Genomic DNA, 132,195 nt, shown 5'->3' with positions numbered 1-132,195 from the left:
AGTGTTCCGCGACCAGGACGAAAACCGCATTGTTCCTCCTGGATCCGAGGTTCGACTATTGGTCGAATTCTCCTCTCCAGTACCCTGGAGTAAACCTTCCCTGGGAGGCTGAGAAGTGTGATTCCCCTATAATTGGGGCACACTCTCCGGTCCCCTTTCTTAAAAAGAGGGACCACCACCCCAGTCTGCCACTCCAGAGGCACTGTCCCTGACCGCCACGCGATGTTGCAGAGGCGTGTCAACCAAGACAGCCCCACAACATCCAGAGACTTGAGATACTCAGGGCGGATCTCATCCACCCCCGGTGCCTTGCCACCGAGGAGCTTGCAAACCACCTCAGTGACTTCGGCTTGGGTAATGGACGAGTCCACCTCTGAGTCATCAGCCTCAGTCTCCTCAGTGGAAGACATGACGGTGGGATTGAGGAGATCCTCAAAGTATTCCTTCCACCGCCCGACAATGTCCCCAGTCGAGGTCAACAGCTCCCCACCCGCACTGTAAACAGTGTTGGCAGAGTACTGCTTCCCCCTCCTGAGGCGCCGGACGGTTTGCCAGAATTTCTTCGAGGCCGACCGATAGTCCTTCTCCATGGCCTCCCCGAACTCCTCCCAGTTCCGAGTTTTTGCCTCCGCAACTGCCCGAGCTGCAGCACGCCTGGCCTGCCGATACCCGTCAGCTGCCTCGGGAGTCCTGGAGGTTAACATGGCCCGATAGGACTCCTTCTTCAGCTTGACGGCATCCCTTACTTCTGGTGTCCACCACCGGGTTCGGGGATTGCCGCCACGACAGGCACCGGAGACCTTGCGGCCACAGCTCTGAACAGCTGCGTCCACAATGGAGGTAGAGAACATGGTCCACTCAGACTCAATGTCCCCCGCCTCCCTCGGAAGCTGGGATTCTAGTAAATAACTGGAAAAAAACCCTCAATATTTTTAATACAGCTTTGGTAAGAATGATGTTTAGGTCTAATTTAGAAATAAACTTCAGCAGATTCATACACAAATGATGGTTTATCTACAAAAGCAAACTGACATCATAGACTGAGGGTTGAGCCTGCAGAGGTAAACATGTAAAGAGCTCCATCGTGTGAGAAAAGCACGGCTCTGCTCCAGTCATGTGTAGTGCTTTTTGTACAGTGTAGTTGGGTTTCCTGTCACTGTGGGCCTCAGAGCGCAGTAGTACAGTGCAGAGTCTGTCACTGCAGCAGGGGAGATGAGCAGATCCACTTTCTTATTCGGTTGATCAAGTGTAGTGGACAATCGTGGATGAGGTGGTTGAGCCTTTGTGACCTGTCCACTGCTTTCGTCAATCAACAGCAGAAACTCTGGTCTTGATCCAGGTTTTTGTTGGTACCAGTGGAGACGGTAAGCTGATCCAGTATATGTGCAGGACAGTGTGATGTTGCTGCCTTCAGTTCCAGATATAGTGGTTTGTTCTGGTTTAATGCTGTTGTCAGCAGCTTCTGCTAGAAATACATTAACATAATGTCATGACCATTTATTATTAATAAACTGTGATTCAAAACATTGTTCTTTTTGTTTGTTAAATAATTAAACATTTCATGTATAATGTATCTGACTTACCAATGTCAGCATGAGTGAGGAAAAGCAAGAAGAAGAGTAACATTGTTGTTATGAGTGTTTAGTTCAGACCTCTAGTTTTAGAAATAAATGCCAGTGTTATGTATTTGAGATTGTCTCTGATGTCACCACATGTAGCTCCACCCACTCATATTTATTCATATTCACCACGACTCTGATTCAGCTTGTAATACACAAGCCTTTATTTGCATGTCTGTGATTTTAATCAATTATGACTTTATGTTGCTATGATCTACAGCACAAATATTACAACTTTGAAAAATTCCCAACTTTGCCATGAGACATATTCTATACTCAGATACAAATTGACTGTGGAACGCGCTGTGGGATTGGTTCTGGACTGACGGCCTTTAGGAGGCGCTCTAGAACATCGGCCTCAGATGGACTAGCCCCCTCCCAAAAAAAATTATGGGGGTTCTCCTTCTCTAGGGACTCATAAATGAACCAGAGCATGACCAGAAACTCATGTGTGTTACGAAGGTACAGGTGCTCTAATCGCATGAGGGACTTGGCCCATTGGCGTGCTCATCCAGTCAGCCAGGAAATCATGCATGTTACCCAGACAGGTTCTGGAGGCTTGGGTTCTTCAAGGTCTGCATAATAGGTGACACACTGTATGCTGAAGCCACACGGGTGATACTCTCCATCGTAGGGTGTTGAGTGTATACGCCGGTACACTGCCAGAAAACAAGGCTAGAGGCTGAGATGCAAAATTCCCGAAGTGGTGTGGCATGGTGTACTGGAACCCTTCTGCTGCAGCCACTGTTTGATGAAGTATTCTGTCAGGGAGCGGTGGGAGACGGATGCAAGTGCAGAAGTATTCATTAAAAACAGAGTGACAATCAGGTGTAAATACAGGCAAACAATCCAAATCAACAGGCAATCTCAAGAATGGGAAACAAGCAAAATGTCGGGTGAGGTATGAACAGACGATCATAGGCAAAGAGAAATTCCACTATATAATTTTTGATGAGGCACACCTATTAATTGAAAAGCATTCCAGGTGACTGCCTCATGAAGCTGGTTAAGATAATGCCAATAGTATGTAAAGCATCATCAAGGTAAACAGTGGCTACTTTGAAGAATCAAAAATATGAAACATATTTTTGTTTTTTTTAACACTTTTATTGACCACATAATTCCATATATGTGCCATGTGTTATTTCATAGTTTTGATGTCTTCAGTATTGTTCTGCAATATAGAAAATAGTCAAAATACAGAAAAAAAAACTATGAATGAGTTGGTGTGTTCAAACTTTTGACTGGTACTGTATATAAAAATATATAAGGAAAGAGTTGTTGAATACAATTGTAAACATCAACAACTAAAATAAAATATTCATGACATACTTTCTGATCTATCTGTGGATTAAAAATGCAAAATTATCCTTCCATAAATTTACTTAATTGCTTGATCATTCATCTCATCTCATTATCTCTAGCCGCTTTGTCCTTCTACAGGGTCGCAGGCAAGCTGGAGCCTATCCCAGCTGACTACGGGCGAAAGGCGGGGTACACCCTGGACAAGTCGCCAGGTCATCACAGGGCTGACACATAGACACAGACAACCATTCACACTCACACCTACGGTCAATTTAGAGTCACCAGTTAACCTAACCTGCATGTCTTTGGACTGTGGGGGAAACCGGAGCACCCAGAGGAAACCCACGCGGACACAGGGAGAACATGCAAACTCCGCACAGAAAGGCCCTCGCCGGCCCCGGGGCTCGAACCCAGGACCTTCTTGCTGTGAGGCAACAGCGCTAACCACTACACCACCATGCCACCCTTGATCATTCATACTTTTAAAAATGATTTTTAGTCTTTGCTTAATGCTTCATACTGAAGACTGTGTGGAACAAACAATGCATTAATCAATAGGCCAGTTCTATTCATTTGGTGAAAATACAAGTAATTGGTTTGTAGTGTTTATTCTAGCTGATATGTGAATAAGAAGATGTGGAGTGCAGGCCAGTCATTGGTTTCCTCTGTAAAGCTTTAATATTTAAAACAAACAAATTAAAGTACACATCATATAAATTAATGTAGCAAAACTTTAAATCACAAACACTGCAGTGGTAAATTACAGGGGTAAACTCCATCCCAACAGAAGTGCCAAAGTGTGTGAGGTTTATCCATCCAGTGGCAGTTCTTGCTTGTATGGTGCCCTGAGCCAAATAGAGCAGGAATCATAATCCGGAAACGAGCGAGGGTCAGTCAATCAGCAAACAATGCAACAGAGAGCAAGCAAAAGACAAAGTCGATGTAAACACAGGTCGTACACTGGAAATCAGGTGGAAAACAAACGGCTCGGTAAAGTTTGACATGGGGGTACTAGACGATACTTTGTGAAGTGGGGAAGTGAGAGCTGAGTATATGTAGGAGAGAGGAGGGTGTACCCCATCTCTCACCCATAGTCAGCTGGGATAGGCTCCAGCTTGCCTGCGACCCTGTACAGGATAAGTGGCTGCAGATGATGGATGGATTAATGGATGATAACAGTGACCCAGTGGGCAGCATTGCTGCATCACAGCTTCAGAGTTCTGAGTTGGATGTGCAGTTTTACATGTTTACTCCATGTCTGAGTTAGTTATATATAACTAATAAATAAATAAATACATAAATAAATAAAAACCCATTGCAGTAGGAAGTTTGCTTGGAGAAACTGCCTGAAAGTATGAATGAGTGTGTGAAAGGGTTTGTGCATGGTGCTCTACGAAGGGCTGACAGTCCATCCAGGGTGAATTCCCACCTCACAGCTGGGAGCCCCAGGACAGGCTTTGTGTTCACAACAACACTGATCAGCATACAGTGGTAACCAAAAAAAAAATTAAAAACTGTTTAATAATAATGCAGTATGTGCCAGAAATATAAACTGTTCATGAATTTTGAGAAAGAAAGATTCCCACAAAAGTGCATGTCAATTTCTTAAAATCATCAGCAGAACAACCAACAATACAACAAAACTGTGTGAAAGTTTTTGTACAGTGCAGTTGGATTTCCTGTCACTGTGGGCTGCAGAGCGCAGTAGTATAGTGCAGAGTCTGATACAGCAGCAGAGGAGATGAGCAGATCCACTTCTTTCTTCTTTTCATCAACTTTAGCAAACATTCTTGGAGGAATGTTGGGACTTAGATCTCCACTTTGATGAATATAAAGAAGGAACTCAGGTTTAGATTTTGGATATTGTCTGTACCAGTGCAAGTAGTTGTTTGTAGCACTTGAGTCATAGCTGCAGGACAGAGTAACATCACTGCCTTCATCTCTCACTGTCTGAGTGAAAAGTGGCTTTATTGACGCTGCCATGGAGTCACCTGTCATAGAGAAGAGAACATAATGTGTTTAACCTTTACACCATCAAACCAGAACTACATGTCAGACCCACATTCTGATTTTTCTCACCACCACACAGACTAATTAATCACTCATTCTACAATTAATATTTCTGAAATAACAAAAAAATAAATGAATAAATGGATAACTCACCTAGTGAAAGCCACAGACCCATGAATATAACAGTGAACATGATGAACGGTCTCAGCTGAATGAAACTATTATTTGTGTCTCCAATCTTGTTAACATCATGCAGGTTGATGAAGCTCCGCCCCACAGCATCACATGACAGTGACACCGACAGAATGAAACAGGCTGATTTTGGGGGTGTGCCTTTCAATTTAAATATGTAAATATGTCCACTGTAATTGGCTAACAGAATCCACGTGTGTGGATGGCAGATTTGGATATTAGCCAATCAGAGTGAAGCTATTTACATATTTTGAGAGTTCAAGCTGCAGCTGCATAATCAGCCTGGAGTGTTTACATCCCATGATAAAACAGCATGAGGCAAAAGAACCAAGGTGCTTTTTCAATCAAAACAATATCACAAACTTTACAAAAGCACCTCAGAGAATAATATAAATTAATTGAAAAGAGTATGGCATGTCCCTTTGAACACTCTCAATCAATTTATAATAATAATAATAATAATAATCAGCATGGTCTTGGAACATATGAGACACTGGTTTTGAACTTCCTGTGTGAAGAATAAACATGTCAGGGTCTGTCCATTCTTCATCAAAAGCTCTGCTTTTTTGTCCGTGTTTCTCTTTTTAGAGCACCATGTGAAATTACTTTCCTCTGTTTCTCTGACTGTCTCTTGTCTTTCCCCTGTGTGTGTGTGTGTGTGTTTCACTGACTCGAGTCCTTGACTTGAGGAATACACAGATTTCATTGGCCAAAGAAACACACAGCATAATTATTTTTTATATCCTTATCATAAATTGCTGTGAATAAGTCATTATAAATAATTTAGTATTTACATTATCCAATCACAAACACCTCCATTACAAGTGAACCTGTCCAGAGCCCATTTTATTCACTGCAGCTGTAATGTGCTTGTCCGTGCTGGAGACAAATATATTACACATCACACATTATTAATAAACTGTATTTATAACCCGACTGCAATTGAAATTTTCTTCATTAATTCAGAGAAACAAGTCATTTTGTTGACGATGAGTTGACAATTATACTTTTCAGCTCAATCAAATAATCAGATTATTTATTATAGTAAAAAGTAGTATTCATAATCAAAGAAGTTGAACTCTTTGGGGATGTGATCAGGGCCCTCGTGCTTGGCCCACAGTAAGATAACTGACGGTGCCATCTTGTGGAGAAAGGTGAAAGACTTTAACACACCAAGGTTGTTTTGTTTTCTTAAAATGAACCTTGTCCCAGTTTACCCTGAAAACAAAAGTGTTGCTGGGAAAAAGAAGCCTTTTTTTTTAATTCACAAATCATTAAAGCAAATAACTGAACTTGAAAAAACTCATGAGCTTGTACAGATCCTCAGCTCCATCACTCAGGTTCAGTATTGGTCTCAACCACAAACCCTGTGGACCTTTCTGTAAAGCCTTCTGTCTGCTGTAACTGAGTAAGCTAGAAAGTCTTCTTGTGTCTAAAAAAAATCAGGAAATCTTTATGATTTCGACAGTGAAAATTGGTCCATGCGGACAGCAGAAGTTATACTTGAAAGTTTTGGCACAAGTCTATAAAAATCAAATTTCTATATTTTGTTTTAATTTTATTAATATATTTACATTTTTACACAGACAACTACTTTACACTTAAAGTGTGTAATTCAAAATGTGCCATTAATCCAATCATCCAAAAAATGTGTTAACCACCATGCAATAAAAGTGACGCATTTGAGATCAGTTATTGACTGACCTGAGAGTTATATTCACTATAGATCATCCCTGAAGCTTTTAGCAACCTGAGACCTTTAACTGTGAAATGTTACCATCTAATAAGATAATCTGCTTTGGAAATCCTGAGTAATGTGTATTTGTTTTTCCACAAAAAGGATATAATTCATAAGTATTGAAAATGTGTCTAATCTAGTAGCCTGCTGAATGCGTGTACATGCACTGAACATGGCAATAATTCAACTGGGCATTTATATGCACAGCAATACCATGATTAGAATTAAAAAAAACAAACAAACAAAATGGATCAGTGAAGTAGATGATGATGATGATGATGCTTTATTCCAGACTCAAGGTCCATCCCCACAGAGTACAAAAAAACAATTAAATTAACACATAAGACAAATAACAGACAACCACAATCACAATATAAAAACAAATCATTACAAACAACACACAAAATTAAAACATCTAATGTCACAATTTCAAGAGACACTTATACCAATGCTTCCAATACTGAGATGTGCAGCGAGTGTCACTGTATACCATGCTTACTAGTGCCACAACATTTTGATTTTTTAAGTCATTCAGCCTGCAGATAAATCTATACATTGTGTTTCTCAACACTGCATTCAGTGTATTAAGTCCAGCACTCACACACAGCCCACTCACACTTGTCCATCTGGGCCTTTTTAGGAGTATCCTCAACGCATCATTATAAGCCACTTGTAATCTCTGGAAGCTGGATTTTTTATAATTTAACCATAAATGTGCAGTATATAGAGGTGAACAATACGCTTTAAAGAGAGTCAACTTCACATTATCAGAGCAGTTACCAAATTTTCGTGCCAATACATTTGCTTGCACACACAACATACGGCACTGGCGATAAATATCCTCATCATCTGTCAGTTGGTCTGTGATAACATGTCCCAGATATTTCACTTCCCTACAGATGTTTAGGACCTTTCCCGACAGTTTAAAGTCAGGGAAAGTCATATGCTTATCTTCTATGGTTCTGCAAATCATGATCACACTCTTAAGCTCATTGTACCTTATATCTTGTTGCTCCCCAAACACAGAGCATACATTAAGGAGCTGCTGCAGACCAGCTGAGCTAGGGCTAAAAATTACACAGTCATCAGCATACATAAGATGGTTCATAACTGTACTGCCCACCATACAGCCAGTTTTACATGTTCTTAGATTATGGGACAGCTCATTCATATAGAAATTAAACAAAACAGGCAATAATATACTCCCCTGTCTTACTCCATTTCTGATATGAAAGGGGGCAGACAAGCAGTTGTCCCATTTCACCTGCATGGTTTGCTGGGCATACCAGTAGGACAATATTCTGACTATATACTTGGGGACACCAACTGCACCAAGTTTTTTAAATAATTTATCATGATTTATTCGATCAAATGCCTTAGAAGCATCTAAGAAACAAATAAAAATTGAGGAGTTTTTTCTCTTGTAGTTGTTCAGCAGTTCTTTTAATACATATATGCACATGTCTGTGCCATGTCTCGGTTTAAAACCAAATTGGTGATCTGTAGAGGTAATTAAATAATTAATTCTCTGCAAGATAATTTGCTCAACCACTTTGGACAATATATTAGCTAAAGCAATGGGCCTGTAGTTATCAGAGGATCCCACTTTTCCAGCTTTATCCTTAATCACAGGAACCAGCTGCACTGTCATCATGGAATCTGGAAGAAAACCATGGGCCATGAGGGCAGTGAAGCATAAGGCAAGAAGTATACTTAACCTAAAGCTGGCATATTTAAGATGTTCAGCAGAGATAGCATCCATCCCTGTTGTTTTATTTATTGATAAATTTTTAATCGCTTGGGAAACCTCATGAAACTTGATCACCTCAATAGCTTCAACATTTGCTACTCGACGGGTGCTAGGCTGAGTCAAATTAAATAGTTTACTGTAATGCATTCGCCAAAACTCTGCAATATTACTAGCTCCAGAGACTCCATCTACTGAACATGGTAAAGAGGGTTTGTACCCATTAATATGTTTCACCTCTTTCCAAAAATCATTGTTAGTATTATTTAAAAGTTTCTTTGCCATAGTGTCGGCCCTCATACATTGTTCATTTTTACTAATGAAACGAACTGCATATTTGTATTTTGCATTTGTACTCTTCTTATACTCAAAAATGGGCCCCTGTCTTGGTTTACCAGCCATTGCCCAAGATTTAGTAGCTTCAGGAGCCTCAGCATAAAATTCTGCTACATAGATATTACATCCAGGCCGGACTTTCCCTCTCCTTACGACTTTAAGGTGAGGCTTACTAGCTTCAAGTAAACAAGAGACAATGTCAGTATACATTGCAGAGATATATGTATTATGTTTGGTATTTGTACAGTTACAATTTTTACATGAAAGTGCATCTATAGGGAGATATATATTGCTCAATAGCTGATCAGAATATTTACAATAAGAAGCTATGTCTTCACATGAAAATGATGACCAATCCAGTTTACCAGGAATAGAATTATTTGCACATTTTACTGTTGCGGGTATGTACTCAGATCTGACAACCATCTTTACTGGGATGTGATCAGAAGTGGATACATTATATAGGATTTCCATGTGTGACAAGGAGGCATGAGCATCAGCTGTAGAGAGACAATGATCTAACCAGGATGTGGTGTGCCAAGCTTCACTAATATATGTATAGCTTTCGGCTGGCAAAAGCTCTTTGCTAGAAAGAATCAAGTTATTATCTACACAAAAATTCCTTATGTGATTAGCAAAGCTTGACCTTTTGTCTGAAATATCCGCGTTCATATCTCCAACAATAAAAATGTTTGTGACACACTCACTTTGAAGGTAAGAAGTAATAAAAGCAAGCTTATTTACATATTCTTCCTCATTATGTTGACATTCATATGGGATGTAAATATTTAAAATAATAAATTTCTTATCCCCCTGAGTGACCTGTATAGCAATACACCAGTCCACAGCAAGCCTTATGACATTAATGGCTGAGTCCAGTCTCTTATTCCACAGGATTGCCATACCTCCTGGAATTCTGCCCCTTTTTATACCCTGGCTGAGGTCAGTGGTGGACTCTCCTGCCCCATGGAAACTGTCACTTACGGAATTCAGTCCCTTTAAGTCCTGTTTTGCTAGGAAAATTTCCTGTAGGCACAGTATGTGACATTGTTCCAACAGTTGATCAACAACCAAGCGGCGAGCTTTATCCGCTGCACTTTGGCCCAGACGTAGGCCACGACAATTGTATGACAGAATATTTATATCCATAGCAACACCATGGTTAGGCACTCATGTCAGTAGCGAGCGCACTCGTGGCCCCAGCAGATAGTGTAGCCGCATTACCAATTATTCCAGCCTTCCGTGGTTCGTAAAAACGCCTTACATATGTTCCCTCGGGCCAAAGCTCCGGGTTATACATAACGCCAATTTCTTTGCATTCAGCGGACACTTTAAATGATGCGTATCTGGTGTTAACAGTGACAATCCTTTCACATAACACACCATGTCCAAGTTTACTTGCAAGGTGAGTACGCAGTACCTCAGCATCTATATCGGGTGAAAATCTGGATGCAAAGACACTCACCCTTTTTGTTGTTATCATCTTGATGCCCCCTGCATCTCCTGTGCCCACAATAGTTTTTCCAGTTTTCTTTTGGCCCAACGAAGATTTCCCCGAGCGTGTTCCATGTTGGTACTCCTCAGTGCTCTTTCGTTTCCCCTTTCTCACCACGTCGCTCCACTTTGATAATCCGGGGCTGTGTGTTGGTGTGGCACTTTCCATTGTAAGGAGCTTCGGTCTCTGTAGCTCTCCTCGGTGTCGGTCCTCTAAAATTTCGGTCACCTCCGCCAAGCTGTCGGCATCTCCAGCAGCCGCGAATTTGGCAGCATGGTCAGTGCTTACATTCCCAGCCTCCAGCCGCTTCACCGGCCCAACAAAGCCATTGTGGCCATAATCAGAGTGCTGTTCCAGGGCACCAATACGGCGGGTCACATCCGCCGTAGACACCCACAAGCACTCGCTTATTTCGGTCTGCCGATGAAGGGCATGTTTCATAGCGGAAACATCACAGTGTAGCTGCTCTATTTTTCGAAGTAGGCCGCAGACATCCATATTGGAAAAAGTCACAGGTGGCAACTCATCCAAATAGTGAGATACAAATCTCGGGACATTTTCCCCACACTCATTTAGCACTTTGAGACAGCTCTTGATGTTATTAGCGTCCTTTTGTGCTCCCTTGTGTACGATATTCCATTGTGAAGTAGGACAGATTTCAAACAGCACTTTCTTTGAGGCCTCTATCCAGTCGGAGTCGAAGTTGTTAGCAGCTAACAAAACAATCTCATCCTGACTCAGTGTTCTCATTTTTATGGCAAGGAAATGTAAAAGCTCATCTTCCACTATGACTTTGCCATCAGTAGTCTTATAGATGTCTGGTTTTAGTCGTACTCTGGCTAACACTGGTGCACCCGAGTAAACGGCAGTGTCGCCCGCCATCTTGGAATAAAGAGAGAGAGGCGGCTACAATTATCAACACCTTAATGATCTTTTGGCCGTTGCAAAAGTAGAAACGATTTTCAATACATAAATTGTGCATAAATAATTACTCAAACTTCCACTGGAAAAAAAAAATGAGTTGATTCCTGATTACTTAGCGTGTCAGATCACGTGACACCATTCCACAAGTACCTTTGTCCACAGTTATGGACACCGTTCCACAATTATCAACACCCAGATGATTATTTATTTTAAAAAAAATAATCAGTATGTGGTATTAAGTTAACCAAACATAGTTCTTTTTTAAAATTTGTTTTACATAGACATATTTCGTACCAAATATATATTTATATAAATATATAGATGTTGGTGCTTACGCAAATGAGGAAGTAATTCTAATGTTTGGAAACAAATGAACTGATAATGTTTAACCTGTCAGAAAATATTTTTGTTCCACTTTCTACCCACTTTCTAAGTATTTTCATAGATCACATTTTATTCATCATTCGTTGTTGTTTGTATGAATTTCTAGTTTTGTAGTTTACCAATAAATGGCAACAGGCCATTGATATTGTAACTGCATGAAACTCCAGGTCAAAGGTCGCATGTCGTTCCTTGAACCAAAATATAAAATGTCTACTGATATTGTAATATGTGGTAGATATTTACAACAAACTGAAAAAAAAAATTCTGAATGGAATGGAAAAATCTGAATATTTCAAGCATGTAATTTTTATATACTAGGAATGTAATTCTGGTCTAATTCTATTTATTGCAATCAGATTCCAAATACTCTATAAAGATTCCATTCTGGTATGAATCAGAAAAAAAAGTACTTCATCTACTTCAGCAATGTTACACAAAGATCGATCCATAACAGTTGTAAATGTCATTTAATTCCACAGGGTGTCGATAATGGTGGACACCAGTGAAAGCGATCATTATTATTGAAACATCACGTGACTTCTCAAACATGCGTTTAGATACAAAATGGTAACTGTCAAATGAAAGAGTAAGAAATAAAGTAGGTTTAGACAGGATATCATGAAATATCGGTGAATTTGATAAGTAAAAACATGTCCATGAGCTTTCCACCATGCTTACCTGCGATGATAACATCCGGGTTTTTCTCAACTTGCTGATCGTGCTGAAAAAAATTCCATCTCAGGTAACGAGCATGTCATCAGACGACAAGATCAAAGGGTGAGGCGGGTCTTCCAGTTGATTAATTAACCAATAATAACTGTTGTAACTGAAACTCACTTTTGTAAAATTGTTTTTTATTGATAAATTTGAAGAGGTGTTGATAATTATGGACTGTCTATAATTGTAGTCATAATAATAACACAAAAAAAAAAAGTTGGCAAAGGGAAAACAAAAGACTGGGAAAGTTGTGTAATGTTTAAAAAATATATAGTAATAATAATTAAAAAACTAATAAACTTAATTGGCAACAAGTCAGTAACATGATTGGGTATTGCGGTCTTGCAGTCACGTGACCCGCACGTGTGTGCTCCGCCCACTCCGGCATATTGGACGGCTTCAGGATTGTTTACCTTGCGCCAGCGTAATGGATCCAGGGAGTAATCCCCAAGAAAATTCGGAAAATGCCCCATCTACATCGCGCAATTACTTGTCTAAGTTTGTTCAGCATCTTGAAGGTGACGTGAGACAGTGTTACCTGGAAAAGTGTTCCAGGTTGGGGATTGCAGATCCGTACAACTTGCCGCAATCCTTGTTCAGGGAAATTCGGAGCTGCAGTGCCGGCGATTTGCCCGATCTGGCCTACCACGACATTTACAATTTTCTTGTTAATCGTGAATCGTGTTGCACTGGCAAAGCCCTCAAAGCTTACAAGAGCCTGGAAGCTTATAAATATTTTGTTGCGGGATGGGTATCTCAACTATATCTCTGGAAGTTCCCGAAGAAGAATGTCTACTTGATAACCTCACGGGTAAGTGGCATTAAAACGTTTATCATAAAGAGACTATGCAGTGACTATACATTTTATCTTAATAATGTTCGAAATTTAAACTCAGTTCCAGATAATGACAGGGTTGTAAATATGTATGTTTTTGTCTGAAAAACAGTAAATCAGAAAGCTGCGCACGTCTGCACAGCTTCCGCGAAAACGTGGGCAGCTTTCTGATTTACTGTTTTTCTTCTCATACTTCCTATTTTTCATGGACTGTAATGGCAGTTGCTTATTTAGTAATTTTAATACAGAATTTACTCTGATGAAATTATTCAGACACTCCAACGCCCCCCCTAAAAAAAACATCGGATCTGCGCGTTTCAGCCGTGAAAAAGGCGCATCTGCCGTTTGCATCCCTGTTTAAACTCATAGGTTAACCGACTTTAACCGGCTAATGAGGCTCGGTGGTCGGTCAAGATTTTTTTTTTAGTTTTCACCATCCCTACTATGGATCGGCCTTTCAAAGGCATATATGAGCCAAAAAGATAAAACATTGTCATAGACTAGGCCAGGGTAGTAGGGCTAGGCATAGCCATTTTAAACGTTAGAGACTGTCTAGTTTCTAAGTATGCAGTTATCATTCAATCCGAAAATCAACTTAACAGATGTACTAGGAGTATTGAATTAGAAGATTACACCAAATGCTGAACAAGATATAACCATTCTCGAAAGATCTACTCCCACACACTTGATAATTAGAACGGGTTCGTCTAAGTTCTATGCGCGGCCTTGCCGTCCAAAATGGCGGATAACGAATATCACGTGACCTCGTGACGTCACATGCAAGACCTCAATAAAAAGAGCATCCCAGAGAGGCTGAGTCTCTCAGAAGTAAAGATGGGGAGGGGTTCATCACTCTGTGGAAGACTGTGTGGGCAAATAGTGCAACAATTTAAGAATAACTTTCCTCAAAGTTAAATTGCAAAGAATTTGGGAACACGTCCTCTATGGTACATAATATCATTAAAAGGTTCAGAGAACCCAAAGAAATCTTTGTCTGCAAGGGATGAACGTGCGCATGTCGTATGGTTAAAGCCATCAAAAATCAGGCCAATGTATTACCATATTCTCTTAAGTATGGGGCTACGCTCTGCTATAAATGAATGAAAGTTGATGGGAATAAATCATGGGGTAAACTGGGCAACAAAGTCATCTACAATGAATTTAAAACAGTATGCAGCAGTAACACCTGACACACTCCCTCTTTATTTTTATTTTCTGTTATTCAGCTGCATCTGTTACCACAAATGTTTGTATCTGTGGTTAACTGATAACAAGTTGGTAAAGGAAGTATCTTTGATACATTCCATTTAACTTCATATGTACTGTTTTTAGGTTTTTGTACAGCCTCTCATTGACTCTGTATTACTGTGCTGCTCCTGCTCTCAGTGCGCAGTGATAGAGTGCAGAATCTGAGATCTGTAGGTCTTTAATAGTAAGTTCAGTCGAGTCTGAGGATGTTTCTGAATTGAATCGCGCACCAGAAGGGTTGCGCACAGCAGAACTGGATGACTTTGCGCCTTTATACAGTAAAAACTGTGGTGCGCTGTTAGGATATTGTTTGTACCAGTAAAGTACAATGTAATCACTGCTTGACTGATATGAACATTTCAGAGTAACAGTGTCTGTTTCTTTCCCCACAATGTTGGTATCTTTGTCCATCGGCCCAATGTTATCTGCAAAACTGCCTGTTTGCAAAGAAGAATATAAAGAAATAAATCTGTGAAATATTTCTGTAAACAAAATACTGACTTACAAAAATAAGAAATTAATAGATTAATACACACATGAGTATTAGTTAATACAATGAATGAGCTGATGAAGGTTAATTACCTGTTGCTACAGTGAGAATCAGTGGGATGTATCTCACTGTGTACAGTAAGTTGTATAGTTGAGCCATTTCTGAACACAGCTCTGTGAGGATTCTGTATAATAGTGCTGTATGTGCTGAAGCTGAGGTTGAAACAAGGTTTACACATGAGGGAACATGTGTCTCTAGAAGGCCACACCCAGGAAGTGCAGCTGTTGTAGCAGAACGTTACACAGATCATCACTTCACAGCATCAGTGACAGTGAACTGAGTCACCAGTGCAACACAGAACAAGTCCTGCTGCTGATCAACCCAAAACGTGCTTTTCTTTCCATCGCAATTGTAGTTCATGATGATTTTACCCATCAAATTGATGGATGATCATGATTTGACTCTTAAACAGCATTATTTAAAAAAAAAGCATACATCCAGAACTGAATATCTCCGCCTACATACATCCCTTTATCTTTACTAAGTGCACAGTGGATCTGGAACCTTTTCCTGAACACACGGAGCGAGTCGCAGGAATTATCTTCATTTTATTTCAGAGTTTTTGGAGCTTCACAAAAGAAGACTTTTTTGTCGCAACTTGAGGCACAAGCACCTCTGCCAGTTTCTCTGAAATACATTTTTCCGAACAGGACTTAAACAACATGTGGAAAAAGGTTTACACACAGTGGGTTAGTAAAATGTATATTTTTTTTGAAAAAGACAAAATATCCTTGGCAGTTCATCAGTAGATATCGCCGATGTGGAATAAACACTGATAAACAAGATTTCAGCAGATAATTATTGTGCAACAATCCTAAAATACCCTAATGATACCCTGAATATGCTGCTGGTGTGAAATTATTTTTCCTGTACATTGCACGTACATCAAGTAAATTATTAAATAAATATATGCAAAACATTATGACTATATTTCAATGTGTTATGGAATTATGTATGGATATTGTAATGTCACATTGATATCACCACAATTTAATCAAATTTAACTCCATTAGCCAAGTGATTATCTCATTTAGTGTCAAATTTCTGCACCTGTAACATTATATATATATATATATATATATATATATATATATATATATATATATATATATATATATCATGACTCTGTGAATCCACTCTGAAGCTCCACTTCTCTGACCCGCAGGTCTAGTTTTGCCTGTTTAAGGCCCATCCGCTCCTGATGGTGCCACTCATACAGGTCTCGGAGTAACTGGAGCCGCTCCTTCTCAATGCTGATCAGCTCCCGGGTGCACTGACACTCTCGGCCAGCTGTAATCTGGTTGCCTGCAATCTGGGAAGTGGCACTGCGGTCTGGGGAAGTGATGGGATCGATACTGTACCTCCTTCATATGCCAAATACCACTCAGCTGCATGCCAGTGTATAAGGGACATGAAGCTCTTCATTGGGTAACAATGAAATGAGCAGGCAAAGGAAAAACATTTTACTAAACTATTTAACTTATTTGTTCATAATTTTGTGTGAATATCTCATCTCATTATCTCTAGCTGCTTTATCCTGTTCTACAGGGTCGCAGGCAAGCTGGAGCCTATCCCAGCTGACTATGGGCGAAAGGCGGGGTACACCCTGGACAAGTCACCAGGTCATCACAGGGCTGACACATAGACACAGACAACCATTCACACTCACACCTACAGTCAATTTAGAGTCACCAGTTAACCTAACCTGCATGTCTTTGGACTGTGGGGGAAACTGGAGCACCCGGAGGAAACCCACGCAGACAACATGCAAACTCCGCACAGAAAGGACCTTGTCGGCTATGGGGCTCGAACCCAGGACCTTCTTGCTGTGAGGCGACAGCGCTAACCACTACACTACCATGCTGTCCCTTGTGTGAATATTTGCTCATTTAATAAAAAAAAAACATGCTTGGGATTAAAAAAAAAAGTTATTCTCCAAAAATTAAAAAAAGTTTCAATGATTCATTCCCACATTATATATGTAATGCTTAACAACAATACAATATATAAACATATTTTGACACTTTATATTTCATTGATTTTTGATTAAAAACAAAGACCTTGTGACCTCATCGACTGCAACTACTATAATGCCTTTAGCAACTATAGTACAAATACCTTTAGCAGTTATTCATGCCGATAGTGAGGACACACACTGCAAAGACGCTCTGGACAAAGTTACACTTAAGATTCCTTCTTTCGAGTGAGTTCAGGAAAACCATGTACAGAGACAACGTTCGTTGCTTAAGAACATCTTTAAATTTGCTCTTTAGCTCTAAAGTGCAACGTTATCAGGAGACCCACCCCAGATCATTAGATAAGTCTGTATTATTGTTTTTAGCAACATAATTGTCATCTTTATTCTCTTGTACCATAGCCACAAAGTGCACAGGATTAACAAATTAATGGATAATTAACATCCAAACATTAACAGGAAAGGAGAATCTTGAGCAGTTTCTTCTCTCAGTTAGTGTTGCTGTTGCTCTGCCCCTCCTCTCTCAGCTCTCTTTTTCTTGCATCCACCAACAAAGAATGAAGATATTTCTGCAGAATCTGCAGCCTAACAAATGCTTGCTGATGCAAATATGTTGCCAGTAAAGCTTGAGTGCTCGCTCAAAAAAGAATGAACCATCCCTAATCACAGAATTACAACCCCAATTCCAAAAAAGTTGGGACAAAGTATAAATTGTAAATAAAAACGTAATGCACTAATTTACAAATCTCAAAAACTGATATTGTATTCACAATAGAACATAGACAACATATCAAATGTTGAAAGTGAGACATTTTGAAATTTCATGCCAAATATTGGCTCATTTGAAATTTCATGACAGCAACACATCTCAAAAAAGTTGGGACAGGGGCAATAAGAGGCTGGAAAAGTTAAAGGTACAAAAAAGGAACAGCTGGAGGACCAAATTGCAACTCATTAGGTCAATTGGCAATAGGTCATTAACATGACTGGGTATAAAAAGAGCATCTTGGAGTGGCAGCAGCTCTCAGAAGTAAAGATGGAAAGAGGATCACCAATCTCCCTAATTCTGCGCTGACAAATAGTGGAGCAAGTTTGACAGTGTAAAATTGCAAAGAGTTTGAACATATCATCATCTACAGTGCAAAAAAGCAAAGGGGAGTCCCATATACGATTCATACATTGGGGGAGTGCCTGTTAGAGAGCGCACTTGTCCTGGGCCATCGGCATAGTGAGGTAGGGTGGCCAGTTCCTTTCCTCGCTGCCTTTAACTTCCCCAGTGTTTCCACCAGGTCCCCATTCACTGCTGGGTGGACAGGGAGCGAGCCCCAGATCCCCGTCGAGCCAAGGCTCGAACCAGGGACCATTCACTTAGTGGTCAAGCACTCTAACCACTTGGCCACCTGCGCTCCTGTCATCTATAGTGCATAATATCATCAAAAGATTCAGAGAATCTGGAAGAATCTCTGTGCGTAAGGGTCAAGGCCAGAAAACTATACTGGGTGCCCGTGATCTTCGGGCCCTTAGACGGCACTGCATCACATACAGGCATGCTTCTGTATTGGAAATCACAAAATGGGCTCAGAAATATTTCCAGAGAACATTATCTGTGAACACAATTCACCGTGCCATCCGCCGTTGCCAGCTAAATCTCTATAGTTCAAAGAAGAAGCCGTATCTAAACTTGATCCAGAAGCACAGACATCTTCTCTGGGCCAAGGCTCATTTAAAATGGACTGTGGCAAAGTGGAAAACTGTTCTGTGGTCAGACGAATCAAAATTTGAAGTTCTTTATGGAAATCAGGGACACCGTGTCATTCGGACTAAAGAGGAGAAGGACGACCCAAGTTGTTATCAGCGCTCAGTTCAGAAGCCTGCATCTCTGATGGTATGGGGTTGCATTAGTGTGTGTGGCATGGGCAGCTTACACATCTGGAAAGACACCATCAGTGCTGAAAGGTATATCCAGGTTCTAGAGCAACATATGCTCCCATCCAGACGATGTCTCTTTCAGGGAAGACCTTGTATTTTCCAACATGACAATGCCAAACCACATACTGCATCAATTACAGCATCATGGCTGCGTAGAAGAAGGGTCCGGGTACTGAACTGGCCAGCCTGCAGTCCAGATCTTTCACCCATAGAAAACATTTGGCGCATCATAAAACGGAAGATATGACAAAAAAGACCTAAGACAGTTGAGCAACTAGAATCCTACATTAGACAAGAATGGGTTAACATTCCTATCCCTAAACTTGAGCAACTTGTCTCCTCAGTCCCCAGACGTTTACAGACTGTTGTAAAGAGAAAAGGGGATGTCTCACAGCGGTAAACATGGCCTTGTCCCAACTTTTTTGAGATGTGTTGTTGTCATGAAATTTAAAATCACTTAATTCTTCTCTTTAAATGATACATTTTCTCAGTTTAAACATTTGATATGTCATCTATGTTCTATTCTGAATAAAATATGGAATTTTAAAACTTCCACATCATTGCATTCCGTTTTTATTTACAATTTGTACTTTGTCCCAACTTTTTTGGAATCTGGGTTGTATTATTTAAATTAAATAAATGAAACAATGGCCTTACTTATACTTCATCGAATAGTATATAGTCAAATCTGATTAAAAAACAAAAGAAAGCAAATGCCACTGACAGTTTTCTTCTTCATGCATTTCATCTTTGTTGTATTTACATGATCGTATGAGAAAGTCTCAATGGAGTGTTTTGAAAAGGCCTTTGCCTGAGCTTGATTTGCAGTAACATCATACATACAGGGACATGCCCTGCGAATTACATACATTTAAATCAAAACATTCCTGCCAGGTTTTTAGTTTTGGCTTGATTAATTTCTTTCCTTTTTTATTCATATGAAATAAGGAAGGTTTATTTCTTCAGGATGGAAACTTGGCTCAGTAATCTTAATAAATAAAGCTTTATTTAAATAGTTTGGCAACATAATCTGACTTACTTTTTGTGTATACAACATAGACAACAACAAAAATGAGTACACACAGCTACCTACAACATGCAGGTAACATCGCATGACCACATGATTAATGGTTTCTGTATTCACATGATTCTAATAACTATAAACACACACACACACACTTCCATAACTTTTTATATATATACATACATGAATTCCTTCACCATAATAAGTGCTTTATTCTGATCAGGGTCACAGTGGATCTGGAGCCAGTTATGGGAACACTGGGTGAGAGTCAGGCATATACCAAATACCTACATCATACGATAGTTTCAAGAAAAAAAAAGGATTGTAAGACAACACTATTCTTTCTTCCACAGGAAATATGCTTTGAATAAATTTTATATAAATTCAAATTTGTGTTTTTTGTTGGGAATTCTGAAAAGAAGTTGCAGAAGCCAGCTTCACTGAAATACATTTCTCCATGCTCCCTCTCTCTCATCTACACCTGCTTGCACTCAAAACCCCACTTCCCAGAATTCACAGCAGCTTTCAAATACGGCCACAACAGACTCCAACACCCACCCTACACATCACTGCTCACAGTCTCCTGAGTGCTCATCATTTGCACTTGCTCAAAATCACCACAGCTCACTGTTTATGGACTTCAGCTCTCACAGTTCATTGTGAAGTGTATGCTCAGTCCTTTGTGTCTGATTTTAAGCCTTTTGTTAATGTTCTGCTGATTCTGGTTTGGACTTTGCGTTTTGACATTGCCTCTGATGTTCTGTTTTTGCCTCGCTTGACCTTTGCCTGCTTTTTGATACTGCCTTTTGCATCATGATTTGGATCTGATTAACAGTGTGCGCTTTATAAACACCCTGTTCTGCTTTTACAGCTGTCTATTGCATGTCAATCTCTCTCTCTCTTTCACTAATTTCACTGTCATACTGGAAAAAGGCATTCAACATTTTCATAGAAGAGAAAAATAAATATGTTTTAGCTTCTTTTACTTTCTTTATCTAGGATATTCCAGCGTGCTTAAACAAGATTTCATTATTGTGCTCCAAACTCAGTAGTTGTTTAACAGGACGTGTGATGGTCTTTTTTTTTCTTTTAAATAAATCTATTCTCGTAAATAACTGAAAAAAAACCCTCAATATTTTAATATGCCATTGGTAAGAATGATTTTTAGGTCAAATTTAGAAATAAACTTCAGCAGATTAATACACAAATGATGGTTTATCTACAAAAGCAAACTGCTATCATAGACTGAGGGTTGAGCCTGCAGAGGTAAACATGTAAAGAGCTCCATCTTGTGAGAAAAGCACGGCTCTGTTCCAGTCATGTGTAGTGCTTTTTGTACAGTGTAGTTGGGTTTCCTGTCACTGTGGGCTCCAGAGCGCAGTAGTACAGTGCAGAGTCTGTCACTGCAGCAGAGGAGATGAGCAGATCCACTTTCTTACTTGTTTTATTAAGTTTGATGGACACTCCGGGATGAGGTGGTTGAGCCTTTCTGACATATCCACTGCTTTCAACAATCAACAGCAGAAACTCTGGTCTTGATCCAGGTTTTTGTTGGTACCAGTGGAGACTGTTACCTGATCCAGTATATGTGCAGGACAGTGTGATGTTGCTGCCTTCAGTTCCAGATATAGTGGTTTGTTCTGGTTTAATGCTGTTGTCAGCAGCTTCTGCTATAAATACATTAACATAATATCATAACCATTTATTATTAATAAACTGTGATTCAAAACATTGTTCTTTTTGTTTGTTAAATAATTAACCATTTCATGTATAATGTATCTGACTTACCAATGTCAGCATGAGTGAGGAAAAGCAAGAAGAAGAGTAACATTGTTGTTATGAGTGTTTAGTTCAGACCTCTAGTTTTAGAAATAAATGCCAGTGTTGTGTATTTGAGATTGTCTCTGATGTCACCACATGTAGCTCCACCCACATGATGTTGCCACATGTAGCTCCATATTTATTCATGTTCACCACGACTCTGCTTCAGCTTAGAATACACAAGGCTTTATTTGCATGTCTGTGACTTTAATCAATTATGACTTTATGTTGCTATAAACTACAGCACAAATATTACAACTTTGAAAAATCCCCAACTTTGCCATGAGACATATTCTATAATCAGATACAAATTGGCTGTGGGATTGGTTCTGGACTAACGGCCTTGAGGAACCGCTCTAGAGCATTGGCCTCAGATGGACTAGCCCCGTCTCAAAAATTTGTATGGGGGATCTCCTTCTCTAGAGACTCATAAATGAACCAGAGCATGACCAGAAAATCATGTGAGCTCCGAAGACACGGGTGCTCTAATCGCATGAGGGACTCGACCCATCGGTGTGCTCATCCAGCCAGCCAGGAAATCATGCATGTTACCCAGACAGGTTCTGGAAGCTTGGGTTCTTCAAGGTCTGCATAACAGGTGCCACACTGTACAGAGCATTTTTTAACATAGTTACTGGGAGACCAAATGGTCTCCCAGTGGCCAGATTTGGTCTCCTAGTCAATGCCAAACCAGCTTCACTGGAAGACCAACTTTTAAACCAAGTTATGTCTTATCATTTGGTTCAATCAGTTGCAATTAATTAACCAAGTACCATGTAAGTATACATTTAACAAGGAAAACGAAGATCTATGTTATAAGCTATACACACAAGATCATGTTGGTTAAGAAAAACAAAACTAAAATTTGGTTACTGAGATGGCTGATGTCAGAATCCGATGTCATTACTGTGTAACTTTGAATGTCTTTGACATAACATTTGTGCTTGGTAATTGCTCTTGATAGCTGTGTAGTCACTGTAGTGTGTTTGTCTGTATGGTGATTGGTGAACCACTTTGCATCACAGAATATGCCGCAGCGGTGCAGCCGCATGGACTCTGGGGCCTGTGATTGTGTTGCCCAGACCAGTTGGTCTCCTAGTGGAAAATCCTTAAAAAATGCTCTGACACTGTATGCTGAAGCCACAAGGGAGATACTCTCCATCATAGGGTGTTGAGTGTATACGCCGGTACACTGCCAGAAAAAACAAAGCTAGAGGCTGAGATACAAAATTCCAGAAGTGGTGTGGCATGGTGTACTGGAACCCTTCTGCTGCATCCACTGTTTGATGAAATATTCTGTCAGGGAGCGGTGGGAGATGGGTGCAAGTGCAGAAGTATTTATTAAAAACAGAGTGACAATCAGGTAAACACACAGACAAACAATCCAAAGCGACAGGCAATCTCAAGAACAGGAAACAAGCAAAAGGTCAGGTGAGGTATGAACAGACTATCACAGGCAAAGAGAACAACAGAAACTAGGAACAGGCACAGCAATCAGAAAACCAGGAAATCTAGCATGGGGAAATAAGGCTCGGTGATGTGCACTGCGTATGAGAGTCTGCTCAGTGCGTGTGCAGTCCAGAGCGCATCCCAGAGTCCTTCTGGTGCACCAAAGCGTACAGGACTGACAGTGATGCATTACATGGGAGGCATGAAGTGATGCATTACCAAAAGAGGCATGAACTGTCAAAAAAGCATTTTAATTTTGCAAAAATATAATTTTCACACACACACACACACACACTTGCACACTCAGTCAAACCGAGGGTTAATTTAAAATCACTTCTCCATCCACTCGGACCAGCTTTAAACCAGTCTATTATTGACAATAGCCCCTCTCACTCACCATTAACCTTCATCCTACCAAGTGGGGTCCATCTGGACCCCGCACCTATATGTTTGTTTGCCATTTTAAAAATATGTGACATACTGCCTCACCGTTTTATGAATTTGTTGGAATTTATGTCTTAATTAAAACACTAAAGCACCGGAAGATCAGCTTTTTGCATTGTGAAGGTATAATTAATTTGTTACTGGGGTCCAACCGGACCCCAGAGTAAAGTTTATCTGTCTTTCATTTTATAATTGAATAGCACACTGAAAGTTAACTTCTTTTATTTCTTTTATGTTCCATAATGAAACTACCAAGGCATTCCTTCTTGGGGTCCGTGTGGACCCCACTGCTGCAATAAGCACAGGCTGCAAAACAAAAGCCCTAAATTATTTTACAATTACTTTTTTGTTTTAAATTCTGGAAGAAAAGACCTAAGTTGTAATCCAGAATGTTTTACAGCTGCATGAGCTGCAAAAATCATGTATATAATGCCAATTTTTTTTTTGTGGCGCTATAATTTGCTACATGTATGCTAGTTATTGCAATATTATTGCAATGTTATTGCATTTATAATACATCATTGATATTCATCCATAGTGGATTTTGTTCTTCAATAAAGTTATGTCTGTTTGCTGCATTGAATTGGTTCTTACTGCATTGATTTCAAGGTATTCCCTCCTGGGATCCATACGGACCCCGCCTGGTAGTTTGTGTATGTAAAATTGGCTGGTAGGATGAAGGTTAAGTGTGTTTTTTATGCCTTGGGCCCTTTAGTGTATTGCTGTTATTAATACAAGATGTTCTGAACAAAACTTATCTGGTGATTTTGTCTTTATAAGCTTTAATTTTAAAGAAAAGTATTGGGGTCCAAACGGACCCCACATGGTAAGATTAAGGTGTAAAATAGCATGGTAGGATGAGGGTTAATGAAACAATGTGTTCAAAGCTTGATATTCATGGTGTAAGGAAATCACACTTCAGTCCAAGATGCAGCTTTAGCTCTACTTTCACAATCAGCATTACAACCCCAAATCAGAAAAAAAAGTTGGGACAGTATGGGAATAAACAAAAAAAGCATTTATTTCTAAATTTACTTTGCCTTGTATTTCATTGTAGACAGTATGAACCCAAGATATTTCATGTTTTGTCTGGTCAACTTTATTTCATTTGTTAATATACATAGAATAAAGAAGAAAATAACATTTTTGCTTCTGAATTAAGGTTTATTAAACCCCTTACTGCTCAGCCCTAACAACACACAAAGTTAAACGTCATTAAATATGAAAAATTAAACTTTTCTCTCCTCAAGGGCTCATCAGAAGAAGAGAAAGAACAGTAAAGAAAGAGTTACAGACAAGTTCACTGCTTCTGACACAGCAGGTGCTTTATCAAAGAAATGGAATTAGACGAGGATTTATTCTCATGAAAGTTTAGTCATCCGTGGACAGTTATGTTGTTTTATCAGAACGGTGTCTCTGAACTAAACTGAGCTACTAAGAGTAACCGGAGCAGTGGTTCGGATAATATATATGCAGTGTGTATGATAGAAGACCAGGTATACTCTGTCACAGAGGTTTTATTGTGAAAAGTTGTGTTGTTCATCAAAGAACTGAACATCTCTGGAGAATGTGAGCAGGGTTGTGTGGTTCTCAGTACTTTGCCCACAATAAGATAACTGACTGCTCCATCTAGTGTTCACCAAGGAGAAAAACCTTTATACATTCATAGTTTACTACACATACAGTGTATACATTACAGAAAGACAAAATAGTTATTTGCTTTCGAAAAGACAATTTTAATTTTGCAAATTAATATATTTGTGCAAAAATACAGTACAAGTCAAAATTTTGGACACACCTAACTCAGAGTTGTTGTTTTTTAATTCATGAAAAGACACTTCATGTCATAAAGTCATGATGGACTGTCGTTTCTCTTTACTTAGGTGAGCGGTTCCTGACATAATATGGATTACTACCAGTGTTAAATAGAGCTACTTACTGCATTTTTATTATTTACTATTTGACATCAAACACATTAAGAAGGCAAGGAATTCCACTAATTAACTTTTGACGAGGCAACACCTGCTAACTGACTCCCTCATGAAGCTGGTTAAGATAATACCAATAGTGTGCAAAGCATCATCATGTGCCATGTGTTATTTCATAGTTTTGATGTCTTCAGTATTGTTCTACAATGTAGAAAAGAGTCAAAATATTCTGATTCCCACAATATACAGTTTCAGTATTATATATGTGGGTTTAATAGGCTCAGATAATGACATGCCCTTCCTCAGGACAATCCAACAGTGTAATTACTCCAGTCAGAACAGAGAGACTCATGGGTCCACAGTCATTGTGGAATTCTGGTATGAGGATTGAGCCAAGCCTTGTCTTTAGTGCACTGGCTATTGAGGAATATGGAATTGTACCATGAGAGTACAAAGATTTATTTTTAATAAAAAAGACATAACACACCACAAGGAAACAGTTTAAGCAGAAAAAATTTAAAAATGTGATAATTTGATGATTATTTGTTTTACTTGCAGCACTGTGACGCATGTGCAGTTTTACATGTTCACCCCACATGGGTTCTTCAGTTTCTTCCCACCTCCAAAATAAACAAGACTGTAGGAAATTTGCTGGGATAAAATGCCCCTAGGTGTGAATGAGTGTGTGAAATGCTTTGTACATGGCGCTCTGTGAAGGACTGACATTCCATTCAGGGTTTATTCCCACATTATGCCCAGGAGATTCCAGTACAGGCTCCATAATCACCACGACCCTGACCAGCATATAATGGTTCCCAAAGAATTAATTCTGTCTCCTAATAATGTAACCTGTGGCAACAATATAATCTCTTTATAAATCTTCAGAGAGAAAGAGAGATTCCTGCCAAACATTTCTCAAAATCATCAGCAGAACTGCCTACAATATAAACAAAACTGTGTGAAAGTTTTTGTACAGTGCAGTTGGATTTCCTGTCACTGTGGGCGGCAGAGCACAGTAGTATAGTGCAGAGTCTGATACAGCAGCAGAGGAGATGAGCAGATCCACTTGGTTATTTCCTTCAACTTTAGCAGACATTCTTGGGGGAATGTTGGGACTTAGATCTCCACTTTGAAAAATATAAAGAAGGAACTCAGGTTTAGATTTTGGATATTGTCTGTACCAGTGCAGGGTGTCTCCCGTATTACTTGTATCATATTTGCAGGACAGAGTAACATCATTGCCTTCATGAACAACTTTATAAATGAAAAGTGACTCGATTGAATCTGCCATGGAGTCACCTGTCAGAGAAAGGAGAATATTATGTTTTTTAACTTTCCATAATCAAGCCAGAACTACATAAGTCAGACCCCCATTCTGCTCTTTTTAACACCACACAGACTAATTAATCACTAATTCAACACTTAATATTTCTGAAGTCACAGAAAAACGTTAACTCACCGAGTGAGAGCCACAGACACATGAATATAACAGTGAACATGACGAATGGTCTCAGCTGAATGAGAATATTCTTTCTGTGCTCTGATATATTAAGATCATAAAGGTTCATGAAGCTCCGCCCCACAGCATCACATGACAGTGTCACCAATGTTATTGACTGATTGATGATTCTTACTGAATAATCCTGGCTTTACATTCAGCCTCATATATGGAACCTGATTTTAGCACATTGTAAGCAAATCCAAACTGGGAGCAGAAACAGCTAATAGTCAAAACTATGCAGTGCAAATAATTTAATTTTAAAATAAATTATTATTCAATAATTACATCAGGATTTTTTTTTTTTAATCAGGTTTCTGGTAGACAGTTGTGGTGAACCTTTGGCAATCTTGCCGCAAATTTGTGGCAAGGTCATATTTTCACATGCAAATTAATTTTGTGGCAAACCTCTGGGGCACTTGTGGCTAACTTTGTGGAAAACTTACGGCAAACAATTGATTCCTAATTTTATTTTTTGCCGCAGGTTTGCTAGAATGTTTACTGCTTGCAGCAAATTTGCTGGCTGTGAGATGAGTGCTCAGGGACTGTGTACAAAGTGCAACACAGAAAAGATTTATGACAAAGATATTCAACCACTTCACTCTTACACAGTGTAGAGTCACCAACATCACTACACATATCGATTATTATTATTATTATTATTATAGAAAATATTAAATAAACACAATTATATCAACAACACAAAAAGCAAACTAGTGGAAGAAAAAAAAACTAATTTGTTTGCTGCATTGATACAATTCGCCACATGTATGAATGAGTATGTGCATTGTGCCAAGTTATTTCAATGATTTTCCTCAAATAAATAATAATTTCCTCTGATTTTATTCAGAAAAGTTCATATAGTATAATTATGTAGCACAAAAGTGAAACTGTGATTGCACCGGTGCAAGCAGAAATCATCGTGTTCCCAAATAGAATAATATAGATATTTAGGCACTGCCTAAAAGTGGAGCTCCTGATGAGTGTATGAGCAAAATATTTACAAGGACACAAAATCAGCCTGACTAGAATAACAATGTTATAGCATATAAACCATCAAATTGTGCAGTGTAGTGTATTTTGTGTCAATAAACTGCTGCATTGTCTTGTCACATTGAGACCAAAAAAGAGATACACATCACAGTTACAAATATGTATTTATTCTTTCTTTGACACCGCATACCATGCGCCAGAAACAACACCATGGCATTATTATGGTGTGACTCTGCTGGGTGCCTGGAGGACAGCAGGGAACCAGCGCTTTCACTTTATAGCATTATTGTATTGTTATAATTGAATATCAAACTTGATATGTCAAACAGTTTTCTGGTTACATCTTTCAGAGTTATTGGTCCGGGAAGTTTGAATCTGTGATTATATTTCCAACTTTACTGCAGTTCAGCCCATGCATGAAATAGAACTTGATTAAACCATGTTAATGAGCCATATTACCCAGTTTATTCTCCACACACTTCATTCAAACCCTTGGTTCACAAATCAGTTTAAAGTTATCACGTTATAATGTGAAAAGTTTCACGTTTTAACAATATAAATTATCACGTTATAATGTAAAATGTTTCATGTAATAACGTGAAAATATATTGTTATAGCATGAAAGATATATTGTGATAATAAATTTTTCACAGTATGATGTGATACTGATTTTATTTTTATTTTTTTCTGGTGCGGCATCAATACGCTGCTGTATTTTATACAGTGTCCTTCTTGTGTCAGGAATTTTCAGAACTTTTGCACATGCAAAGAGAAATTAGTCACAATATTTCAGCTATTTGTTTTAGTCATGAGACACTCAAGTCTTGCCCTAGAGCAGGGGTCACCAAACTTTTTCTCTGGGGGCCACATTGTCATTCCTGACTGTGATGGGGGGCCGGGGTCGGGTCAGCTATATAACATAGAATTGTATGACCCAGACAAATATGACCACCAGCAGGCCTCACTGTGTAGTAGAGATTACTAGCCTGGCACAGCCATCCCCACTACTGTATCCCCACTACTATATCCACACTACTATATCAACACTTGATTCCTGGCACATATTTGTTTATCTTTACTAGTGGTTTGCAAAAGTAGTAATTGAGTCTTCACACTTTGTTTTAATTTGAAATACCACAGATATTCCATTTATTTATTTTCTAATAAAAATAACATCAAAGCTGTCAAGGTAAGAAACATCTGCCTAGTTGAGGTGATTGACACTGGCAAAGGTGAGTGGAAAATTATAAATTGTAGGTAGGCCTGTTGATATTATTAATAATATTCATAATAATTGTGTGCAGCACTTAATAAAGGTCAAATAAATAGGCCTATAAAATAAATACATTAAAAAAACAGTGAAATTATAATAATATGAGCAATAGATCAGTAGATCACAGCAGTTGTGCTGTGTCCTGCACGTCATTGCTCTCATCCATGGCCAAAGCAAAAACCTTGAATTCTGATGCTCTCTCATTCAGCTGGTCATGCACGTTGTCCACCAAATCTTCGGTTCGCCTGGTCATAGTAGGTGCGGAGAGACTCACCGCGTTGAGCGCATCCTTCTTGTCGGGACACACCTCCTCGGCCACAGCAAGCATGCATACTTTAACAAAGTCCCCATCAGTAAACGGCTTTCCATGGGTAGCTAGTAGGTGAGCTACCTTATAGCTAGCTCGTACAGCAGCCTGGTTGATCTGGGTTTGGCGAAGGAATACATTCTGTTGTGCAGCCAGTCCGCATTTCATCCTCCGAATCCTGTCTTCTCTTGTTTGCCCTCGCAAACTAGCATACTGTTTGTGGCGGGTTTCGTAGTGACGACGCAGATCATATTCTTTGAAAACCGACACACTTTCTTTACATACAAGACAAACTGCACGGTCCTTACACTGAACGAAAAAATAATCGGTGGTCCACTGTTCTTTAAAAACTCTGCACTCTCTGTCAACTTTCACTTACCGCTAGCCATTTTGCTGTCCTGAACACTGACAGTTCTCTGCGCGTGCGCTGCCTGTCACTGCTTGATCGCGAGCATATGACGAAAATTCGGAAAATATGAATAGTTCATTTTATAACTAAATATCAATTTTAATTGGTAAAATCAACAAAATACAAGCTGCAGACATGTTGTTATTATTTGCCAAAAAGCAATTTAAAAAAACAGGCCATGACCACTTTTGGGGATTGCCTCATAGGGCCGGTTCAAGTGGTGGGGGGCAGAGGGGCTGGGGGGCCGGTCAAAGGGGGGTGACGGGCCGGAGTCGGCCCGCGGGCCGGAGTTTGATAACCCCTGTTCTAAATCATCCTCAGATAACTAACCAAAGATTGAGGACAAATCTGAAGAGCTTTCGTGTCTTTTTCAAAAGAATCGGTATCAAGAACGCACACCACTGCAGAGAATAGTGTAGAGTCTGTGTGGAAATGAAAGAAGGTTCTGGCGCAAATAACGTCACGCATGCAGCGCCGCCGACCTGTAAATCGCTGCAATCTAATAATGGCGGACAAGCTTTTAGTGATTTTTGGAACAGAATTCAGATGCAAAAATCTTTTTTGAAGATTAACCTTTGAAGGATATAATGCAATTCCAGCAGCATAGACACAACTTTTTGTGGGTTTTTTGGCTCGTTGGTCTAGGGGTATGATTCCCGCTTTGGGTGCGAGAGGTCCCGGGTTCAAATCCCGGATGAGCCCAGGTTTTACCTTAAATGGTTAATCTGAACTGCTGGGGACATGGATTTCACTTGGCTGCATCATTCTAAAAGCACGAGTTTAATGAAAGTTACATCAACAAATCCCTGGTTTTCTGTGTGTGATGTGCTCAAATACACTGTAAAGTTGGTGGATAAATAAAAGAAGATTTTTGCGTCTGAATTCTGTTCCAAAAATCACTAAAAGCTCGTCCGCCATTATTAGATCGCAGTGATTTACAGGTCAGTGGTGCTGCACGTACGACATCATTTGCGCCAGTCCGTTCTTTTGTTTCCACACGGACTCTATCCTATTCTCTCCAGTGGTGTGTGTTCTTGATACCGAGTCTTTTGAAAAAGACACGAAAGCTCTTCAAATCCATCCTCCGTCTTTGGTTAGTTGTCTGAGAATGATTTAGAACCTATAGCCACAGAGAAAGAGGCGGACGAATACACAAGCCAAGTCACTCATGAAGAAGAAGAGCAACAACTGCGCCAGCTGTTTTCTGGAACCCAGGAAGTTAATACATGGTACAAATCATAGTTTGCTATTTTTTTCCTGATTTGGTGTTCAACTTTCACAGTTATGATACAGCAGTGTTTCTTTGTAATTGTCATCTTTGTAAGCTCACTTGCTCGGCAGAAAGCTCAATAATGGCAGTAAATAGTCACTTACTCTCACTTTACAGTGCTGGAGCTGCAGGAGCAGGTGGCGCACAACAGGCAGGAATTTGTTCGGATTCACCTCCAAAACTAAGTTGCTCATAAAACTACCAACCTTTTCTGGTTCTAACAGAACCAATTAGGACCATGTAGACCCTTTCTGTTTTGTGCTACAATGTGAAGTGGGGGGTGCAATTACCGTTATTTATTTTTTACTAAAATCATCGTATCTCTGCAACCATAAAATATTTTTTCCCCAAAATTCCAAACCCTATGATCTTCTTGTGGTGTCCCTTTACAGAGAGCTGATTTTAAGGTGAATTGAGCCTGTTTGAAATTTTAAGGTAAAGTCCCTACAATAATCACGGAATTGGTGTGAAGGAAAAGGCCATTGCAAGATTAATTTATAATTTATCACTCTGTGATAAACTTCCCTGTGTATTTCTGAATCTTGTCGTTGCCTTTTTGTCCTCTGAAACAGGTGTGACGTTAAATTGCATCTAAAAGCATGATTTCTATATAAAATAAATAGACATGCCATCCTGCTATTTCTTTCAACTAACTCATTGGGTTTTTTTCTGTATTTATAGGCTCTGAAAGAGATTCTCTCACAACATGATCAAAATGTACACTGTTCAATTAATACTGTACCTTCAGCTACTATTAACACATCATATCCATCTTTTGTCAAATACTGCCTGGAAACACAATAAACTCTCTCAACAACCTCTCCCTTCTCCTTTTGGTATTTCACTCAAGTGTGCTATAGCCAAAACAGCTGGAGCATCTGTGTCTACTGTTGTACAAATAGCAGCTCCTCCTTCTTCAAATACTGCACAAACACAAACAGCCTTTACGTCCTCTCCTTCAACTACAGCATCGGGGTTCTAATAAAAAAATTAATTGCAGTAACTGATTCTGCAGTGCCAAATACATTACTATTTCTGAAATGTGATCAGGAAATTTTACTGGATCACAGCAGATATATATTGGGGCATGTGCCCCAGTAAAATGGGTCTAGCGAGCCAATGGACAACTTATAAATTCAAGCAACAGGCTAAACGCAAGCTTAACACTTGCTGTGCGGTGAGCTCTTTGGGATGGCACTTCTGACTTTTGTTTCCAGATCGTAGGAACTGCTCCGCATACCAGACATCGCTCAAATCCTTCAATGTGAATCTGCCTCACAAATTTATCTTTTACAAAATGTATGGAGCAGACACCAAACCGTCCTGTCGGCTTGAAGTTACCTCTCTTTGTTGGTACAAATCAAACCCATTCATTCCACAAGTGTCCTGCCGACTTTGGGCTACAATGGATCAAAATTCTTCTTTTTTTAATCGGCTACACTTGAACAGCCCTGAAGGACACACCCCTTAGGAGGCATGCTTTGGTTTTAGCTTTGTTGCAGAATTTTAAAAAAAGTTTAAAATGTGCTACACTTTGTAAAGCAGATGAAGCCGGAAATGCCACGAACTTTCAAGCGTTTTGCATATGACATCACTTCTTTGAATGAACAGTAACTTACCAGGAACGTGTTCGTGTAATGGTGTAATGGCGGATTCAAAGAGCCAAACTTTACCAACTAAACAGAACATGTTCCCAGTCTTGTATTAAGATACAATTGAGGCAGTAAACTATTTAACATGTCTAGTTTTATAAGGTATAATTTCCAGGGGTAATGTAATTTTCGTAAGACGAACACTTTAACGGAAACAAAGGGTTTGGGACATGACAGCTTGCTTGACCAAAAGGGCCCTGTAGTTGAGACAATCTGTGTACACTGCAAAAAATGATCTCTTGTTGAGAGAAAATATCTTTAATATGGGTGAATTTATCTATTATTTCTTATTAGAAGTTTACTAGAACTCAAATAGAAGATTTAAGCCTTAAAATTTCTTATTCTATTGGCAGATAATTTTGCTTCTTTCTAGAATTGAATGCTTAAAATGAGCAAAATTATCTGCCAAAAGAATAAGAAAATTTAAGGCTTGAAATTAGTAAAAATGTCTCAAAGTAAGCTAAATAATCTTGAGTTCTACTAAACTTCTAATAAGAAATAATAGATAAATTTACCCATATTAAAGATATTTTCTCTCAACAAGAGATTATTTTTTGCAGTCTATATTACAAGCTGCAAACAAAGGCTCTACAGAGATTTGAGCTCACATCACTAGAGTCAAAGTCCACAGTGCTAACCATTACACCATGGAGAAGTTGCTTTCAACACCAAATTACTGGCATATACTGACCGCGACCTGGCAAAAAAAAAAAAAAAAAAATCAAACAGACCCTTGGTCAAAGGCTTAAATAAACACACACCACAGTCCTCAATGCCGAAACCCGGGATTGAACCAGGGACCTTTAGACCTTCAGTCTAACGCTCTCCCTGCTGAGCTATTTCCAGCTGTGTAGTCATGTCCCCGATATAAACATTAGTAGTTGCTAAATCCAATCAGTAAGGTCTCATGCTGTTCCTTTTTAACCAAAATCTAATGAAATATAAAGTGATTAAAATAATATATAGTATCATCTGGAAGTATGACATATGTAATGTGGTAATTGATTAATGAAACTCTTTTATGTTGTTGGCAATTTGTTTTATTCCAAGCGTGTTTTTAATTAAATGAACAAAAGTTCACATGAAAGAATGAGCAAATAATAAGCTAAATAATGAGGTAAATGTGTTCTCTGTGCTCGCTCATTTCACTGTTACCCCCCAATCATGCAGTCTTGATTATTTCACTGTTATCCACAGTGTCAAGTGGGTAATGATCTCCCTTATAAGTGCACACATGCACAGAGAGAGAGAGAGAGAGAGAGGTTTTGATAGCTGGATCCACTCTGTGGGTCATAGAAGTGTTCCTGTAATACACTGGCGGCTCGTTAATAGGGGCGATTTGGGCGACGCACTCCCAAACAGGGAGGGAGATTTTTTTTTTTTTTTAATCTACTCCTACTACCACGGCAACAGTAATGTCATTGTCCAATCAGGCTAAGGTCGCGCCTGGTGTAGCCACGCCCTTTTGGTGCGATTTCTGTCAGGTTCAGATTTGCCCCAAAATCTCCCATTGACACTAATGGTACGTACGTTTTTTTCGAAAATCATGCTCCCAATGCATTTTCTATTGGGTTTTATGTGCTCGCACAAGCAGCGTGCTTATGTCATACGCCTGTTGCGCCGCACAAGTGTTGCCAGATTGGTTTTTAGTGCATTTTGGCGGGTTTTGAACATAATTTTGGGCTGGAAAACGCAACTTGCGCGGGAAATGTGTGAACATTCTATGAAGATGGCGGCGAGTGTTGAGTGCAACAATACGATAGCGTCTCTGAAAGAAGTTCCCTTTAGTCGTCGTACCAATGAGGAGAAAACGGCAATCAAACAGCTAGGACCTCCTAGACCGAATTTAAACATCAAGCAAGTGTCTACGAAGGGGGAGAAGACCTGCTCAAGAGGTTTTAACAAGAACTGGTACCAACGGAAAACTTGGCGAGCTGGCTGTGATGTAGTCAGTGCGCTTTTTTGCTACCCTTGCGTTCTCTTCCACCCTGGAAGTAGCACAGCAGACGGTACAGTGATATCTGATATTTGAATTTACTAGGCAAAAGTTGTTTGTGTGTGTGTGTTTTACCAATGGCAGTTTAACATTGCCATGTTTTTGTTTTACCAATGGCAGTTTAACATTGCCATGCTTGGAATATTTCAGTAGCCTCAAGTTCTCTCTGACTTGGTGTAAATTAAGCATATTTTCAGTTTTTATATATTGTACAGTATATGTGTTCATTGGAGCCAGCAGCACCTTACCTTTTTTCCAACTTGTTAAGCCAAGTTGCACTGACTACAAAACCTTGTGTAACCTTGTGTGTATATAGCTAAATAACTAAAGCCTTTTGTGTTCATTGACATGCTTGTAATACTTTAAATTTCCTTTTAAGGCATGGCTTTCTGGAGGAATTCTTGGGAAAAAAAACTGCAGAATTTATTTAGAATTATTTGATGTTAAAATGGTGCAATTCCATATAAAAAAAAACACAATTAAGCTGTACATGTTTGTTTGATGGGTATGCTTTTCATCTTTTTCAAAACTTAAATAAACACTTGTTTTGGATTTATATCCTGCCACTTTAATTGCATTCTTTAGAATTGAAGAAATTAGAATATGTTTATAATTAAGAATGTGTCTACTTATTATAGAATACTGGAATAATATGAGAAAATAAACGAGTAATGTAATATTAATTGATTGTGATGCCAAATGTTTTGCTTTGAAGGCTTCATAATGAATCTTCCTTAGTTTTAGCCTGGCAAGCCAGACTAAATGTGAATATTTGCCACTCGTAGGCAAAAATATTTTTGGCGCTAGGCGGGTGGGTCTAGTTTACTAGGCTACCTTAGTTTGCCACCTTTAACTTGTTCAGTGTTGCCACCTAGTGGAGAGAAGAGATATTGTCTATATTGATATCTGAATTTACCAGGCAAAAACAAGTTCGGCCAATTGATTTGCTACCTAGGTCAATTTACTTCAGTCCTGTGGACATTTACGGTCCGTGTAGACATAACGGGGGAAAATTGCCCCCCCTGAAAAAAAATTCAGGAGCCGCCACTGCTGCAGGCTAATGGTCCAGCTGCTTGTTGAACATGGAGAAAACCAGGAAATGGGGAAAAGTTTTGGAGCTATACCAAAAGCTTGATATTTCTCATCTTTGACCACCAAAAATGTTCATCTCCCCCAGAGCAAAGCCTGTAAAAATAAGTTGATCTCATTTAACATTCCTCTCCACAGAAATCTTTAGAAAAAGGCGAAAGATTTATGTGTCAATGAAGAGAAACCTGAGCTACACTTAACACTGGATCAGGCTAGTGGCACTGTATAGAGTATTTTCACATGATGTCATCAAACCGAAAGTCAGCCATATTAGAGGCATTGGACACATGAACAGCAAAGCAAGCTTTGTGAATTTTTCAATAAACAAACCAAATAATGGTGAATTACTGCACAGTTTTGGGTTGCCACAATCGCTCAGATCTTGAGAAACATCTGCACTTCTACCGATTACCTAAAATAATCAAAACTCAGGGAGAGGAAACCAGAAAATTGTCAGAGGAGTGTCATCATGTCTGGCTTGCCAAACTAAACCAGGATCTGGCCGACAAAAATCCACACAACATAGTGTGTTCAGTTCACTTTGTATCAGGTCTGAGTTTTTTTTTTTAAGTTTTAATCAATGACTTAAAATTAAGCATGACACCATATTTCTACTGTCTAGCCGTGATGGTGCTTCTGTATGTTCTCTTGAGAGTAAGCTAAAGTTAAAAATCACAATCAGCCATCTGCTGTCAGCTGAGGTAGGCCCACAGGGGATGTGCATGCATGACCTACAGTATATCACTGTACATGTAATGCACACAGTACACACCTTTGCTTTCACCAGACATTTGTCACCAAATTTCCGTGCTTTTCATTCCCTGGCTCAGTCACAGCACATCTGGTTATAGGCTTCTAGTCCCTTGAAACACTTCAGATCCTCAGCAGTATATGGACTTGGCAAATAAATTAAATAGCTGATGATGTCTGGGTATATTACAGCGGGCAGCAATGCATTGTCTTCACTCAGTTTCTCTCCCATTTCATATTTTTCCAGGCTGTTGATTAACTGCAGTTTCCCCAGATAGTAGGCTCTTACACTGGGCTCTAGGCCTTCTACATGCTTTCTAGCAGCTTCTGTCTTCTTATTGCAAGTTTCTTTAACCAATACCATTACAAAAAATGTGATTTTTTTTTTCTGGATGAAATGCAAGCACTGTTTATGGAAATCAAAACCACCAACATGGCACACATCCAGAACTTTTGTGTTTTGGTGATGTTGGTGAAAACACTTGGAGGTCCAGAAAGCTGGTATAGGGTCAGGTGGCCTGGGCCAATCTCTTGCACCTTTACAGCTTTCTTAGCCATTGCAAACAGGCAGAGAAAGAAATAAGCCAATAAGTAAATAAAAAGAAAAAGAAGATAGGTGGTGTTGTGTGATCTCTCTCATGAAAAAGTAAAAGAATTACTGCAGACTCACAGTCCAGTTGCTTGTTAAGCAGGGAGAAAACCAGGAAATGAGAAAAGAGTCAGATCAAGCAAAAAAAAAAAATATATATATATATTTCCCTTTTAAACAAAGTAACTATTTCTACAGCTACTATAATGTCATACAAACACAGAATAAAAGAAACAAACCACAATCCTAGCTCTATATTTTTAAACACCTCTTTATTATTATTTAGAAAACATAAAATTAAATTGATTGACTGGAAAGAAAAAAAAAAGTAGCTCATCTTTTTTTTAGTTTTTAAACATAGGCACCATTCCTGGAGATACCGCAATACCAGGCTGATGCATGGAGCAGAAAGCGCAAGCTCTTATTCCAGCTCCCTGTTCTAAAAATCTGTTTAATATAACATTCTCATTTAGAGAACATATCAGATATTAAACTGATAAGAACAGATACTACACTTGATTTTAGCCAAAAGGCCGAGAAGCGATAATTTACTGTAGTGAACAGCTTTAAATAAACCACTTCCAAATATTAAACTCCAGGAAGGTAAACACAGCTAGACTCCGCCCCCAACAGCTGGATCCTTTTGAAGAGAGACATCGCCTTGGGGGTCACAATATTCTGCTCCGTTGTGTTCCACCAAAAGAGATCCATCATCTCTCCAAAGCCCAGACTTTTAAAATTTGAAGTTTAGAACTGTAGTAATTCATTAATAATAATAATAATAATAATAATAATAATAATAATAAATTAATTTGATTAATTGAAAATCCTGCATGTGATGATGAACTCATTCTACCAATTTGCAAATGTGTTTTATTGGCTGTCGGGAGGGTGTATGTTCCTTTCCCTCATAAACGGCAGTGAAACCCATCCGGAGCCTTAAACCCTGCGTTCCATGAGGCTGCAGGGGGAGGCGCTCTCTTCTGGGGGAGCTGCAACTAGTTTAGAATGCGAGTTTAAGCTGAGATGTGATTGGTCTAACGGTAAAACAGCACGAGCGCTCGAGAACTTTTTTGATACGTTGAAAGGTTACAATTTTACTTGGCAACAGAGTGCATCTGAATTCTGATTGGTTGTTGTATCTGAATTCTGATTGGTTGTTGTTATATTATTGCCCTTCTGTTGTTCATGTCGTAAAGTCAAGGAGCCTCTAAACCGATAATATTTAGGATTGTGATATTTAAATGACAATGGTTTTCACCCACCACATTTATCAATGCCCAATCATTCTTACGCTGTGATTGGCAAGATACAAACGTGTCATGAATCACACGTGAACCCTGTCATACAGTGATTCCTACCCTTTACATTGAGAAATGAGGGCTATTGCGTCATCCTCGTTAGTATAGTGGACAGTATCTCTGCCTGTCACGCAGAAGACCGGGGTTCGATTCCCCGACGGGGAGGCTTTAGCAATTTATTAAGTTGTGCAGCAGGGGGATGGAGTGGTTCGCACTGTCGAACCACAGCAAGAAGGTTCTAATATTTCTGAAGTCACAGAAAAATGTTAACTCACCGAGTGAGAGCCACAGACACATGAATATAACAGTGAACATGACGAATGGTCTCAGCTGAATGAGAATATTCTTTCTGTGCTCTGATATATTAGATCATAAAGGTTCCTGAAGCTCCGCCCCACAGCATCACATGACAGTGTCACCAATGTTATTGACTGATTGATGATTCTTACTGAATAATCCTGGCTTTACATTCAGCCTCATATATGGAACCTGATTTTAGCACATTGTAAGCAAATGCAAACTGGAAGCAGGAACAGCTAATAGTCACAACTATGCAGTGCAAATAATTTCATTTTAAAACTAATTATTATTCAATAATTACATCAGGATTTTATTTTTAAAATCAGGTTTCTGGTAGACAGTTGTGGTGAACCTTTGGCAATGTTGCCGCAAATTTGTGGCAAGGTCGTATTTTCACATGCAAATTAATTTTGTGGCAAACCTCTGGTGCACTTGTGGCTAACTTTGTGGAAAACTTACAGTTCTTTGCATAACAAAAGGGAACGTTCTTTAAACGTTAGGTTTTGGTTTGGTTCTAACCTAACCTTTAGAGAACCAATTGAGGTATTTCACCTGACGTCACAGGGTCACGTGACGCCCCGGTGTCCGCCATTTTGAACGTCAAGCTACATACTAACGCTGCAGACAGAGAGGGAGAACCAGCTTGAAAAAAAACGTGTTACAGACACCTAGAATAGATTAATTTGTCAGTAAGCACTCTATAAATAACCATGGTGTTTGCTTGTTGTGCTGTGGGCTGCCACAACAGACAGGGACAGCGTGCAGGACGCTCCTTTTACCGGTTTCTAGTGATGGGAATTTCGGCTCTTTTTCGGGAGCCGGCTCTTTTGGCTCTTCTTACTATAAGGAGCTGGCTCTTTCGGCTCCCAAACTCGGCTCCCACCGAAGAGCCGGCTCCCGTCGTTCACTTCAAAGAGCCGGCTCTTTGAACCGGATCATTCGCGACCGACACATCACTACCGGTTTACTACTGACCCAGACAAGAGGGATTACAGCTGTGAAGAGACAGGATTGGGAGCCAGCAGAGTACTTCAGACTTTGCAGTGATCATTTCATTTCAGGTTAGTTTATCAGTTAACGCAATTTTGATGAAATATATAGCAAAAAGTAAATGGGTCAGTGTTTGTTAACCCATCTGAGCAGTGAAACAAGGCAGTGTTAATTTGTCTAGGGTTGCATGTAGCAGACATCAGACATAAAACGCAATAACAGAGGCTAGAAAGAAACGGGACACAGAAATAAACAGGGAAATTAAGTAAAAATAAAGAAAGAGGAAAAAAAAGAAAAAAAAGAGCGCGGATCTCCAAACACATGAGAAGCCTATCTTAAGCACATATCACGCGGACTCCACACACGCATCGCGTCTGAAGTCATAACTCATCAGGGGAAATCGTGTCCGCATTGGCATGTTCAAAAAACAACCTCGCGTCAACAATGATACCACACGCAAGAACAAAAAAAAACAGTCAGGCTACTCAACAACCAACCTGGCAGCAGCAGTCATTGTCATGTAAACACAACACTTCGGATATGCAAATGCTTCCCGTTACACACGATTGCTATGTCAATAAATATCATTTTGCCAATATTTTAGAGACTCCCCAACATTTCCCAAATCATGTTTTCAAAGGATCTCATGTCTGTTTCAGGGGATCTCGGATCCCCTGAGTAACAAGACAGTGTTGTGAACATAGCCTACCTTGTACCGTTTCAAACTGCTGGGGTCATCCTTCATCAAACTGTTGACTTCTGTCAACAACCTTGGCTCCATACCAAGGCTGGGTACAGTGTTTGTGATAAAAGACAGATCCAATTTAACACGAATCACAGCTTACTTTCTTGTTAAAATGTGCAAAGGTCTCCACCATCTCATACCGGCTTGCACTGAAGGACTTAAGCGTGCCGTCCAAAATGGCTGCATCACGTGACTTGGTCACGTGGGTGAAATACCTCAATAGCCAATCCCATGCTGCCCCCATCACGCCCCGCCTCCCCTCCCCGCCAAGTTAACGTTACTGCGCGAGTTACATTTTACACACAGTTTACAGGATCTTCTGGGGATGATCACTGCAGAACTGTCTAAATTAAAGAAGGGGTTCAACAGGAACAAATTATCTTTAAACCTTAACAAAACTAAATTCATGTTATTCAGGAATTGTAAAAGATATTATCATACTTAAATTACTGTGTAGAGATTTGTGGCAATACTTATAAATGTACATTACAACCACTGATTACCCAGATAGCAGAGGGACGCTGAAACGGCGCCGATTCTTGGTCAGAATGGTCGGTTTCCGTCGTAAGTCAGAAAATCAACGCTGAAACGGCGCCGTGAAACGTCGATTTCTCCGCCGTCGGAGAAGGTCGATTTATCACTGTTGAATCACCGTGGGTAAAGGTTGATCTGTCGACCGTCAGAGAAGGTCGAATATACGATGTTGAACCATCGTCACTTTTGCCAGCCAGTTTTCAACATTGGTAGGATAAGCAACTAATTGTTCAGAATATAAATTCTGGCCCGTAGCCAGGGGGGATCGGAGAGTTCGTTCGATCCCCCCCGACACACACGCCCCTCAAGATTACTCAAGATTTATTCATTTGTTCATGTCCGATGAATATACATTGATTCACATTTAAATTTACAATATCAAATCCAGACTAATCAAAAAAGAAAAGTAGACTAAGTGAGGACGAGTTAGAAAAACGGGTTCATTTCTCCTATGTTTATGTTTACACGTTTTGTTCAGACTGCTTTACACCCCAATCCAGTGGGTGGCGGTAATGCCCCCATTAGACCCCTTTCACTGACGTCACCCGAAACCGGAAGTAAACAAACCCTGCGCCATATTGGAAGACCAACAAACTCGTGATTAGGGGGAAATAACGGCAGCGCGCGGTATGTGAACCCACGAGGCACTTGGTTCATCAAAAACCTACAATGGTAAACTTTTGTGCTGTGTTAGGGTTCTAACAAAGCTAATGGGAAAGGTGAAAAGAAGTCTTTCTACAGAATACCAGCTGTGATTGAGACACAAGGGGAGCAAACCAAGGAGCTTTCTGCCAGGAGACAGCGAGAGGATTTAGCTGCTTTATGCAGAGCGGATCTGAATACTTCAAATCTATTTTGTTACTGGTAAGTCACTAGGCTAGAGTGTTGTAGAACATTTTTTTAAATGTCTAAATTAGAAGATTTGAAATGTGCTCATGTATTTGGGGGGTACGGGAGTAGGGGGCCAGATGAAGTCCACCTTTGGGGAAAAAAAGATCCCCCCCCTCCACAATGCTGGCTACGGGCCTGAAATTGCCACTGTTTGTCTTATCCTGCTTACACATAGATACGAGTAAATGATATAAGTATAAGTGATAATGATAAGTAAATGATAAAAAAAAGAACAAAAACCAATTTACTTTCTTAACTCAGCAATGGATTTGACCTTCTATCTTTGAAAGTTTTTTTGCAAATAACTTAACATTTCCAAGATGATCATAAATTAATTCTAAGAAGATTGAAAGTGTTACAAAACCTGCATCTTATACCTAACTGGTGGGAATGGTGGTGTTACAACTTATCCTGGTGTTACTTTCATACCCGGTGTCTCTCATCTCTGTTGTATTGACTTTCATTTCAAGGCATGATATAAAAAAGGGCCAGTACGTATACGTAGCGATATGTCGTTGGATGTCCCACGCTGTCCCATAATGCAGTGCGATTACCACTGCTGTTTACTGGATGACGTCATTTTCGTTATATACCTGGGTGCACGTGAAACTCCCACACCACTCGGTTGGATCGCGACTCTCTTGTGGATCGGCCTGCTGTTACGCTTGGACCATTGAAACAACATTGAGAAAAACACTGGACCACGCTACATTTTCATTCATCCCTGGACATCTGGTACGTACCATTATTCAGTCACTATTAATAAAGGGAATTTCGAATACAATTTCAAGCAGTTTAAGAAGTTATGATGAACTTCAGTCATATCACACATTGGAGAAATTTCCCTCAACTAGTATCCATTTGAAACAACAACAATACAGATGGATTATTCAATCGAAAAACGAGTCGAAGTAGTTGTCTTGTTGGAGTGAAAACTTAGCGTTGGTGTGAAAACTTAGCGTTTAAATCGAGCATGTAGGCCTAGGTCGCATGTCGTTTTGAGCTGACCTGTTCTTTTGTGTAACCTCATTATTGTCTTCATGCTACATTTTATTCTATCAGGTGTCTACCTTAGCCCTTTGTGGAGGAACCGACGTAGGGGTCACAGTGAGGCGGATGCTGCGTAGCCTCCTGGTCAACAGCTTGGCCAGCCAATTTAACTGGGCTGGAAAGGGGGGAAAAACTGCATTTAAGGACACCAAGATCCATGATGTCCTGTTTGGTAGGTTATGCATGTGCACAAAGCTGTAAAAGAGGGTAAAATAGTAAGCTGTCGCAAGTACTTGCACACTACTTCTAAACGTTCTTTGATAACTCCTTCACTAACTGTAACATTACGATTATAACGACAACGACAAACATATTGTGAAAGATGCAAAGGATTAAAAAGGATTAAGAAACTCACCAGGCGCCTTACTCAGAAAAAGCAGGTGTGCAGGCAAGTCCAGGGAGGCTGACTGAGTGACGAACGGTCCGGTAGTGGCATTTCTATTTCCGCTTTGTGTCAATGGGGAAATTAAAATGTTTTTTTTTTTTAATCCCGTTTAAATTGTCACAAGATTCACATCTGTGGTTTCTGATTTTTACATATATTTTCTGTACTAGTACCATTACTTGCCACCTACCACTAGAGTGTGACGTGCATAGTCTTAACAACTCAAACTTTAACAATTATCACCATGCAAAGTCTCAATGTTGTTTTGTTCTTTTTCTTTCAGATGCTCTACAAAAGCAGCTGCCAGGGAGCACACACGCTACTTTTAGTGACGCAATCAAGAAGTGACTTAAGTATGCGCCAGAGAGAGAGGGAGGGATGAGGAGACGTGAGGGATGGTGGCATTTAGAAACCCATAGCCTACTGCTGACTTTCTTTATCAATGCTGCATCAAATTAATTTTGGTTATGTTTTTCTGTTTCCATGTACAGGTGTCTGCGCCGCAGGAGGAATAGGCCACAATTATAAATTATAAATAAATCATAAAATGTTTCTAAGAACTTGTTCAAGTGTGTTCTGTTCCTTATAAATGTTAAAAGTTATGCCTCATTAGATAGCTTGACAAACATTAGGAGAGGTGCATTGTTGCATGCATTTTTATATCCTGTTGTACATAAAACAGGACGTAGCCTACGCACATTGATATAAATTTTCACTTTCATGGTTGAAGTATGCATGTGTGTGTTCATCCTAGGCAAGAGCCCCGATGCTTTATTGTTAGCTAGTTTAATTTAGCCTGTTTTGCTTAATTTGTAGCCTTCCTGTTGTACATAAAACAGGAAGTAAAGTTGGATGAATCATCGCCGAAAATTAAACTATAAATCGACCGAAATCCGTAGCTGAATGAAAGGGGGTCTATTCTCTGTCGGCCACCATCCACTTTTCAACGTCGTTTCAACGCAAACTTGTATGAGCAAAGCGGTGTTGAATCAACGCCGGTGATCCATGATGATTCGACGGCGTATGGTTGAAGAACATGCCGATGATTCCCCGTCGAATCAACGCCCTTTTGCTATCTGGGTTGAGCCAAGCCTTGTCTTTAGTGCACTGGCTATTGAGGAATATGGAATTGTACCATGAGGGTACAAAGATTTCTTTATGATAAAAAAAAGACAGCACACCACAACACATTTTAAGCAGACAATTTGTAAAAATGTGATAATTTGATGAGTATTTGTTTTACTCGCAGCACTGTGACACAAGCAGTTTTACATCACCCCACATGGGTTCTTTAGTTTCATTCCACCTCCAAAAAAACAAGACTGTAGGAAATTTGCTGGGATAAAATGCCCCTAGGTGTGAATGAGTGTGCGAAATGGTTTGTACATGGTGCTCTGCGAAGGACTCACATCCCATTCAGGGTTTATTCCCACATTATGCCCAGGCGATTCCAGTACAGGCTCCATAATCACCCCGACCCTGACCAGCATATAATGGTTACCAAAGAATTAATTCTGCCTCCTAATAATGTAACATGTGGCAAAAATATAATCCCTTTATAAATCTTCAGAGAGAAAGAGAGATTCCTGCTAAACATTTCTCAAAATCATCAGCAGAACTGCCTACAATATAAACAAAACTGTGTGAAAGTTTTTGTACAGTGCAGTTGGATTTCCTGTCACTGTGGGCGGCAGAGCACAGTAGTATAGTGCAGAGTCTGATACAGCAGCAGAGGAGATGAGCAGATCCACTTGGTTATTATTTTCATTAACTTTAGCAGACATTCTTGGGGGACGGTTGGAACTTAGAGTTCCACTTTGAACATAAAGAAGGAACTCAGGTTTAGATTTTGGATATTGTCTGTACCACTGCAGGGTGGGTGATATCTTACTTGTTTCATATTTGCAGGACAGAGTAACATCACCACCTTCATAAACAACTTCATGGGTGAAAAGTGGCTTTATTGAATCTGCCATGGAGTCACCTGTCATAGAAAGGAGAATATAATGGTTTTAACCTTTACATAATCAAGCCAGAACTACATAAGTCAGAACCCCATTCTGCTGTTTTTAACACCACACAGACTAATTAATCACTAATTCAACACTTAATATTTCTGAAGTCACAGAAAAATGTTAACTTACCGAGTGAGAGCCACAGACACATGAATATAACAGTGAACATGACGAATGGTCTCAGCTGAATGAGAATATTCTTTCTGTGCTCTGATATATTAAGATCATAAAGGTTCCTGAAGCTCCGCCCCACAGCATCACATGACAGTGTCACCAATGTTATTGACTGATTGATGATTCTTACTGAATAATCCTGGCTTTACATTCAGCCTCACATATGGAACCTGATTTTAGCACATTGAAGCAAATGCAAACTGGAAGCAGAAACAGCTAATAGTCAAAACTATGCAGTGCAAATAATGTAATTTTAAAATCAATTATTATTCAATAATTACATAAGGATTTAAAAAAAATCAGGTTTCTGGTAGACAGTTGTGGTGAACCTTTGGCAATGTTGCCACAAATTTGTGGCAAGGTCGTATTTTCACATGAAAATTAATTTCGTGGCAAACCTCTGGTGCACTTGTGGCTAACTTTGTGGAAAACTTAGGGCAAACAATTGATTCCTAATTGTATTTCTTGCCGCAGGTTTGCTAGAATGTTTGCTGTTTGCAGTAAATTTGCTGGCTGTGAGATGAGTGCTCAGGGACTGTGTACAAAGTGCAACACCGAAAAGATTTATGACAAAGATATTCAACAACTTCACTCTACACAGTGTAGAGTCACCAACATCACTACACATATCGATTATTATTATTATTATTATTATTATAGAAAATATTAAATAAACACAGTTATATCAACAACACAAAAAGCAAACTAGTGGAAGAAAAAAACCTAATTTGTTTGCTGCATTGATACAAATGACCACGTGTGAATGAGTATATGCATTGTGCCAAGTTATTTCAGTGATTTTCCTCAATTGCATAATCATTTCCTCTGATTTTATTCAGTAAGGTTAATATAGCATATGTCACACAAAAATGAAACTGTAATTGCACAGGTGCAAGCAGAAATCATCATGTTCCCAAATAGAATAATATAGATATTTAGGCACTGCCTAAAAGTGGAGCTCCTGATGAGTGTATGAGCAAAATATTTACAAGGACACAAAATCAACCTGACTAGAATAATAATGTTATAGCATATGAACCATCAAATTGTGTAGTGCAGTGGATTTCGTGTCAATAAATTGCTGCATTGTCTTGTCACATTGACACCAAAAAAGAGATACACATCACAGTTATAAATACGTATTTATTCCTTTCTTTGACACCGCATACCATGCACCAGAAACAGCACCATGGCATTATTATGGTGTGACTCTGCTGGGTGCCTGGTGGACAGCAGGGAACCAGCGCTTTCACTTTATAGCATTATTGTATAGTTATAATTGAATATCAAACTTGATATGTCAAACAGTTTTCTGGTTACATCTTTCAGAGTTATTGGTCCAGGAAGTTTGAATCTGTGAATATATTTCCAACTTTACTGCAGTTCAACCCACGCATGAAATAGAACTTGATTAAACCATGTTAATGAGCCATATTACCCAGTTTATTCTCCCCACACCTCATTCAAACCCTTGGTTCACAAATTAGTTTAAATTTATCACGTTATAATGTAAAAAGTTTCACGTTTTAACAATATAAATTATCATGTCATAATCTAAAATTTTCATGTAATAACGTGAAAATTTATTGCTATAGCATGAAAAATATATTGTTATAACAATAAATTTTTCACATTATGATGTGATATTGATTTTTACCTTTTTTTCTGGTGTGGCATCAATACGCTTCCGTATTTTATACAGTGTCCTTCTTGTGTCAGGAATCTTCAGAACTTTTGCACATGCAAGGAGCAAATAGTCACAATATTTCTGCTATTTGTTTTTGTCATGAGACACTCAAGTCTTGCCCTAAAGGATCTTAAACAATGTTTTGAAACACACACTGACTGTCAAAAGTCGCCTGTAAAAACACTTTTGTTTTTGGTTAAACAATCTATTGTGTCATTTTACATACCCTAAAATCAAATCCTGTTTGGAATTAGGAATTGTGGGTGAAATTTGGTGTGTAAAAATCCCTGTCGGGTTTAAGCTCTCCAGTGTTTGAGTTTCACTCCCCTGATGTGATGTATGCCAGGGGTTCTCAACCTTTTCTGCTTTTCTGCCCATTAAAAAAGATCCCCAATTATTTTGGCTCATCTATTCTATTTGAATCTAATAATCTATTGTAAAGTGTATTAATGGGATGCAACAAACGAAGTTTGGTGGTGGATATAGAAACGGGTTCTGTCCATCCGTCCAGCTGTCTGTCTGGCTGTTCATCCGGTGTTGTTGATGGTATCAAAGGCTCAAAGAGAGAGATTTGAGTGCAACATGTTTTGAAGAAACTGCACCTTCCTCAGCAGCAGTGAGAACTCACAAGCAACAATACATGCACCACTTCTCTCAGGTCCCAATGTTTTCAGATCGGAGTCTGAGAGGCTTCAGCTGGCATGCCTTTGCAAAAATAAGCGCTTGAAAATTTTTTGGAATGGAATGCTTAGAGAGTATTTGGAATCCAACTGCAATAAATAGAATTAGATCAGAATTAAATTCCTAGCATATACAAAATTACATGCTTGAAAGATTCATATTTTTCTATTCCCGTCAGATTACATTTTATTTATTTATTTATTTATTTATTTATTTATTTATTTTTCAGTTTGTTGTAAATATCTACCACATATTACAACATCAGTAGATATTTTATATTTTTAGATGGAAAATATAAAGTTTTATTTTGCGGAATGACATGGGACCTTTGACCTGGATTTTCATGTGGTTACAATGTAAATTGCCTGTTGACAGTGATTGAAAGACTACGAAACTAGAAATTAATACAAACAACAACGAATGATTAACCATGTCACCAGCAGTCCAGGGTTCCTTTATTTATTTATTTATTTATTTATTTATTTTCCAACAGATTGACGATTTAAGGTAAAACCTTAAATCATGTGTTCATGTGCTGCTGGAATTTCATTATATCCTTCAAAGGTTTGACTTTTTCATGTCTGCAGGATCCTGCTCCAAGTTTGAGATGGTTGCATGCAAAGCCGGATTAACTATATGGGCCTGCGGCACAGTGCCCAGGGGCACTAACCACTCACAGCCAGTGGGGGGGCACCACATGACAGAAACTTTAAAAATATTTTTCGTGAATGTTTGTACACTTAAAATGGTTATACACTTGACATTGTTAAATAGTCATATATAATTCATTATGAACACTAATTTCATAAGAACAACAACAATAATCATAATTCTGAGCAAGAGTGGCCTATGTGACCATTAACCCCCCTTTCCTCAACCTGTCAGTTGAGCCAGTCCACCTACGGTGAAATGTATCAATTTTTTAAAAACCGCAGTAGAAATGAAAAATGGACAGACATCAATTGAGTGGTTGTGCGAAGAGAAAATTAAAAAAAGAGAGAGACTCCAGGCGTGTAGCTGCAATTAAAAATGTTCCAGTGTTAGATCGTTTTTTTATAAAAACATCGACAACTGCTGTCACTACCTGCACTGAAGCCGAAGCTAGTGAAATCAGCGATGCTAGTGAGGGAGCTGGCCCTGCTAGCACTAGCCGGGGAGATGCTACAACCACAGCCAGTGTTAGCCGAGGGGTCGGCGACGACGAGGATCCCCTTGAGACATACAAATATATGCTGCTCATTTTTGAATAAGACATTTCAATATGCCTACATGCATATTGTTGGTTGTTTTCAGTGAATTTGATGGGCTGATGTAGCCTACTTAATAAATTTTCAATGAGGAAGAATGACCTTGTTTATGTATATGCTACTATTTTTGACAGCAAAGGGCAAGGTTTGTGAGTGTGTGCAGGAGGTTACTGAATGCGTGCGCTCAGGGTGGTGGGGGGGGCACTTGAGGTATAGTGCCCAGGGGCACCGCATTGGCTTAATACGGCACTGGTTGCATGAGATGTGTGGAGGAAAGCAGGTTCATGTTACTTTTGCTTTCTTTCAGCATTGAGGAGTGTAGTTTGTGTATGTCTAAGCCTCTGAGCAAGGGCATGTTTATTTTCTTTTGCCAGGGCGGTGTCAGTATATGACAGTGATTTGGTGGTGAAAAGAATCTTCTTGTTTTGGTTTCATGGTGTAATGGCTAGCACTCTGGACTTTGACTCCTATGATCTGAGTTCAAATCTCAGTGGAACCACTGAAGCCTTTGTTTGAGGCTTCTGAACTAACATGCACAGACTGTCTCAACTGTGTGCTCAAGTTGATCAAGCAAGCTGTCACATCCCAAACCCTTTGTTCCTGTCAAGGAGCTAGTCTTCTGAAAATTAGCTCAATGGTGAGAGCACTGACCTTATAAACCAGGGGTTGTGAGTTCAATCCTCACTGGGGCCTGTAAGGGATGTTTTGAATGTAGAAAGGTAATCCAGATAAAAGAGGGAAGATTGAGGGCACTGACACCAGAAGGTAAGCAAGTGCTGCTCATGATTTCTCATCACCCGAAGACTACCTTCTACTGGTGAGAATGGCCCCACATGAAGAGCCTGAAGATCAGTGAAGTCACTCATGGTGCTTATAACCAAATCTCTTGAGAGCTTGGCCTGTCCAGTGTTTTTGTTAGCTCAGATGAGAAAATAGCCAGAATGTACAGCCCACAGCCCACTCTATAATTGACACACCACATTATTTAAAATGTGTGTTCATTTTTTGCGAGGCAAATAGTAAACAGAAGCTAACTGCAGCTAGGAACTAAAGTTGTGAGTGACATTACAGCAGTTTCTATGGGCTGTTTTGGGGATTGCCACAGGGACTTCAGGGTTTTGCTGTGGCCCCAATCTTCAGCAACTGCAGAAGAGTCAGGGCTCCATAGCTCAGTGGTAAGAGTGCTGGTTTTGTAAACCAGAGGTCGTGAGTTCAATCCTCACTGGGGTCTATAAGAGGCATTTTGAATGTAGAAAGGTGATCCAGACAAAAGAGGGGATATTGAGAGCACTGACACCCGAAGGTGAACAAGTGCTGCTCATGATTTCTCATCTCCTGAAGACCACTTTCTGCTGTTGAGAATGGCTCCAGATGGATAGTTTAAAGATCAGTGAGATGACTGAGGACCTGAAGGTGTCTTTCATGTAAAATTTGTGCAAAACACTTTGCACCCAAGTCTCCATCAATGCACAGTTGATAACATCAACAAAAAAAAAAGACCTCAAATGAAGACTATAATGAATTCGGAAATAACTCAGATGCTCATGAATCCTTGGTAAAGCAAGAGACCCCTTGTGTGTGGCATCAGGTGATAATTTCTTCTGGGGGACAACCATACCCTGTCTTTCTTGTGAGCAACGCTTAATGGGTCTTAAATATGGTTCATTTTTGCCCAGTTTTTGGTTGTTCCGATCATTCAAACAGAGAAAAACATAAAAAGTATTACTGTCTCCCTGAAACTTTGTCTTGAACTTCTGATTGTGGCTTATTAACTTGACTTGGGCATTTCTTCAGAAAGGAAATATCTCTGAACTGGGAGTAGGATGATTTGGCTGCTGGCATGTAAAGAGTTAGTGAAACTGTCTCCGATTCTTGCTTTTTGTAGGCGTCTTTACAGACATCTTCAACATCTCGTTGAGCCAGGCTGTTGTCCCCACGTGCCTCAAAACCACCACCATCATCCTGGTCCCAAAGAAGCCGTCTCCCTCCTGCTTCAATGACTACCGCCCTGTCACACTCACTCCCATCCTCATAAAGTGCTTCGAGCGGCTAGTCATGAGGCATATCAAGTCTGCCCTCCCCCCACCCACCCACCCTGGATCCTTTCCAGTTTGCATATCAGTCCAACCGTTCGACTGATGACGCTATCTCCACTGCCCTCCACTCAGCCCTCACCCACCTGGAGACAAAAGACTCGTATGTCAGAATGCTGTTCATAGACTTTAGCTCAGCATTCAACACAATCATTCCTCAGCAGCTCATTCACAAACTGGACCAGCTGGGACTCAACACCTCCCTGTGCAACTGGCTGCTGGACTTCCTGACGGGGAGACCACAGACTGTACGGGTCGGCAGCAACTCCTCCAGCACCATCACACTGAACACGTGGGCCCCCCAAGGATGTGTGCTAAGCCCCCTCCTCTTCACTCTGCTGACCCATGACTGCACACCAACATCCAGCTCAAATCTCTTCATTAAGTTTGCAGATGACACGACTGTGGTGGGTCTCATCAACAATGGCGATGAGACAATCTACAGGAGTGAGGTGAGCCGCTTGGCCATGTGCAAGGACAACAATCTCCGTCTGAATGTGGAGAAGATGAAGGAGATTGTTGTGGACTTCAGGAGAGAGCACACCCAGCATGCTCCACTATCTATCGACGGTGCTGCAGTGGAGAGGGTGAGCAGCACCAAGTTTCTGGGTGTGCACATCTCGGAAGACCTGTCCTGGAGCAACAACATCGCATTACTGGCCAAAAAAGCCCAACAGCGTCTGTACTTCCTGTGCGGTGTGAAACTTGAGGCACGTCGAGTGCTACCCATGTCGGTCAGGCTGGCGGTGGATCGGTTTCACCAGAGCCCCTGTGCTCTCAGTGTAAAACAGGACGGCGGTCTTCTTTTGATCACCGCACATAGGTATTTGAGCAGTGACCCAAGTGCACTGCCAACTCACGTGGTCAGCACAAGACCTACGTGTGGTCAACGATGCGTCTCGCTTTGGTGTGTGCCCGAGTGGACTAAGGAGCAGTGTTCGGCTAGCGGTATCCAGCGGAGGTGCGTTCTTCAATCTCTGTCCTGATGTCTGTTACGTCCTGTTTACTGATGTTCGGGATGGTGTGCTGATACCATGCCGAAATGCAGTTTTGCATCTTAAGGTGCTGAAACGGATGCCTTGATGTTTCCCTACATAATTTAGCATGCTTACGAGTAAGTTTGAGATTCCCTTTGCCATACGATGGGTGAAAACTGGTCATTGAAGTCCATTCTAGGGTTTCATTTTACAAGACTGGGTTTATTTAGCAGCGCTGCCCATAGACGGTTGTACATCCAGTGAATCAACTAGGCTAGGTCGTAGACTCGTTCACGTCCAACCTGAGGAGTTTGCCTCCCTGAATCGTATGCGTTTTGAAACAAAGTGCACCAAAGCATCTCCTAACATTTGTCCACGCTGTCACGAGGCCCCGTGTGCAGTCGTGGCCACCTGGTTAAAGCGACATCCACTCGACGTCTCCCACGCTGCTTTGAATGTGCTGCCGACTCCATCTGAAATTTGGTTTGCCGAGAGGCAGCTGAAGCCTTGTTTTGTGGTAGCTTTTACCCGAGCTTGTCTGGCAAAAGAGGTATCTGTCCTAACCGTAAAGGGCTTCTCTCCCGGACAGGTCGAGTCAAAGCACTGCCATAAAACATTTGCAGAAAAGGCCGTCTTTTCTGTGAACTTGTAAAAGCACTGCCCAAAGTATCGCAATAGTTAGCCAAGCGCATGGCCCACGTTGCTCTCTGGAACCATGCCTGAGTTTCCTTTGGTTGTTTGTTTATTTTCAAGTGAGCGACTGCCCAGAAGCAGACTTTTGTTCTGGGGGAGTGTATTCTGACTCCCATTTGCATGAATACCATGTGGTAAACTTCAAGGGTTTTGCCACTAAAACAACACAATCTCCTCACATGGAGTCCCTGGCATGCTTCTCACACTTTTGGGGCATGCCTCAGGAAGCATTTGTTGCTTCATTGTTCAATGAGAGCAGTTGGCTGGAAGGTGGTGAAAAGTGCCTTTTCACGACAGCAGCTTGCTTTTCACCAGCAGCTTTAAGAAAACAAGCAGGTAAGCATCATATTTTCAGTTTGTCAAAGCTGTCTCAGCTGACTTTGCACTCGAGCGAGAGTTAGAATTTCATAGTGGATGGTGGGAATATGACAAGCCTGTTGAAAAATGTGACTTGGAGATACTGAGGTCAGTCGGCAATTCAAGAAATAAAGCCAAGCAAACTGAAAGCAATCTGTGATAGTTCACCTTCGGAGCTCATCAGAGGAGCATATCAGCAGAAAAGTAGTGTGCAGTTAGTTGATTTGGTCATTGTTGCAAACAGTGCCAAGGTTGTGGGTTTAATCCAAATAGTGGCTGTTTTCACAGATGTCCTGCTTTGAATGTGGCGAAAGAAATTTGACAAACAAAGTGAAAGGAATCTGTGATAGCTAACCTTTGGAGCTCATCAGAGCAGCATATCAGTAAATGCTGTCTAAGCTGACTTTGCACACTAGCGAGAATTAGAATTTTAGATTTGATGCTAGTATGATCTTTTATTGCCATGATGGAGTTTGTGGAGGAAATGCAGCTTTTGCTAATTAGACCTGTCCCAGATAGCAAGCTGACAATGAATAGATATTGATTTTCCATCTGAATCATCAGAATGGTCGACATTGAAATCTTGATGCAAATAGATGTTGAATCACCATTGTTAAACCGATGTAACCCGACCTAAAATAAAGTTGACAGCAGTGATATTGAAACAACATTGATTCATAGTCGTCCTTATTATGATTGATGTATCATTGATATTTGGTTTACCGGGTGATAACAGTCATGTTGAAAAGTCATTGATTTTGTGTTGACCGGGAAATCACGTATGGTCGAAAAGCCATCGATATATAGTTGACCGGGAAAGGTGATTGAAAAGTCATCGATCATTGTTGAACGGGACAGGGGACAGCGTGAGACAAAGACCGGCAGCGGCGCACAGGCACCCGTTCTCGGATCCGGGATCAATTACAGGTAAGCAGCACTTTCAGCATTTAATCCTTACACATAGTTCAATGTATAGTTCACGCGATACATAGACTGCCACAGCGTGCTGTCACGGCCGATTTCCTCCGATCAACTCCGATCAGCAACGCAAGCTGTCAAGTAGGCTAGCCTGCTAGCAAGCTTGATAAACTGCAGGTTCTAGTTAGCTCAATGACTTCACTGGTGTCATAGCCCATGTTTACATTAGACCGTATCAGCGGATCATCAGATTAACGTTTTTAAAACGATTAGTGTGCACACAGCAACACCAATACATGATTTGCATGCACATAGCAATGCCAATACACGGATACGCTCGGCTCCGCAGGCATCCTGCGCTCCAAATCACTCCGCCCTGAACAGCGAGTGCCCTCTGGAGGGTGCGCACTCCGGCCCTGCGCAGCTCACACAGCGCGCGAGTGAAGTGCACAAGCCACGATTCGGGACTGAGCCGCTGTGTGTGTGATCCCAGCGCATATCACTTACTACAGCCTATTATTAGCAGCAGTAGTAGCTACAATGTGTAACTGAAAACTATGTTTTGTGTGTGTTTCAGATGCCCTCACTCAATAGCTTGGCATGAATGATCTGGTCTTCACCCAGGCTGTGCAGAAATGGCTACGATATGCGCCAGACAGAACTGGAGGTGTTGCTCGCGCCGAAAGACATGAAAATTAAATGAACTTAAAATAAAAATCTTGTTTTCTTAAAAAAAAGGGCATGTGTTTCATATTTACTATTTTAGGCAATTAAAATGGAGATCCTGGCTGTAGATAAAGCAGGATATATGAGCCAGATATTTCTGGTAGGCTATCAATTGAAATAACATTGAAAGCGCATTGATTTTTAGTTATGTCGAAATTTCAATGTTGTTTCAATATCGACGCGAATTGAAATACAATTGAAGTTACGTGTGTCCATAGTTAATAAATCAACATCGTTTCAATGTTAGCGGAGGGTGCAAACTGATGTTAAATCAACATCGAAATCTGACGTTGATTCAATGGTTTAACGTCGACAATGCAATGTTGATTCTACATCGTTTCAATGTCAGCTTGCTATCTGGGCTTGCACTGGAACAGAGTAAATATCCACCATGTTGCACTGTGTGCAGGAGGAGAATCTGAAGACGGTGCTGATGAACCCGACCAGCCCCTTGGTGCAGACTAACAATGTGGGAACCATGCAGGCAGACACACTCTACTTCTTGGCCATAACACCCCAATTTGTGATGGAGGTGGTCAAAGCCGAGAGTCCGGATGGCATCCTGTTCTCCATCGGCGGACAAATGTCACTCAACTGTGGTGAGACCTGTTCTGAATTATATCTCTACATGTGTAGATATAGAGTGGCAGCTACAATTATCAACAGTACATAATTACTGACACCTTTTCAGATTTACCAATTGAAAACAATTTTACAAAGGTGAGTTTCAGTTACAACAGTTTTTATTGGTTAATTAATCAACCGGAAGACACCCTTCACCCTTTGATCTTGTCGTCTGATGACACAGCTCGTTACCTGAGATGGAATTTTTTTTTAGCATGATGAGCAAGTTGAGGAAAACCCAGATGCTATCATCATATGTAAGTATGGTGGAAAGATCATGGACATGTTTTTACTTTTCAAATTCACCGATATTTCATGATATCCTTGTCGAAACCTACTTTGTTTCTTACTCTTTCATTTGACAGTTGGCATTTTGTATATTATCACGCGTTTGAGAAGTCATGTGAGGTGTTGATCATCGTGATCACTTTCACTGGTGTCCACCATTATCGACACCCTGTGGAATTAAGTAACATTTACAACTGTTATGGATCGATCTTTGTGTATCATTGTTGAAGCAGATGAAGTACTTTAAAAAAATATAAGTGCTGTGATTTATCATAATTTTTTCCTGATTCATAACAGAATGGAATGCTTAGAGAGTATTTGGAATCTGATTGAAATAAATAGAATTAGACCAAAATCAAATTCCTAGCATATATATATATATTTATATATGTATTATAAATTACATGCTTGAAATATTCAGGTTTTTCTATTCCATTTTGAAATTTTTTTTGCAGTTTGTTGTAAATATCTACCATATATTACAATATCAGACATTTTATATTTTTAGATATAGAAATATGAAGTTTTGGTTCGAGAACTGACATGCGACCTTTTACCTGGATTTTCATGTGGTTATAATATCAATTGCCTGTTGGCATTTATTGGTAAACTACAAACCTAGAAATTAATACAAACGACAGTGAGTGATTTAACAAAATGTGATGTACAAAAATACTTAGAAAGTAGGTAGAAAGTGGAACAAAAAGATTTTCTGACACAGGTTAAACATTATCAGTTCATTTGTTTACAAACGTTCGGATTACTTCCTCATTTACCTAAGCACTGACTTTGATATATTTATATAAAACATATTTTGGACTTAATACAAGTCTATATACAACCCCGATTCCAAAAAAGTTGGGACAAAGTACAAATTGTAAATAAAAATGGAATGCAATAATGTGGAAGTTTCAAAATTCCATATTTTATTCAGAATAGAACATAGATGACATATCAAATGTTTAAACTGAGAAAATGTATCATTTAAAGAGAAAAAATTAGGTGATTTTAAATTTCATGACAACAACACATCTCAAAAAAGTTGGGACAAGGCCATCTTTACCACTGTGAGACATCCCCTTTTCTCTTTACAACAGTCTGTAAACGTCTGGGGACTGAGGAGACAAGTTGCTCAAGTTTAGGGATAGGAATGTTAACCCATTCTTGTCTAATGTAGGATTCTAGTTGCTCAACTGTCTTAGGTCTTTTTTGTTGTATCTTCCGTTTTATGATGCGCCAAATGTTTTCTATGGGTGAAAGATCTGGACTGCAGGCTGGCCAGTTCAGTACCCGGACCCTTCTTCTACGCAGCCATGATGCTGTAATTGATGCAGTATGTGGTTTGGCATTGTCATGTTGGAAAATGCAAGGTCTTCCCTGAAAGAGACGTCGTCTGGATGGGAGCATATGTTGCTCTAGAACCTGGATATACCTTTCAGCATTGATGGTGTCTTTCCAGATGTGTAAGCTGCCCATGCCACATGCACTAATGCAACCCCATACCATCAGAGATGCAGGCTTCTGATCTGAGCGCTGATAACAACTTGGGTCGTCCTTCTCCTCTTTAGTCTGAATGACACGGCGTCCCTGATTTCCATAAAGAACTTCAAATTTTGATTCGTCTGACCACAGAACAGTTTTCCACTTTGCCACAGTCCATTTTAAATGAGCCTTGGCCCAGAGAAGACGTCTGCGCTTCTGGATCACATTTAGATACAGCTTCTTCTTTGAACTATAGAGTTTTAGCTGGCAACGGCGGATGGCACGGTGAATTGTGTTCACAGATAATGTTCTCTGGAAATATTCCTGAGCCCATTTTGTGATTTTCAATACAGTAGCATGCCTGTATGTGATGCAGTGCCGTCTAAGGGCCTGAAGATCATGGGCACCCAGTATGGTTTTCTGGCCTTGACCCTTACGCACAGAGATTCTTCCAGATTCTCTGAATCTTTTGATGATATTATGCACTGTAGATGATGATATGTTCAAACTCTTTGCAATTTTACACTGTCGAACTCCTTTCTGATATTGCTCCACTATTTGTCGGTGCAGAATTAGGGAGATTGGTGATCCTCTTTCCATCTTTACTTCTGAGAGCCGCTGCCACTCCAAGATGCTCTTTTTATACCCAGTCATGTTAATGACCTATTGCCAATTGACCTAATGAGTTGCAATTTGGTCCTCCAGCTGTTCCTTTTTTGTACCTTTAACTTTTCCAGCCTCTTATTGCCCCTGTCCCAACTTTTTTGAGATGTGTTGCTGTCATGAAATTTCAAATGAGCCAATATTTGGCATGAAATTTCAAAATGTCTCACTTTCAACATTTGATATGTTGTCTATGTTCTATTGTGAATACCATATCAGTTTTTGAGATTTGTAAATTATTGCATTCTGTATTTATTTACAATTTGTACTTTGTCCCAACTTTTTTGGAATCGGGGTTGTAAAAAATTAAATAAAAACTGTTTTGTTAACTTCATTCCACATACCATTTAAAAAAATCATTCTCATCTCGTTGTCAATAATTGTGGAATGGTGCCACATCATCTGACATGCTAAGTAATCGTGAATCAACTTATTTTTTTCCAGTGGAAGTTTGAGTGACTATTCATGCACAATTTATGTATTGAAAGTCTCTTCTACTTTTGCAATGGCCAAAAGATCATTAAGGTGTCGATGATTGTAGCCGCAGCTCTAGTTCTGGATACTTAAACTTACGACCTATGATACCCTGTGGTAGGAGTGGTGCTGTTTCAGATTGGCGTACTGCAGCAGTATGGTGTGAAGGTTTTGGGCACACCTGTAGAGTCCATCATTGCCACAGAGGACAGACAGCTGTTTGCTGACAAGCTGAAGGAGATTGATGAGAGGCTCGCCCCCAGTGTGGCTGTGGAGTCGGTGAGCCCTGCTCTTCTCTCGTTACACTCCACACGTGTATATCCAATATCCAGCACACGATATTCCCAGTCACCCGCTTTTAAAGGCCTATATAGATCAAATGGATGTGCTTTTATACAAATGTTTGCATGTGTAACATTATTTATGATAATATTTACTCAGCATGTAATGATATATTGCAATGATAAATCGTGATACATATTTATGACAATTTGAATAAATGAATTACAAAACAATATCAACTGTGAGCTACTGCTCACTTACATATCCCCTCGCTCTCGCTTATATCAGAATACAAGCAATTGAAGGAATAGGACACTTATTATGAATGTTGACTTCAACAAATAATTAACCCAGAAACAAGTAAGTAAAGAGCAGTGTTCTCCCCAGGTATTTCGAATAGCATCCTGGTAAACTGTCATTTTGAAATAGCATTTTGCTTCTTGAAATAGTGTCTAAATTCACCCTATATATTTCATAAATACATTCAGTCGGTAAACAGATAGTCGATGTGCAACAGACCTGAAAATGGTATACACAGTATAGAACCCCAAGCTGAAGTTAAGTACCAAATATCAAGCAGTTGTGATTTGTAGTTGCTGAGAAAAGTGTTTCGAAAATTTTGTAAATCCACCCTATATGTTTCGTAAATACATTCATTTGGTAAACAGGAAGTCGATGTGGGACAGACCTGAAAATGGTATACACGGTATAGAACCCCAAGCTGAAGTTTGGTACTAAGTGGCTATGATTTGTGGTTGCTGAGAAAAAGGGTGTTTCGGATGGACGGAGATACGGACGGACGGACGGACGGACGGACGGAGGTAAACCAGTATATCCCCCCTTCTTTGGAGTGGGGGTATAAAAAAATGAATTGTAATTATCAGGCTGTGTAATCACTAAGATAGATAGATAGCCCCCAAGCTGGGAATTTGTTTTGTTGCAGCAGCAAGTTATCAAACATGTGAAAAGAAAAAGAAACACTGTGCAACATAAAATAGAATTTAAAAAAAGAACAAGCTGACTTTACAATATACAGATTAAAAAAATACCTATATATGCACTTTGTACATGTGACTGTGCATTAATAGTGCAAAAATCAAGAATTGTGATAAATGAAGATAAAAACTGTGCAAATGACTAATCGCAGTAAACCCAAAATCATGCCTCTTCAGATAGCTTTTTTCTTTTGCCATGACCCAGATTCGAACCGGGGTTGCTGCAGCCACAACGCAGAGTACTAACCACTATACGATCACGGCAAATTACTCAGATGTAATCAGGCACTTACTTTCAAGACCATATCACTCATAGTTTTCAAGTTCTGCTCCGGAAACAAAACCTCCCCCTCAGACTAACCTGAGAGACTAAGTCTGAAATTGTTTCCATGGAAACATGAAAAATTAAAATTTCTCAAAATTCTTTGTATGAAAAGGCACATCTACATCACCTTGTTAATATGTATACCAAGTTTCAAATCCGTCTCATGAATAGTTTTGGATATGTGCTCCGGAAACAAACATTGCTCTTAGAAACTAAGTCAAAATCCATTTTTTTATGTAAAAATTTGAAAAATACTTGAGAATGTAGCCAGAATGTACAGTCCACAGCCCACTCTACGATTAACACACTGCATTATTTAAAATGTGTGTCCTTTTTTTGTGAGGCAAATAGTAAACGGAAGCTAACTGCAGCGAGGAACTAAAGTTGTGAGTGATGTTCCAGTAGGTTCTGTGGGCCATCTTGAGGATCAGGACAGGGGCGCAGTGGTGAGAGCACTGGTCTAGTAAACCAGGGGTTGTGAGTTCAATCCTCAATGGGGGCCTGTAAGGGGTATTTTGAAGGTGGAAAGATGATCCAGGTAAAAGGGAGTACAGTATATTGAGGACACTGCCCTCTGAAGGTTGCTTGTGATTTCTCATCACCTGAAAACCACTTTCTGCTGGTGAGAATGGCCCCGTATGGACAGTTTGATGATCACTGTGGATGAGACTGAGGACCTGAAGGTATCTTTGGTGTGCAATTTCTGCAAAGCACTTTGCACTCAAGTCTCCATCAATGCACATAGTCAGGTGGTATTTATTTATATTTGGAGGCTATTTTGCAAAATTTACCAAGTCTTGTTTTTGGTAATAATATACAAATTCAGATATAAATTCATAAATCTGGACGACTTGTAATGTTTGTAGGCTGCTGTTTCATAGTTAATTATGCAGGGGAACTTTGCGCATAAAAAGAGCCCTGAAACCACATATAGGAAATTGGTATAAAAGTATTACATCATTAATATGCAATTATTATATCCATAATAGGTGTTATTTGTGGCACAAAACCTTTTTACTCAGGTCAAAAGCAGGGTTCATACATTAGATACCCATTTAACCCTAAAAGGACCTAAACTACTGAGTGGGATCAGTTAGAACCTCAGAGGTGGTGTGCTGCTCAGTCTATTCAACTGACATAATTTTTTGCTTTTAGGCGTTTGTTACTCTATAGATTCTTTATCTAAAAGTATGTTTGTTTCAAAATTGATGAAAAAAAGGTATTTAACAAGGTGACTGATTTTCTGTTGGGGTCCCATAACTCTGTGAGATTTGTTGCAAAAATATTTCAGCAAGTTAGTCGCTTCTTTGTGTGTCTATCTTTGCCGATCTGTATGTTTGCATGCTTGTCTCAGATGTCTGCCATAATTAAGAATATAACTCTTTCTTACAAATTGTAGATAACTAGTGAACCTGTTAGTTATAGGGTTACTGAAATGTCCGCTGTCTGATGCTTATCTGTCCATGCACTCTCCATACAGAACAACAGACAGTCCAGCAGATACAGAGGAAACTGACATTGTCTAGTTCTGAAAGTGACATTGTTTACTTTTGAAAATAATCCAGTGGCTGTTCTGGTCCTAATATGTGTTACCAATAACTGCTTTTATCTTCGTGTTTTGTGTTTGAATCCTTAGGCAAAGTGTTATTTCTTGATGTAGTTTGGACATTTAAAAAAAAACTGCTAGCAGCTTAATAATAAATGTATCACAGAAATTTCTAAAATGAGAGATTGTGAGCTGAGTTCTGGAATGTAGATAAGCTATAAAGATTCTCAAGTTCTGTAGCAATAGTGTAAAATATTTCTGGCTTTTTTATGTTCTCTATGTACTTAAATGTCTCATTTTAAATGTAACTTGATAATATCATGTAAATCTATTCACATAAAGTTCATAAATGGGTAATTAAAAAAATACAGATGTTTTAATGGACTTCAGTGATACAGATATATGTTTTTTTTATGTTTTTACATGCGATACTTAGCATTTCTTTTTTAGTGAAAATGGTGATTGCTGACATTACAACAAGTAAAAATAATTTGTTTGGGATGTAAATAAAGGGTTAATACTGAGAAACCAGACTTGGCAAATTTTGCAAAGTAGGTTACATATGCTCCCTGACTAACAGTTGATACGTCAACAACAAAAAAGACCTTGCTATGGAATTTGCTTCACATACAAAGAGAATATATAGCCCTGGTTATAGCCCTGGTTGAACAGAGCAAAATAAGTAAAGCCATCAAGATTTTCTGAAGAAAGCAAAAGTAACATGAACCTGCTTTCCTCCACACATCTCATGCAACCATCTCAAACGTTGAAACTTTATTTTGGCCTGTTGGTCTTGGACAGGGGTGGGAAACCTTTTTACTATCAAGGGTCATTTTGAGTTTTATAACATCCTGTGGGGGCCAAACTAAATTTTTTAACCCATAACCTCTGCTGAAAATTTTAAGATGCAGCCCATTTATTTTAGCTTTCTTTCATGCTATTCAAATAAAGCAACTTTATTGGTTTAACTTTCTGTTTTAATCTTCCCATTTTCTTTTTAAATTTTATCCACCTCTTATTGTTTTAACGCTCTGTTTTTAGTCTTGTATTCTTATTGATTTTATATGTACTGATGTAAAGCACTTTGGGCATTTTATGTAATGAAGAAGTTACAATATATAATATTTTACCAAATTTTATTATTATATCTGGCCAACCTAATATGAAGGCTGGAACTGTTTCTCTTTGGCGAGGCATCTGATGTCAGATGGTAGAGATGATGCTACTCGCAGCTGGTTTTCCAGGTTTGGGTCAGTCAGTCTTGAGCAGAACCGATTCTTTGCAAGGGTCAGTTTTGAGAAGAACTGCTCACAGCAGTAGGCTGTCCCAAACAGTGATGCAAAGCAGAGGAAGGTTGTTGTACCTAGCTTTGAGATCATTGTTGCTTTGCAGCTCAGTGATTTCGTGCTGTAGGTTGTCAGGCACATCAGCTGGTTCCACATTGAATGGTGTTGCAAATATGTTCAGGTCCTTCTCATAACTTCTCATCAGCTGGAACCTCTCTCCAAAGTCCTGGAGTAGTTTTGCACACTCCCCAGCATATTCAGATGTCACAGCAGGCTTTTGTTCTTGCAAAGTAGGAAAGTGCACAGTGTTTCCCCTTTCCAGTTGCACTTGTCACAGCTTCAGTTTAATGTCAAATGATTTCACATTTGAAAACAGTGAGCTGAAAAGCTGGTTGGGACCTTGGAGCTTAACATTCAGTTCTGAGAGGTATATGGTAATGTCCACCATGGAGGCCAAATCACTCAGCCACTTGCTATCATTGAGTTCTGCGACTGGTTTGCCCTTCATCTCCATGAACTGCTTTACTTCTTCCCTCAAGTTGTACGTAGAAGCGTGCAAGCATATCTGCACGACTCAGCCACCACACCTCACAGTGGTAAACCAGGTCTCCATACTCTGACACAAGCTCAGTCAGTAGCTCTTTAAACTGGTGACTGTTAAGTCCTCTGCTTTTAATGAAGTTGATGGTGGAAACAACAGTAGTCATCACATTATTGAGCTTCAGGGAATGTGCACACAGGCTCTCTTGGTGTATGATACAGTGGCACACAACCAACTCATTTGGATCCAGACTGAGATGACTCATTTCTTTTTTAACCAACGCAGTCAATCCTTTCTGCGCGCCAACCATGGCTGGGGCTCCGTCTGTAGCCAGTCCACTTAGCTTGTCAAACTGCAGTTCGAATTTGTTCATAGCCAAAACAACTTGCTCAAACAAATCCTCACCTTTGGTAGTGCCATGCATGGCTTGCAAAGACAGCATTTCCTCTCATGTATCAAACTCAGCTGTAATCCCATGCATATATATATATATATATATATATATATATATGATTGGACTAGGCATTGCCCTGGTTTATTGAGGATATCAGAAAATGGTGACAGCTGTCCAAAGCCCCATAAAGCTGCCCGACATGATTGAAGCAGTGGGCAGAGCTGTCGGCACTCAGACTGTGGCTATTCAGAACTTGAACAGCAACATGGATAACATCATGGAGAAGCTTTTGGCTTTGCAAAGGAAAATGGATCGATTCAGAGACCAGAATGGACAACCAGATTAGTCATGTAAAAGTCTACTTGCCCCAAGACCAAACAATCCCAATCTTATCTGCTTTCGGCCCCCTCTGACAGCACTGGCCTCGGTCAAGGCCATTGCTGGAACAACAACTCCCCCTGAAGATCACTGCAGTGAGATGCTCTTGCATTCCTTCCCCCACTTCCCACAGTCACCGCTTTTTACCCCCGGTGTGACAAGCGGGTGCACGGCCAGCGCCGACATGGCTGCAGGAATGGACGGCTGCTTGCTTGCGCTGGGTTATCTCCACCCCTCCCTCCTCCACCCACTGCCCACCCCCCTCCCCTGACCTCCCCCCACCCCCTCCCCCCTCAAGTCCTGAGTTTTCATGTTGTAAAGTACTTATTTTGTGCTTATGTGCTGAGGTGTTTTTTTTAATATTCCCAGACTGTACTCCCCACAGGAGCATTTTGTGGGGGTTGCTTTTTCTCCTCCCATCTCCTCATGTTACTCTGTATTTTTTCTTTCCATCCCTGTCTTCCTGTCCTGTCTACTCCCCCACTGTCAATTGTATGTATGTGTATATGTATGGACGGGTTGATGGCCAATTTTGCTGGTACTTGTGACTCGTGACAATAAAGGGTTCATTCAATCATTCATGTGGTCCTAGTACAAGTACTTTAGTTTTGTCAGAGTTAAGCAGAAGGAAATTAATAAGCATCCAGTGTCTAATGTACTTTACACATTCCTCAATTCAGGTGCAAAAAAAAAAATTCAAACCAACTTTTCATTTATTCACCAACTTTATAGTGTATTTGAGCACATCACACACAGCAAGCCAGGGATTTTCTGATGTAACTTTCATTAGATGAGCACTTGAAGAACAATTCAGCCAAGTGACATCCCTGATACCCCAGTCCAGATCAACCATTTAAGGTAAAACCTGGGCTCATACGAGAGTTGAACCCGGGACCTCTCGCACCCTAAGCGAGAATCATACCCCTAGACCAATGAGCCAAAATTAAAAAAACAAAATTAATTAGGAAAAAAAATCCGTCCGCTTCTTTCTCCGTGGCAAAAGTTTCGATGACGTCCTCATACAAAAAGCCAACTATTGAGGATGAATTTGAAGAGCTTTCATGTCTTTGTCAAAAGACTCGGTATCAAGAACGCACGCGACTGCAGAGAATAGGATACAGTCCGTGTGGAAACAAAAGAACGGACTAGCGCAAATGTCACGCGTGCAGCGCCGCCGACCTGTAAATCGCTGCGAACTAATAATGGCGGACGAGCTTTTAGTGATTTTTGGAACAGAATTCAGATGCAAAAAATCATTTTACAAACGAACTTTTTTATTTACCCAGCAACTTTACAGTGTATTTGAGCACATCACACACATTACATCTTCTGATGTAACTTTCATTAGATGAGCACTTGAACAACAATTCAGCCAAGTGAAATCCCTGACACCCCAGTCCAGATCAACCAGTTAAGGTAAAACCTGGGCTCATCCGGGAGTTGAACCCAGGACCTCTCACACTCTAAGTAAGAATCACACCCCTAGGCCAACAAGCCAACCTACTCTTCAACAGCAAACAAATAAACAAACAAAAAAAACCCCACCCCATCCACTTCTTTCTCAATGTGAGTTTCGAATGAAAGACTGGGGTCAATAATCACTCCGAGGTCTTTTACTGCTACACGTGAAGAAACAGAAAGGCCATCCAGAGTTACTGTGGAATCAGAAAACTTGCTTCTAGCTGCATGTGGTACAAGTATTTCAGTTTTGTCAGAGTTAAGCAGATGGAAATTAATAAGCATCCAGTGTCTAATGCCCTTTACACATTCCTCAATTCAGGTGCAGAAAAAAAATTCCAAACCAATTTTTCATTTATTCGCCAACTTCACAGTGTATTTGAGCACATCACACACAGCAAGCCAAGGATTTTCTGATGTAACTTTCATTAGACTAGCACTTTAAGAACGATTCAGCCAAGTGAAATCCTTGATACCCTAGTCCAGATTGACCATTTAAGGTAAAACCTGGGCTCATCTGGGAGTTCAACCTGAGACTTCTCACACCCTAAGCGAGAATCATACCCCTAGACCAACGAGCCAATCTAATTAAAAAAAAAAATTAGGAAAAAAAAAATCCGTCCGCTTCTTTCTCCGTGGCAAAAGGTTCGATATCATCCTCAAACAAAAAGCCAACGATTGAGGAAGAATTTGAAGAGCTTTCTTGTCTTTTTCAAAAGACTCGGTATCAAGAACACATGCCACTGCAGAGAATAGGATACAGTCCGTGTGGAAACAAAAGAAAATTTTACAGGTACTCTGATGGCTGATTGTTGCTGTTAGAGATCCAACTGGTGGTTCAAGTCTGAGAGTGACAGGTGTTTCCCAGTTGCTGTTGATAACCTTGTTGTTAGCTGGCACTGAATGTGTTGACTTGTAACTAATTTGTCTTTTTTAACCAAATACAGCATCACTGCTGCTTGAAAATTGCCCTAAATAATAAACCTGTGACCATTTTCTCAATTCTTCATTTGTTCTTCTGTTCTGCTACAAACCATTTATGTCGCTAACACAGTGGCGGTGGGCTGAAAGCTTTTCAAAGCACTTCAAAAATGTCAGGAGTGTTACAGTAAAATTACTTATTGCCCTACTGTGCATGCGCTTTGTATTCTGGGGACTTGGCTATGCAGTTTACCTGAAGGACATGCAGTCTGTACCAGGATATGTTGTTGGATGTGCTTTTTCTCAGTACACAATGGAGAAGTGGCACGTGTCGAGAGTGTTACAATTCTGAAGTTCCTACATATTTTTAGCTTCACCCATCAAGGTCTATCCTCTTTTTGAAAGCTATTTGCCTGCCTCACAGCAAAACTAGGACTACATGAGTTAAATAGACATCCATTTCAGAAAATGTGGACTTTGTAGTACACAGCAAACACAAAATGTAATTTGAGTGTAGTTTAATTTTTCATCCTTTTGTCACACTCAGTGAGCCATTTTTTTTTTTTAAATAGGCCATATCTACTATACCATCGCAATGTATTTTCATATATCTGGAGTTTATACCAGCCAAATTTCAAGCGAATCCAATGAGTTTGAAAGAGTACATAAAAATTATTTTTTTAAAAATGCAAAACTTTCAAAATAGCTGACTTCCTGTTGAGTGGAGCAAATATAAGCCAGTGTGAAATATGTCTGTCATGGTGATGACAGTGTCCCCACCAAAAACCATGGAGATCGAACAAACTTTGTGACAACTACAGAAATAAACACATTCAAAAATCTAAACATTGCTTGCATTCGGGAAAGCCATGGAGCTCCTCAATCATGCCAAAACCCACAGACAGTGTATGTTTTTGATTTTTCACAAGTATGAGGCATGAGCCAAAGATGCATGTGCCACTGGAGGTACAGACCCTCAGGCCCTCAGCCTGCACCTCGGGTTCTCGTGCCCTAATAGTAGTCCTTACGGTTGCAATGTGAATTCAATCGGGTCCTTGCACCGCAACAACGAACTGCTATAATTCCTAAATGGTTAAAAGAATATTTTTGTTAAATGCCTTGAATTAAAGACAAACAAAACCCAAAACGTAAACTTTTATACTGACAGATAATATCCATACAAGACATGTTTGAGTGTTCACTTGTTCATATTCGTACCTGTATACTGTGTACAGATTTTATTTTAAAAGGAAAACAGTGTTCCTGTGCACCGCCATCTTCCTCTCTCCAAGGTTCAAATATCACATTCTGAGGACAAATCGTGACGTCACCGACTCCAAACCACTGAGCTCTCCGTAAAAATCTGGAGTGTTCATAGCCTATTGAGGTATTTCACCTGACGTCACAGGGTCACGTGACGCCCCGGTGTCCACCATTTTGGACGGCAAGCTAGCTAATGTCAACAACAGTAGCTAGTATGTTACTGTAGCAATATTTACGTTCAGTCATTTGGATGACTGTTAAAACCTTTCAGTCTCAAGTTTTTCCTTTACTGGATTTACTAGTTTACTGAGCTAGCGCGCGATGGCTCCCGGCTCGGCCGGAGAGCGCGCGATGGCTCCCGGCTCGGCCGGAGAGCGCGCGATGGCTCCCGGCTCGGCCGGAGAGCGCGCGATGGCTCCCGGCTCGGCCGGAGAGCGCGCGATGGCTCCCGGCTCGGCCGGAGAGCGCGCGATGGCTCCCGGCTCGGCCGGAGAGCGCGCGATGGCTCCCGGTTTGGCCGAGTGCGCTAGCTCAGTAAACTAGTAAATCCAGTAAAGGAAAAACTTGAGACTGAAAGGTTTTAACAGTCATCCAAATGACTGAACGTAAATATTGCTACAGTAACATACCAGCTACGATGTTGTTGACATTAGCTAGTGCTAACAGCTAGCTGCTAGTACACTGCTACAACACAGACACCGACCCTAATAATACAGTTCTTAGTCATTGCCTGGTAACAGCAAATTTATAACGTGCCATGTCTCAACAGACTAAGAAGTTATTTCAATGACATTTAATAACATTTTGTTTATCCTGAGGACCGAAAGTAAATGAAAATGTGAACAAACCTTAGCTGTAATCAGATGGCGACCACCGGCTCCAGGGACGACCCACTGATGTAGGCATGTTACCCAGCCTGACAAAATATTTGTAGGCATCCAAACTCTTATACGCTTTCAGATCAATACCTGTGTATGGCGATGGGTTTTTAACGACATAGGTATACAGATCATGTGGGCCGAAGTCAGGTAAAGACGAGGGCTTCGTGTACTTCTGTACGTCAGTGAACAATCCTGGTGGAAGCAGGTAAACGTCATTCTCTAAGCCTGCTAACCTCAATTTTTGCAAATACCTCTCCCTCTGCTCGCCCTGTAAATGCCCTACATTGCTGGATAGTGAAGGTGTTTTCTGCATCTCGCTCCTTTTTCTTTTATGTTTTTCGTTTGTCGCCTTCCTCGCATTCAAACTGATTCGAGCCATGCCGTCCAAAATGGCAGCATCACATGACTTGGTCACGTGAGTGAAATACCTCAATTCCCTGCTGTTGAGACGAGTGAAGTCATCTGGCTGCCATCTTACCACTCACATCGAAAGTGTGTGATCATTTGGCTTCTGTGTTATACTGTCATGTCCGATCAAATTTGCCCCAAGAAAAGTATCTCATCTCATCTCATCTCATTATCTCTAGCCGCTTTATCCTTCTACAGGGTCGCAGGCAAGCTGGAGCCTATCCCAGCTGACTACGGGCGAAAGGCGGGGTACACCCTGGACAAGTCGCCAGGTCATCACAGGGCTGACACATAGACACAGACAACCATTCACACTCACATTCACACCTACGGTCAATTTAGAGTCACCAGTTAACCTAACCTGCATGTCTTTGGACTGTGGGGGAAACCGGAGCACCCGGAGGAAACCCACGCGGACACGGGGAGAACATGCAAACTCCACACAGAAAGGCCCTCGCCGGCCCCGGGGCTCGAACCCAGGACCTTCTTGCTGTGAGGCGACAGCGCTAACCACTACACCACCGTGCCACCAAGAAAAGTATCTCTTGACTTTTTTCCTTTCATTACCACTTCTTATTTTCTCAACTTTACCCACATTCCTTACATATCTTTATAGCACTCCCTTTCACTGTTATTGTTTTTTTTTCCCTTTTCCAGTTCAGTCTCTGATCATTTTTTTGAACGGCTATTTTACTCCTATAATTATTTTTACAGAGATTATTTCAGTTTTTCTTTGTACAGGAAATCATATATTGGACGCCGTCCGGGAAATAAGCCATTGACCGGGAAATATGACCAACCCTGATTTAAGAGTACTTATCAATGTACTTGGACTCAATTTAAACTAAAATCATGTTAAAACAGACAATCATGCCCATTTTGTCAATTTGTGCAAGTAGGTGTGACGTGTGTAGATGATGGACATTGTCATTTGGGCTTCACCTGAGATAAATGAAAATAACTACTGACCAAACTAGAACAACAACATCTCTTTTTATTTGCATCCTTCACTGCCATTTCTGCCTAAGGCTATGGTCCTTCTTTCATTTATGCTACTGAGGCTAATTTTCTCAGTTCATTCTTCTTTTTGAGTTTGATCTGTTGAGCTTGAGCTCTCACATTCAGTATCAAACATGTCTAGACTTTGGCTCTAATCTAGTCTGGGACATTTCCATCAAAAATCTGACACAGTCAAAGTGTTCATCCCAGATATCACTGTCAGATTTTCAATAAAAACAGACAAAACGATGAGACAGGTTTTCTGTTTTTTTTGCTCTTGCAAACCATCATAAAATGCTGTAGGTGGGTCCATGCAAATGGCACTGCGCACACACATGTAAAAATGATCACACACTATCAATACTCACAGGTGAAATGTCCATCCACCACCTTTGACTTGACAGTTTGTACAGTTCACTGCTGCACATGCAGGCATTTTTCTTGTAATTTTTCTCACCAACTACATCAATAACTTGACCAGTTTTGTTTAGCTTCCAGTAGCCTAAATGACCATTCTCCTCAACGATGTGAGTGGTAAGATGGCGGTCAGATGGTGTCACTCTGACGAGCCTCTGAGCTTTCCAGATTTTTACGTAGAGATCAGTGCTCCAAACATGATTTACTGAGGCTAGTGGAGCTATTGGACACATTGCTTCTAAATTGTTGTTAACAACCCTAAAGATGCCAAGTGTCAAGCATTTGGGTGTAAAATAAACCAGATCATTGATAATTTTATGTGACATGCTTTTGTTTTTATTCATGGAGAAAAGAGATCTTTTTAGACGGCAAGAATCACACTACGATGGCAACAGGATTGTTTACTAGTATCTGTGTCAGTACTGAACATGCGTTATCTAGCCAAGTAGATTTAAGAAGAAGAAGCCTTTATTTGTTTCACATACACTCAAGCACCGACTGAATCACACAGTGAAATTTCTCCTCTGCATTTAACCCATCTGAAGCAGTGAACACACACAAGTGAGCAATGAGCACACACACATACCCACAGCAGTGGTCAGCTATGCTACAGCGCCCAGGGAGCAGTTGGGGGTAAGGTGCCTTGCTGAGGGGCACCTCAGCCCAACCTCAGGCCATGGCTCCTATATACCTAACCATGTCTTTGAACTGTGGGGGAAACTAGAGCACCCGGAAGAAACCCACACAGACACAGGGAGATCATGCAAACTCCACATAGAAAGGCCCCTGTCAGTCACTGGGCTCAAACCCAGGACCTTCTTGCTGTGAGGAGACAGTGATAACCACTACACCACTGTGCCACCCTAAACGTTGAAATGTCAAAAAATAAAAAGATAAATAAAAAATTTGGAACCCGTAACATCACCTTGTTAACATGCATACCAAGTTTCAAATCTGGATCATGAATAGTTTTGGATATATGCTCTGGAAATGAACATTGCTCTTAGAAACTAAGTCAAAATATATTTTTTATGTAAATTTTGAAAAATACTTTTTTCAAAAATCCAAAATAGCAAAAGGCACCAATTCACATGTTGCTTGATATGTATACAAAGTTTCATGAAGATATCTTCAGTACTTTTAAAGATATGGCCCAGAAACGAAAATGTGACCGGACGGACAGCCCGCCGGACAGAACCCATTTCTATATCCCCCGCCAAAATTCATTTGGGCAGGCGATCAAAAAATAACCAAAAATACTGGTTGAATTTTTTTTGGGTTGCAGTTCTCATCACCTGAAAACCACTGGCTGCTGCTGAGGATGGCCCCACATGAAGAGCATGCAGGTTATGTGCCTGTCTGCGTGATACAAAGCACTGACCAATGGCAAACTAGTGACAGAGCACTGAAAATCAGGCCTCCTGATGGGCAATTTTCAAGGCCAGCCACCAAATTTCTAGTAAGACAGATAGATGACGTTTATTGCCTCTGCTGGGAATTTTGGGAAGAAAAGTGGCTAGAAAGAGCAGCGGACTGTGTCGGCGTCTGGGCCCAGCGCACTTCCGGTGCGCCACTCTGCATACCCCACACGGGTCTCAAACCCACAATCACCGGGTCATGGAAAACGTTGGAGTAAAAGTTGGCAGACTCGGCAGAAGATGGTTTCGATCCATCGACCTCCAGGCCTGGCACGGTCCCGCTGCTGACCTCTCACTTTCTGTGGGTCTGGAGCCTGCAATAGCTGCCTTCTGGAAAACGTTGGAGTAAAAAGACCACTAGCTAGCAGAGGATGGTTTCGATCCATCAGCCTCTGGGTTATGGGCCCAGCACGCTCCCGCTGCACCACTCTGCTGACTTCACACCCCAGATGGGACTTGAACCCACAGTACCTAGCTTAGGAGGCCAGTGCCTTATCCATTAGGCCACTGGTGCTCTGCCATGACAGGGCAAAAGAGGGCAGCCACTCAAAAATTTCTAGGCTCGTTCCTCAGCTGTCTCTCATCTCCATGACAGAAACTTCTTTTGTGTTTGCTCAGTTTGAAATAATTATCTGGGTCTGCACCAAAGTCAAACGCTTGCAACGTAATGACATTTCAGTATTATGGGTAGACCATAATATTGGTCTAACGGTAAAATAGCTCATGCTATTTTACCGTTAGGCCATTCACTATACACTATGTGTATCGTGATTGGTCTAACGGTAAAATAGCACGAGCGCTCGAGAACTTTTTTGATACGTTGAAAGGTTATAATTTTACTTGGCAACAGAATGTGTCTGAATTCTGATTGGTTGTTGTTATATTATTGCCCTTCTGTTGTGTCCTTGAGCCCAGAGCAGAGGGGGGAGGGAGGGACAGGGTTCTGCTGAAGCGCACATAGTGTTCTGGTTGAGGGAAATTGTGTAAAATGTGTTTCTTCAATTCAGAACACGCTTTAAAAAGTTTTCAAAAGAGAGGCGGAGGAACCAAACATTTCTGATCAAGAAGGCGGAGGCTGTTTTGCTGATTCTGTGGAAATGTTTGATTTGATTAAAAGGTGTCTGGGCCGCGAACAATGTCCACATCACCATCGGGTTGTTGTTGTTGTTTACATGTGTCATGTTACAGGAACTTGGTCAGGGCTCTGCAGGTCTTAACTGAAGCGCTTCAAATTCAGGGTTAGCGGGCTGCTAAAGTTTGTAGGCACTTCACAAGCAAGACTCGGTGCAATATTAGCCAACATTAGCACAATCTGATATGATTTAATAATGTCTTTGTGGCCTTAATGAACTCCAGTTGTTGTCGGTATCAAGTTGGATTGTTATTTACATGCCACACAAACTTAGAAAACAGTCATGTTCATCTGTTGTCGTTTTTACACACTGAATCCGAACTGTTGTTCACTGATTAATTTTACAAGCTAATCTAATGCTACATTCCTCAAGGACAGTTTGCTCGCGAGCAGCCGCTCACTGCACTGCAACCGCACTTGCTAATTGACATGGGCTTTCTGTTTTCGTGACCACGCCTCCAGAGTGAATATTCATGAGTGAATTGGGCGTGGTGTTTCGCCCAGTGGAAACCTACAGTAACCCTTTGTGTCCCGCGCACGGGGCGGGATTTTTTTTCTTCAATCAGAAATATTGGTTGGGACAGAAATATATAAATTCCGGATATAAATTTTACATATATAGAATTTATCCTGAAGGATGAAGCCAGAAGGTGATGGTGGCAAGACGAGGTCACTGGTATCTCAGGAGTCGCATGTGTAGTGAGAGAGGGAGGGGGTTGGGGAGATGGAAAGAGAAACCCTCCTCTAAATACACACAATTTCAAACTGAAAGTCTGCAATGTAATCTCACAGTCAATTCAAAATATTTTTGGATGTTTATTTTATTGCAGACATTTTCTGGAGTATTTCATTAAAGTGAGAGAAAAAAAACAGCTGCTGGTCTTGGTAATACTAATATATAGATTGAGGCACTGCCTAAAAGCCGAGCTCCCATCTGTTTCTGGGTTGTAGAATTTTCTTATATCATAGCCAGCCTCTTTTGTTTTATATCGAAAATTGCCAAAAAAAAAAAAATTCAGGCATGACACGTGCACGTCGTGCATGGAGATTTTCCCACCATGACTGGGTTGCCTGTGATGGCAGGCACGCGAGTACGCAACACACAGCAACATCGGGCGACAACAGCGACAAGTTACTCACTACTATGCTGTCCTGACTACTACTCTACTTCACACTTCACTCCTCACTCCACTAGTTGTTCGGTTTCCTGTGGTGGCGGGCACACACAGGACCGAAACCATCAGAAAACAACTCAATGGGTTTCTTTATGTATCCACACTCTATGCCTATGGGGCTCCCCTCACGTGGGCCGGAGCTCCGCTAACACATAGTCTGCTGGTTATTTCTCAATAGGGCGCTCCATAACACTTTCATGCACATCTAGGGGTAAAAGCTGCCAACCATTTTTTTTTAGTCAGAAGGGGTCCTAACAAGTAGAAATAGGGTGGTTGGCATCTTTGAAAAATGCCTATGACTCTGCTTTGGCAGCCATTTTGGAAACCGCCATAGATGACTGTTATATTTAACAAAATAAGATCTTGGGAGGGCGGCACGGTGGTGTAGTGGTTAGCGCTGTCGCCTCACAGCAAGAAGGTCCTGGTTTGAGCCCCGTGGCCGGTGAGGGCCTTTCTGTGCTGAGTTTGCATGTTCTCTCCATGTCTGTGTGGGTTTCCTCCGGGTGCTCCGGTTTTCCCCCCACAGTCCAAAGACATGCAGGTTAGGTTAACTGGTGACTCTAAATTGACCGTAGGTGTGAATGGTTGTCTGTGTCTATGTGTCAGCCCTGTGATGACCTGGTGACTTGTCCAGGGTGTACCCTGCCTTTCGCCCATAGTCAGCTGGGATAGGCTCCAGCTTGCCTGTGACCCTGTACAACAGGATAAAGCGGCTAGAGATAATGAGATGAGATGAGAAGATCTTGGGAGCAATGAAGAACAATTAATATGCTGCAAAGCACAATCCTTCTTATACAGAGGAAAAAATTGTACAGTTTTTACATTTTCATGAAATGTCAGCCATGCTAGTATTCCAATATGGCTGCTGAATATTATGAAATTAAGTTTTTAAAGGGATAAAGAATTTTGTTGTTTAAACACATGTTTCAACAGCTAATAAATTTGCTGGTGACATCAACAGTATAGACAACTATTAAGAATTAAGGAACGTACAAGAACATTTATTTCTGCAAAGTATGAAATGTTTATTGAGAACATCATTGCAATGTCTTCAATATTAACAGGGCTGAAGATTAATAACACTAATATATGTTTTTAAACAGCTTCAGTAATGTACATTTTATACAGTTAACACTTAATTATCACTGACCCAAGAGCATGTTCTTCTTTAGATACCCTGCTCATCCTCAGGGTCACAATTGTTTATGCAGTTGGCGGACCATTCAAATTCACCATGGGTTTTGACTTTGTTGTTTCAAACCGCTTTTTCAGTCTTGTTATTTCTGTTGTATTTGTGAATTGAGAATAGCATGTTTTATGCCACTTGATGCTATTGGGGTCCAGATCCATGTGCTTTTGTAAATATTCAAAAATCTCAAAATATTCCTCATCTTTGTATCTTATGCATTCTTCAGCTTTGGTCTTTAAATTCATTGTTCCCAATTCACTTGCTTGATGTAAAGTTTTGTCATTCTTGTTCCTTCCACAGTCTTGTTGACATACGGTATGAAGCACTTCTGGAAATCAATATCCCCTCCTCTTTTTCTCTTCTTGGAGCTGAATAAGGGTTCTATGACTGACTAAAAAACAAGGGATCCACAAGACAAATAGTAGCGTCTCAGTGTACAGTTTTTAAAAATGTGAGACTTAGAAATGAGTGCAAAAACTCATGATAGCCTCAGATTCCTGCTCTTGGCAGACAGGAGTGGAACCTGATGTGGATTTCTGCTATTGTAGCCAACCCAAGGTTTGGTGTTTTGTCCATGCTGAGATGGTTTTCTGCTCACCACAGTTGTATAAAGTGATTATGTGAGTTAGTAAATCCTTCCTTGCACCTCAAACTAATCTGGCCATTTTCCTCTGTTATAAACAAGGTGTTTCTACCCAGAGAACTGTCACTCACTCAATTTGTTTGTTTGTTTGTTTGTTTGTTTTTCTCACCATCCTGTGTAATCTATAGAGACTGGTGTGTGTGAAAATCCCAGAAGCTAGTAGTCTCTGAAATACTCAAACCAGCCTTTCTGGTATCAACAACCATGCCATGATCAAAATCACAGAGATCACACTTTTTCTTCATTCTGATATTTGATGTGAACATTACCTGAAGCTCTTGCCCTGTATCCGTATGATTTTTTTTTTTTGTATTATGCTGCTGCCACATGATTGGCTGATGAGATAATTGCAAGAATGTGCAGGTGTTCCTAATAAAGTGGACAGTGAGTGTATAGGAAATTTAGTGTGATCAATCCACCTAAATGCATGTTTGAAAGTTTGAATCACAGAATAAATTGAAAAAAAAAATAGTGCTTGATGAAAATCTAGAGTCATCATCCCTTTATCACATAATTTTGTTTACATGATATACATGACCCATATTCATCAAAGTTCAGTCGAATCAAATCTTGTGATGGAAAAAAGGAAAAGCAAATTCCACTGGGAATTTTCTTATTTTTCGATTTCTTTTTTTTTTGTATCTATATGCTCAAAGTCACATCTGTTCATACATATATACCTAGATGCATAATAAACACATGAGCAAATGAATGAGTGAGTGAATGAACAAATGAAAATTGATGACAGTAGCTTATGGGGAAACCCAGAAAAGAGTTCATTAGTTTTATTCCAGTGCAAACCAGCAAAACCTGACACAATGGATCTGGAAGTGTCATTAAAATATTTTGGAGAATGAAACATGTAGGTTTGTGAATTCACTGTGATTAATGTGGAGTTGTTGTGTTAATCCCTCATTATTATTCTGTTCTATTTCCTCCAGGTGCATGTGTTACCACAAATGCTGTTTGTGTCTGTGGTTAACCGATGAGCTGTTAAAGGGAGTATCTTTAATCTGTGGTTTTAGAAGCTTCATAAATACCATTTGTATGTTTTTGTACAGCCTTTCATTGACTCTGTATTACTGTGCTACTACTCTAAGAGCACAGTGATAGAGCGTAGAATCTGAGAGCTTTAGACCGCTGATAGTAAGTTCAGTGGAGTCTCTGGTTGTTTTTGACTCTAATCGAGGATCATCAGGAGTGCTCTGGTAGGAGCTTGACCTTGCACGTTTATACAGTAAATACTGTGGTGCGCTGTTCGGATATTGTTTGTACCAGTAAAGATAAATGCTCTCACTGCTTGACTCATATGAACATTTCAGAGTAACAGTGTCTGTTTCTTTCCTGACAATGTTGGCAGCTTCATCTGTCAGCCAAATTTTGTCTGCAAAACTGTCTGTTGTAAAAGAGAATATAAATAAATCAGTGAAGTATTTTTTAAACCAAATACAAACTTAAGAAATTAAGAAATTACTAGATGAAAACAAACGTGGGTATTAATTAATACAATGATTTAGCAGTTAAAATGTATTGTAATAATTAATGATTGTACTAATTAATGTAATGATGAGCTGATGAAGGTTAATTACCTGTTGCGACAGTGAGAATCAGTGGGATGTATCTCACTGTGTACAGTAAATTGTATAGTTGAGCCATTTCTGAACACAGCTCTGTGAGGACTCTGTATAATAGTGCTGTATGTGCTGAACTTTCCACATGAGGGAACACATCTGTAAGAAGTGCACACCCAGGAAGTGCTGCTGTCAAACACTGTATGGACTTCTTATTGGCTCATTAATATCAATAATAAAGTTTAAATTAAATCTGACTTCAGCCTAATCTGACCGAGTTTGGAGAAAGCCGTCTGTTTGAGTTTTGTGTCACTGTGAGCTCCAGGGTGCAGGACGACAGTGCAGAGTCTGATACTGCAGCAGGATTACAAAGCTGGAGTAACAATACATTCATTAAAACAAATATTAACTGTGGATAATATAGTTTATGATGTATGTTAATTCTGTTAATGTACATATTTTGCTGAAATTTGTGATAATATTGTTGGAAAAGAGTTATAGACGAATATGAGCCACTATAATATATTCAGTCATTCATTCATTTTCTATACCACTTATTCATTGCAGGTGTCGGGTGAGCTGAAGCCAATACCAGCTGACAGTGAAGGGGTAGACCTTGGACAGATCGCCAATCTATCGTGGGGCTAACAAAGAGAAACAGCCATTCACACTCACATTCACGGGCAAGTTTTGCCGCTTTTCCACTACAAACGCGGCTGAGCCGTGCCGTGCCGAGTCGAGCTGAGTCGAGCTGAGCGGGGCTGTTGGAGTTGCATTTCGACTACAACCGCGCAGAACCGTGCTGGCTGGAAGTGGGTGGACACATTGGGTGGAGTTAGCGAAAGTGGGTGGACGTCACGTGATGTCGTTAAGCAGCGCAAACAGTGACATCAGTGACAGTGGCGGAACAGTCAGAGCCGGGCCGGGGGCGGGGCAAATGACCGGGCCCTTTATTAAAGCTTATCATAACATCATTTTAGGCTACAAAATGTCCGCAACTGCGGTGTTTACCAATTTCAACACTACCGGGTGCAACTATGTTATTTAGTACATCAAGTCCTTCAAACGAACATGTAACTCAGAAACAAAAAACATTAGGATACTGTACATGGCTCATAATAAAACATCAATAGCCTATACTGCGCACATTATTTGAAGGGCATACGAATGAGCGCTCAGAGGTTGCAACGGTGACAGGAAGAGTCAGAAATAAAAGGAGGGCGGTGCAAACCTCACTGAATGCACTGTGTTTACCAATTTCAACACTACGGGATGCAACTATGTTATTTTGTACATTAAGTCCTTCAAACGAACATGTAACTCAGAAACAAAAAAACATTAGGCGACATACTGTACATGGCTCATAATAAAACATCAATAGCCTACTGCGCGCATTATTTGAAGGGCATACGACGAGCCTTGCGCTCCGCGAACTCGTCCACGATGCTCTGTATGTCACTGATTCAGTGATCTTTTAAGCGGTAGTCTCACGACCCGAATAGTAAACAATAAACATGGAGGACATGGAGTCGTTAGTGTTGCTGGTCTTGGTGCTGTGGCCAACAGATACTGGCAAGAGCGTATAGATGAGGCGAGGCGCATAAGGCTTCAGAAATTCTCGTAATTCGTAATTATTCTTCTTCCGGGTTTGCGGTGTTTACAGATCCCAGCGTGCTCGCGGGGCGTGTGTGGGCATGTGAGGACACTCCTCCTCACCAATCAGTGCACAGGGGAGTGTCTGCTCACGCCCCCAACCTCACTCGGCACGGTTTGGCTCGCTTCAGCCCCACTCCAAAACGGTGCGAGTTTTAGGGGCTAAGCAGGGCTGAAGCGAGCTGAGTCATGCTGGTTTTTGGTAGTCGAAATGCGAGCCGTGTCGGGCTGAAGTGAGCTGAAGCGAGCTGAAGTGAGCTGAAAAAGGGTAGTGGAAAAGGGCCATTAGAGTCCCCAGTTGACCTAATCTGCATGTCTTTGGACTGTGGGAAGAAACTGGAGCTCCCAGAGGAAACCCACGCAGGCACGGGGAAAACATCCAAACTCCAAACAGAAAGGCTCAAACCCATAACCTACTTGCCGTGAAGTGACAGTACTAACCACTGCACCACCATGCCACCCCACAATATATTTATTTCGATAGAATAAACAAAAAGTCATAAGTATAGATTCCGATAAAGAATTACAGCAAAAGATCGTTCGACAAAGTATTGACTTTTTTTTGGGGGGGGGGACCTATGTACACTAGCCTGGGAAATCCCATGCTGCTTTGCACAATCGTTCCGATCTGAAAAGACAGCATGGAAACTATGGTCTAAAGGCTCGCCTGAGTTAGGGAGCCAATCAGAGAGTGGGGAGGGGTGGAAAGACGGTGACGCGTACTACTCGACAAACGGAAGCTTGTAGTTTATTTGGGACTGTTTACGGATCACATTTAACATGGTGGCGAGTGATACAAACCAAACTAACCAAACCAGCTTCTCTCATATTTGTCTTGCACAAACGGCAGTAATCGTTCAGTGCCATTGTTTTCCTATTTTTGTTTTGCCTTCTCTTTCTCTTTCCTTCTCTTCTTCGCCTCTTCGTCTTCTTCGTCACTCTAACTACGTACCGGGTACAACTGCCATGATTGGCCATGGGCTACGGATGCGCCAAATGATAGACATTCGCAACGTCCAATAAACGGCCGTTGACAATCGTAAACCACACCTCCCCTACGAGAAATTCAATAGGCAGATTCCAGACCATATTTCACTTGTGATATGGTCTGGTGTTAACCAGACTATATGTACACTCCATATTTCTGTTTTTTTTTTTATCTTAATTATTGTTTGTGTCACCATAAACCAACAGTTTTCACCTTTAATGTGGTAGGCATGTTGTGCTAATCAAATGGTGCTAACCCTCCAACAATCCATTTGAATTCCATCTTGTAATGCAACAAAACAGGACAAACACCAGGGGGATGAATACTTTTGCAAGGCACTGCATCTGAGAGCTCTTTTCTATTCAACAAGGCTTTGTGTTTACTGAATTTGATAGTGTGGCAGCGGGGGCGTGGCCAAGCATCAGTTTGTGCATGGAGGGCGGGGTCAGGGAAGGTGAGTGGCCACGTCATTACACCTGTTGTCAGTTAACGTGTATGTGTGTGTGTGTGTGTGTGTGTTGCAGAGATGGCGGAGCATAAAATGAGGGGGAGAGCAGAGAAGGGGAGCTCTCTCGACCAGAACATGTGTGCGTTGTGTGTGACTGTATGAGATTAAAGCTGAAAAGCAAAGAAAATAGGAAAAATAAAGTGTGTGTGTGTGAACATCAACTCCCACCTGCTGTGCTTCTGTGCTCCAGCCACATCAGGGACTGTTACAGACTGCTTGTTAGCTGCTAACTTGTGCTGCCAGTTCTTCTTCTTCAGACGTCAGATCAGTAGGAGGAACAGACAGCTGCCTGAGAAAGCTGACTGCTAACGTCAGTGTACTGGATCAAGTGCTATTTTATAATCTGTTAAATAATGAGGGTGGAAACCATCGTGTTAAATTATGAATCAGAATCTCAAACTATTTCTTCATGTTAAGGTTTGAACATTGTGTTACATCGTCATAGGAAGTGTAACTTTTCCCTCCATTAATTGCTCAAAGAAAGCATTACCAAAGATGATGGCTGTAGATATTCAAAGCAAATAAATATCAAACTTTGTGAACTCAGACAGAAAACTGTATTTGAATGAAATAGGTAAACAGCTCTCTCTCCTGAGGGGAAAAAAATCAGTCTGCACTTTTTGTACAGTGTGTTTGAGTTTTGTGCAGTGGCGGTTCTAGACCAAAATTACTAGGGGGGCCGAGGTGGGGCCAGTGTTTTTTCAGGGGGGCACATATGAGCAAAACATGGCAATATTTAGGCGTTCAAAATGTTTTGTTTAGTTTATTTAAAACCAAAACAAAATACATTGAGCATAAATACAATGAGATAAACATTCTGTCTCAGTAGCCTAAACATAAAATAAATTGTGCTCAGTAAATCTTAAAACCATGTTTCTCTTTTTTGTAAAATAAGATTTCTATTTTTGCATACAATGAACCTTTTCTTCAGACGTGGCTGCACTGGAGTGTTGTCCAAGCACTTGCTGATATCTGGAGAAAGATGAATACAGTAAATATGAGAGTGTGACTGAGAACAACATTTATTTATCATTATTCATTTATTAATTTATTATTATATCTATTATTTGTATTTTATATTTATTAATTATTATTCAGACTTCACACTTTCAGGGTAGGCTATATGAATTGTAGGTCGACACTGCTCACACACATACATTTGTTCAACATCACAAACCTGTGCTGTACTTGATATGCATGGTGAATCTGGTTGTCCCAATGACTTGTTGGGTTGTCCCTCATTCTGTCCCTCAATCTGATCCTGAATGTCTTCATCCTCACTCTCAGATTGCCTTTCAGATGCCTCACTTTCCACCTCTCCAACCACCACCTCTGGCTCTCTCGCCACCTCTGGCTCTCTCTCCTCTTTCATAATCTTCATCTTCCTTACTCTCTCTATGTTGCTTTTTGCCAACAGGGGCAAAAAAGGACATAATGTCCTTCTTGCTCCTTTCCATGATGATAGCCTACAGTAGGTCTATACTAAAAAGTAAACGGAGAGGAATGTAGCCTCTACATATCAAAAGGCCATTAAAGTTTTACAAGAAGGTTAAACACTGTCGGTAATTTTACCCATTAGAGATCTTGCATGTGACGTCACAGCCGATCCAGATTGTGACAGACGCCATCGTGTCGGTCAAACGCCATATTCCGCCTTCTACTTCTACTTCTGGTTCTACTTCTGCTTTTACTTCTACCTTTTCTTCTGGAAAACCCTACTATATACAATTCTACTACAACGGCTGCGGCTACAAGCTCTCCCTACCTGTGCACGTTTTTTATGTTTTTTGTGTGTATTTTTGCATGTTGTTCGTCTGTACCGGACTTCAATATCCACTACAACCGTATGGACTTACTGGACATTGGTTTCCAGCAGAAAATGATGGTTTGTAGCGATTTCCACTGCATGCACAACATTCTGGACGAGAAAAAAAAAACATTCCGGACGAGACCAGATTGCGAGACCAGCGGAGTCTCCCTGGATTGTTATCGGAAGCAAAGCGAAGGAGGCAGCGCCGGGAGCCGAAGCAAAAGCAAGGCTACAGGCAGAGCCGGCCTGTTGACTAAGCTCAGAAAACAGCTACTCAAGCCTCTACCTCTCCAACGCCAGATCCATGTAAACAACACAGACGATTTGGAATTACCTTATTCTATAATCGGCTGGTCAGTGCTATACTCAATATTTAAGTGGCTTACCCATCCAGTGAGGATCATTTTCTTGCTTACAAGGTTTAATTCTTATTATTTTCTTTTAATTCTTTTAATTAATTGTTTTAGATTAAAAATAAAATTATTTTATTTCTCTATTGTTTACTGTTTTTGTTTCTGTAAAGCACATTGAACTGCCATTGTGCAGGAAATGTGCTATATAAATAAACTTGCCTTGCGTCAGTGTAGGATTTCCTTGAGGTGTTCTGGTGAGCCAGAGCTGACACAGGGAGAACATGCAAACTCCACACAGAAAGGCCCTCACCAGCCGCTGGGCTCAAACGCAGAACCTTCTTGCTGTGAGGCTACAGTGCAAACCACTCCATCCCCCTGCTGCACAAGTTAATAAATTTTTAAGTCTCCCCATCGGGGAATCGAACCCCAGTCTTCCACATAACAGGCAGAGATACTGTCCACTATACTAACGAAGATAACACAATAGCCCTCATTTATCAATCTAATGTAGAAACCAATGCAGATCAAAGTGTAGAAATCACCGTATTCACGTGTGATTCATGAAACGTTTGTATCTGGCCAATCACAGCGTAAGAATGATTGGGCATTGATAAATGTCATTGTCCTTTAAATATCACAATCCTAAATATTATCAGTTTAGAGGCCTTGCAATTGAAAAAATTGTAAAGATTTAAACACAAACATTCCACATTCTGAATGCATCTTTCAATTTCCGCGAGGTGGGCAGGGAAATCATGACTATTCATGAGGAAAGTGCTACCTGATTGGCCGGTGAAGTCTTTCTGTTCCACCGCGTTGCTTTATGAGGAAACGGTTTTGTTTGGTTCTGAACCCATCAGTCCGAGTCCAATAATTATTCTACCATCAGGAAAAGCAGCACAGAATTTATCGCGATTGGTTTCAAATGCATTTTGTTGTGGCTCGTGGATTATTATCCGTGAATAAAGTTGGACTTTTCTTCAAAAGGAGTGAAATAAAAGATTTGTACAAAACACAGGTTTATGGCCCAAACCAGCATTATGTAATAATTCATTTACTGTGTTTTGATCCAATCCTATAATTATGGCCCTTTTCCACTACCCTTTTTCAGCTCGCTTCAGCTCACTTCAGCCCGACACGGCTCGCGTTTCGACTACCAAAAACCAGCATGACTCAGCTCGTTTCAGCCCTGCTTAGCCCCTAAAACTCGCACCGTTTTGGAGTGGGGCTGAAGCGAGCCAAGCCGTGCCGAGTGAGGCTGGAGGCGTGAGCAGACACTCCCCTGTGCACTGATTGGTGAGGAGGCGTGTCCTCACATGCCCACACACGCCCCGCGAGCGCGCTGGGATCTGTAAACACCGCAAACCCGGAAGAAGAATAATTACGAATTACGAGAATTTCTGAAGCCTTATGCGCCTCGCCTCATCTATATGCTCTTGCCAGTATCTGTTGGCGTTGTCGGTGACAACAAGCCACAGCACCAAGACCAGCAACACTAACGACTCCATGTCCTCCATGTTTATTGTTTACTATCCGGGTCGTGAGACTACCGCTTAAAAGCTCACTGAATCAGTGACATACAGAGCATCGTGGACGAGTTCGCGGAGCGCAAGGCTCGTCGTATGCCCTTCAAATAATGCGCGCAGTAGGCTATTGATGTTTTATTATGAGCCATGTACAGTATGTCGCCTAATGTTTTTTTGTTTGAGTTGCATGTTCGTTTGAAGGACTTAATGTACAAAATAACATAGTTGCACCCCGGAGTGTTGAAATTGGTAAACACAGTGCATTCAGTGAGGTTTGCACCGCCCTCCTTTTATTTCTGACTCTTCCTGTCACCGTTGCAACCTCTGAGCGCTCATTCGTATGCCCTTCAAATAATGTGTGCAGTATAGGCTATTGATGTTTTATTATGAGCCATGTACAGTATCCTAATGTTTTTTGTTTCTGAGTTACATGTTCGTTTGAAGGACTTGATGTACTAAATAACATAGTTGCACCCGGTAGTGTTGAAATTGGTAAACACCGCAGTTGCGGACATTTTGTAGCCTAAAATGATGTTATGATAAGCTTTAATAAAATGCCCGGTCATTTGCCCCGCCCCCGGCCCGGCTCTGACTTGTTCCGCCACTGTCACTGATGTCACTGTTTGCGCTGCCTAACGACATCACGTGACGTCCACCCACTTTCGCTAACTCCACCCAATGTGTCCACCCACTTCCAGCCAGCACGGTTCAGCGCGGTTGTAGTCGAAATGCAACTCCAACAGCCCCGCTCAGCTCGACTCAGCTCGACTCGGCACGGCACGACTCAGCCGCGTTTGTAGTGGAAAAGCGGCATTAGCCTCTGATCAGGAAAAGGAGCACAAAATTTACTGCGATTGGTTTCAAATGATTATAATTTCATTTTCAGTCAGACTTCAGATGAGCATTTTAGACAGATTTATTTTTGAATATGTAGTTTTCACATTTTCATAACAGGCTTATTAAATAAATATACAGCAACAATGTTCCAACAAATATTTTAATGAGTCTGAGTTTTGACTTTGACAGAGTTACTCGCACACCAAAGATCATTGCATCAGACAAAATAAACAAACACACATATGCATAAATGTGGGCGAGGTGGCCGAGAGGTTAAGGCGATGGACTGCTAATCCATTGTGCTCTGCATGCGTGGGTTCGAGTCCCACCCTCGTCGCATGGTTGTTGCTTTGGGCGGCATGGCGTTGTAGTGGTTAGCATGGTCGCCTCACAGCAAGAAGGTTCTGGGTTGAACCCAGCGGCCGGTGAGGGCCTTTCTGTGTGGAGTTGGCATGTTCTGTCTGTGTGGGTTTCCTCCAGGTGCTCTGGTTTCCCCCACAATCCAAAGACATGCAGTTTGGTTGACGTGGGGTGGCCTTGAGCAAGGTGCTGAACCCCTGGGTGTGTGCGTGTGTTCACTGCTTCAGATGGGTTAAATGCAGCGAATGAATTTCACTGTGCTTGAAGTGTGCATGTGATGAATAAAGGTTTAAAAATAAATAAATATTAACATACAGTATGTAAAATGCAATTTAAACAAACAAATGTTTAGGAAAAATGTAAACACCTGTAACTGAATTCATGACACCTTTTCTCGTTATCTGTGCAAAGATCTGTACTATTAATTCAGATTTATTCCCTTTGCAGACTTTTTAATTCAAATCAATGTCTTTAAGTGTCAGATAGAAACACATCCTGGCTGATCGCTTCATCAGGGGGAAATGGGGGAACTGTCCTTAAACTGCTCACACACACAAAATACATTATGATTTAATGCTGTGACAAAATACAGACAGACAATAATCAGCAATTATTGCTCGATAGTGATGGCCGTCTGAAGCCGGGGCTCCGAAGCGCGTGCCGAGTATAAGAGAAACTTTGGGTTTCTCTTACAGTCAGGTCTGAGCAGTATTTATTTATTTGTCACATAATTCACTGTCACAATATTCATGCACCTTGTGACAAATAAATACTGTTCAGACCTGACTGTAAGAGAAAGATAAACTGAAATAATTTCCGTAAAAATAATTATAGCAGTGGGAAAAAAGTCAGGAGAAACTTGTCTTGGGGCCAGTTTGATCGGATATGACGGTTTAACACACAAACCAAATCCACGCGATGTGAGGGGTAAGATGGCGGCCAGATGGCTTCACTCTGACGAGCCTATGAGCTCTCGGTCCGGGAGAGAAGATGTAAAGCCGCCCACACACAACACTGAATGGGCTACTGAGCAACACAGAGCGATCAGGATGCTCTCTCTCTCTCTCTCTCTCTCAGGGAGCTGATGTCACCTGGTCACGTGACCTGGGTTTTCCCTTAAAGTTTAGGGGAAAACCCAGGTCACATGATTCAGACAGTTTAATTAGTTTAATTAGTTTAAATGAAAACAGTTTAATTAGTTTAAATGAAAACAGTTTAATTAGTTTAAATGAAAACAGTTTAATTAGTTTAAATGAAAACAGTTTAATTAGTTATGTTTCAAAATCTGCAGCTATATAAGAGCCACACATCCACACAGAGCTTCAGAGCGACACAAACCTTCACAGCGAGTAACAGCGAGTTTCCAGCGATTTAATCTTCTCCTTCGTAGCAAGTCACCTTGTACTAACTGAGTGATTTGTATTTTTTTAAAAAGTTTTAATAGTTTACTAACACGACACACACTAATCGCATGGCTGTGTATTCTCATTCCTTCTTCTTTACCTTCATACTGATCAGGGCTGGGTTTCCCAAAAGCCTCTTAACGCTAAGACATTCTTAACTAGGAGAGAGAGAGAGAGTGCATTGTGCTGCTTGCTCTACCATTTACCGATAATCTTTTTGCTGCAATGCTTTTGGGAAACCCACCTTCAGCCTTTAGGTCCTTACGTTTTACGATTCCTCCAGTCTCCATCGAGAAATGCATTTTAGTGTACTTATCCTCAGCTTTGTCTGTTTAAAACAGGAGGTTACCGTGTCGATGCTGACAATGTTCTGTCCATCATTCAGTTGGTCTCCTTGCTTTTCTCCACCACTGAAAGTCTGATTTTTCTCTCTCTCTAGGTAAAATGAACTCAAACTCCACAATGACCTCACTGTATGTGGGTGATCTGCACCCTGATGTCACCGAGATGATGTTGGTGGAGATGGTGAGCCGTGCAGGACCCATTCACTCTGTCCACATGTGCAGGGACAAGAAGACCTTCTCCTCACGCGGCTACACTTTCGTCAACTTTCTGCATCGAGCTGATGGTAAGACAGTACAAACCATACAAAAGACAGGAGAAGGCTGTTCCCGACACTATTTCTGCATTTTTAATACCAGTTTATAGCCTGCTCAAGGATCCATGTGTGATTTATGTATGATGTTACTGCTTTCATACATGGATAAGTTAAAATCTGTGCCTCTAAAAAGCTTAATTTTTTTGAAGTTTTTTAAATTCTCTTAGAATACATATAAAATCAGGGCTTTACATTAGCACCTGCCAAATGCGGGTAAAATTGGGCTTTGGCGAGTAATGACTTTAGTCTCACTAGCCACTTTGGCGGGTGGTTTATTCTGTGGTATGACAATATATTTTTTGTAGTTTTCTCTGAAGGCATCTGATATAATAAACACATTGCAATGTAACATTACGCGCCTACAACTCCCATGAGCACCTGCGTAAACATTCTGACATCATGTTAGAATTGTTTAGAACGTACTTTAACGTCTCAGGTAAAATCAGTGATGCGGTAACCTGCGGTTAATGAACGAAGCAACAAAGTTGCTGACGACTGACAAGTGCACTATGTAGCAGCATATAGCTGGAGTTTCAAACCCTGCTGCTCAGGGAAAAAGGGGCAGAGATGATCAGGGTCGGAGCAGCATTTTAAAATCACCGAGGTCCTTGATGCGCAAAGTGCGCGCCAAAACATTTTCTCCATATTTAAATGAGAGGGTGAATTACACATCACACAAGAGATCTATTCCTGAAGTTACTTTTAATGGTGTTTGAACTGAATATCATCAGTTTTGAAAAAAAAAAATCATGTATGTGACAAGAGTAAGAATAATTGAAGCTTGTTTAATGGTTTCCTCTGGCCCAAGCAATGAGGACAAAAGATCCCCTAACCATGTAGCCTATGGAACTGAGATACATTAACAATCTGGCATCCGTTACACCGACACAAAAAAAAAAAAAAAACATTCTGGGGAAAAAAATCAGTATACACCACCATGTTTTAGGCAAAGTTATCCAAGGCAAACATAAGTTGAAACTTTCCACTCCATTGCTTTGGCTTATCGAATGATTTACTGTATTTTTAAAATCACAAACAAAGCAGGCTACAACTGCACTGCTGCACATGTAGTCCGGAGTAAACCTGAAAAGTAAACCCGATCTGCTCAGAGAGTCATTTGAGCTCCTCTTGAGCCTCTTTCAAGATGTTGAATATAGGGTTTTGATGGCGCATCCTATATGGAAAGCCACTAGAGGCATGGCCACGTTCACATTACACCACAGGTTCCTGAATGTGGTCCTGGAATGCACCATTTTCCTCTGGTTCAGCTATAATCAGCTAATTAACTAATTATACAACAGTTCAGTAATATACAGACTCACTAATTTGATTGGCTGAGCAGCGTTCCATTCATGCCTATGTTTAGTATAACCAAACTGGGATGTTACCCCTTTTCGACCCACAGAGAACGGATTCTGTTCTTGTTCAAAGAATCCTGAATGGAATTGCTTCAAGAACCTGTTCCCTGTTGGTCGAAAAGGCGTACCTAGTCATTCGTAAGTTTTTTTGTTTGTTTGTTTGTTTCTTTTGTAGGCTGTAGCCACAATGTCATCATGTTGTCAGAATCAGTGTAACATATCTCTCATAACCCGGGACAGAACAGTACCGTTGTGTGTGTGTGTGTGTTATTTACCAGCTGGGGGGGTCCGTATCGTGAAATACCGTGACCGAGGTCTTGAAAATACTGACCGAGGCCTCTGGGCCGAGGTCACAGTATTTCACAATACGGACTGACCTTAAGCTGGGAAATAATATATTTATTTTTTCATCTCATCTCATTATCTCTAGACGCTTTATCCTGTTCTACAGGGTCGCAGGCAAGCTGGAGCCTATCCCAGCTGACTACGAAGTTCGAAAATGTAAATTTAATAGCTTCATGAAAGTGCGCTGATGGTTACCATGGAAACTCCGTGTCTCCTGCACTGCGTTCCTCCCCCGAGTCACGCATGCGCTCATTCGCTTTTTTGTTCTTGGTCTCAGAGCCGCGCACACCAAACAGAGACAGAATCAGCGTTTAACATCATTAACAATGCACTTTTTACGAAGACGTTTTAATGTTATTCTTTATTTTTTATCCAGTTGAATATTTAGCGTACCAATGTATTTTCAGCTCTTAAAAATGACCGAGGTCTGGACCGCGGGGGCCTCAGAGCTGGCTGCGGCCATGGAGATGAACAAAACACTAATAGGAAGATAAGACAGTTCAATGACAAATGGAAGTTCGGGTGAGATTGGCTAGTTCATAGCAAAACCGAAAATAACGTACTGTGAAGACTGTAGAAAGTCTGGCAAAGACGGGGACCAGTAATTTTAAACTCAAAACTATAAAGGACCACGAAAAGTCAAATGCACACACCGGTACTATAACATCAAAACAGGCGAAGACGGCTGGTCACTACAGGACAGCATTGCTTTCAGTCCCTGGCTGTCATGAAGTCAGCTGAGCTGGAGAGGCTGGAGCTGCTGTTTAGAAACATTCATGCGATTGGAAAGAAGTTGATCTCACCCCAGCTATCAACTTATGGCCTGCTGGAAGCCTCAGGTCACGAAGACCATTTTTCATTGACCATTCAGACTCATCTGATGATGAATGTAATGAGGACATTTTGGCCCAATCCCAATTCTAATTTCTACCCCTCCCCCTCCCCCTTCCCCTCCCCCTTCCCCTTGGCCCTTCCCCTTGAAACTCAGCTACAAGGGATAGGGCTTGAAATTCAACCCTTACGTATTGGGATAGCCCTTCAACGATCGCATACGTCATCGCGTACCTCCGTCAGCGTTTACGTTAGCAAAACGCAACCAAATGCGTCATTGGCTGCGACCAGCCGCTACAGTCAGAGCCAGAGGCAGAACCAGAAATCTCTGCTGGCAGGGTGTGATTTGTTAACTAACACCACTGAATGGGATATCTTTGGCGCTTCGTGCACCACATCCGACAGAATGAGGTGTCAGAACACTCATGTAAACAATAAAAGCGAGAATAACAGAACAAAACGTACGCAGTCAAGCAACCGAAAACAATACTCACTCCCAAAGCTTTTTAGCAGCAGCTTGGATTTCAGAAATCGCTGCTCATTCTCAGCTCGAAAGCGAATCAAGCGGCGTGTTACCTCTGGATAACAACTTAAAACACGTAAATAATGGAGAAAATACATTTATGACAATCTTTCGCCGCGGGAACCGCCATCTTTCTGAAATCCGCATGAAATCTCGCTGAAATCCGCATGGCATTGTGGGAAATCACTCAAACCCCTTTGTTCGGAGTCAGCTCCAGGAAAATCTCCGTTTGGAGGGGTACAGAAGCCCTACCCCTTCCCCTACCCCTCCGCGTTAACTGGGATTGGGATACCCCTACCCCTTCACGTGAACGCGCAAAATGGAGGGGAAGGGCCAAGGGGTTGGTCCAAGGGGTGAAATGGGATTCGGCCTTAATGTCTCTCTCTACACATGTTCACACACACACACACACACTATTAATAGATAATACATAATATACATAATAATACACATAATACTTGCATATCAAAACATCAAATGTTTTTCAATGATAAATGTTTTGAATTGGACTTTTAATATTAGAATCAGTTCAGTTGTACTGAATGTTATTTTTCATATCATACGATATTTCATATTGTAAGGGGCTTGAATTTGAGTTCAATAAACAGAATACTCTGTTTATATTTTTGTCTGAATTGGTTGCATGTTTTCATATAGGGAGCTACCTTAACAGCACTGAATACTTGAGTGCTACTGTAGAGATACATTATACGCTGCCATTCATAATTAAATCTAGATCTTCCGAACTTTAACATATCATGGTGAATAAAAAACTTCGATTTCCTGGCAACAAAACTGTGGCTAGTGAAAAGGCTGAATGGCTAGTGACTCAGGAAAACCACTAGCCACAGTGGCCGGTGAGCAAAAAAGTTAATGTAAAGCCATATATACTGTGTGTGTATATATAATATTCAAATTTTCATAACCTTTCTGACCCATCTTTACCAAGGATGCCAGTACTTCTGAATCTGACTGCATGCACATAGTATAATTGATACCGATAATGTTTTTTTCACTGAAATGAATGAGCTGTGATGTGTTTTCGTTCCTTCAGCTGAGCGAGCGCTGGAAAGCATCCCAGCTTTTGAGACAGTTGCAGTTGGGGACAGCAGTCCAGTTGTGGTTCCAGTTTCAGTTGCAAAAGAACTTCCAGCTACAACTGATGCAGTGCCTCCTACAGCTGTGTCACCTGTGAATGACGTTCAGCCAGACAAGGACGCAACAGTAAGAACAAAACAAGAGTAATGAGTCGTAATAATAATAATAATAATAATAATAATAATAATAATAATAATAGAAGAAGAAGAATGAGTTCCTCTGTGTCCAGGATGGACCCACATCACCATCTGCTGGGAAAAGGCTGACCATCTACATGTTGGAATCATGTCCTGTAGATGAACAAGTCCAGACGGCGCGTGAGTTTCACACTCATACACGCATAAAAAACACACACCAACATCTGGCTCATACACACTCCTGCTCTGCAGCTCAGCATATAATCCACTGTTTGTTTTTGTTTTTTTTGTGGCCACTGCCTCAAAGAGGCGAAGCGAGGCAGTAGCCACTATGTCATCGTGTTGTAAGAATGAGTGTAACAATAGTGAGACTTCGTAACCAATCAGCACTTATCCTGATCAAGTTCGATTACCCGTTCTACTTCTTGATAGACTTCAGAACCAATGAGAACCAAAAATGGAATAAGAGAAACCTCGTTATAACTTCGTAGTGTTGTAAGATAATGGGCAGATAAAAAGATAAACGAAATTCACCTTGTGGTTCACCAAGGCTACTGATTCGATATCGAGTAAGTGGTGTTCATTTGAAGAAAATGTAGCTTGTTGATTATCATGGCTTTTGTTTGGTCCTTCTGAAAGGTCAAATGAAAGGTTTTGAAAGGTTTTTTTTTTTTAGCTTTTTGGCAGATAGCTTGAGAAGCCGATATCAAACTTCTGCTATTGGCTTTAATTTTTTAATTGTATTTTTTATTTCAGAGTCTTTACACTCCACTTGTGAAACAAAATGTGCTCATTAGTTCTAAATAATGCTTCAAAGACAATTCATGAACAAGTGCTTTCGTACTATTTTGAAAATAGATCGAGTTCACAGCACTGCATTTAGAACAAAATACACTAAACAAAACATGGTAACCAAAACACTCCAAGCCCTGATGCTGCTCGCAGCTTGGTGATGCTTGCAAGAGATGAGGCGAGTAGAACTGATAACGTGTATATATGCTATATTTACTGTATGGACATGGGATCAGAAAACTATTTTATTTATAAACAGTAGCCACATGGACCCATAGGGTACCTTTTTTTTCTCCCCCATTATGGTTTGCGATGTGTTTCCTTGTCGAGATCGAAAACTTTTCCAAGCACCTGCTTTCAACTCGTCTTGCTTTTGTTCCTCAATAATCGAGAATAGAAAGAGTCTGGCACCTGAACCCCGCCCATGTTACATGATTGGATGGCTGGGACCATTCACTCGATTTCTGTTCTCTCACACCTCACTCACTCTCGTTGTCTGTCTGCAGATGATCACTTGTTGCCTCTTGTTGAGGAAATCCACCCGAACTTGGCAAATAAGATCACCTGGATGCTTGCAGGGAACCAGAACAATTACGAAATCATGAATATGATCAGCGATCCTGAGCTCCTGTATGCCAAAGTGAGCACGCACACAATACACACACACACACACACACACACACTGCACCAACACACACACACTCAAGCAATTTACAGAGTGTTTCATCTCTGATTCTTAAAAACGTCTGATACTGAAATGATGAATTAACTTTGGCTATGTGGAAACAAAACCCCACCCACCATCCCTCTTTCCTCCTCTCTCTCTCTCTGTGTAGGTGGATGAAATGGATGCGATCCTGAAGGCGAGGGAAGCTGGTCTCAAGCCGGTGAGGATCTTTTAATAAAAACTGGACGTCTGCTGAAATTCAGTTCTGAGACACACAACGATATTTTGTATTCGATTTCTATTGAAACGTTTCGTCAGATCACAGTTTACACAGAGATCAAAAACGTTCAGGAGTCGTTTCTGACCTTGTGCACTTCTCTTACAGGAAGCCATCAAGATGCTGTTCGGTGACGAGAACAAGAAAAGAAGGAAGAAGAAGAAGTATTTTAAAAAACACTGCACCCGTAATGGAAATTTCTAATAAACACTTCAGAACGCTTAGGAGTTGTCTTTTCAGTTATTTATTACAGTAGATCATATAAAAGATATATAAAATAGGAAAGGAAAGAGAAGAATAGAAGAAGACACCACTTCTGATGATGCCGAGAGTACGCGCACTCTGAGTTGTGTTTTAGGAATGTTATCTATTATACTCTGAAAGCATTCGCTCACTGCTTGTGTCGCCACGTGATTGGCTCAAGATTTTCTATGAAGTTTTACTAATGAGTGCACCTGGCGTGCTCTGGTATGTGCAGGCAGATGCGAGTTAGGGAGAGCCCAAGCTCCCTGCTTATCACCACCGAGGTCAGGAAAGGTGATTACATCATGAGAAGATGCGTAGTTAGGACGAACTCAAGCACCCTGCTCATTACCACCAAGGCCACAGAAAAGCGATTACAGCATGTGGAAAAACATCTCTTCTCAGTAACTAAGCCACTTTAGTTCAACATACAGAAACACAGAGAATAATAATGTTCATCCATTAAGTCATTTGAGCTCAACATACAGAAACACAGAGAATAATAATGTTCATCCATTAAAATTCCCTCACATTCTCCCCCCTTTTTATCCTATAGGATAATAATTGCTAAAAGAAAAAAAAATGTACACAATTTCAGTGGTAAGAGTTCCCAGAGAGATTCAACTTAACACGTCATTGAGTGTACAGGGATAATGCTAAGGCTGTTTTTTATAAGACATAGACATCTTAAGTTAACGCTAGCAAGCTACATACATAGATCAGGAAACAATAGAACGTGAGTTCATTGTTCGTGAGTTCAATTCTGAGGAGGCTTCATCAGGAGGTGCATCCCAATCCCAAATATTGAGCGAGCTGTAACCCTCGACACTACACATTTATTTATTTAAAAGGTAACAATTTATTAAAAAACAAGAATGTATTTAAATATTGTATAATAATAAATTAATAATAATAATTTTAGAATAAAGCAGTTGTGGCATTTATTTTTACAAATCAGTCTGTAGGTTTATATTTGTATATTATATACAAATCAGTCTGTAGGTTTATATATTATAGTGTTAAAAATCCAGGTGTTTAACAGTAGGATGTTATTATGTCACTCTTCAGTATGATCAATATTTATAAATTAATAGTCATCAAATTTATACATGGTAATGGTAAAGTATAGTATATTTTACGTATTCTGTATGTAAATATGTACATATGTCTATTAAATCTTTAAGATTAATAGGTTTTTAAGATATATAATAAAGTATAAATATTGTAGTCTAATAATATCTAATAATAATATCACAAGTCTCTTGGCGCATCTGAATGAACCATTTCTCAGCTGTTTACTCGAGATCATGAAATAATTGTTTTGTTTTCTCAAGATCTCAAAATAACGGTTTTGTTTTCTCGAGATCTCGAATTAGTTGTGTTGTTTTCTTGAGATCCTGAATTAATTATGTCGTTATCTCGGGATAACAAGGTGAATAAAAAAAGGATTATATGAAGGGCCTCTCTCGGCTTCCGTAGTATATATTCTCAAATCACTTGTCTCTTTTTTATTTCTGTTTAACATACCATTCTGACAGTTTGGCCATATTGCTGTGTTGAACAGCTTGTTGCACCTTCCATTAAAGTGTTCACTTTTGTACACATCTTCTTGCTTTATTCATTCAGTTGTGGGGAATGGTTAGTAAGGTTGATTCTGACCTAGGCTATGTTGAGGTCACATATCTACTTTTTAAGTTCATGCTATAGTGCGTACAATTTTAGAGATATAGCCTACATGTGCATATGCATTCCCCACAACTGAATGAATAAAGCACCAGGGGTGGTGAGTTCAATTCTCACTGGGGCCTTTGACCTACCTTCTGAAGTTAGAGAGTTCTGATCAAAGATATCGGGACTGAGGAACAGTGGTGCTTGTGAGTTCTCACTGTTTCTTCAAAACAGTTGAGTTTACTTGTATAGTGCTTTTAACAATAAACATTGTTGCAAAGCAGCTTTACAGAATTTGAATGACTTAAAACATGAGCTAATTTTATCCCTAATCTATCCCCAATGAGCAAGCCTGCAGCGACGGTGACAAGGAAAAACTCCCTCAGACGACATGAGGAAGAAACCTCGAGAGGAACCAGACTCAAAAGGGCAGCTGAAACTCTAAAGGATTTGTATTGTGCTGCACATATTTATAACTTCCTGGTTACACAATTATAATTTTGGATTATGTAGCACTAGGAAACTTGGAAAAAGAAGTCTATGAGATATGCATGGAAAAAGCATGAGGTTGAGAAAATTACTTTTTTTTTTAAAGAACCAAAAACACTGGTCAGCTTTTTTTGGTTGGAGTTCTCATCACCTGAAAACCACTGGCTGCTGCTGAGGATGGCCCCGCTTGAAGATCAGTGAGGTCACTCATGGTGCTTATGGTTTGTCTCTTGAGGGCTTGGCTTGTCCAGTGTTTTTGTTAGCTCAGATGAGAAAGTAGCCAGAATGTACAGCCCACAGCCCACTCTACGATTGACACACCGCATTATTTAAAATGTGTGTCCATTTTTTGTGAGGCAAATCGTAAACAGAAGCTAACTGCAGCTAGGAACTAAAGTTGTGAGTGAGGTTACAGCAGTTTCTGTGGGCTGTTTTTGAGGATTGGCACAGGGGCTTCAAAGTTCTGCTGTAGCCCCAATCTTCAGCTGCTATGAAAGCATAAAGGCTCCATAGCTCAGTGGTAAGAGCACTGGTCTAGTAAACCAGAGGTTGTGAGTTCAATCCTCGCTGGGGCCTATAATGGACATCGTGAATGTAGAAAGATGATCTAGCCAAAAGAGGGGATATTGAAGGACACTAACATGAGAAGGTGAGTAAGTGCTCAGGATTTCTCATCACCTGAAGACCACTTTCTGCTGGTGATAGTGGCTCCATTTGGACAGTTTGAAGATCTGAAGGTGTCTTTGGTGTGCAATTCCTGCAAAACACTTTGCATTCAAGTCTCCATCAATGTGCAGTTGATAACATCAACAAAAAAAAGACTTCAAGGGGGACCATGTGATGATGGCTAGCAAGAAGAGAAGTTTGCTTTTTATCCAGTTGTCTTTAGGTTTCAACTTTTTTTTTAATTATTATTTTTTAGTTCTAAAAAAAAAATACTGAGGTCCAGACCTCAGTGACCTCATAGCTGCAAACAGACATGATTTTAATACAGCCTAATTCCCAATAAAGCTGTTCTCGTTTACATTTTTTTTCTATTTCTGTTATCAGGCAATGGAACGAGTATGAAATAGTGACTAAAACGTGGCCCAGTAAAACAACATGTTCGACAGCAGTCACATCCAATCCATTTTCACGCTGCTACTCTGCACTGAGAAAATTCCTATTTTATAACCTCAGTGTCTCATCTCATCTCATTATCTCTAGCCGCTTTATCCTGTTCTACAGGGTCGCAGGCAAGCTGGAGCCTATCCCAGCTGACTACGGGCAAAAGGCGGGGTACACCCTGGACAAGTCGCCAGGTCATCACAGGGCTGACACATAGACACAGACAACCATTCACACCTACGGTCAATTTAGAGTCACCAGTTAACCTAACCTGCATGTCTTTGGACTGTGGGGGAAACCCGAGCACCCGGAGGAAACCCACGTGGACACAGGGAGAACATGCAAACTCCGCACAGAAAGGCCCTCATCAGCCACGGGGCTCGAACCCGGACCTTCTTGCTGTGAGCCAACAGCACTAACCACTACACCACTGTCCAGGGTGTACCCCGCCTTTTGCCCGTAGTCAGCTGGGATAGGGTCCAGCTTGCCTGCAACCCTGTAGAACAGGATAAAGCGGCTAGAGATAATGATGATGATGATGAAAATCCCTGACTAAGAAATAATTATTTTTCATAAAATCACCTGTTCCACAATTATTGGCATCCATAACAATTCCTAGAAAATAAATGTAATTGAAGCATTTCTGTAATTTCTACTGTAGTTTATAAAGTTGATCAGAGTATCTAGGAACCTTTAGTAATTCATCACATCCTGTTTTCCTGGGGTATAAATATGATGTGGCACAGAGGCCTATTTCTCTTATCCACTCTTCAACATGGGAAAGACCAGAGAACACACCAGCGCACATCATGTTGTGACAGTTCTGGCTCTTCACGCAAGACGGAGGAGGTATGTGTCGGGATATTCGCCTTATCCATACAGCAGTCTTGCGTTTCACTGCGGGTCACACACTTAACTTATCTAGGCAACTAGCTAAGAAAGAGTCGGCACGCCATCTTCTTTCTTTGACTGGAAACCCCCCATCTGACATTCCTCGTAGGCTAGGCTAGGTCGCTGGGGTTGAAGTAGTTTGTGTTTTTCTTTCAAAAAGCGAAGAAAAATCTAACCAGACTTCTAATAATGAAATATTTCTCCACGTTATTGTTACACAAGCACTGAATCAAACCCACACCCAAACTGAAGCTCAAATGGAACATAAACAAAAAGGGATATGCTACTGGCCTTTGTTGAGGTTTACCACAGCATGTACAGTCATCACGGTGCATTCAGAAGAACAGAGAGATGGAGAAGGTGTTCTTCTTTAGCCATGTTGGCGGCTTATTTATTGAGAACAAACAAGTGCTCGTCACAATAGTTGAGCTCGCACTGGTGAAAATCAAAGACATTGCCCACACCAGATACTAGGCTACCGCAAGTCAAGTCGATCATATTGCACATACATGTACTTAGGCTACACCTGCAACAACACCTGTGTGCTGTTGCGCCCTCTTGTGACATGAACAGAAAACCTTTAACATTAAGCCTAAATCACATAACATGTATATCTATGCCATTCCTAAACCGTTTTCACATTTTACAGTCTGCCAGGAAATAACTAATGTTTATTTTTAATGCCATTGTCTGTACTTTGGAGTATTGAACCTACATACTCTACTATTGCTTTTATTTGTAATAATGACATCATGGCATAAGTTCTGTTTTTAGGAGAATCTGGGTCAATCAACGGTCACAAGATGACCAGTGTTTTTGTTAACTCAGATGAGAAAGTAGCCAGAATGTACAGGCCACAGCCCACTCTACAACTGACACACCACATTATTTAAAATGTGTGTCCATTTTGTGTGAGGCAAATAGTAAACAGAAGCTAACTGCATCTAGGAAGTAAAGTTGTGAGTGACGTTACAACAGTTTCTGTGGGTTGTTTTGAGGAGCGGCTTCAAGGTTCTGCTGTGGCTCCAATCTTCAGCAGCTGTGAAAAGCTCAACAGGTTGACCCGGTTTTTCTCCTGAAAATTTTTTTTGATATCTTGGCATAACTTTTCGAGCCCAACGCGATGACGATAAAAGTTTTGTTAGAAAATTTTTTTCCCGGGAAAACCCTTTTTATTCAGCTTCGGTGCTGCAGCACTGTGATATGGTACGAGCTGTAAACGCCAAATGGCGCCTTTTTCAGTGTGGAAAAGTAGGGGGGTTTATGCATAAGGTCGAGACGAACAGAACGACACCAAGCTCACATAAATCCGTGCAGGACTCACATTGATCCAAGACTGCCTCTCAACGTGACCCAATACAATCCAACGAAAAAAAGCCGGAATAATTCCCGTGCCTGGGTTAAAAAAACATACCCACAGTCATCAGTGGCCTCCTCCGATCTTACAGACCCCTTTTTTTCCCCAAATCGGGGCAACTGCTGATTTGTAAACAATTTTTAAAATTTTCAGGGTTGAGCGGGGCCATTCAGCAGCACCAGTGCTGATCAGTCAGTGTTCGCCTCTCCATGCAAAAAAATAGCAGAAAAGAGCAGAAATATCACATCATATGCAAATGAATCTTATTTCTGCTGCTTGGGGAGTGTCATGGATATTATGGGATTGCACACAAAAACACACACTAGCTATGGGATTTATTTATTGAGAGGAGAGGACACACACACACACACACATACTAGCTATGGGCCTCCGGGGAGGGCAGGCAGGCAGGGGTGTTTTATGATATAAAAACAATATTAATAGTAAGCAGTAACTGAGGCCTGCTAGAGGGGTCCGGGGACATGCAGCCCCGGGAAGAACATTTTGAAAAATACACCCTAAAATGATGGCTTCTAGTGGGTTTTCAGGGCTCTAAAGGAGGGAGGAGAGGAGAGGACACACACACACACATACTCGCTATGGGCATCCGGAGAGGGCAGGCAGGCAGGGGTGTTTTATAGATTTTAATATTTGGAAGTGGTACATTTAGACCCCCCGAAAATATCGGCATAGTTCGAACACTGGGTTGGAGAAAGTAATGGCAAATAGTGAGTGCACAAACCATAGAAGGGAAACTGTACACAGCGCCAGGGCAGTGTGATGGTATGTCTACTTTTAGATTGTGTTAGCTGATCAATGAACACACTCGTCACTCGACGAGTTTCACGTCTTTATGACGGATACTTAAATGTGTGTTAGGTATTATTGTTGCAGTCTAAGCAGTCATTGTAGCAGCTAGATGAGCGAGAACCGAAAGGGTCTGTGCCATAAACTGTTATTTCTTCATGTCCAAAATGGCGGTCGCGTTTACAAAGGTCACGTGAGTGGGAAGGGTCAATAGGGTCAGGTGGCCTGGGCCAATCTCTTGCACCTTTACAGCTTTCTTAGCCATTGCAAATAGGCAGAGAAAGAAATAAGCCAATAAGTAAATAAAAAAAAGAAGCTAGGTGGTGTTGTGTGATCTCTCTCATGAAAAAGTAAAAGAAAGAATTACTGCAGACTCACAGTCCAGTTGCTTGTTAAGCAGGGAGAAAACCAAAAAATGGGGGGAAGAATCAGACCAGATCAAGCAAAAAAAATATAGATATATTTCCTTTTTAAACAAAATAACTAATTCTAGAACTACTATAATGTTACACAGACACATAGAATAAAAGAAGCAAACCCCAATTCTAACTGTATACTTTTAAACATGCATTTATTACTCTTATTTAGAGAACGTAAATTTAACTTTCTGAAAAATAAAAAAAAGGCAGTTTGTCTTTTTTTTTTTTTTTTTAAGTAAGAGCACCATTCCTGGAAGTACTACAATACCAGGTTGATGCATGGAGCAGAAAGAGCAAGCCCTTATTCCAGCTCTCTGTTCTAAACATCTGTTTAATATAACGTTCTCATCTAGAGAACATATCAGATATTAAACTGATAAGAACAGATACTACACTTGATCTTAGCCAAAAGGCCGAGAAGCGATAACTTACTGCACTGAACAGCTTTAAATAAACCACTTCCAAATATTAAACTCCAGGAAGGTAAACACAGCTAGACTCCGCCCCCAACAGCTGGATCCTTTTGAAGAGAGACATCGACTTGGGGGTCACAATATTCTGCTCCGTTGTGTTCCACCAAAAGAGATCCATCATCTCTCCAAAGCCCAGACTTTTAAAATTTGAAGTTTAGAACTGTAGTAATTAATTAATTAATTAATTAATTAATTAATAATAATAATAATAATAATAAATTCATTTGATAAATTGCAAATCCTGCATGTGATGATTAACTCATTCTACCAATTCGCAAATGTGTTTTATTGGCTGTCGGGAGGGTGTATGTTCCTTTCCCTCATAAACGGCAGTGAAACCCATCCGGAGCCTTAAACCCTGCGTTCCATGAGGCTGCAGGGGGAGGCGCTCTCTTCTGGGGGAGCTGCAACTAGTTTAGAATGCGAGTTTAAGCTGAGATGTGATTGGTCTAACGGTAAAACAGCACGAGCGCTCGAGAACTTTTTTGATACGTTGAAAGGTTACAATTTTACTCAGCAACAGAATGTATCTGAATTCTGATTGGTTGTTGTATCTGAATTCTGATTGGTTGTTGTTATATTATTGCCCTTCTGTTCTTCATGTCGTAAAGTCAAGGAGCCTCTAAACCGATAATATTTAGGATTGTGATATTTAAATGACAATGGTTTTCACCCACCACATTTATCAATGCCCAATCATTCTTACGCTGTGATTGGCAACAAACAAACGTTTCATGAAACGTGAACCCTGTCATACGATGATTTCTACACTTTGATCTGCGCTGGTTTCTATATTGATAAATGAGGGCTGTTGCGTCATCCTCGTTAGTATAGTGGACAGTATCTCCGCTTGTCACGCGGAAGACCGGGGTTCGATTCCCCGACGGGGAGACTTTAACAATTTATTAACTTGTGCAGTAGGGGGATGGAGTGGTTCGCACTGTCACCTCATAGCAAGAAGGTTCTGGGTTTGAGCCCAGCGGCTGGTGGGGGCCTTTCTGTGTGGAGTTTGCGTGTTCTCCCTGTGTCAGCTCTGGTTAACCCCACAGTTCAAAGACATGTAGTTGGGTTAACATGGGGTGGCGTTGAGCTGAAGTGCCCTTGAGCATATATATATATATAAAATGTGTGTATACAATGCCGGGGTGGCCCTATATTTAGCCGGGACCATCCCCGGCCCAAACCATCAATGGTGGCCTGTTTGGAGCATGGGGAAAATAATTTTCACTAATTTTGGTCACTGATCTTATTCTTGCATTAATCATCAATTCAACTGCACTCTGCATTTTCACATGGCAGCCCAGACGCCGACAGCATCGCAGCAGATTAAATAGGCGCTACCAAATAAGGAAATTCTCCCCTCTCCTCTACTGCAGTTGGTTTGGTCCAAGACTCCTCCTCTGTATTGCGGGGAACTTAAACAACATTGGCGCGAAACAGCGCGCGTCAGTGATGGAGGGCAGAAAGAGGCCAGGTGGAACCGAAAGGGCGAAGCTTAAAAAAAGGAAGGAGGTGGCAGCAAAATGTGCCAAATTGACAGATATGTTCTCAAGACCAGCTGGTAGGTTATGAAAGATATGGAGTATGATAACCCTGTTTGTCGATTTTATCAGTCTATGCTAGGCCTATAATGTGTCGATAGTTTGCGATGTCAATTCAGCTTTTTGATGTCATGTGAAATCTCGCAATTTACACGGTATAGATGTGGTGTATGTCTTAATTCTAAGAAGAACCGGACATTGCTTTACATCCCAGTTATTAACAATTTTAGATGAACAGGTCCCAAATGTGCTGTTGCGCGTTATTTCCTCATCCAGCCTATTTCATCTCGCTGTCACACCATGCATTTCCACAGGCGTGCGCACATTGTGGTTATGAACACATAGGCCTAGAAGTCATATTTGATGTTAAATAATTGTTGTTAAATATATAACTTAGAAGAGGTGTATGCGTATGCCAATATTCTAAGCAGAATCGAACACTTGCTTTAGCCTACATTTCATTTAACCATGTTTGAGTTGCCTAATGCGCCCTCACGCTTTATCTGCCGGTTGCTGAGTACCCAGCATTGTTGATTTGCCATTATTTTCGAGGCGTATGCGGCATGTAATGCACAAGCATTGGTTCAAATGCACGCGAGATGGGTGCTTTCGTTATTTTAAGACTATGTGACTAAAAATGTGTTGTGTAATTCGTCTTAAATAACGCGAAACAATCAGCCATACTCGCTGCTTTGCTATTTGGAGTGGCAGTCAGCTGGATTTCGCCCCCGACGTAAAAGTTCACACCCGGGCCGAAGATGCCGATTTCTGAAGATGCATGCATAGGCGGTTTTAAACGGGGGCCAGGGGGGGCCAGTGCCCCTGTAAAATTGCTCCTGGCCCCTGTTGTGGCCCCTGTGCTGAACAGGTAACAAGATTTATTAATTTTGACGTGCGCTGGCTCGAAGATCGGAACTGACATGACGGAGTGTTCTACACGGACTCCTTAAAGCGCTACACGCACACTGTTACCTGCAGCAGAAAGACCCGCAGCAGCGCGAATTGTAAACTTCGGACGTGAGAGATAACAGCTGCAGCCTGCAAGGACTAGGCTACCTACTGCAAAGAGGCGAAGGTAAGGAAAATTATTCAATTTCGTAACGTCAGTGTTTGCACATATCCGTGTTTTACTGTTGTTGTTCACTACAATAATAAATCCGTTTTATTGCGCTTTCTTAAAAGTGCGTTGCACAGCAATAAGTAGCGTAACTTAATATTTTTGGGAAATGGGTAAAATAACCGACAGTGTTTAACCTTCTTGTAAAACTTGAATGGCCTTGTGATATGTAGAGGCTACATTCCTCTCCGTTTACTTTTTAGTATAGACCTACTGTAGGCTATCATCATGGAAAGGAGCAAGAAGGACATTATGTCCTTTTTTGCCCCTGTTGGCAAAAAGCAACATAGAGAGAGTAAGGAAGATGAAGATTATGAAAGAGGAGAGAGAGCCAGAGGTGGAGAGAGAGCCAGAGGTGGTGGTTGGAGAGGTGGAAAGTGAGGCATCTGAAAGGCAATCTGAGAGTGAGGATGAAGACATTCAGGATCAGATTGAGGGACAGAATGAGGGACAACCCAACGAGTCATTGGGACAACCAGATTCACCAAGCATATCAAGTACAGCACCATCAGGTTTGTGATGTTGAACAAATGTGTGTGTGTGTGTGTGTGTGTGTGTGAGAGCAGTGTCGACCTACAATTCATATAGCCTACCCTGAAAGTGTGAAGTCTGAATAATAATTAATAAATATAAAATACAAATAATAGATATAATAATAAATTAATAAATAAATAATGATAAATAAATGTTCTCAGTCGCACTCTCATATTTACTGTATTCATCTTTCTCCAGATATCAGCAAGTGCTTGGACAACACTCCAGTGCAGCCATGTCTGAAGAAAAGGTTCATTGTATGCAAAAATAGAAATCTTATTTTACAAAAAAGAGAAACATGGTTTTAAGATTTACTGAGCACAATTTATGTTTAGGCTATTGAGACAGAATGTTTCTCATTGTATTTATGCTCAATGTATTTTGTTTTGGTTTTAAATAAACAAAACAAAACATTTTGAACGCTTAAATATTGCCATGTTTTGCTCATATGTGCCCCCCTGAAAAAACACTGGCCCCACCTCGGCCCCCCTAGTAATTTTGGTCTAGAACCGCCACTGGATGCATGTCCTTTGGATGTGTTTTCAAATATTTTCACTAAGGAATTTTGGGACATGTTGGTGACGCAGATAAATGTATATGCGGATTAGACACGCAGCCACACACCATCCAATTTTAAGTGGAGCCCCGTCTCATACTAGATGAAATCGTTCGTCGGTCTCTGCATTACGTTTGTGGTCATTAAACTACCGCGTAATGGAAGTTTTATTAACCCTAAAGTAATGCAGAGAACGACGAACAACATACATTGTCACCACCTGAATTTAAACCAAATAAAAAGCATTGTGAAAGAACAGTTATTTGTTTTATCTTTTTTAATGTACTCAAATTCCTCCTCCATTTCAAAGTGGCCTGAATGTGAATTAAACTCCCGGACTGAAAACAGGGCCCACTCCGGCCCTGTGTGTATATATATAATATGAATGATTCACCACATTTCGTGTCAATTACATCTTATTAATAGTAACAGATCTAGATAAATCCAGTACCAAACTTTAATATGCCTAAAGTCAATGTTAATGTCAATTATGACTATTATAAATTGCCAATGGTAGACCCTCTGATGATAATGTTCTTCTAATAATATTTTATTTCTAAGTTAGTAAAAGTCAGACAAAAAAAGTCAGACAAGTTCGTTAGAATCTAACGTCTGGTCTGGTTAGCTAACCTTGTCAGATATAGGGTCATCTTGCTGCCGTCCAAAATAGTCTGCCATTCGTCCCTGGCGATCATCGTGACGGGCGATCCGAACTTTATCTCGATGATTTTCTGATATTTTTTCTTCATAGTTTGGCTTTCGCCATTTCCACCAACGGAACTTTGTTTCATTATCTCATTCAAGAGAACATAAAGTTAAAGACGAGCAGGCGAGAAATGCAGAAGCAAAAAAACCCAAACAAAATGGTTGAGTGTCGCGGGTTTTCTTGTTCTCTCGCGCGTATCATTAATAGTGCCATCTGTATGCTTTATCGGTAACTGCTAAGACGTTGGGTGGGCTCAAGTGTGTACCAAATTCCGCTCGATTCATATGCGGGCTTGATCTGCGCGCGCATGCCTCCGGCATTCATTCCAATACCCCCGTTACGCTGATTGGTGTACCGACCGGGGAATCGGCATATACCACGGGGTACACACTTGAGTCCACCCATACAATGCCAGACACACGAAAAGCGAAAAGTCAACTATTAATTTTCGTCAGCATACTGTAAATGTATCAAGTTATATATTTTTTTAACGAATCATGTGTAGTAAGGGCGGGCGGGAGATTTTTATGTTGTCAGCGGGAGGTCGGGAGGATTTTCTAAATGTTCCCTAAAGCGGGAGATCTCCCGCCCACGGCGGAAGAGTTGGAGCCTCTGTATATAGATTGAGGCACTGCCTAAAAGCGGAGCTCCCATCTCTTTCTGGGTTGTAGAATTTTCTTATATCATAGCCAGCCTCTTTTGTTTTATTTCTTTACCATTATAGTTACTATACTGTTTCCTTATGTTGTACAAAACATACACAGAAAGAGAATAGCTCTGGCCTGATGAGTAGAGTCAGGGCACTGATTTTATTTACAAATTCGATTTCACCATTGCTGAGACAAGAATACAAAAACAAAAAATCTTGGAAAAATAATATCATTTTGAAAACAAAATATAATACAATGAATACCCTGCCTGGTACGAAAACCCAGGATCAAAACCCAGTGGGATTAGAACCTCCCGGGAACGGACTCCTCATCCGAATGCAGCGCATGGAGCTCCGGGGATTCGAGCTTTGACTTTGAAAAGACGATAGAGGTTTCATTAAAAAAATTGCAATTGAGGAAATATTTAAAACACTCAACATCGTCATTGTCAACATACTAATATTAAGAAATTGTGTTATGAAACTAGAAAGACCATTAAAGAGTTTTCTAGAGGTTGTTCGTAAAAGATGAACATATTTTTCAGGTCCTTATTACACGGTTATCAAAATGAATAATGCATGTAATAGTGGCATTCCTGCACCCAACCGAATGGAGCCCCATAGGCGTAGAGTGTGGATACATAAAGAAACCCATCAAGTTGTTTTCTGATGGTTTCGGTCCTGTGTGTGCCTGCCACCATACCAATGTTAATAATTACCAGTCATACACACCGCCGAGTAGCCCTTCCATCCATTATCTGTGACAGATGCTCACACAATTGGTTGAGAATGAGGAAAATGCAGCAACCATGCTGCTTTCCCAGGTTCTCAACTTTTCCTGTCTGACCTCTGCCACACACACACACACACACACACACACACACACACAGCATGCAGTATTACACACACCCACCCACCCACACACACACACACACAGCATGCAGTATTACACACACACACACACACACACACACACACACACCATGCAGTATTACACACACACACACACACACAGACAGATGCTCACACAATTGGTTGAGAATGAGGGAAATGAGGCAACCATGCTGCTTTCCCAGGTTCTCAACTTTTCCTGTCTGACCTCTGCCACACACACACACACACACACTGCAGTATTACACACACCCACACACACACACACCCACACACACACACTGCAGTATTACACACACACACACACACACACACAGCATGCAGTATTACACAGACACACACACACACACACACTATTAAGGTATCCATAATTTAGGTTAATTTATCCAAGTTATACATATGTATTTATGATATATGCCTACACAACAACTATGTTTTATTTATATAATAGGAGGGAGAGCAAGCCTACTGTTGGGCCAGTAAATCATAAATAAAACAGCTCAGATTTGTTTGTTTAAGTCGTTTGCCACTGCACTTTATTCTCGTGGGTTCACATACCGCTGACGTTATTTCCCCCTAATCACGAGTTTGTTGGTCTTCCAAAATGGCGCAGGGTCTGTTTACTTCCGGTTTCGGGTGACATCAGTGAAAGGGGTCTATACGGTACATGTTCGCCTGATGTGGTAACCTCGCATGATTTATTGTACACAGCTAATTACATTTTATACATGCATACGCTGTCTTTTGTTGGCAACGGTCGGGCAGAATAGCAGCGTGAATCCCTTAGTATAAGCTCTAGGTTTTGCCTTTGGTCTGCATGTTAGCAAGTTAGGGACCCATCTGCATGACACGTGACTTCAATCCGCTAGTTCCCCCCCACACACACACGGACATCACTCCGCTCAGAGACGGACTCTGCTCTCGGGTTTGCAGATGGTGCTCCACTGGTCAGTTTTATAGTAGGCCTATATATAGTGAGTGTTGTGTTCGTGCCTTATTACAAGTAATTGTTCTTAAGCTAAATGGTAAATTCCTAGACTAATTTTTGTGCTTACAGCATGCTAAGCGGAGATTTAGCAATCAGCATTGGGCGCTGTAATGTTATATCTGGTGCATTTCTTTCCTCGGTTTGGCAAAATCCAATTGGAATGTTAATATCTTCGAATGTCCCATGTTGACAAACCAGAGCCATTCTGTGATTACCTAAATCAAACATGTCAATATCACGTTGAGAGCGAATGAAGCCAGTTCATTGCGAAACTTCTTCAGCGTCCTTGACCACGCTTTGGTCGTTTTCGGTCTGAACATACAATTGATTGTTTTGAGTAACTGTACGTGTACACCAGAAACGACCAAAGCGACCAAGTAGCTGAGGTCGTTGAAGAAGTTTCGCCATAAATTCGCTCTGGACGTGATATTGACATGTTTGATTTAGCTAATCACAGAACGGCTCTGGCTTGTCAGCCTGGGACATTCGAAGATATGAACATTCCAATTGGTTTTCGCTGAACCACGTCATAGTTCATTACATAATATTAACTGACTTTTAACTTCTGAAATTCGCTCTGGTCGCCCATTTCGCTTCGCCCCCGGCGAATTCGCTTTGGTCGCTGAGTTCGCCGGCCCTCCATAGAGAAATAATAACTTCCATCGCTTTGGTCGTTTCTGGTGTACAGTAATGCGGCTATACTCCGACTTACAGACATGCTGTATGTGTCAAGTGTTAATTGGATACTTTCCCCAAACAATAATTCTGCCTGGTTAAAAATCTGATAGGGTAACTTTGCACTATTCTCCGCCCAATGTATGGCTTGCATGTTTTGAAAAAGATGGTAAATTAGTGTCTAAAATGAGTTGTCGAAAATAAACTGCTTTGCTCACAACAGGAATATGGATGTCATGGAAAAATTAGACAGTGTGGCCATCAACATCTTAAAAGGTAAGAATGATGATGCTTGAATGTAAATTAAGTTAATGTGGTGTAGCTTTACTCATCTGTGTACCTGCTAATTTCATTTAAAATTAATGTTCATTACATTTATAGCTCTGTATGTTAAAACATGAGTTGTGTTTACCCACTTTTTTTGCAATAAAATGCCTAGGTTCTTGAGCTGCGACGAATAGTTGCGAAGGACAACATGCACTACGTGAAAGAGCTGAGGGAGCGTTGGGCAGACTTCAGAACCAAACTCACCTTTTATGGCGTCTACAAGAAGGCACTGAAGCCCCCGCTGGCACTTCCTGCTGGTAAGGGTTTGGAATCCTTCTGAAATGGCCAATTCCATGATGATGGCTTGTCACTGTTTATTGTTGAGTAATTGTGAGTAATTCAAATTACTCCCCCCCCCCCAGATGAGCAAGCCATCTAATCATCTCACTGCCAGCTATGTTCCCTTCCGGTTACCCCGCACCAAAGAAGATGGCATCTCTATCAGAGGCACTCATTCATGTTCTACCGGTAAATAAAATTTATTCCATAACCTTCTGCAACTTTCTATTTGTTATTTCTATTTGCAGGTTTGAGTTAATCCAGTATGTGTCTGGAGGAGGTTGGACTTAAGTAATACTGTGTGTTAATGTTCAGCCCACAGAGGACCCAGGCGTATACCTAAGAAGACGGCCACTCGCCACACCGTTTGTCCTAGTGGGAGAGGGAGACTGCTTTTTCTGCGCTGGAAATGCTCCTGTCGCATCATTCCCTAGGAGCAGTTTTGGGGAATCCTTCCTATACATCATGGCGTACTACTACGCTTTTCATATGACGTACCCAAAATGTGTGGCATCTGTTCTTTCGATCCTTCAGACCGAGGTCTTGGGTGATAAGATTCATGAGAAAGACCAAACCACGGCCTTTAAATGTGCCAAAGCTGACTGGTAGGCCTTTCTTAGCTAGTGCATGTGAGTGAGGTGTGCGTGCCTGAGACATTCATTGTGTGAAACAGACCAAAGTTTTATTTTTGTGTTCATTGAAGGCCCTCTTCTAATTCCTTGCTGCCCCATAGCCTGCTATGCCTCTCATGCCAACTTGTGTTTTGCAGCATTTTGTTGATATAATAAAAATAAAAATGCAGATCTGAAGTTCTTGTCCAGTCTATTTTTCCCCTACATTCATCACACCTAAACAGGAAATTTATTCTAGCTAAGAAAAACCAACTTGTTTTGAGCCTTTAAATAAGCTGGAATCAAGCACATTTGCCTTGTTTTTAAGCCTATTAAATTCTAATTTTGAGCAATATTTGCTCAGATGAAATTGGTTTCTAAGCAATAATTACTGAAAATCAGAAGAAATGGCTTAGAATAAGAGAGAAAATCTTAAGTAAAATAAAAACTAGCTTTTTATGCTTAATTTAAGATTTTTGGTATGCTTACTACTTGCATATTTTTTTCTTGTTTTAAGAAATCTTACCAAGTCCCATTATCTTGCTGCACTGGCAGATTATTTTGCTTAAAATAAGTGATTTTCCCCCTAAAACACTATATATTTTTCTTATTTTTTTAGAGGGCATTTTTTGCAGTGCTGGGCCTCAAATACAGAAGCAATGGCACTTCGGCATGTGTCCCCAGGGTAGGCCTGCAGCGTTGGTGGTATAGTGGCTGGCATAGCTGCCTTCCAAGCAGTTGACTCGGGTTCAATTCCGGGCCAACGCACACCCTTTCACGCTTCGTTGCTCTGATGAAAGGCAGATAGTGTGGCGAGGCACTTGGGAGGAAACAGCAGGAACGGATCGGGAGGTGACTGAGGGCTGCTCCTTCTGCTTTCCGCTCGCATTGCATGTAGTCGAATAGCATCAGTTTGCGCAAACCTGGGCGTGTTTGAAGGACACGGGCACCTGCGTGTTTGTCTTTCGTTGGCGACAAGCTACTTTGCCTGTTTTCCACAAACGGAGAACTGCACAGTCACGGCTTTAGAGTTAATAAGCAAATGTGTCTGAATGTTGGCTGGCAAATACTCGTTGATACATGATGAAGCATTCCAGAGTCAGTGCCACTTTGCAGCGTTCTGATGCCGTGTGCAGCCCTGTTGACCTGACCTCACTCCGTAAACGAGCAACCAAGTGGTATTTGAGAACACCACCTCCTTGTGACCAATTGCAATGTCCATGCTTCCACATTCAACAGAAATGTAGATTTAATGCTTGATTTTGTTTTTAAAGCAGCTGTCACGGACCTTGATGGAAAACCAGAGAGGCAGGGAAACCGTTCAAATGAGGTTTTGTCCCGATGGTCATCTGCACGTAGGAGAACATGACAACCACTAATCCACAGAAAGCAATCCGGTCACATTAAGGGTCTGTCTTTCTGGCTGTTTCGAGAGTACCTGATTTTAGCAAGGTGATAACTGGACGTTAACGAAAGCAGAGCTCAAAAGGCAAAGCATGGCTCTGCCAGGTTTCTCAGGAGCGTCTATTCGCTTGTCAGGTGAAAGGGGAAACCACTGCACAGCAGAAAACACGCAAAGCTTTTTCAGCGCCGTGAACAACACAGGCTCCTGTGTGTTTTCCTTTCGTTGGCAACAAGCGACAGGTGTATGTTTGTCCACAAACAGAGAACTGGAGAGTCACTGTGTAAGATTTGTTCAGTAAATGTGTCCATACCTTGGCTGGTGAAAAGCAAACACTTGCTTCTGTAGTTGGCACGGTCAGAGCAGAGATCACAGCTCAGCAGTCGCTCAAAAAATGAATAAATAAATAAACCAACCCACCGCTGTTTCTGCCCGGTTTCGAACCAGGGATTTTTCACATGTGAGACAAATGTGATAACCACTACACTACAGAAACCTCAGCTCTTGGGCCGATCAGCTGTTGCCTGGGCCTCAAATACAGAAGCAATGGCACTTAGGCATGTGTCCCCAGGGTAGGCCTGCAGCGTTGGTGGTATAGTGGCTGGCATAGCTGCCTTCCCGGCCAGGCGAGGGGCATAATGGACTGTAAGAAGGGGGGAAGAAAAGAAAAAAGAAAAATAAGAAAATGGGGGAAAGAAGGGGGAAAAGAAGAGAAAAAGAGGAAAAAATAGTGTCAAGTGTCTTGTCCCCTTTCTCCACCCCTGACCCAATGTTGGTGTACAGTTGCACTCCTGGTGGATCCTGGATGCAGGCAAGGTGTTTCTGCTGTATCTCCCACACTTGAGGCATACTCTTGTGATTGATGAGGTGCAGTCCAGTGCTGTCCACCAGCTGCCACATGGAGTCAAGCAGACTTTTGATGAGTGCACGGGTCTCTTCTACCCCTCGGGTTCTCCTGCGGCAGTGCCTCGCTAGCTCACTTGTGCTGATGGTTGCCAACACCTGAGCATCTGTTGGCTCATAGCCAGGATGTTTCTTCTTCAGCTCTGCCTGCTTGGCCTCCTTCAGATGACAGATATCCTGCTTGTCCCACTCAAAAATTGTGCTTGACAATTTAGAACAGAACGTACCATACAGTGGATGGTGTTCTGTGGTGAGACCGTCAGCGAACCGCCTCATGAAGTGGAACACATCCAAACACACAGTGGAGGTCCACGGCCGAAACCATCCTTGGCATGCACTTCCTCAAACCACTGGGCCAGGGGCAGGGGATGGAAGGCTGGTGGCGGCGCACAAACATCCTGGGGCTGGCTGAGGCAGGATTTCTTGTGTAGCTGACAATCTGTTAAATAATCAGAACATCTCCTTGCCCACTCCTCGCCTGCAATAGCTGTCTTCTGGAAAACATTGGAGTAAAAAGACCACCAGCTAGCAGAGGATGGTTTCGATCCATCGGCCTCTGGGTTATGGGCCCAGCACGCTCCCGCTGCGCCACTCTGCTGACCTCACACGCCAGATAGGACTCAAACCCACAGTCCCTGGCTTAGGAGACCAGTGCCTTATCCATTAGGCTACTGGGGCTCTGCCACGACAGGATGAAAAAGGGCAGCCACTCAAAAATAGCTAGGCTCGTTCCTCGGCCATCTCTCATCTCCGCGACAGAAACTTCTTTTGTGTTTGCTCAGTTTTAAATAATTTGCTGGGTCTGCACCAAAGTCAAACACTTGCAACGTCCGGCTTTAATGTCAGCATGTCCTCATTCCATTCACAAATTGCTCACAAGGCATTTTACCCCGACTTAAGTAAGTAGACTTTTCTTTGGAAGCATGTACACTGCCAGTCGTAGCCAAGCAATTTTACACTGGAAAGCACAGCTTTGTACTGAATTTACATAGGCCGCATAATGTTGCGGCGGTTAGCAGTGTCAACTCACACCAAGCAGGGTCTGGGCTTGAGACTAGTGGGTGACCGGCAGCCTTTATGCCTGGAGCATGCATGCTCTCTTCGTGCCTGTGAGGATTGGCATCGGGTGCTCCGGGTTCCTGCCCCAGTCCCTAGACCTAGAGAAGGTCAAGCGAAAACTCTGAATAGCCCAGAGGTTTGAATGTGTCTGGGTTACCCCTGAGATAGCTCATGGGTACAGAAAATGAACGACTGTATGTGTACAATTCAGGGCACTTGATTAATTACGTTTTATGTCTTGTGCTTAAGAAGAACATGTGGAAAAAAGTTAGAAAACCATGAAATCACTCTGATTTTTCCTGATTCACTGACCAGGATCTTTGCTACCTAAAGAGCTCTGATCTGTGAGTCGTACACATGAGTAACATACTGTGATAACAATTGGTAGATGCGGTGGGCCTTATTTCACTCCCATAATGCCTATGTGCCTGTCTCATCTCATCTCATTATCTCTAGCCGCTTTATCCTTCTACAGGGTCGCAGGCAAGCTGGAGCCTATCCCAGCTGACTACGGGCAAAAGGCAGGGTACACCCTGGATAAGTCGCCAGGTCATCACAGGGCTGACACATAGACACAGACAACCATTCACACCTACAGTCAGTTTAGAGTCACCAGTTAACCTAACCTGCATGTCTTTGGACTGTGGGGGAAACCAGAACACCCAGTGGAAACCCACACGGACAACATGCAAACTCCGCACAGAAAGGCCCTCGCCAGCCCCAGGGCTCGAACCCAGGACCTTCTTGCTGTGAGGCGACAGCGCTAACCACTACACCACCGTGCCACCCCTATGTGCCTGTCTGCGTGATACAAAGCACTGACCAATGGCAAACTAGTGACAGAGCACTGAAAATCAGGCCTCCTGATGGACAATTTTCGAGGCCAGCCACCAAATTTCTAGTAAGACAGATAGATGACGTTTATTGCCTCTGCTGGGAATTTTGGGAAGAAAAGTGGCTAGAAAGAGCAGCGGACTGTGTCGGCGTCTGGGCTCTGGGCCCAGCGCGCTTCCGGTGCGCCACTCTGCACACCCCACACGGGTCTTGAACCCACAATCACTGGGTCACGGAAAACGTTGGAGTAAAATTTGGCAGACTCAACAGAAGATGGTTTCGATCCATCGACCTCCGGGCCCGGCATGCTCCCGCTGTTGACCTCTCACTTTCTGTGGGTCTGGAGCCTGCAATAGCTGCCTTCTGGAAAACGTTGGAGTAAAAGACCACCAGCTAGCAGAGGATGGTTTCGATCCATCGGCCTCTGGGTTATGGGCCCAGCACGCTCCCGCTGCGCCACTCTGCTGACCTCACACCCCAGATGGGACTTGAACCCATAGTCCCTGGCTTAGGAGGCCAGTGCCTTATCCATTAGGCCACTGGGGCTCTGCCACAACAGGATGAAAAAGGGCCGCCACTCAAAAATAGCTAGGTTTGTTCCTCAGCCGTCTCTCATCTCCGCAACAGAAACTTCTTTTGTGTTTGCTCAGTTTGAAATAATTTGCTGGGTCTGCCCCAAAGTCAAACGCTTGCAACGTAATGACATTTCAGTATTATGGGTAGACCATAATATTGGTCTCACGGTAAAATAGCTCGTGCTATTTTACCGTTAGACCATTCACTATACACTATGTGTATAGTGATTGGTCTAACGGTAAAATAGCATGAGCGCTCGAGAACTTTTTTGATACATTGGAAAGTTATAATTTTACTTGGCAACAGAATGTATCTGAATTCTGATTGGTTGTTGTTACGAACAATAGTGACGCGTGCTGTGCACTGCATCACTAATAATAACTAGAGACAACAGTTCCCCTGGGGGAAACTGTGAGAGTGATGCAGCGCGCTTAGCCAGGTTTTGTGAAGACACGCCAAAGGGCGGGCGAACGGTTCAAAAGCTACAAGCAGAAAGTGTATATTATTGCCCTTCTGTTGTGTCCTTGAGCCCAGAGCGGAGGGAGGGACAGGGTTCTGCTGAAGCGCACATAGTGTTCTGGTCGAGGGAAATTGTGTAAAATGTGTTTCTTCAATTCAGAACATGCTTAAAAAAAGTTTTCAAAAGAGAGGCGGAGGAACCAAACATTTCTGATCAAGATGGCGGAGGCTGTTTTGCTGATTCCGTGAAAATGTTTGATTTGATTAAAAGGTGTCTGGGCCGCGAACAATGTCCACATCACCATCGGGTTGTTGTTGTTGTTGTTTACATGTGTCATGTTACAGGAACTTGGTCAGGGCTCTGCAGGTCTTAACTGAAGTGCTTCAAATTCAGGGTTAGTGGGCTGCTAAAGTTTGCAGGCACTTCACAAAGAAGACTCGGTGCAATATTAGCCAACATTAGCACAATCTGATATGATTTAATAATGTCTTTGTGACCTTAATGAACTCCAGTTTTTGTCAGATTGTTATTTACATGCCACACAAACTTAGAAAACAGTCATATTCGCATGTTGTCGTTTTTACACACTGAATCCGAACTGTTGTTAACTGATTCATTTTACAAGCTAATCTAACGCTACATTCCTCAAGGACAGTTTGCTCGCGAGCAGCCGCTCACTGCACTGCAACCGCACTTGCTAATTGACATGGGCTTGCTGTTTTCGTGACCACGCCCCCAGAGTGAATATTCATGAGCGAATTGGGCGTGGTGTTTCGCCCAATGGAAACCTACAGTAACCCTTTGTGTCCCGCGCATGGGGCGGGATTTTTTTCTTCAATCAGAAATATTAGTAGGGACACGCCCATACCACCCACACCCAATTCTACACCTGTGTTGTTGAACATGGAGAAAACCAGAAAATAAGGAAAAAGTTAGGGCAGGTAAAATAAAGATTTTTTTCTTTCTTTTCTAAAATAAGGTAACTATTCCTAAATCCACTATAATACCACATGAGCATATAGAATAAAAGAACCAAATTCCTATTTTAACTCACTACTCTTAAAAACCCATTCATCAATTTCATTTAAAAAGAGTGTGTTAAATAAAGAAAAAAATACTTTTTTTTGAACAAAGGTACCATTCCTGGAGGTACTATAACATCATGTTGATGGCTGTAGCCAAAAGAACAAGCCCCTATTCCAACCAACCATTCTAAAAAAAAATCGCTTGATATAATATCCTTATTTAGAGAACATATCAGATATTAAATTGATAAGAACACCTACTACACTTGATCTTAACCAAAAGGCTGAGAAGTGATAATTTACTGCAGTTAATAGCTTTAAATATACCACTTTCAAATATTAAAATCCAGAAAGGTAAACACAGGTAGACTCCGCCACCAACAGCTGGATCCTTTTGAAGAGAGACATCGGCTTGTGGGGTGTGTGAGAGAGGCGAGTGCTTCAACGCAAAAAGATCAATAGTTCTAACATTTGTTTACCAGAAATGTTCAGCTCCGTCAGAGCAAAGCCTCCACAGAAATCTTTAGTAAAAGGCAAAAGATTTATGCGTCAATGAAGAGAAACCTGATCTACACTTAACACTGGATCAGGTTAGTGACACTGGATTGGAGGTGCAGAAAGCTGGTATAGAGTAAGGTGGCCTGGGCCAATCTCTTACACCTTTACAGCTTTGCTAGCGATTGCACACAGGCAGAGAAATGTCTGACCAACAAACTTTTTTGAAAGAAAGAAAGAAAGATAGATAGATAGATAGATAAGCAAGCGGGGTGTGGGGGTTTTGAATTTTGAAAAGGAACAGTTGAGTGCTGTGTGATCTGTCCAATATCATGGATGTAGGCCTATAAATTAAATATGAAAACATCAGCTGGAGTTTGATTATTGACAGGAACGCTGTTGACCACAGCAGTAAGTGCTTTCCATACCACATTTTTCTGCCTTCCTGTGATGCTACTATTCAGGCTGCCAAATAGAAATCATTTATTCCATTGGATTTGTGATGTTAAAGCTTCTATTCTGAGGGCAGATAAGTTTCTCTTCTTGACCATATTACACCTCTCCATGTCGTAAAGTCAAGGAGCAAGGCCTCTAAACCGATAATATTTAGGATTGTGATATTTAAATGACAATGGTTTTCACCCACCACATTTATCAATGCCCAAACATTCTTACACTGTGATTGGCAAGATACAAACGTTTCATGAATCACATGTGAACCCTGTCATACGGTGATTTCTACACTTTGATCTGCGCTGGTTTCTACATTAGATTGATAAATGAGGGTTATTGTGTCATCCTTCTGAGTATAGTGGACAGTATCTCTGCCTGTCACGCAGAAGACAGGGGCTCAATTTCCTGATGGGGAGACTTTAAAAATGTATTAACTTGTGCAGCAGGGGGATGGAGTGGTTTGCACTGCTACCTCACAGCAAGAAGGTTCTGGGTTTGAGCCCAGTGGCTGGTGGGGGCCTTTCTGTGTGGAGTTTGCGTGTTCTCTCTGTGTCAGCTCTGGTTAACCCCATGGTTCAAAGACATGTAGTTGGGTTAACATGGGGTGGCGTTGGGCTGAAGTGCCCTTGAGCATATATATATATATATATATACACAGTATGAATGATTCACCACATTTTGTGTCAATTAAATCTTATTAATAGTAACAGATCTAGATAAATCCAGTGACTATAGACCAAACTTTAATATGCCTAAAGTCAATGTTAATGTCAATTATGACTATTATAAATTGCCAGTGGTAGACCCTCTGATGATGTTCTTCTAATAATATTCTATTTCTAAGTTTAAGTTAGTAAAAATCAGACAAAAAAAGTCAGACAAGTTCATTAGAATCTGTCTGGTCTGGTGATCTAACCTTGTCAGATATAGGGTCGTCCAAATTCCGCTCCATTCATACACGCCCTTGATCTGCGAGCGCATGCTTCCGGCATTCACTCCAATCCCCCCGTTACGCCGATCAGTGTACTGACCGGGGAATTGGCATATACCACGGGGTACACACTTGAGTCCACCCATACAATGTCAGACACACGAAAAGCAGAAAGTCAACTATTAATTTTCGTCAACATAAACGTATCAAGTTATATATTTTTTTAACTAATCATGTGTAGTAAGGGCGGGCGGGAGATTTTTATGTTGTCAGCTGGAGGTCGGGAGGATTTTCTAAATGTTCCCTAAAGCAGGAGATCTCCCGCTCACGGCGGGAGAGTTGGAGGCTCTGTATATAGAATGAGGCACTGCCTAAAAGCAGAGCTCCCATCTGTTTCTGGGTTGTAGAATGTTCTTATATCATAGCCAGCCTCTTTTGTGTTATTTCTTTACCATTATAGTTACATTACTGTTTCCTTATGTTGTTCAAAACAGACACAGAAAGAGAATAGCTCTGGCCTGATGAGTAGAGTCAGGGCAGTGATTTTATTTACAAATTCGATTTCACCATTGCTGTGATCTCATCTTATCTCATTATCTCTAGCCTCTTTATCCTGTTCCACAGGGTCGCAGGCAAGCTGGAGCCTATCCCAGCTGACTACGGGCAAAAGGCAGGGTACACCCTGGACAAGTCGCCAGGTCATCACAGGGCTGACACATAGACACAGACAACCATTCACACCTACGGTCAATTTAGAGTCACCAGTTAACCTAACCTGCATGTCTTTGGACCATGGGGGAAACCGGAGCAAACCCACACAGACAACATGCAAACTCCACACAGAAAGGCCCTCGCCAGCCACGGGGCTCAAACCCAGGACCTTCTTGCTGTGAGGTGACAGCGCTAACCACTACACCACCGTGCACATTGCTGAGATAAGAATACAAAAAAACCCCATCTTGGAAAAATAATATCATTTTGAAAACAAAATATAATACAATGAATACCCTGCCTGGTACGAAAACCCAGGATCAAGACCTAGTGGGATTAGAACCTCCTGGGAACGGACTCCTCATCCGAATGCAGCGCATGTAGCTCTGGGGATTCAAGCTTTGACTTTGAAAAGACAATTGAGGTTTCGTTAAAAAAAGTGCAATTGAGGAAATATTTAAAACACTCAACATCATCATTATCAACATACTAATATTAAGAAATTGTGTTATGAAAGACCATTAAAGAGTTTTCTAGAGTTTGCTCATAAAAGATGAACATATTTTTCAGGTCCTTATTATACGGTTATCAAAATGAATAATGCACGTAATAGCGGCGCTCCTGCACCCAAAAGCGAGTGGAGCCCCATAGGCATAGAGTGTGGATACATAAAGAAACCCATCAGGTTGTTTTCTGATGGTTACGGTCCTGTGTGTGCCTGCCACCATACCAATGTTAGTAATTACCAGTCATACACACCGCCGAGTAGCCCTTCCATCCATTATCTGTAGCCACTTATCCTGTTCTATAGGGTCACAGGCAAGCTGGAGCCTATCCCAGCTGACTATGGGTGAGAGGTGGGGTACACCCTGGACAAGTCACCAGGTCATTGCAGGGCTCACACATAGACACAAACAACCATTCACACCTATGGTCAATTTAGAGCCACCAATTAACCTAACCTGCATGCCTTTGGACTGTGGGGGAAACCAGAGCACCCGAAGGAAACCCAGGCAGACATGAGGAGAGCATGCAAACTCCACACAGAAAGGCTCATGTCGGCCGCTGGGCTCAAAGCCAGGACCTTGTTGCTGTGAGGTGACAGTGCTAACCACTACACCACCGTGCCGCCCCCGCCTAGTAGCCAGTGTCAGTAATTACCAGTCATACACACTGCCTAGGCGGCACGGTGGTGTAGTGGTTAGCGCTGTCGCATCACAGCAAGAAGATCTGGGTTCGAGCCCCGTGGCCGGCGAGGGCCTTTCTGTGCAGAGTTTGCATGTTCTCTCTGTTTCTGCTGGGTGCTCCGGTTTCCCCCACAGTCCAAAGACATGCAGGTTAGGTTAACTGGTGACTCTAAATTGACCGTGAATGGTTGTCTGTGTCTATATGTCAGCCCTGTGATGACCTGGTGACTTGTCCAGGGTGTACCCTGCCTTTCGCCAGCAGTCAGCTGGGATAGGCTCCAGCTTGCCTGCAACCCTGTAGAACAGGATAAAGTGGCAAGAGATGATGAGATGAGATGACACACCGCCTAGTGGCCAGCGTCAGTAATTACCAGTCATACACACCGCCTAGTGGCCAGTATTATAGCATAGTATTGACCCATCCCACGTGATGTCACGACAAATGCGGCTGCCATTTTGGACATGAACTACCAGTAGTCTACCACAGCCAACAACGAGGAACGACGGCGAAGCATCGAAAGGAATATAGCCATCAAAGAAAGTTTTTACTTTCAGCAAGACTTCCATCATGCCATTATATTGTTGTGCACCTGGATGTAGTAACCATCAACACACAAGGCAAGATTTATCATTTTATCGGATCCTGACAGATGCTGACCGACGGAGAAGATGGATGGTCTCTAAAATATTGGCAAAATGATGGTTATTGACATAGCAATCGTGTGTAACGGGAAGCATTTGCATATCCGAAGTGTTGTGTTTACATCAAAGATAAAATAAACCGATATGACAACGACTGCTGCTGCCAGGTTGGGGACACAAACTAGTAGAAAGGAAGTGTGCCAACAGACTTCCTTTGTGGTTGATTCTGCTTTAAGGTAAGATGCATTTAATTATTCATCTGCTGTGGGTTTGGAATCGGTAGCCTGACCAATTCGTTCATGTTTGTGGTGCCATTTGTTTGTTGACGCGTGTTGAAATGGAAGATTGGTTGTTGACATGATTTCCAGTGATGCTTTGGTTCTGCTGTGGATCAGATGTGTTGAGTAGCCTGACTGTTTTTTTTTTTTCTTGCGTGTGGTATCATTGTTGACGCGGACACGATTTCCCCTGATGAGTTATGACTTCAGACGCGATGCGTGTGTGGAGGTGTGGAGTCCGCGTGATATGTGCGTAAGATAGGCTTCTCATATGTTTGGAGATCCGCACTCTGAGACAAGCGAAAGCGCAAGCACCCCCCCCAAGGGAAAAAAAGGGACCCCCCGAAAATATCGGCATAGTTCGAACACTGGGTTGGAGAAAGTAATGGCAAATAGTGAGTGCACAAACCATAGAAGGTAAACTGTACACAGCGCCAGGGCAGTGTGATGGTATATCTACTTTTAGATTGTGTTAGCTTATCAATGAACACACTCATCACTCGACGAGTTTCACGTCTTTATGACGGATACTTAAATGTGTGTTAGGTATTATTGTTGCAGTCTAAGCAGTCATTGTAGCAGCTAGATGAGCGAGAACCGAAAGGGTCTGTGCCATAAACCATTATTTCTTCATGTCCAAAATGGCGGTCACGTTTACGAAGGTCACGTGAGTGGGAAGGGTCAATAGTGTCATCAGACACATCAAGCAACATGTGAACTGGTGCCTTTTGCTATTTTGGATTTTTGAAAAAAGTATTTTTCAAATTTTTACATAAAAAATTGATTTTGACTTAGTTTCTCAGAGCAATGTTCATTTCTGGACCATATATCTAAAACTATTCATGATCCAGATTTGAAACTTGGTATGCATGTTAACAAGGTGATGTTACATGTTCCTAAAATTTTTTTTAACGCTTCACCCTTACCCCCAACTGCTCCTTGGGTGCTGTAGCATAGCTGGCCACTGCTGTGGGTATGTTTGTGTTCTCAATGCTCACTTGTGTGTGTTCACTGCTTCAGATGGGTTAAATGCAGAGGAGAAATTTCACTGTGTGATTCAGTCTGTACTTGAGTGTACGGGTAACAAATAAAGGCTTCTTCTTCTTAAATCTACTCGGCTCGATAACACATGTTCAGTACTGACACAGATACTAGTAAACAATCCTGTTGTCATCGCAGTGTGATTCTTGCCGTCGACAAAGATCTCGTTTCTCTGTGAATAAAAACAAAAGCATGTCACATAAAATGATCAGTGATCAGGTTTATTTTACACCCAAATGCTTGACACTCGGCATCTTTAGGGTTGTTAACAACAATTTAGAAGCAATGTGTCCACGAGCTCCACTAGCCTCGCTAAATCATGTTTAGAGCACTGTTTGGAGTGAAACCATCTGACTGCCATCTTACCACTCACATTGTGGAGCAGCATGGTCATTGACTACTGGAAGCTACACAGAACTTTTTCTGTATTGATAGGCTCTGAATGAGATCCTCTCACAACATGAGCAAAATGTGCGCTGTTCAATTAATACTGTATCTTCAGCTACTATTAACACATCATATCCATCTTCCATCAAATACTGCCTGGAAACACAATAAACTCTCTCAACAACCTCTCTCTTCTCCTTTCGGCATTTCATCCACGTGTGCTATAGCCAAAACAGCTGGAGCATCTGTATCTAGTGTTGTACAAAAAGCAGCTCCTCCTTCTTCAAATACTGAATCAGGCACAAACACAAACAGCCTTTACACCCTCTCCTTCAACTACAGCATCGGGGTTTTAGTAAAAAATAACAGTAATTGCAGTAACTGATTCCGCAGTGCCAAATACATCACTGTTTCTGAAATGTGATCAGGAAATTTTACTGGGGCACAGCAGATATATATTGGGGCACGTGCCCCAGTAAAATGGGTCTGGCGATGCTGATGGACAACTCATAAATTCAAGCAACAGGCTAAATGCAAGCTTGACACTTACTGTGTGGTGAGCTCTTTGGGATGGCGCTTCTGACTTTTGTTTCCAGATCGTAGGAACTGCTCCGCGTACCAGACATCGCTCAAATCCCTCTATATGAATCTGCATGACAAATTTATCTTTTTCAAAATGTATGGAGCAGACACCAAACCATCCTGTTGGCTTGAAGTTACCTCTCTTCATCAGTACAAATCAAACCCATTCGTTTCACAAGTGTCCTGCCGACTTTGGGCTACAATGGATCAAAATTCTGCTTTTGTAATCGGCTACACTTGAACAGCCTTGAAGGACACACCCCTGAGGGGGCATGCTTTGGTTTTAGTTTTGTTGCAGAATAAAAAAAAAATTGTTAAAAACTTGTTACACTTTGCAAAGTAGACGAAGCCAGAAATGCCATGAACTTTCAAGTGTTTCGCATATGACGTCACTTCATTGAATGAACAGTAACTTACCAGGAACGCGGTCGTTCCTGGTATATATATATATATTATATATATATTATATGTGTTCTTTATGTGTGTCTCTTGTAGGTCTGTTTAATATATTTTTGAGCCCAAATCTGATTGGATGTACTGTATCTATGTTACACTAAAATCTGGTAAATGATGTTCGAAGCACTTTCAGAGACTTGTGTAAAATAAAACCACAGTGGCCTCCACACAAGGAGGTTGGGTTTGATTACACACAGCTGCAAAGGAAACAGAAACAAAGAGACAGGGACAACCAACACTGCATGAACATCCACAGCAGCGAAGAAACCACATTACCTGACTTAAATGTAAATAATTTAGAGTTATGCAGACATGTTATATCTACCTCCATTCATGCAGTATTTCAGTATCTACAGAGAATTAATGAAGTATCATGGCCCTGTAAAATGTCTTTAGGAGGCAGTTAGTCACACCACCATATGGGGCAGGGTTTTTACATTAATCAGAGCATATTTACTGTTGATATCAGGTGACATGTCAAACAACGTACATGATTTCAACAATATTTACAGGGTCATAATAGACATTAATTAGAACAAACACCAAATATATATATTTTTTTCTGGTTATATATTGGGAAATGAAACAAGCTGCTGATACTAAAAGCTTTCAGGTGAGTAACAGCACAATCATAAACCAAAACATTAAATGAAAAGAGAATGTCTGCACTTTTTCCTGACCTAATCTGAAACAGAGAAAACACCACTATGCCCCACTGAATGGCAAACACCACGAGGAATTTCAGACATTCACAGTGAGTATCTGATATATACAACATACAGAAATGTGATATCTGTATTCCAGCTGTTAGAAATTACACAAGCTGCCAAAGTGTTACACTCTGACAATTCAAATAACCAAATTTTACAATCATGGTGAGCAGAAAACCATCTCAAAATGCACAACACATCGAACATTAAGTTGGATGAGCTACAACAGCAGAAAACCACATCAAGTTCCAGTCCTGTCAGCCAAGAACCGGAATCTGAGGATACAACGGCAATAGACTCACTGAAACTGGACAGTTGAAGATTTAGAGAAAGATGAGGAGAATTTTTTCCCCACTAATCTTCAACTGTATGATCACCAGCGGCAGCTTGTGGACTAGCAGGACTAAGCCCTCCTGTCTTTCAAAGAAAAAAATCAGGATAATATTTCATGTTTTGGCTTCTATTTTGGTCTTGTTTTGGTTAACAAATGTTTTAAAGATTACTATTTTGGACTTTTGTGAAGCCAAGTACAACAGCACCATCATAAAGAAGAAGAAAAGAAAAACAAACAATGATATAAAATGAGGCTTTGGGCAAACTGAATGAGCCCAGCGCTGTAGATTCACTCAGCGAATCAGGAACGGCCTTGTCAGAGTGACCCGCCCCCTAGTTATAATCTCCATATGGACTAATACTAACCCCATTTCCAGAAAAGTTTAGATATTTTCCAAAAAGCAATTAACACAAATATCTGTGATGTGTTAATTCATGTGAACCTTTATTTAACTGACAAAAGGACAAAGAAGAGATTTTCAATAATTTTCCTGACCAACTTAATTGTATTCTGTAAAAATAAACAAACTCAGAATTTAATACCTGCAACACACTCAAAAAAAAAGTTGGTTTATCTAATGGTTATTAGATGGTTTCAAGATGGCGGCATGTATGGATGCAGCAGCCCCTCGCAAACCCAATAACATGGTGTTTTGAAATGTTTCTTCATCTATGTCTACATGTTTGTATGTTAAGACACAAGTACAGTTGCCAGTTTTTGGTGAATATTGGCAGAACAAGTGAACACAGCTTGACAAGCAGCACAAGAACAAAATCTCTAGAGCTTCAGCCTACTCTGCCAGATCACAACATCACTGACTTCAAGTACTGTTTCCTATCAGGAGAGGGGGCACTGCAGGCATTGTGAGAGGAAGCAGGAAAGGGGAAAGTGCAGAGGGACATGGGCTAGGCTAGCGGCTCATCCGAATAGACTGGCAGTACCATCCATCATATTCGCCAATGTTCACTCCATAGACAATAAGCTGGACCATGTACACCTTCTGAGAGCCACCCAGTGCGACACGAGAAAATGTGTTTGTATTTTCACAGAAACATGGCTAAATAACATCATTCCGGACTCCGCCATACAGCTAGACTGGCTAATGTGCCACATAGCCGACGGAGCCTGTGGAGTGGGAGGCAAGGCCAAGCAATGCTCAGTGTCGGGATATGATAGTGGTTTCTAAACACTGCTCAGCTCTGGTGGAGTTTATGATCATGAAGTGCTGAACTTTTTACCTGCTGATGGAATTTACAGCTATTTTGTTAGTAACTGTATACATTCTACCCAGGACTAATAACAGCAACAGAGAGGCAGCACTAAGTGAACTGTACCAAACTATCAGTGAGCAAGAGCCAGCCCGCCCAGATAGATTTCTTATTCTTGCTGGGGATTTTAACTATGCCAATCCAAAGTCTGTTTTACCCAAGCTACACAAACGTTGATTTCCCGACAAGAGGAAATAATACACTGGACCTTGTTTTCACTAACAACAAAGGAGCATACAAGGCTGCCCCCGTCCCCCACCTCAGACTCTCTGACCACATCACAGTTATGCTAAAGCCAGCATACAGGCCAAGGGTGAAAGTGACCAAATCAGTTCTGAAAGAGATACACGTACGTGTGCAGCCAGAAGGTGCTACTTCTGCACTTCAGAACTGTTTTGACATTACAGACTGGGACAGTGATGCAGGCAGCCATGTACAACCAAAACATAGACCTACTAACCCTTCACACACCTTCTTCAGTCCCCTGCCTTCTGGAAAAAGGTACCAGAGCCTCCAAGCTAGCTCCACCAGACTGGTGAGCAGCTTTATATACCATGCTGTCGGGATGCTGAATTCTCTCTCTCCCCTATCTCCAAATAACTCAGTCTATTACTAAAATTCATCTGTAGTATTGTCAAGTAATAAAGCACTTGTCACTTTGACACTTTCTCACCTCAACATCTGCTCACGACTCATCCTGTAAATGGATCATGATTTGCATATTGCAGATACTCCCATATCCTTAGCCATTTTGCACTGTTACTATTACCATTTGCACTCATACAATTTGCGCTGTTTCTGCTTGTGTGGTATTGTGTGTGTGTGCTTTTTTTAAAATCAATGCTTGTTTTGTTTGTGTATTTATGTCTACACTGAGGGTCTTGGAGAAACAATATTCCAATCTGTGAAAAAGCCCGTTTGCATGGCTCTGTCCTCCATTGCACAGTTGCTCTTTTCACTAGCTGAGCTCTAGTGCTCCCTTTTTAGTGAGCTCAGTCAGCAGGCTGGTAAAGTAAAAAAAAATTAGGAAAAACCTCCTGTAATAGCCAGCCAGCCCCAGGAACTGCCTCACCCCATTTTGGTCTTGAGTCTTGGGCAGGCCACAATCACTGCATTCTTATCAATTTAGGGATGCACCTGCCCATGACCCAAGTGAAAGCCCAGATACTGTACTTCCACCCACCAAATTGCACACTTCCTTGGGTTTGTTGTGAGTTGTGCATATTTCAGTGATCTCAGGACTGCCCTTGGGTTTTGGAAATGCCACTGCCAATGTCCCTGTGTGCTCGTGACAGGAATTGAACTACTGTATGATGCAATGGCTGGAGCGCACCTCTGCAGAGCAGGGACCTAATCTGTGAGCAATGTCCACTGAGTAAGCCAGCTGGTCCACGATGTCCAGGGAGACGTGTTCGAAAATGTCAGCAATGATATTCTTCACTTTCTCACCTGCTTGCTCCAGAATGCCAGACACTCGTAGATTCAATCTTCTTTTATAGGCATCCAGGTCGCTGCATTGTTTCTGAGGACACTGTTCTCTGTTTCTAAGATGTGGACTTTACTTTGTAAGGCGACGACTTTATTTGTCACGTCTTCTACCTGTTTCCCCATAGAATCAAGGACGTCGGTGACACTTTTAATGGGATTTGTATTATCTTTAACCATTGCCTCAAGTGACTGCAGCCGTTTGAGAGATTCTTCTTGCATCTTTTCAATTCTTTCCATTATTATTAGCAAAAACACGATGGGCACAGCCTCTTTATAATCCTCGTCATTGGCACGTGTCTTCGACTTTTTGGCTGGTCGTGGTTTCGGAGTTTCTGGTAGTGGCACCAAACACTGTTCCATTCCATCTTGTAAAGCATCTGGTTCAAACTTTTCACTCAGAGACTTTCTGGCATACAAATCCATTACAGCGCAGCTATCTTCCTCTGTTTCCATATTGACGAATAACCTGAAAAAAGTAGCAAGTATGCTTACCAACTTATGTTCACTTCTCCTTTAGTTAGCAGGTTCACTGAATGGTTAACTCAAGGCACAAGCTGGATAACAGTGAATAAAATGAAAGAAAACAAGGATTAAAAAATTGTTTCTGAGCGAGGTCCTTGTAGTTGCTATTTAGTTTATCAATTAGGTTAATTCTAATCAGCCCTTAAGCATATTTAGCAATTCAGCACATTAGGTTTCATTCATCATGTTGCGGAGCTACACAAATCACATATTACACTGATGCCATCTTGGCTGCCCCCCTGTTGCTCTTCTTCTTCACGAGCAACTTGGCTTGTATATTTGTCCATCTCTTTCTCCATGGCTATAGGTTCTAAATCATCCTCAGACAACCAACCAAAGATTGAGGATGAATTTGAAGAGCCTTTTTGTCTCTTTCAAAAGAATTAGTTTCAAGAATGGACGCCACTGCAGAGAATAGTATAGAGTCCATGTGGACACAAAAAAAGGCATTGGTGCACATGATGTCACGCATGCAGCACCGCTAACCTGTAAATCACTGCGATATAATAATAGTGGACAAGCTTTTAGTGATTTTTGGAGCAGAATTCATATGCAAAAATGTATTTTTGAACGAATTTTTTTATTTATACGCTAACTTAGAAGAAGAAACCTTTATTTGTCACATGCACACTTCAAGCACAGTGAAATTCATCCTCTGCATTTAACCCATCTGAAGCAGTGAACACACGCAAACACGCCCAGAGCAGTGGGCAGCCACACCAGAGCACCCGGGGAGCAGTCAGGGGTTCGGTACCTTGCTCAAGGGCACTTCAGCCCCTTGCTCAAGGGCACTTCAGCCCAAGGCCACCCCACGTTAACCTAACTGCATGTCTTTGGACTGTGGGGGAAATCAGGGCACCTCGAGGAAACCCACGTAGACATGGGGAGAACATGATCCACACAGAAAGGCCCCCACCAGCCACTGAACCCAGAACCTTCTTGCTGTGAGGCAACAGTGCGAACCACTACACCACCCTTTAAAATTTTCAAGCCAGCCAGGAGTCGAACCTAGAATCTTCTGATCCGTAGTCAGACGCGTTATCCATTGCGCCACTGGCCCTATGACTTTATAGCCTATTTGAGCACATTACACACAGAAAGCCAGAGATTTTATGATGCAATTTTCATGAGACCAGCACTTTAAGAACGATGCAGCCAGCATTCCTTTAATTTTTTTTTCTAACAGGTGAACAATTTAAGGTCAACCCTGAGCTTATCCAGGATTTCAACCTTGGATCTCTCACAAGCGAAGCGAAAATCATACCAGACAAAGCCAGACGATCCACACAAAAGACACCTGGTCTAGACAGCTGGGATAGTTCAAATACATGGCCATTCAGTGTTCGCGAGTTGGCTATCGGGGCTTTTGGTTTGGGTAACTCTTGCTTTGTGCCATGGAGGCCCTGCATGGGCCAACCAGTGCTTTATTATTTTCCTTTAAATGCTTATTATTTCTTATTTCTTAATTATGTTTAACTAAAATACTATTTAACCCGAACAACGATGTGGACTCCCTTTATGTTGTGCTTATTTTGAGACAAGTAGGCACGACAATATGGGGGCTCGTCCAAACCTTTGATAGTGAATTGGATTTTGGCGTTTTGGTAATGTAAACTTCCTGTGTTTGTTTGTGGGGAGTTTCACATCGTTTGGAAGGTTCGGGGTTAAATATTGTAGTTGTTTTGGTAAACTTCCTCATTTTGATAATACTTTTTGGAATATTGTTTTGGAAATTTGGAGCCTTTTGGCCTATTATTTTGATTGTTTGGAGTGGCAGTGTGTTTGTGCTTGCGCTGCGGGGTGGCAGATCGCGGAGCTGCATTTTCCCCAATCAGAACGCGCTGCGTTGGGTTTAGGCTGCTGTGTCACTGAAACTTGGGTGAGGGCACTGCCTGGGAAATCCAGCTGAATTGGCATCTGTCGGGACAGTACGGGTCCAATGGTATTGGTGAGTAAATGATCCTTGCTCTGGGGCCCAGTATGAAGACAGGTCAGTTTAGTGGGGGGTAAACGTTTAGGGGGAATCTCTGCTGCTGTCTCGTAGCACAAGTGGCATTCCACTTTGCCAAAATAATTTGGATTTGATTGTGTTTGGTTATCGGATTTGTTTGGTAATTGTTTGAGGAAGTGTTTTGTTTGTTTGAGCCAGGGTTAGTATTTGTTTGGTGGCACGCGCTGGTGCCTATTTGTGGCCAGTTTGAATATTGTATTGGTGACTTGGATTTGTTGCAGCAGGATGAGTAATCTTGAAGCGTTTTTAAAGCTCCTTCGGAGGCATTGTTCCTCATGCTCACCAAGGATCAATTATATAGTGTTGCTGACCACTATGAAATTGATATAGCATTGCCAAAGACCGCATTAAAAGAGGACTTGTTTTTTTTTATTCGGGGGATGTTGATTAAGAAGCAGGTGTTGCCTGCCGAGGGGCGGGAGGGAGCGCGGGCAGAAAGGGGAATTGGGCCTTGGTGCGAAGCCAACTTTGCCGGCTGCTCACTCACAGATGGTGACCTCGCTGTCGTATGAGCAGCAAGTGGAGTTGTTAAAATTGCAACACGAACTGAAAATGCAGCAAATTAGAAATGCAAGAAAAGGACAGGGAACGCGAGTTGGAGATGCATAAACTCAAAAATGCAGAGCAGCAACGTGAGTTTGAGCCGCTAAATTCCAGCTGGCGGCTGAGGGGAACCTCGGCAGCTCTACACCAACTTCCAACAGCTTGGCCAATATGGTAAAGTTCCTGCCTAAGTTTAACGAGTGGGACCCAGATGTCTTTTTCTCATTGTTTGAAAATATTGCATCTGAGCAGCACTGGAGTGATGAGGAGAAAACTTTATTGTTACAGACATCTTTAATTGGTCGCGGACAGCAGGCATTTGTGGCTCTACCTTCTTCGGAACGAAAGGTGTACAAAACTGTGAAAGCGGCCGTGTTAAAGTGTTATGAGTTGATTCCTGAAGCGTACAGACAGCGTTCATGGAAAAAAACTGTCAAGCAAACGTATGCAGAATGGGTCAGGGATTTAACCAGTTACTTCCAACGTTGGCTTACAGCCGAAAGCGTTAATACTTTTGAAAAGCTTTGTGACCTTTTGGTATTGGAGCAGTTTAAAAACACACTGCCTGATCGTATAGCCACTTATCTTAACGAACAGAAGGTTAAGACACCATCTGATGCTGCTGTCCTCGCCGATAATTTCTCGCTCACTCACAAAATTCCATCGTGTGTTTCTAGTTTGGGTTTTGACACTTGCAAGGACCGTCGTCCTGGCAGTGGTAGCACGAATACTTCTGTTAATTCCAACACCAATTCCGTGCATTTCAAACCTTTTGGGTTTGATCCTAAAAAAGATTGCAATTATTGTTTTGGTAAAAACCACTGGAAGGCAAATTGCCCCATTCTATTGGATAAAATAAAGAATGACGGAGGCAAAGTTGGCCTCTGTGCTTCCTCTACTCCTGCTGTGCGATCAAAGGGTAACTCCAAAAATGTTCCAGTGAAAATGTGCATCAGTGCTCAGTGTACAACGCCAGTTGATCACACAGTAGCTGTGCAGTGTGATGCATCTGAGTTGGTTACATGTAGTCTAGTAGATTATGTGCCATTCGTTACGGAGGGGTTTGTTTCACTGGTTGGTGGCTCTTCTCGTGTTCCTGTAAAAATTCTTTGTGACACAGGGGCATCAGAAAGCTTTATTTGTCAGTCTGTTTTGCCATCTGATACAGGTAATTTCGTATTGATTAGAGGTATTGGTTTACAGTCTTTCCCTTTGCCATTGCACAAAATTGAGTTGTATTTTGGTTTTGTGAATGGCGAGGTAACAATTGCTGTTCGTCCCTCCTTACCCATAGAGGGAATTCATTTGATTGTAGGAAATAATTTAACCACAGCTGCCTGCATTTTACCATAAATTACACTGTACAATTATCTTTAATGGAAAGTAACATCACATATTTCATGGCAATATAATAAAAGCAAACAGTTTGCGG

At 41.1% G+C, this 132,195-nt stretch overlaps 1 protein-coding gene, 16 non-coding genes, 1 pseudogene and 1 gene segment (V, D, J or C); 7 read left to right on the top strand and 12 right to left on the bottom strand.

Annotated features, from left to right (window-relative positions):
* Positions 1 to 14,664: 14,664 nt before the first annotated feature.
* Positions 14,665 to 15,199, bottom strand: LOC132884457 (immunoglobulin lambda variable 2-23-like). The segment is given in 2 exon segments: positions 14,665 to 14,987; positions 15,133 to 15,199. Coding segments are annotated over 2 exon segments (390 nt in total).
* Positions 15,200 to 30,780: 15,581 nt separating this feature from the next.
* Positions 30,781 to 30,852, top strand: trnap-ugg (transfer RNA proline (anticodon UGG)). The gene has a single exon. It is a non-coding gene; the product is annotated as a tRNA-Pro (tRNA).
* A 2,993-nt stretch (positions 30,853 to 33,845) lies between these two features.
* trnaf-gaa (transfer RNA phenylalanine (anticodon GAA)) lies at positions 33,846 to 33,919 on the bottom strand. Its single transcript has one exon. It is a non-coding gene; the product is annotated as a tRNA-Phe (tRNA).
* Positions 33,920 to 36,234: 2,315 nt separating this feature from the next.
* LOC132896060 (U5 spliceosomal RNA) lies at positions 36,235 to 36,349 on the bottom strand. Its single transcript, XR_009655920.1, has one exon. It is a non-coding gene; the product is annotated as a U5 spliceosomal RNA (small nuclear RNA).
* A 1,501-nt stretch (positions 36,350 to 37,850) lies between these two features.
* Positions 37,851 to 38,041, bottom strand: LOC132897120 (U2 spliceosomal RNA). The gene has a single exon (XR_009656246.1). It is a non-coding gene; the product is annotated as a U2 spliceosomal RNA (small nuclear RNA).
* Positions 38,042 to 38,890: 849 nt separating this feature from the next.
* trnad-guc (transfer RNA aspartic acid (anticodon GUC)) lies at positions 38,891 to 38,962 on the top strand. Its single transcript has one exon. It is a non-coding gene; the product is annotated as a tRNA-Asp (tRNA).
* Positions 38,963 to 50,654: 11,692 nt separating this feature from the next.
* Positions 50,655 to 50,727, top strand: trnat-ugu (transfer RNA threonine (anticodon UGU)). Its single transcript has one exon. It is a non-coding gene; the product is annotated as a tRNA-Thr (tRNA).
* Positions 50,728 to 55,651: 4,924 nt separating this feature from the next.
* Positions 55,652 to 59,153, top strand: LOC132884454 (carbamoyl-phosphate synthase [ammonia], mitochondrial-like). Its single transcript, XM_060918303.1, has 3 exons — positions 55,652 to 55,859; positions 58,913 to 59,070; positions 59,124 to 59,153. Exons 1-3 carry the CDS (start codon positions 55,652 to 55,654, stop codon positions 59,151 to 59,153), a joined length of 396 nt encoding a protein of 131 aa, XP_060774286.1.
* A 26,790-nt stretch (positions 59,154 to 85,943) lies between these two features.
* On the top strand, positions 85,944 to 86,025 carry trnas-gcu (transfer RNA serine (anticodon GCU)). Its single transcript has one exon. It is a non-coding gene; the product is annotated as a tRNA-Ser (tRNA).
* Positions 86,026 to 97,040: 11,015 nt separating this feature from the next.
* On the top strand, positions 97,041 to 97,113 carry trnat-agu (transfer RNA threonine (anticodon AGU)). Its single transcript has one exon. It is a non-coding gene; the product is annotated as a tRNA-Thr (tRNA).
* A 4,239-nt stretch (positions 97,114 to 101,352) lies between these two features.
* LOC132897083 (U2 spliceosomal RNA) lies at positions 101,353 to 101,543 on the bottom strand. The gene has a single exon (XR_009656236.1). It is a non-coding gene; the product is annotated as a U2 spliceosomal RNA (small nuclear RNA).
* An 867-nt stretch (positions 101,544 to 102,410) lies between these two features.
* Positions 102,411 to 102,482, top strand: trnad-guc (transfer RNA aspartic acid (anticodon GUC)). The gene has a single exon. It is a non-coding gene; the product is annotated as a tRNA-Asp (tRNA).
* A 9,808-nt stretch (positions 102,483 to 112,290) lies between these two features.
* Positions 112,291 to 112,363, bottom strand: trnav-cac (transfer RNA valine (anticodon CAC)). Its single transcript has one exon. It is a non-coding gene; the product is annotated as a tRNA-Val (tRNA).
* A 933-nt stretch (positions 112,364 to 113,296) lies between these two features.
* trnam-cau (transfer RNA methionine (anticodon CAU)) lies at positions 113,297 to 113,368 on the bottom strand. The gene has a single exon. It is a non-coding gene; the product is annotated as a tRNA-Met (tRNA).
* A 1,689-nt stretch (positions 113,369 to 115,057) lies between these two features.
* trnam-cau (transfer RNA methionine (anticodon CAU)) lies at positions 115,058 to 115,129 on the bottom strand. The gene has a single exon. It is a non-coding gene; the product is annotated as a tRNA-Met (tRNA).
* A 7-nt stretch (positions 115,130 to 115,136) lies between these two features.
* On the bottom strand, positions 115,137 to 115,209 carry trnar-ccu (transfer RNA arginine (anticodon CCU)). The gene has a single exon. It is a non-coding gene; the product is annotated as a tRNA-Arg (tRNA).
* A 1,619-nt stretch (positions 115,210 to 116,828) lies between these two features.
* On the bottom strand, positions 116,829 to 117,020 carry LOC132897710 (U2 spliceosomal RNA). Its single transcript, XR_009656365.1, has one exon. It is a non-coding gene; the product is annotated as a U2 spliceosomal RNA (small nuclear RNA).
* A 169-nt stretch (positions 117,021 to 117,189) lies between these two features.
* Positions 117,190 to 117,296, bottom strand: LOC132896634 (U5 spliceosomal RNA; annotated as a pseudogene).
* An 11,900-nt stretch (positions 117,297 to 129,196) lies between these two features.
* Positions 129,197 to 129,269, bottom strand: trnar-acg (transfer RNA arginine (anticodon ACG)). The gene has a single exon. It is a non-coding gene; the product is annotated as a tRNA-Arg (tRNA).
* Between the last annotated feature and the right edge of the window lie 2,926 nt (positions 129,270 to 132,195).

This window comes from Neoarius graeffei, chromosome 1, assembly GCF_027579695.1.
Source record: "Neoarius graeffei isolate fNeoGra1 chromosome 1, fNeoGra1.pri, whole genome shotgun sequence".
Lineage (NCBI taxonomy): Eukaryota > Metazoa > Chordata > Actinopteri > Siluriformes > Ariidae > Neoarius > Neoarius graeffei.
Note: the sequence above shows the minus strand (reverse complement) of the source record. Positions and strands in the feature narration are given on the sequence as shown.

What these genes read in the sequence shown, in the direction of transcription:
- LOC132884454 (XM_060918303.1), top strand. Translation starts at nt 55,652, where the DNA reads ATGTTGCACTGTGTGCAGGAGGAGAATCTGAAGACGGTGCTGATGAAC. An exon ending in ACAAATGTCACTCAACTGTG is followed by an intron (nt 55,860 to 58,912) that starts GTGAGACCTGTT and finishes ACCCTGTGGTAG; the next exon opens with GAGTGGTGCTGTTTCAGATT. An exon ending in CCAGTGTGGCTGTGGAGTCG is followed by an intron (nt 59,071 to 59,123) that starts GTGAGCCCTGCT and finishes TCCAATATCCAG; the next exon opens with CACACGATATTCCCAGTCAC.